The sequence below is a fragment of the Balaenoptera physalus genome (genome assembly GCF_965194825.1).
Source record: "Balaenoptera physalus genome assembly, chromosome: 17".
Classification (NCBI taxonomy): domain Eukaryota; kingdom Metazoa; phylum Chordata; class Mammalia; order Artiodactyla; family Balaenopteridae; genus Balaenoptera; species Balaenoptera physalus.
The window spans coordinates 23624538-23768716 of record NC_138895.1 but is presented as its reverse complement, the minus strand read 5'-3'; the positions used below and the strand labels follow the sequence as shown (position 1 = coordinate 23768716).

The 144179-nt window shown below is 40.9% G+C and overlaps 3 protein-coding genes across 4 annotated transcripts in view; 2 read left to right on the top strand and 1 right to left on the bottom strand.

Annotated features, from left to right (window-relative positions):
• LOC309646488 (uncharacterized protein) overlaps window positions 1-6412 on the top strand; it is a 14607-nt gene extending 8195 nt beyond the window's left edge. Inside the window, exon 2 of the mRNA XM_082432884.1 lies at window positions 1-6412. This exon is cut by the window's left edge and continues 2535 nt beyond it. Coding sequence (XP_082289010.1) covers window positions 5574-6281 — 708 coding nt within the window. The 5' untranslated portion in view covers window positions 1-5573 and the 3' untranslated portion in view covers window positions 6282-6412.
• Window positions 6407-10230, top strand: HEY1 (hes related family bHLH transcription factor with YRPW motif 1). 2 transcript variants are annotated; one of them, XM_082432870.1, is made up of 5 exons: window positions 6407-6665; window positions 6923-6998; window positions 7139-7222; window positions 7508-7589; window positions 8484-10230. In XM_082432870.1, the coding sequence occupies exons 1-5, from the start codon at window positions 6577-6579 to the stop codon at window positions 9065-9067; spliced, it is 915 nt and encodes a 304-aa protein (XP_082288996.1). In that variant the 5' UTR covers window positions 6407-6576; the 3' UTR covers window positions 9068-10230. The 2 variants fall into 2 exon arrangements, with proteins under 2 accessions (XP_082288996.1, XP_082288995.1); XM_082432869.1 differs by having other exon boundaries at window positions 6436-6665; window positions 7139-7234.
• Window positions 10231-88717: 78487 nt separating this feature from the next.
• STMN2 (stathmin 2) lies at window positions 88718-139940 on the bottom strand. Its single transcript, XM_082432887.1, has 5 exons — window positions 139781-139940; window positions 112605-112700; window positions 108714-108886; window positions 98087-98278; window positions 88718-90079 (listed from the first exon to the last, which is right to left on the bottom strand). The coding sequence occupies exons 1-5, from the start codon at window positions 139797-139799 to the stop codon at window positions 90020-90022; spliced, it is 540 nt and encodes a 179-aa protein (XP_082289013.1). The 5' UTR covers window positions 139800-139940; the 3' UTR covers window positions 88718-90019.
• Window positions 139941-144179: the final 4239 nt, after the last annotated feature.

Sequence of the window (144179 nt, the reverse complement as noted above, 5' to 3'; positions counted from 1 at the left end):
AAAGTCCTAAATTATGAAACACTTAGACACAGGATCTAATGACACCGTAGGACGCAGCTATTGCAGTATTGCATGAATGTCCAGGCAACCTAGGAAAATAGGCCTCCACTTCCACTGAAAGAAACTGGATACAGGTTCTGAGGAGGAATGATTCACAAACTTGCTTTCGTGACACCCTAAGATTTATCTCATTTATATCCAGAGCTGTCTTGGAAGTGTGAAAATAAAAAGTTTAGTTGAGTTACTGAAATTTTGAAAAGAATACACTGAAAATTAGTATTTGAATTATTTTAATTGAGAAAATATCTTGTAAATTACTACTTACATCATTTTAATTGAGAAAAAAATATGCTGTAAACTGCTCTTCGAGGGAAAGAAGGTATCATGGAGTCAAACAAATAGCAGGGATTCAGATATTACTTTGGGCAAATCTCCTACTTCTCTCTGCCCAGGCTTCTTCCCCTAAAACTGGGAAAAAATAATAATTTCTCCTTCCTGGGTTATTGTGAGCATTCAATTAATGATAGGTGAAGTTTTTAAAACTGTGCCTGGCATATGGTAAGCGCCATAAGAGTGTTTGCTGTTAAAAGCATTTCAATTTTTTTTCAAGGAATTGGTCTCTCAGATTAGTCAGCAAAGAACTTTCAAAGCAAAAGTTATATCCAGAACTCAATAATACTTCTTACTAAGTCACTTTTCACTTATGCTTAATTTAACTTTTTGTGGGTCAGTAGTCTTTAATCAAAAGCAAAATGCACCCTTTCTATGCTAGTGAAGAATTTCCCAAAGTCTATTCCTTAGGGATGCTGTTTTAGTAGAATATTAGCAGATGTTATGTGAAAAAAGGTGATGAATCTGGGAAGTGTTGAGTTAGGCACAGGATAATGAGGCTTCTTTACTAAGGACTTCTCAGAGCCGTTCATACTCTCATGTGCCAGGAGATTGCCAAGAGTTGCCCAAATGTATCTGAAAAAAGATTCTTTTATTTACAGAGAGTCTTGAAAGGTTAATGTTCTGTGAAATGCACTTTGGCATTTTAAATATCCTTTTTTGTTTTTTGTTTTTTCTTTTTTAAAGATGGAGGGGTCCATCCTGAAGCAATTTACTGGCAGGAGCAAGAAAACCTACAGAAGCTCCTTCTTCAGGGGCCAAGCCAAACTCCAGATGAAGCAGCCCATGTTATTACCATCATAACACATAAGCAGGAGGCGTACCATTTGTATAGTATTTTACAAAATGCTTTGTCTCATTTTACCTTTCAAAACAACAAAACCAACGCTGAGGGATAATTCTTAATTTACAGATGAGGAAACCGAGGCTTGGAGGAGAGAAGTATGGTCATGGGCTCAAGGTCACACAGCCAGGAAAGGGGCACTAAAACCCAAGCAGGCAACTTGGAATCCTCTCCCCCTCCCGCCGTACCACACTGCTGCCTGATGGGATTCCAATTAAACAATCCCTTCAGGGCGAACACAGAGGGTCTTACATCTGACCTCAATTAGGAGAGACGGTAGTGGAAGTGCATTTTTGCGAGGCATCACATGCCACAAGGCAATGTGGCAGTTGAGACATGGCCTCTAGAGAAAGCGGGAAGCATGGGGAACAGAGGAAAACTGGCATTTAGTCAGAATTCTGGTCTGACGGTTTTGGGCGACTCTATCGTGTGGTTTCTGATTTGGTGGATTCTCACAAAGGAGCCATCGCCGAGCTCCATAAGTACGCAACTTATTTGTCCTCATATTCATAGCACTGCACGCTCAAGGGATGCTCTTTAGAAAGAGACTCAAAAAACACAACTTTCACTAATAATGAATAGCAGATGCTTATTTTTTCACCCTACTCAAAATAATCTAGTATTTTTCACAAGAAGCACTGGTTCTTTCTCATCTTAAAAGGAAATTACTTTCTAGAAACACGTTTTTAAATTTAATTTTTTTAATTTAATTTTTATTTTATATTGGAGTCTAGTTGATTTACAGTGACACTGTTTTTTAATATATCCAATTACTAGATGCTTATTTATTCCTCATTAGATGTGTAACAGAGTATCTGAAGAAAACTGAGGGGTAACCTAGTGTTAAGTTTATTTAGTCATTGGTAAATCAGGTATATTACTAGTAAATAATAACAGTTGCTGTTTGAGTGCTTACTAATGGCTCAGCACCATGTAAAATGCTTTACATAATTGATCTTCTTTAATCTGTGACAATGGAAAATAATAATTGTTAATATTCCCATTTTACAGAGAGGAGAACTGAGGCTTAAATATGTTAACTTGCCCGCTGTCATGCAGCTAAGATGTTGATCTGAATACGTCTTTAGAACACACTTGTGAGTAGCTTGATAGGGATTGTGGCTTCCCAGCTCAATGTTCCAGGCCTGACTCAGTGCCCAGTACATAGTAGGGGCTTTATATGAGTTTGTTGAATGAATACATAAAAAAGCAAGACCCGGATGTTTCAAACGCTGGCTGGTTTCCCGTAAAAGTTATTTTAACAAAGGCATTTTGCCTCGGAATGGATACAGCAACTTGTCTAAAAGCCCAGAGTGAGGCAGCCTCTCTCTTTTCTCTGGGCTGCAGGTGGAATCTCTGGCCCTCCTGCACACCATTCCCAACACCCGTTTATTCACGATCACCTGCACTCACTAGCAAACTGACGGAAAAAGGGCCTCATTGAGGACACCAAAGTAAGGACCTCCACAGCGGCTAAAGCCCTGATGAAACGATAACTGATGGTTCATGGCTTCTTCCAGGGCAGTCCCCGACCTGACTGCTGCTGTGTCCCTTCTGGCCAGTTGGCCATCCTTAAGCCTCTTTCTTTTTCTTTTTTTTTCCAAGCAGTCTCCAGAGTTCGCCAGGGGACTGAGCTACTGATTCCCACAGTGGTGGTATATATATATATATATATATATATATATATATATATATATATATATATATTTTGAGTACTATTGATCTACAATGTTGTGTTACTTTCAGGTGTACAGCAAAGTGATTCAGTTATATATACACATACACCCATTCTTTTAAAACTTTTTTTCTCATATAGGTTATCCCAGAATATTGAGTAGAGTTCCCTGTGCTATACACTAGTAGGTCCCGGTTGGTTATCTATCTTATATACAGTAGTGTGTGTATGTTCATCCCAACTTAAGCCTCTTTCATATGGAAATGCTGAAGTTGTGGTGTGAGGATGAGCTCTTTTCCTCTGGAGGGCTCACCAGTTAATCTCCGAGGAAGCCCAGCCCACGAGTGGCCCTGTGGATGAATTCCCAAATCTGGAGTATCTATCTATTCTGGGGCACCTGGAGCATCTCTTCTGCAAGAGAATGCAGAGAAAGGCAACGGGCTGGATATAAATAACTAAACTGAAACTCCACAAACCAGGCAAGGAAATGGGTCTGCATGCAAACTGGAAAAGGATGGTACCTCAGGAGCAATGAATTATAAAAGAATAACACTCCCCTCTACTCCACGCCCACTCTGTTGGAAAAGGCCCTCTCCTGAGGCGCTAGGCTGGGCAGCTGCTCTCAGGCTGGAGAGGGGGTCGCTTTTGCAGGTTTGCCTTGCATACAGGGGGTTGCTAAGTTTAAAGCAGCAGTTCTTTGCTCCAAGCTTCCAGGGATAAATCCCCTCTACGGAGCAGGCGGTACAACGCTGGGCCTCATGCTTTCAGTCCAACTCTCTCCCGTGAATCCACCACCCAAGGTGGGAGGCCTCGACCCCTTCTTTCCTGGCTCTAACTGAACCACCTCGTTCACTTCATCTTCATCCAAGTCCCTTCCCAAGCTCAGAAAAGGCCTTCTCAGACCTCAGAACGTATCCTCACCCCCTCGTTCTTCCTTATCAAAAGGTGCTTCGAACCACTGACACGTCTATTAACTATTGACTTGTGTACTATCTCCCCACTAGAATGTGAACTCCTGGAGGCAGAGACCATATAACCTTTGGATCACGATCACATTCTCAGGTCCTAGCACAGTGCCAGGCACATAGAAGACAGTAAGTGTTTGTTGGATGTATGAACGAAGGAGAGTCAACGTTCAGAAGCACGGGAAATAGATGACTTTAACGTAGACCTCGATTTTGACCGAAAAGTAATACTGAGTATGGGAGAAATATTTTGTTTAGGTACCAATGTGGGTGAGGAATCCTTAACCTCACTTTGTCTTTTCCTCTCCCGCACCTATCTGCAGCTTGTCCACACCTCGACAAGGCAGCAGAAACGGGCCAAGGCAGGAAAGAGTGACTCACTGTAGATTCTAGAGGCTGGGAAAATTTACAGAACCACAGCGGGGTAGTGGACACACTGACTTCTGGGGCAGGGTGGCCTGTCACTTTGGGGGAAGAAATTGCAAGTCAGAGAAACTTCTGGAAGGCAGAGGGGAGTGGGTGGATGGTTTCCTATGCCTGGACCACCAGGTTCTGGGAGGGAAGAGGCAGGTGGCAATGATGTCCTTGATGGAAGATTGGGGAGGATGGAAAGGAGCATAGGAGGCTGAACTTCTGGTTTTGTGATTATAGCAGACCCCAGAGAGCTCTGTTACCTGTGCCAAGGGCAGAGAAAGCAGATAGTGGGATTATCCTCAGGGGGACAACTGACAAGTGACCTCTGATGGAATACCAGGGAGCAAGGACGCCTGGGGCACCAGAAACAACAAATCCCAGTTGGCTGATGGAGGGACCCAGCCTAGACAGGGAAGCAGAGGAGGCCTTTGGGAAGGACTGAGGGGCTGGAGGTGAAGGTTTAGTGGAATAAGAGGTTTAATGAGAGTCAGGAAGTGGCATAACGTGTGTGTGGGTGAGAGGCTGAGAAACCAGCGTCCATATTAGGCTCAGGCCGCTCATTGTGCGGCGTCCAAAATGTCTTAAGAGGACATTGAGATCAATAATTAAGGAGGGATAGAAACGAACAAGCAGTCTTCAAAGTCAGCATATTTCTATTATCCTCAACAATATCAAGCGTTCCCTCACTGACAGGACGGCAGCCACAAGAGTGGACTTGACAGGAATACGAACAGCTCTGCTCCTTTGTCAGGGATAGAGAAGCCTGGATTCAAAACAACCACCCAGCTGTTTCTACAAATCAAGAACCAGCCCGAGATACACAATATATATATTTTAAACATCTATCTTCTTGAGGACTTGCACGTAGCACTCAGTACACGCCACGCCACCACCTAGGCCGGATGTGTGTGGGTTGCGCGTGTGCGTCTAGGGGTTAGAGATTTGCATCCCCGCAGCAAGGGCAGCCTCAGACGCAAATGCTCAGTCCCGCCACCCTGTCGTCCGCTGACAAGATCTGGCCGCCAACGCCTGGAAAAAAAAAAAAAAAATCCCCAGGGGCCTCCTCCCTACCCCCACCTCCAAGTCAGCCGAGAAAACAAGCGCTCCATTTCCCCGGACATTAGATGCACAGGGGAATTCATTCCATCCTGGAGACTGGGAAGCCCCTGCGGAAGCGAGACCGTCTGCTAGTGAGGACATAGCTCCAGAAACCGAAAAAGAACATTCTCTGAAACCACATCTTCCCCTGCATGCGCCCGGAGCCCTGGGCTGGTGGCCACAGTGAATGGCGTCCCGGCGGCCGCTCTCCCGGCGCCCTGCGCCTTCCGCGGAACGCCCGGCGCGCCGCCCGGCCAGATGCATCGGGCCTGGCTTTGCCGGAGGCGCGCGGCTCCCGCCGCCGGATACGGCGGGCCTGCAGCGGAGATTTACCTCGGCGCAGGGCGGCGGCTTCCGGGGCCGCCCGGCGCCCAGGCTCCGATTACAGGTTCACACGGGGGGCCGGGCCCGCTGCCGCCCAGCCCAGCCGGCGCGCCCTCACGCGGCCCTGCTCCCCCGCCTGCGCATTCTTCTCCATTCATGCGGACACCCAGCGCCGCCACCACCACCTCCGCCGCCGCCAGCGCGGCCGCCGTCGCCGCCGCCGTCGCCGGTCGCCCGGATTGGCTGGCGGCCGCGGCGCCGGCACTTTCCCACGGCCCGCGGCGCGTGCGGCTCACCGGCGGCGCTGCAGGCGCGGCCCTGGCGTGCGGCCAGCCCAATCGGGGCGCGCGGGGCGGGGCGGGGCCGCGGCCGCCGACCGGCTTGTGTCCCGGCCCAGCCTCCCCAGCCTGCTCGCCGCCGGCCCACCGCCGCCCGCGCCTCCTCCTTCCCCCCAGCGGAGGCCCGACAGAGCCCCTGCGGAGCCGACACACCGCCGCCGGGCAGGGGCGGGTGCCGAGGGCGGGCGCGGGGTTCGCCCTCGCCCTTGGCCTCGCCCCCGCCCCTCCCCTGAGAGGCTGCCAATCAGTGGAGCGAGAAAGCGGATTGGCCAAGGGAAGGCTGTTGCCCAGGAGCCGACGCCCCGCCCCTCCGCCCCCTCGCCCGCCCCCTCTACTCCCCCGCCCTCCCCAGGGCCCTGGGAAGGGGCGCAGCGTGGGAAAGGGATGGTTGAGTTTTAACCGGAGGCAGAGAGTGAGCCGGACCAGTGTGTGCGGAGCGCGAGCAGCCGAGCGCGGAGAGGGGCCGCTGCAGTTAACTCCTCCCTGCCCGCCGCGCCGACCCTCCCCCGGATCCCCCGCGTAGCCAGCATGAAGCGAGCCCACCCCGAGTACAGCTCCTCCGATAGCGAGCTGGACGAGACCATCGAGGTGGAAAAGGAGAGTGCGGATGAGAATGGGTGAGTTGGCGGCGGCGGAGCGGGAGCGGGAGGCGAGCGCCGGCTGGCCTCGGTGACAGCGCCCAAGAGCCCGGGGCACGCCGGCGCCCTGCACTGACCTCTGCGCATCTCCGGCAGGCCTCCGCCCCGGGTGAAGACCCCGGAGGCTCTTCAAGACCAAGTTGCCAAAAAAAATCTGAGTACGGGGAGGGCGTGGGGGCGACCCCTCAGATCACCTCCTCTCGCTTAACGGTGATTCCTGTCTCCCCCCCATTTAGGAACTTGAGTTCGGTTCTAGGTTCCATGTCCCCAACTACATCTTCACAGATCTTGGCCAGGAAAAGACGGAGAGGCGTGAGTCTCTTTACAGTGCACCCTCTTTTTTGGGGGGGCGGGAGTTGTTTTGTTAATTAACGGGAAGAACCACCTTTCTTCACTTTGGAATTTACAGTCGTAATGGAAATGTTCCCCTTTGTTTCGCCTGCTTTCTACAGATCATTGAGAAGCGCCGACGAGATCGGATCAATAACAGTTTGTCTGAGCTGAGGAGGCTGGTACCCAGTGCTTTTGAGAAGCAGGTAATGGAGAAAGTAGGTAGAGCTCTCCCTGTAGCTATCTACGCCTTCAGAATTCTTCCCCTCATTAATCTGAACCTTACCCGTGCCGTGGAAAATAACCGCGTTGTTTGTGCGGAGGAAATGAATTCATCCAGAGTCCAACATATTTTGGAAGATAATTTATTTTGCTGTTGTCTGTACTTTTATGATTTACAGAGCATATATGTGCATATATATTTTAAGTTGTTCCCCAAAGGCACTTGGTGCCAAATCAGTTTTTGTTTTTGTTGTTGTTCTCTTCTCTAGGGATCTGCCAAGCTAGAAAAAGCCGAGATCCTGCAGATGACGGTGGATCACCTGAAAATGCTGCACACTGCAGGAGGGAAAGGTACATCTCTAGTCCGGTGGGGGAAGAGTGAACAGCCGCCCATGGCCAGGATTGGTGCAGTCGCTGTCTTATTTTCACTGTGTGCTTTGGGGGTGGGGAGAGAACGGTTTGTGGTGTGTGGGGTTGCCTGTCAGTGCATTTTCACGTGCGCATAGGTTTTTCGCCAGTGAATTCATCACCCCAGCCCTCTGCAAATTAAGCTTATGCACCTTCTTTTGGAAAATACCTATTATGGGTGAGGTGCCCTAAAGTTGTGACAGCTCTGATCAGGTAGCTCAAACCACATTTGTTTGTCATCCTTTTTGAGAAAAAGCTTTTTTTTTTTTTTCAAGTATATGGTCTTAATTTCATATACAAGATTCTTAAAGAATAAGCTGCCACATGACTGTTGAGGAAAGAAACCTGTTGTGGTTAAGTAAAGAAAACCCGAAGGAAGGTGGGAGACGGTGGAGGTCTGTTTGTCTGTCTCCAGCCGGAAAAATGCTTTACTCTGGACCAAGTGCCTAAAAGCTCCATGATGATAACTTACATCTGTGTGTCTAATGAATTTCACTAGTCTGCGGTTTTTCTGTCCTTGATGTATTTTTTGTTGTTGTTGAGGGAAAACATGAAAGGAATGAACATAGTTTCATCTGCCGGTAGGGTATAATTCCAATTTCTGCTTGGCAGTCTCTAACTGGGCTTTGAACTTGCATTAGCAAAGACATACTTCTCATGTTGATTAATGCAAAGATTTTGGTCGACTCCCAAATATTTGGACTTTCAGAAGAGCCCGTGAATGCCGTTTTTTTTAAAAAAGGATGTAGATATTTGCCAGGAAGGGCTGCCTTTGGGATTGAAGAAATGCGGGAAATGAGCGAAGCTCTGAGGTTTTTCTTTTGTTCGTTTCCCCAGGCTATTTTGACGCGCACGCCCTTGCTATGGACTATCGGAGTTTGGGGTTTCGGGAATGCCTGGCAGAAGTCGCCCGTTACCTGAGCATCATTGAAGGACTAGATGCCACGGACCCGCTTCGAGTTCGACTGGTCTCGCATCTGAACAACTATGCCTCCCAGCGGGAAGCGGCAAGCGGCGCTCACGCAGGCCTTGGACACATTCCCTGGGGGAGTGCTTTCGGACATCACCCGCACGTCGCGCACCCCCTGTTGCTGCCCCAGAATGGCCACGGGAACACTGGCACCACGGCCTCGCCCACGGAACCCCACCACCAGGGCAGGTTGGCCACGGCACATCCGGAGGCGTCGGCTTTGCGGGCGCCCCCTAGCGGCAGCCTTGGACCGGTGCTCCCCGTGGTCACCTCCGCCTCCAAACTCTCGCCGCCTCTGCTCTCCTCGGTGGCCTCTCTGTCGGCCTTCCCCTTCTCTTTTGGCTCCTTCCACTTACTCTCTCCCAATGCACTGAGCCCTTCGGCACCCACGCAGGCAGCAAACCTTGGCAAACCCTATAGACCTTGGGGGACGGAGATTGGAGCTTTTTAAAGAACTGATGCTGTAGAATGAGGGAAGGGAAAGCTTAAAATCCCAGCTGAGCTGGGCTGTTGCCAACATCACCTTAAAGTCATCAGTAAAATAAAAAGGAAGAAGGTACACTTTCAGATAAATTTTGTTGAAAGACGAAAGGTTTGTTGGTTCACTTTTTCTTTTTTAATGTTTTTTTTTATCATGTCATGTATTAGCAGTTTTTAAAAACTAGTTGTTAAATTTTGTTCCAGACATTAAATTGAAATAGTGAATATAAACCAACAAATTGGTGATAGGTTTGGACTGTGCCTAATTTACTTTGTAAACCTATCTGTCTAAGAATGATTCCATTTTGCCTCAAAGTTTTGGGAATTTTAACATTTAGTATTTTGGGTCTGTTTTTCTCCTTGTATACAGTCTCTTTTTAGAATTAATTTTCCAAACCACTATGCTCAATGTTAACATGATGCTATTTGTTGATATTTTGACAATTAAGGTGTTGTATAAATGATATTCTTTTGGGGGGGGCTATATTGAATTTTATATTTCTGAATAAAGCGTTGACAAATCAGATGATCAGCTTTATCCAAGAAAGAAGACTAGCTAATTCTCTGCTTCCTGCAGCAGTAGGATGAATGTACAAACCATCAGGGCCCCTGAATCTGAATGACCAATTGCTGTCGTCTACCAGGACTCACAGTTCTGGCTTGGTTAGGAGAGGTCCCCGTTTGGAGTTGGCAGGGAAGAGACAGAAGATGATTGCATAGAATATGTCTGCATTTACCAGCCCCAAGCAATGCAATGAATTTTTAATTTCGCAGATCTCAAGTTCACAAATGTTAACATGGATAAGTGATCATGGTGTGCAAGTGGTCAATGGAATAGTCCAGTGGAACCTGTTAAATGTATAACCTAATTCTTCCTGGAGCTGCCATGTTTTCTTTTCACTGGAAATTTTTATGTTGTGTTTTCCTTTTTGGTGCATGGAAATGTGGTTATTGAGATACTTAAAAGGGCTTTGCTGCCTTCTATTTGGTTTAATTTGATTTGGGCTATTAAAGCATCATTTTACAGGTTTATTCCTTTAGCAGGTGTAGTTTAAACAACCTCCACTGAACTGGGTTTGACCTCTGTTGTACTGATGTGTTGTGACTAAATAAAAAAGAACAAATTCTTCTGTATATGTCTTACATACTTTAGCCTTTCCCTCTATTGGCTAAGATAAGATAAATTGTCTCTCATTTTCATTTTGCCTGGTCATCAGTTTTCTTATGTTTAATAATTTCATTGTTCTTGGTATTTGTGATTCTGAATAAGGTGACTTCATTATGGTGCAGAGCTTTGGTGTGACTCCCATAAGGGGACGTAGTCCTCTAACTGTTATGTCAGATGATCTGGCCCTAAACTGGCCGTCTATGGACCAGAAACCTCAAATCAGACTGGTAGTTGCAGGGTGGGAGAGAACTCTGATGAAATCATAAAACTGTGTTGACCGTTCAACAAATATTTACTGAGAACATCTACTGTGTGCTGAGTTCTACGCAGGGAGAGCAGAATATTAAATTTCTTTCTTTTTTCTTTTCTTTTTTTTTAATGGCAAAACAAGAAAAGCCAAACCTTGTTAATTCTGAGCCCGGGAATCTGAGGCCTGGTGAGCGATTGCAGGCTGTAATTCCGCACCTGCGTGGCTCCAGGAGTCTTTCCTTGTCTGGTTTCCAAGGCATTTGTTTAACCCTTTAGTTGCATTTGATTCCTTCGCTGTGTAGTGAGGAAGCAGACACGTGCTTGAGGTTAGAACAAAACCCTGCCAGAACAGAGGCAGTAATCTTGGCCCCCGGGGAGAGGAGTGCCTTCCCATTGCTTTAAAAGTCGTCCTTCTGCCAATTAAGGGGTCTCCTAGCTCCGAAGGAGTTTGCCTTGATCCTGAGGGTGGGTGGGGAGGAGAAGGAGAAAAGCCACTCTGGCAGATGAAATAGAGCCGTTCTTTTCTTTGCCTGACCACTGAACTCCTCCTCCCTCCTCTGATTAAGAAATGAAGGCAAAGCGAAGTTTGGACTTTGAACTTGAGCAGTGACTTCTGGGTCCCTAGGAAGGGGATGGATGGAGACTGCGGCATTTTTCTGATTGTGGGTTTCAAAGGGCAGCTCCCACTCAACCCTTCTCTGCGTGGCCTCAGACGTTGGTGCCTCCTGGGATGCACAGTTCTGCTCTGAGCACTGCCCGTACCACGCAGACACTCTTTCTGCCTGTCGTAATGCTGTGATGGGAAGTGTGATGATAATTTCTGCCAAGTGTCAGTGTAATTTTAGCAGCCGGGGTTTCACATGGCATTACAGCATTACTGAACAGCATTGTGCTTAGACTGTCTTAGATGCTCTCTCTGGCACCCAGGTTTAGATGGCTGCTAATGTGGTAGGAAAGAAATAAAGCCTCTCATTTTACCGGCCCTGCTGGAAGCACTGTGCAACCGTAAATGTGTGGCACGTTCCACTTGTCATATCAGTGACCCCTATGTCACCATCCGGTTAGTAATTTTTTCTTTTTTTGGAAGGGGGATGGAGGGGTCATTTTCAAGATTACATAGTTTTCCAAAGAAATATTTTGGGTGGGAATTCCCTGGTGGTCCTGTGGTTAGGACTCGGCCCTTTCACTGATGGGGGCCTGGGTTCCATCCTTGGTCTGGGAACTAAGACCCCATAAAGGAAGAAATATTTGGGTTTCTTTTTAAACCTCTTCAAGGTGACAGGTTTCTGGAAATTGTGGAGATGGAGTCTGAGCTTCCTGGGAAAGAGAATGGAGTTATGATGATAAGCCAGTGGTATGTAGAAAAGTGAATGTAGAAAAACTCTCATTTCTATTCTGAGTTGATGTAGGATGAAAATATTAACATCAGGGTCATTAGTGCTACCATACTTTTATATTATATATACATTTATAATACTTCTACCCATGTAAACAAAATGTTTTTAGGTTGGCCCGTAAATTTACCTTATGGAGAAAATAATATCACTTATAAAGAATCTTGAAAGTCCTCAATAATTACCCATTATCTTCATTATATATATATTACCATGAATTAATGACATGAAAGATAGGTGGGCAGAATTCATGCATTAGAAAAACCTCTCAGTCTAAATCTTTTTTAGATTTAGAGAGAAAAAAAATCCAAGACGTATCATTGCTAATTTATTCAGTATAGTTCAATTAGGATGTGACTTTTATTCAGCTTTTCTTTGTTGTACTCTGTTACTCACAAAAATCATGATATTTTAAATATAGATTACTTACATTTTAAATCCCTCAGAAAGTGTTATATCTCCTAGTTATACTTTTCCCCAGCCCTTCTGGTCTATACCAGTATCACAGCTTTGATGTCTTCATTAGATTGCACCGGTGATTTATAATTAAAATAACTTCAGAGCTAATATCATTTGAGAAACTGCTTCAAATATGGCACAATTTCTTTCACAACTGGAGCTCCAGGGAATGGGGGTGTCTTGGGAAGGAGACCCGAATTCTGGTTCCTGCTCTGCTTTTATCTGATTGAGTGACCTTAGGTAAGTCATTTAAAATTCTCTGGACCCTGCTCTCCTCATCTGTCCCATAAAGTGGTTGGACTAGATGGCGGGGGGGGGGGGTGTCCCAGGTGCATACTCCCAGGGAAAGGCACTAATGGGGAAGGATGCAGGGGTATGAGCCAGTGGGTGCTGACCCAGGGGGCATGTGCTCCCCGCACTTTCTGTCTGAAGGGTCACACCAGTTGTTTCTACATAGGAATTTTGGTCCAGCATTGCCAGATCTTTCAAGTTTTCAAGAGCGTCTCCAATTTTAGATTTTTATGTGAAATTGCCCGATTTATGTAGGTTGGTAACTAATTCACGGAAACCTGTCTGCCAGCAACACTGGGTCAGCGGGTAGCAGCCTACTCTCATCTCCTAGGGCTCTAATCTGAAAGGCTCTCCGAGGGCTAAAATTTTCTAATAAAGTGTCTTTGTCATGCATGGCCTATGGATATGCTTAACGGATAAATAGTCACCTGACATAAAATAAACAGTGCAGTAATTAGGCAGATGTAGGTGGTCTTATGTAAAGATAATGGGCAGAGATTTTAAAAATTATTTCTGGGTTGTCATATTTCCACAAGAAGAGAGAAACTGAAATCATTCTTTTTATTCTAAGCCTGGACCCTTCCCAGGAACCTCTTCTGAAGGTGCTCTCGACTTGGTCCTTGTGTTCACTTGACCGAGGAGGAAGATGGGGTCTCAGCCTGGTGGCCTTCAATGAAAGAGCGGGTGTGTACCTTGCTTGTGACTCAGGACACTGAAGTGCTCAGAGGCGCCATCTGATTTCAGGGAGAAAGAAGTCCTGGCAAAGTGCAAGCTGTTTTGAACCTCAACTTGAAATATAATGCCTGCCTTCATCTTGATGAGCTGCAGGGCTTTTCACTCGGATGCTTTAGTGTTCTGCTCTGGGGTGGGGCAGGGAGAGGGGAGAAAGAAGTAAGGAAGGAGAAACCCAGGCCTTTCTGAATTGTCTGCAGGTATTGACATGCATTTGCGTCAGAACTGTTTCCCCAGGCCCACAAGTCCCAGAGAAACCGGAGGTAAACAGTTGTGGAGAGATGGGTCTGGGGAACACGGGAGGTTTCTGGATTTTGTGCTAATAGGCTATGTGATATCATGCTGCTTTAGAGTTATGTTGTAACATTTCCCATCCTATTTACTATTCTGTTCGTATTTTTCATTAAGTGCTTTGTGTTGGGTTTGACATATATTCAAGTGAAAAGACTGTGCCTGAATTCGAAAACTCTTAATCATTCATAGGCAGTTGCTAGGTGGTCTATGGCTTGATTTAGCAGAAGAGACTTGAAAACACCATGTTAGGCAGAGAGAGACTGGCTGATACCCGAGAGAGAGTTGATGACTGAAAATTTTCTGTAGCTACTTTTATTTATTTATGTTCCATTGTTGCTGTTAATCTCTCCCCTGAGGGCATGGTTTTGTTTCTGGTGTGGAGGAATGTTTCATGCATGCGGAATTGAATCATAAATTAAAGGAGGACATATTTGAGCCCTTAATCATCCTCTTTGACCTCATTTCCTACCACCAGCCCCTCCGTCACTCTGCCCCAGCCACATTGCACTGTGCTGTTGCTAGAACATGCCAAGCACGCGCTCACCTCCAGGCCTTTGCACTGGCTTTTCCCTCTGCCTGGAATGTTCTTCCCCCAGCTATCTGCTTATCTGCCTGTAACCTGTCATCTACTTGGGGCTCTGCTCAAAGGTTGCCTTCCCCTTGCAGTCTTCCCTTAGGACCCTATTTAAAACATCCCCTCGTTTACCCCCTCATCGCCCGCTCCTGCCACTTCTTGCCTCCCATTCCTCTTTGTTTTTCTCCACAGTACTTAGCATTATCTGACAGAATATGTATTTCATTGATTGTCTGTTTACTGTCTGTTTTGCCTGGTTCGTTCACTTCTACAGACTGTCACTTAAACAGTGCCTGGCATGTAGGAGGGACTCAAATATTTGTTGAATGAATGAGTGAATCTAACCTCCCTTTTTGTTATCACTAAGAAGAGGAACAAAACAGATCCAAACAGATCTGTCTCTATCCCCCCTATTCCCCACCCCAACCATTTATTTTAAAAACTACCAGGGAAGGGAATTTCATGTTTCACGTCAGTATTTTCTCTTCACTATTATAAAATTCTGCTTAAAAATCTAACTCAAATATCATTCTTCAAGTCTATTTCCTTTTTGGTGTGTGCTTAGTGGGGATAGGGGGGACATTGGTCACCTTTTTGATATTCCCCACAAAAGACCCTACTCTTATCTGGGCAGCCCACCCCTCCGTTTGTTGCCATGCCGCTCTCTGCTCTCTACCCCTGCCTGTTACCTGGAGCAAAATAACTTTTTCTCCTCCCTGGGGCCTTGGGCCCTTGTGTTCCTTCTCCCTGGAATGCTTCTCTTGGGTCTTGGCGGGTGGCTCCTTCTTGTTCAGATCGCAGCCCCATGTCACTGCTCAGAGAGGCCTTCCTGGATCACGTTGGCAACGGTCTCCTTTCCCAACTCCTGTCACTCTCTATCCCGTGATGATTCAATGTGGCAGTCAAGAACCAACTCGGGAGCCAGATCCCTGTTCTGACGCTTGTGTAAACACTCTGTGACTCAGCTTCCTCATCTGTAAAATGGGAGTATAATTGTAACTTACTGCTGTCTTGTGAGTTTCACATATGGTATTTAATGTATACATAAAGTACATAAAAAAATGCTGGGCACATAGTAAGCACTCAATAAACATTCATATATATATATTTTTTTAAAAAAACCCTACTCTTCCCCCCAAAAGCATTTAGTTCTTAATTCACCTTCACCTCCACCTTCTCTCCAGTTAAGGGGTCTCAGTATTTTTGATCTTGCCACATTTTAGCCCAACCTTTTGGAGTGGGGAAGTACCATATCTGCATTTATAGAAATGGAGAAAAAAGAAGTTCTGTTATGTGAACAGACTGCATCCACCTAGGCTCCACAGAAGAGCAACACAGATAAAATGTTTAGACGAAATGTGACAAGGTTAAATGAACTAAACTATCAGAGTCTGGGATAAGTTGGGGGCTGGAGGAATAATAGGTAAAGTATTTTTACTCATATTCTGAGTATGTAAAGAGTGAGTCTTATGGAAGCGCAGGCCAGTGGTTCTCAGGTGGAGACCCACATCCTCACACGGGCAGAGACAATGTAGGGTTGTGATGGGAAGGGGACCTTCATTCTTGACCTTGATTCTGACCATCAAATAGCAATGGTTTGTAGCAGGATCTTGGGTGTAGTTTTTCCTGCTGAGGGCACAGAAGCAGTAAGTACCTTACATTCTAAAGAACCAAAACCCACCTGTGGCCCAATACCTCCTCCAGGGTTTTTAATAGGAAGTCAAACTATCCCTGACATGTTCAACAGTAGCCCTATAGCTGACCCCATCCCAGCTTACCTAAGGGGATTTCTTTGGTCTATTCAAGATGTCGTTAAGAGAAAGCAGAAGGAGATTTGTCAGGATATGGTTGACGACAGTTATTATTTAAAAAATTGTTTATTCGTTGTGCCTCACTCAGAGGAGAAGTGCACATATAGTCAAAGGAATGAGACCCCAGCCAATGAAAGGAGCTTATGCACGGGATTGCCATACCAGTGCTGGTGATTTGGGGGAACAGTGAAATGTTTCCATTTCAGGAAGAGATTCTAGGAGACTGGATCTTTTTAAAGAGAAGATAGATTTTCTGTACTATGAACCAGTGAGTTTAATGTTAATACAGGGCAAAATTTTAAGACAGACGATTAACATGGTCGTTTGGAGCACTTACAAAAAGGAAAAGCACCTGATCTTATTCACTCTTTGTGAATAAGATTTCACAAAGAATAAACCCTGCCTTCCGCACCCCCATTCTTTCTGAAAAGGCTTATGCTGCTGGGCCATGGGAGGTGGAGGGACACTGCAGAATCATGCCTTTGTCCTGCAGCAGGTTACCTGACCAAGTGTTCCCCTATCTCCCAGAACAGCAAGAGAAATGTGAGCTGGATGATGGGATGGTTAGAAGGCTCAGGAACTGGTTGAATGAGAACAATTCTTTACTCAGTGTTTACAATATGCCAGGCACTGGGCTAGGGGTTTTTCATACATTGATATTTTTAGACTGGTTACTCTGAAATGTCAGCATTATTTTCTCTGTATGCAGATGAGGAAAGTGAGATTTTGCAAGATGAAGACACTTGTCCAAAATCATCCAATTGTTAAGAGGCAAAGCTAGGATTCAATGGTATATCAGAAGTTCATTATTTTTTGGGCTTCCGTGGTGGCGCAGTGGTTAAGAATCTGCCCGCCAATGCGGGGGACACGGCTTCGAGCCCTGGTCCGGGAAGATCTCACATGCCGCAGAGTAACTAAGCCCGTGCTCCACAACTGCTGAGCCTGCAAGCCACAATTACTGAACCCGCATGCCACAACTACTGAAGCCCGTGCACCTAGAGCCCGTGCTCTGCAACAAGAGAAGACACTGCAGTGAGAAGCCCGTGCACCACAATGAAGAGTAGCCCCCGCTCAGCGCAACTAGAGAAAGCCCGTGCGCAGCAACGAAGACCCAACGCAGCTGAAAATAAATAAATAAATAAATAAATAAATAAATAAATAAATAAATCCATTATTTTTTAAATACTCAAACTCAGTTTATCAATTGATTGATTTCAGTTTGGTAGGCGGTCTCCTCTGACACTTTCTATTGACTTCAGAAGCCTGAAAATGGAACAGACTTCTCTGAGAGAAGATGCGCTGCCTGGCACAGAGGGCCATGAAGCAGAAGCTAGTTGCCTGGATGTTGTAAAAGAGCTTCAGGTAGGAAATAGACTAGGTTTTCTAAGACTTTCCAAGGGTGACAGTTACATGGATACAGCTGTTTTATAAGCAGCAATGTCTGAATGCTAAACCATCACACGTATGCGATTCTTGACTTACAAGTTTAATCTTCTCCCTTCCATGCCCACCGTGGGCTTTCCCCTATATTACAGAAGAAAGCCATACCCTCACCCATCCCAAATCTGTGCACACAGAAACTTACAAGACACCACCCAAAGGGACAGTTTTGACACTTGATTTCAGGAATTGTCCCTTAGTGATAATTGAGGAGCTATAAACTCACCATTGGCTTTCTGTTTCTACCTGTCTTACACATATTCTTGGTTGTGGGTGAAACATGGCCTCTAAAATAGGATGTTTTGGTTCATGTTAACATGACCTGAATTTAGAAATATTGAGGGCGTGGTGGGAATGATTCCAACGATCATATAATGACCTTGCCTCTTCCATTCTCAAAATAGTGTCCAAGACTGAATCCCTCTCCAAAGAGTAGGGTAAGTGCAAAGCATCAGCAAGACATGTGGATGCTAAAGTGACTTTCTTTCCCCTTTCACGTAGTGAAACTCAAATAGTTCTTTTCAGTTATTCCCAATGCTCATCCCTTAGGTCCCTCTAATAGAAGAGACATTGGTATAATTAATAGCTCCTCAATAAGGCTTGGTAAATCTTTTTTAGTATATTTCCCAGAATTGGGAAGAGAACTAATGACTATGTAACAAATATTTTTGAAAGGTGGGTACTTCACAATTCTTTGCTTTCATCAAAATGAAGACTGACCTAAATCGTTAGCTCCTGGAACATGACTAATGATTTTGATGATGGGTCATCAGAATGTGATTTCTGGCAATATTCATTCATTTATGCATGAACTACTTGGGGGAAAAAAGTCCTATTTATTTTATTAAGAAGAGATGCACATTCAATAACATTTTACTTTTAATGATAAATTTATCAAAATATTATTTGATTAATTGTATAGTACTAATAATTGTAATAACTCAAGCCAGAATTTTCTTTCCTTGTTTCCTTTCTTCCTTTCTTCCCTCTCACACTTCTTTTCTTTCTTCCTTCCTCCCTTCTTTCTATCACTTAGAGCCTAATGGTCACAAGAAATAAAAAACTAAAAAAAAAAAAAAAATTAAATTGATGTACATATCTCTATTAGAAATAACTATGATAAGAGCAAGAAAATATTTTCAAACATAAAAATGTTTCTAGGATAAAATTCTGTGGGGACGTGAAATGACAATAGGAATTCAAAGAGAAAAAGGAACGAAGTAAAATTTCCCACTGTCCAAGAGGAAATTGTTCTAGTATTTCCATAAAGGATGATGGCTGATATAGTCATTATGTCATATAAGTCATTATGGGATTTAGCTTTCATTGGCTGCCTTTAACATTTTATTAGACATCAACATTATACCTTGAAAATTGCAATTTTTTTGCCACTACTTAAACTTAGGAAAAATTTTAGATATCAATTTTAAAATGTGGTAGACAGAGTTATTCAAAATTGTTCTATGGAGCGTGCAATCTCTGATGTGGGTTTTTTCCACACCACCAAGCAATTTTCCAATTCTCAGTGGATACTCACTGGGTGTCCTACAATTTAACTCAATTCTGACAGAATTTGCCTGGAGAGAGTGTCAGATTCCACAAGTTAGGGGCTCAGTCCCACAAAACTGCTCAGTGCCCGCCTCCCCCCACTTCAGACGCCTGTGCGCTGTGTTGTCACCTGTGCTTCTGAACAACTGGCTACAGATTGGAGGTTCTGTTCCCAAAACCTTCTCCTTAGGTTCAATTAATTTGCTAGAGCAGCTCACGGAACTCAGAGAAATATTTACTTACATTTACCAGTTTATTATAAAGCCTATTATATAAGATACAGATGAACGGCCAGATGAAAAGGTACGGAGGTGCAAAGGGTGAGGTCCAGGAGGGTCTCAAATGGAGGATCTTCTGTCCCCTTGGAACTGGGGTGTGCCACCCGCCAGCATGTGGATGTGTTCACCAACAAGGAACTCTCTGAACCCTATCCTTTTGGGGTTTTATGGGTTCATGACAGAGGTGTGATTGATTAAATCACTGGCCATTGATAGAACTTAATTTCCAGGCTTTTCTACCTTCCTTGGAGGTCTGGGGATGGGATTGAAAGTTCCAACTCTCAAATCGCTTTGTTGGTCCCCCTGGCAACCAGCACTTATCCTTAGGGGCTTTCCAAATTCTTCTTATTCACATAAATTTGGGTGTGGTTGAAAGGGGCTTTCAAAAGAGACCTTTATCATACTTACCACTTAGGAAATTCCAAGGGTTTCTGGAGCTCTGTGCCAGAAACAGGGATGAAAACCAAATATATATCTCTTATTATAAATCACAATATCACACAGCCCCAAAAGCTTTAATATCTAGACAGCCTTAAGCCTGAAATCCTTTTATTATATAGAGAAGTATCTGGAATTAAATCTGGTTCAATTCCAGATTACCTATAAATAGGGATACTACGAGGATAAATAGGGATACTGTATATTAAATTAATTAAACAAGGAAGCCATTAGACTGAAGTAGCTCTTATGCTTTGGTGGCCTACAAGCAAACCAAAGCAAACCAAAGCCTAAGCCTGTAACTGCCTCAAGGTAAAGAAATTGAAACTTAAGGACCATCACAAATACCAATAAGGTTTTAAACTATAGCCAATCAATAATTTCTTTACTTTCCTTACTTTGCTTCCTTACTTTCTCTATACAAGTCTCTCCTGAGCTCCTGTGGGTGGAGTGTCCCTAGCCACTCCTGGTTTGGTGCTGCCCCATTTGAATCAAATTTTGCTCAGATAAACACTTAAAAACTTGAATTATGCCTCAACCGAAGCATATATCTTTTAACATGTGTAAAGCACCTAGTGCAGTGTCTGGCATATCATAGGGGTGTCAGGAAGAAAAAATAATACTTATCTAACAAGTTATTTGCAGTCTGATCTGGATGGCCTTCAAGGAACAGCAAATTCCACGTAGGAGAGGTTTTCTTTTGGTGTATGGAACACAGTAGTGGGTTTGTTTGGCCATGAAAGGTGAGGAACGCTGGTTTAGACGAACTCTTCCTAACAAAGCATAGCATCCAATTCCCCTCTTCTGTCTGCTCATCTCTCATTTTCACCTGGGCCACCTGAAGTTCTTAGCTGCTGCAGTGGGGTTGGGGGGGGGGTGGACACTGGAGCTGGGCCGACCGATCAGGGAATGGCGGGCACCTCATCTTGGAATGTTGGGAGTCAGAGGGCTTCCTGGGTGATCCTGTCCAATCTCTCCAGATCTGGTGGAAGAAGGGTGGCCAGCCACCTGGAGAGCCTGTAATCCCAGCTGTAGTCCTGAAAGTCCTAGTTGGCCAGAACTTCCAGAATGATCCCTCTCTGTATTTTAGCTGGAGCATTAAATCACTACCTGGTGGAATGTGTTGGATGGCATAGCCTGCTTCCTAGATCCCCAGCTGGCCAGCTGCGGAGGCTCATCTGGGACATTTTATTAACCTCACACTAACTTGTTCATATGGTTTTGGGGGCACCACTTATACTGTGGCAGAAATTTGTATACAGAAATGCCAGAACTGGATGCAGGGTGCTAGAGTGGGGAGGAAAAAGACTTGAGAGGGGGGAGAGGGACCTGCGGAGATGAAGTTCATTTGTAGCTGGTGTTAATCTCTCTCCAGCCAGGAAGAATTTCCTAAGGGAGAGGACAGAATAAGTTTTTTGTTTTTTTTTTTGCTGTTGTTTTTTAAAAATTATTTTTAAAGCACACAATGTATTTAAAATTGATTTTGAAGTTGGTTTTCACCTTCTGCCATAATTATGCCTTCCTAACCCCGGAAACTTCAGTAAAAATCTGAATACATAGTAACTTCCTGTTGAGGATGCTAGGACAATGGATCTCGACTTTGCAAGAGTCACCTGGGGAGACTGAGAAACTCCCAATGGCCAATCCACACCCAGACCAGTTAAATCAGAAGCTCTCGAGGTGGCATTAGTATTTAAAAAAATCCTCCAGGTGATTCAAAAAAAATGCAGCCAAGGTTGTTAATTGCTGCTTTAGGAAGATGAGAGGAGAGTGATATGGGGCTTGGGGCAAAGTACTCAGGTAAGGAGGGACAGGCCAGTCACTGAAAGGGAAGTTGCTTGTGAAGCAGATCAGAGTACATCCAAGCAGGTGGCAGCCTTTGGGCCTTTACCCCTTTACCCAGGAAGCTTGTTTAAGAGCAGCAGACTGGGGTGGTGGTGGGATGAACTGGGAGATTGGGATTGACATATATACACTAATATGTATAAAATAGATAACTAATAAGAACCTGCTGTATAGCACGGGGAACTCCACTTCTCTGTACAGTAGAAACTAACACAACATTGTAAAACAACTATACCTCAATTAAAAAAAAAGAGCAGCAGACCGGTCCAGCAATCAAAGAGAATGGGTGGGAGATAAACTCTGGTCCTCATTGCCAACACTGATTTTCAATGATATTTCCTGTGGGTTGAACTAACTTTCATTTTTCTGTCGATATGGACCTTGGCTCTCTTCCAAAGACAATGAACTCTGGCTGCTGAGCTGCAGCTGTGAAACTGCCACTCTTCCCCATCTCTAACCACGTGGTTTCTAGACATGACACAGTCAATGGCTGTGAAGGAAACACATCTTTACATTAATTAAGGTATTTATATGTTCTTGCTGTTTTATTTTGGACACTGAGCAATTTAATTAGATCAAGCTATTTTGAAATTAAATAACATAGTGCATATGTATATTCTAATTCAGTTAAAACATTGGATCTCTAAGTGAATGTTGAGGGGGGTAGAAATGTCAGAATCTTCTATAACCACTCCCCTTCCCCTTCCCACGGCCCAGGGTCAGCCATAACATTGTACCTCTATAGAAGCAGAAATCCTACAAGTACGTCCAACGGAGACATAACCCATCCATGAAACAGACTGGTACACAGGCCGGCTGCATCGGTCACCTGCGGTGCTTGGTAAAATCAGAGATTATCTGGGCTGATCCCAATCTACTGAATTAGATTTGGGTGGGGGGAGAGGGCTTGTTGAAAACCTGGAGGTCCATGGAGGTAACTAGTCCTAGAGGATTCTGGGACGTCTGTTCCTGTCACTCCTTCAGGATTCTTCTTGCTCCTGTAATCTCACTCATCCCCTGTGATGGTGGTGACTCTCAGGATCTCTGGCTCCCACCCACTCCCCTTTCCCAGAGTCCTGTCTTCTGTAATAACAACAACAACATCAAAGACAATTATATCTGAGGCAAAGATGACTGCACGCCAACCGCACCATTCATTCTCTCCTTCTTTATTAACAGGATCTCAATTTTTATGCAGGACAGCAATGCACCCCGTCTTAAGCTTCCACTCTAGCTAGGTGTCATCATGGGACTAAACTCTGTTCAAGGTGCTGGAACTAGAAGTGCTGTGCAGGATTTTTGAAAGTCAAGGTAGAGGTGCAGTCTTCTATGCCTTTTCTGCTTTTTGCTTGTGGATGTGATGGCTGGAGCTCCAGCACCATCCCAGATCTTCAGGCGACGAGCTAGGGGTGGTGAAGCAAAAAGAGAGAAGCATCTGGTCTTTGATGTTTGAGGAACTGCTACTCCAGTCATGATCTGGATTGACTACCTCTGGACTTTTATTGCATGAGAGAAAACCAAACATTTCTGTGTTTAAGCCATTAATAATTTTGGCTTTTAAGTTATTCATAGCTCAATCAAATCCTATGAAAATAAGTGACATTTATGGACTATATCCTAGGTATCGGGCACCGTGCTAAGCTCTTTCCGTATATTTTCTAATTTAATCCTCAGAAAAATCATTCAAGTGATTCTATTATTATCCTCATTTTATAAATTTTAAAAATTAGTCATAAAGAGGTTAAGTTTAATATTACTCGGCTGGTACTTTCTGGGGGCGGTATTTGAACTCCAGCGGGCAGAGTCCAGGAGTCAGGCCCTCGCTCGTTTATACCGAGGACATCACTCTTCCGAGGTTCCCTTGATATCAAGAGCTGAGAAGGTTTAGATTCTTCTTCAGATTCTTTTCCCTTATAGGTTATTACAGAATAGAGTTCCCCGGGCTATTTAGTAGGTCCTTATTGGTTATCTATTTTATATATAGTAGTGTGAAAATGTTAATCTGAAAAAGAATATATATATATATATATATATATATATGTATGTATGTATAACTGAATCACTGTACTGTACACCTGACACTAACTCGACATTGTAAATCAACTATAGTTCAATTAAAAAAAAGAAAAAAAAAGAATTGAGAAGGTTTATGTTCCTCTTGAATGAACTACACCTCTGTTCTCTACTTCTCTACTATTATTGATGGGGTACAGACACACCTGCCTGAAGTTTTTCTAGTCTAATATACTCAACCCTCTGTTCTCAGAAGATGGAGGTTGGGGAGAGAACTAAAGAAATGATCTAAGGCAATGCTCTTAGACTTCTGAATTTACAAAACCAGTTTATATACTCAGCCATAAATAAGAGCGAAATAATGCCATTTGCAGCAACATGGATGGACCTAGAGATTATCATACTAAGTGAAGTAAGTCGGAAAGAGAAAGACAAATACCATATGATATCACTTACATGTGGAACCTAAGATATGGCACAAATGAACCTATCTATGAAACAGAAACAGACTCATGGACATAGAGAACAGACTTGTGGTTGCCAAGGGGGAGAAGGGGTGTGGGAGGGAGGGACTGGGAGTTTAGGGTTATCAGATGCAAACTATTACATAGAGAATGGATAAACAACAAGGTCCTACTGTATATCCCAGGGAACTATATTCAATATCCTGAGATAAACTGTAATGGAAGAGAATATAAAAATGTATATATATGTATAACTGAATCACTTTGCTATATAGCAGAAATTAACACAACATTCTAAATCAACTATAGTTCAATATAAAAAAAAAAAACCAGTTTACAAAAAAATCAGATGACTGACATAGAGTTCAAAAGTTTTATTTTTCAAAGTAAAGGCATTAATAAAAACAAAGTATCATCTTCCATGAACAACATTTCATGAAAACAGCAAATGTTCGTGTGAGGGAAAGAATGAAACTAATCACAAATAAAGGACAGTCCTTTAAGCCAAATGCATTTAATTATAAATTTAGCATTTGAAAAATACCAATTCTCTTGCTCATTTTTCAAGGGCTAGTGAAAATGTCATCAGGATTTGGGAAACCTTTAAGATCTCAAAGAAGGGGTAGATAGTTAAAAAGGGGAACAGCTACTTCAGGATGAAATCAGGCCAAACAATGTTGAATAAGGTAGCAAGATTGCTACTTGACACCAATATCCATTCTCCTTTTCTTCCTTAGTAATACAACCCTGGTGTTTATTTGGGGCAATATTGTGTCCAGCTAAGCGAATGTATATACCTCCTTGCAGGTCGGGTTGGGCATGTGACTAAATTCTGGCCAATGAGATATAAGCAAAATGGTGAGTGGGATTTCGAAGACAGTACTTCATTTGGGCTCAGCTGTGAAAGAGGCCCTTTGTCTTCCCACACTTTCTCCCCCCACTCATCTGGAAGGAGGACATGGTGGCATCTCTCCTGGACTGAGGATGGCAAGGCAGAAGATGGAAGCCTGGGTCCCCGAGGACATCTTGGAGCCCTGAACTGCCCACCTTTGGAATTCTTTTACATGAGAGGAGAATTTCAACTTATCTAAGATACTACTTAACTTTTTTTTTCTGTTACATGCATCTAATCCTAACTATTGTAAAGAGCTAACTCCAAATCCATTTTAGACAAAGAGAATCATAATAGCATTAGAAAAAATTCGAGAAATTGACTCCTGTTTATTGAAGAGAAAATCAGAGCTAGAGCTGCAAAGTGGCTTGCCCAAAGTCATGTCATGCCACATTCATTCTACAAATATTTACTGAGCATGCTCTGTGCGTGAGGCTCTTTGCCAGGAGCTGGAGGGCCAAAGATGAAAAAGGGCATGATTCTTGTTATCCAGAGACTTACAAAATGGAACCAGCTGGGCTGAGTGCCTTTCTCCCTGCACTGTGGGTTTTTTGGTAGGCGCTGTCTAGTGACCCCCCTGCAACTAGGGGCTGAGACTGGTCCTGGGGAAAGAAGATCATGGGACAAAGAGGAGGGGGTGTCGAGTTGCTGATCAGCTGGGGCTGTCTTGTAACTTGGAGAAAAGCAAAGGAAGCAAGAGAAGAAATTCCTGTATTTAACTTCTGTTGTAGTCAAGTTTAAAGAGAATGCACATAGGAAACCATACATATTTTCATTCTCCTTTTTTGTAACATGCACATACTTGTGTAAAACCACATTCACACACACACACAGCACACATGCAGGAAACCTTTTCAGGATTGTGTTTCTTTTGCTCCTTTATAAAAATATCTTGTGTGTTTGGGTGCATGTTTATGTGAAATGGGAGGGTATGGGGTGGGGGAATAAAACAATACAGTCTCTGGGGGCCCCTGGGGAGAATCTCTGAATTCCCTGGGATAGGAAGTTCCCTAAGAAAGCAGGAGCCACTCAAATTCCCACCAAACAACAAAGGAGGCACAGTCAAGATAAAAGGAGAGAGGGGGTGGAGAGGAAAAAAAAAACAAAACACCTCACCCTGGTTTAGGGAAGCAGGTGCACCCAATACAAACAATATCATTTCTTCTATTATTTGTAGAGTTTAGGAACAAAACAAAACAAAACAATACTCCACTCCTCCCCTCTGGGGTGGCGCGGTGACCTCCAGGGATGCTCAGGGCAATAAGATAAAAAAGATTGTTTCGCAGCATATTTAACAGCAAAGAAACAAAATTCAAAACTAACAAACAGAAAGAAAAGACTCAGACCACTAAACAATGAGGAGCATTGGGCCAAATCAAGTTAAAACGGCACAAAAAAATGTTACCTTTTGGTGTGTTTGTGGTCAGCGTCCCATGTCGCCATCAGAGTTGACGAAGTGTAGGGGTACATTCCTGCAGCTCCTTACAGGGCTGTCTGCAGCGTTAGGACAGTCACCTGAATGGCCCGGTGTTTCTGTTTGTTTACACTGGGGTTGCCACAGGCAGGTAACACATGCAGGCACTTGGCAGTGAGGACCAGAGGAAAAATCAGAGGTGCATGGTGGGACTTCAGGACCCCCGCACTTGCTGAAACCCTCCACAGTCTGTGCAGGGATCTGGGCTAGCTCTCTGGTATTTTATCATGTGGTATTTAATGATGCTTTGGCCAAATAATTCAAGGCTTGAAGCATTGCTCTTCACTTCTGCGGCAGGGCTGGGATGGGGGGACAGGCCTCAGTCTGGGTCCCCCGACTGGCTGTGCCCCAAAATGCAGTCAGGTCTGTGCTTATCTGGGGAAATGTAGTTACAGGAAGGACTCACGTGACTTCTGGGAAGAACTCAAGGGAAGATGGAACTGACAAAAACAAGGACAACCGGCCTTGGAACACGGCAGTGGGGGGATGGGGCTTGCTTTGATCACAGCGTGGTGTCTGTCATCTAGATTTTCTTCCAGGTCAGTCCCCAAGGACCTGTGCCAGGACCTGCAATAAAGAGGGTCCTGAAAATTAAAAAGGCGTTTCACTAAAATGCTTGCAATGGCACTGAGAACCCCAGGCTGAGCTACAGCCCAGTGTGACTGGTGATGAAGGGTATTTTCTCCACAGGTCACTGTCAAAGCCCGATGGAGAATAGAGCTAGCCCTCCCTGCCCCCATGCCTCCCCCCCACCCCCAAGGAAGCCTTCTGAGCACAAAGCATCTGGAAAGGATGCAGGAAAGACATGATGCTTCTGTGGTCTTGGCAAGCTTTGAGGCAACTTTGGTAGCAGCTGTTTAGTAGGAGAAGAGGAAAATGTCATCTTGAGGGCAGAAGAAATTGTGAGCTATCCCTGGGCCACTAAAAGAAACTAGCCATGGGGAATTGGGCTTGAGAGTAACCACCACAATTAGCACAAGATGACAACGACAGTATAATAATAATGATGATGATGTTGGCAATAGTTTAATAATAAATATTTATAATAGTGTAATCATTTATAGTAGTGTATGATTACCATGGGCCAGGTATCTACGCCCTGTCTCTCTTTTAATGTTCACATCACAGTAAAGTAGGTTCTATGATTATAGTTGCTCTGCAGGTGAGGAAACCGTCTCCAGAGAAAGTAAGCAATGTGCCCAAGAATAGCACACAGCTTGCGAGTATTGGGGCAGGAATTCTAACCTGATCTGTCTGAATTACAAGCCCACCTTCTTAACTTTTACGTACATGGTAGTGGGAACAAATGAAGCCAAAGAAATAGTGTTTTGATCGCTCTTACTGTGAATTTATTTTAGCCACCAGATTGCTGGTATGACCTGGAAAACATGTAATATTGAATATTACCATGACAATTAATTAGATTATATGTTCCTTCTTCATGTGTTCATTTCTTGAATGCCTGTAGCCGAGCACCGGGCTAGGCTGACTGGTGCCCTCACATTGTATGAAGTTCTCACTCTAGAATTCCAAAAGTCCGTGTGATGAGGGGCTCTTATAGGTTTCCTATTACTGTTTTGTGACATTTCCCCCCTTCTAGGCAGTTTTATTTTTCATAATCATAGCTTTTATCTAATTCATTCTCATGTAGGAACCACCTTCTGCATTAGGTATGTTTACGTAATTGGACAAAAGACAAACCTTCGTTTATTTCTAGAAAGTCTGGCCAAATTGTGAAGGTCGAATTGTGCCTCTGGCTGAAGGGAGGAAATTGGAAGAATGTTCTGCCAAAATGTGCTTACTGATTTACTGCCGTTGTATATACAAGAATCAAGGTTTATTGTCTGTTTAGAGAACTCGACCGTATGTAACTAAAGGCGTCAGCTTCCACAGGTGACTTAAACTGATTTGTACATAACACGTGTCGTTATTCCAGCAAAGAGGAAGGTATTTAACTTCACAGAAGTTGAGGACCCTTTTCTGGGTATCACTCCTGCTGAGAAGATAGAATCCATTGGAAATGCAACGGTTGAACCAGAATTTCCACAATTCAAGACTCTATGGCTGGTAACGGTTTGCCTGCTGAGTGAGAACATAGTTTGGCATTTAAATTTGCCTATTGTTTAGAACATTTCATGGAAACGTTGACTTTGGAAGGTACACGTTGTGATTCTGACTACATATAAAACAAGTTGGGGGTGGGGGCATCATAAGATTAAGGGGGAACCTATTCTGTTCTGGATAAAAATAGTTGCACTCACTATTGCTTTACAAGGAAAACATCAATTAGATTGAACAATGTTCCCCACGGAACGTAGATGCCACGTTGTCTCTGGACACCTCCTTTGAATTTGGTTTGGACTGTGTCATGTCTTCTGTTAGGAGGAAATTATCAACAACAAGAGGAAATCCTGTACTAGTATTGAATAGTCCTTATTTTAAAGGTACTTCCCTTCTTGTGGGAATTGTATGTAATCAGAACAACACTATAAAATGTCTGAATTATTTTACAAGGTTTGACTTTCAGCCCCATTTTTTTTTTTTTTTAAAGATCGACTTATTGTGCTTAAGATATAGTCAATTGTTGAGCTGGAGAGCATTCTTCTCGAGCTGCATGAACCTCAGCAAGGTGGGGTGGAGGTTAAAACATCAGCCACAGGAAGCAGGAGGTCCTTAGAGACACCCATGTATTCTAGAGCACACAATGACTAATAAATGCTAAAATTACTCTGGAAAGAAAACTTGAGTTTCAAACATTTGCCCCTTTTTGCCTATCTTCAAGTTGGGGGGAACTGGGTAATCCTGCCTGCGACTCTCCACCAGTTGATCCGGCTCAGACAAAGGATGGAAGGAGAGAGATGACTACTGGGTCTTGAAGACCTGGGGTGGAAAATATTTTTTTAAACTTACTTTTCTGCTTCTGAGAGTAGCTAATTATTACCTATGGGCAAGAAGCTGCTTAGAAGCAGAAGGGGCCCAAGAGAACAGTCTTTATCTCAAAATCTGGCTTCTCCTCTGGTTCACAAAACCGATAAGCAGTATGTAAGGGATGTCAGACGCAGTGTTCTAGGTGCCGATCGACCACTATGTGATGCTTCTCAAACATTCCTGGCAAAGGAGTATAAATGGGTACCCCTGGAGGCCCAGGAGGCGTAGCTCAGAGCAGCCAGGTGCAAGCACAAACATTCACTGAGTTCTCGTATGTTGTCTTAAAAACACATAAGCCTCTTGTATTTGGCTCTATTGATATATCAATGTTGGCTTCAACAAGTTGCACAAAACTTTCTGTCATGATGAAGGAAGTGTTCTATATTTGCACTGTACAGTACAGTAGCCACTAGTCACATGTGGCTATTGAGCACATAAGATGTGGCTAGAGTGATGGAGGAAATTAATTTTTCATTATATTTAATTTTAATTAATTTAAATATCCACATGTGACACTGTGGCTGCCATATTGGATAGCACAGCTCTAGATGGACACATTATGTTTAGCCCACCGCTTCATGGATTTTCTGCTATAACAGCAATTATTTCTGGGGACAGGTACTGCCTAATGCTCAACCATGGTCGGTCTGTGGGTGGATTTAAAATCCACAAGGCAGCTGTGATGCTGGGTAACCTGCTATTCTCTCTGTGGCTCTCGGTAAACACCACCACTGTCCAGCACTGCTTGCCAGCCTGCAGCTTCTCTTGTGTCTTGGCCAACACAGCTCTTTCCTCCCTGGGGGGGTCCCAAGCAGCAACCATGTGATTTCAGGAAGCCCAAAGAAGCTCTTCAGAAGGACAACGTGGGTGATCCCTGCTCAGAGTGCTGACCCCAAACCCGAAGCCCCTGCAGCCGTGTTTTCTGTTTCTCAGAATGGCAGTGAGTTGCGTTTCCACCAGGGAACACTGAGAATGGTTCCTGCTGCCATTGTCCTTTGCCGAGAGCATCCTGCAGTTCCCACACAGGACTCGCTCCAAGCTCAGCGCTTGCCAAACTTCTCCTGGCTTCTGACCTCTTTTTAGCAGTTGAGCTGAAGTTTCTCTTCACCCGCTTTTGCTAATGGGACTTGACAGTCCCAACATTGCATTATCTTTAAACAGGGCCCTTCCCAGCTACTCTCTAACCACCTGCAGGATTTCTTTCTCTTTTTACCCATCCCACATACTCTCTGTTTTTGCAACTCCTGGCCCCCGTAAACTTAAAGAGCTCAGAGGCATTTCATACTCCCCATTTTTTCTGAACAAATTCTGATGAATATATAGTGCACTCTAGTTTATTCAAAAGCATGGGGGAGTAGGGCATTCTGATCGATAGACAATTTTAGCTTAATGAAAATAACTGTACCTGCCAAATGTAGGTTGGCCAATTTTCTGAGAATTCAGAACAATAAGACAGTCTTTACAACGAAGCTATGTAATGTAATGCAATGCAATCTTTCTTTGGTGGCTTAGAAGACATTTCAGGGTCTTGCAGTGCCTTGGAGTCATCATTATGAACAGTAATTACCCTTCAATTGTACAGCATGGAATAATTATGTTTATCTTAGTTTTCCAGTAGGTTGGATTCAAGACAAACAGATCTTTGCTGCAAATAAAACAGTTTCTAATTTTTTGTCTAATAGTGATTACATTTTAATTTTTGGGCTCCATGTGAATTAAATGTGTTATGTTACATTACTAACATTAACAGTGCTCATATGGAATGCTTACAATTTACTTATATATTCTAGGAATTAAACTAAAATCTGAAAACATTTCTTTTAAATAAAGGTGTTTTTGAGGCAACTGGTGCAATCCAGAAAGTTGAGTATAAATCAGGCTTTTGAAGAATGAATCTTGTATAAGAAAATTTATTTTTATGAATATGAGAATAATGTATTCATCATAATAAATATGGAAAGCACAGAAATTTAAAAAAAATCTATAATCTCATCACAATAAATGCCAGCTGGGTGATTTTTCCTCCTAGTTCTTTTTCTATGCATGTGTATGTAAATAGATTTCTATATATTTACAAAACAGAATTATATGAAATTAGCTTTCATATTTGGCTTCTTTTATTTAACATTTTGCCATGTTATTGAAGACTTTGAAAATAATTTTAAATTGAAACACTATAATTTATTTAACTGTTTCCCTTCTTTGACATACAGTTGTTTGCATTTTCTCACTGTAATAAATAATGATGCTGTGAACATCTTGTTCATAAATTTTGCAGAATCTCAACTTATTTCCTCAGCATATATTCCTAAAGTTATTACTTGCAAAGAATGTGAACATTTTTAAACCCCTTGACATTTATTGCACAATTGCTTTCTAGAAAGACTGTACCATTTATTCTTCCAGCAACAGCACGTGACAGTGTCTCCCAGCGCCCCCTGCAGGACTGTGCCTATACCTGGTGGTTCGAGCTGAAACCATGGAATAAATCCGAGGTGCCTGGGTGGACCTGGCCTCTACCATTTCCTACCTGTGGGACCTGAAGCAAGTTATTTAATTTTGCTGAACCTCAGTTTCTCAAAAGTAAATGGTATGACATAATGACAAATTGAGGTGATAATAAATCACAGCATATTATTCAATGCATAGTAAGTGCTTAATAAATGCTAGCTATGAATAAAATTGATAGTTAAAAGGTCTATCCTAATGGGCAATATGATATCTCATGTCATTTTATCTGGTATTTTAAACAACTTTAAATAAAAATAATGGTAGTTACTTTTTTATTATTACAGAAGCAGTCCTAGAAAAACTAGAAAATACAAATCAGCAAGAGGGGAAAAATACATAATCCCAACAATCTTATCTTTTTGATGTATTCGCACCTGCACTTTTTTTTTTTGAGGGGAGTGTCATTTTATTGACAGCTTCCTTAGTTTCTTGCCTGATTGTTGCTCCATTCTTTTATGTTCTTACTTTTAAGGATAGTTCTATTTTCTCATAACTTGCAAATTTACATTTAGGACAGGGTGTTAGAGAGTAGGAGGGAGAAAAATCCTCCCACCTTCTTCCTGGTGGGCAGGTTTACTCTGTTTCAAGTAGCCTTGCATTTGTGCACCAGGATTCATGTTTCTGAATCCAGTCCCACTGGTCCTGAAGTCCCTGAAAATTCCTCCGAATTCTGGCAATCACTTGAATCTTCAGTGTGTTTACTTTCCTTTCCTACCTGCTTCCCTATCCCTACCTCCCATGACTCACCTTCCACCGCTTTTCTGGGAAGTTGAGAGAGGCTGTGTCTGTTGGCCAAATTCTGTGTTGTACCAAAACCCAGACTATATTTTAGAAGATATTTTAAAAAGGGGAAAAAAGTTGTCCTCTAGTCTCTTAGTTCATCTCGGGTTAAATGCATTTTTCTGTGATTGGTGCTTTGAGAAATAAAAAAAGTATGTTCTCAAGGATTTTACAGTTTAGTGGGAAAAAGAAGAGACGTATACATTTAACAGCAATTCAGTGAAGAAAATGAGAAATGCTGTAAGAGAAAAAGCTAGGGGGAGTTTAGAGGGCGAGCTTATTTTCAAGCGGAGAGATTAGAACGTTTTCATGAGGAAGTAGCCCTTTGTATTAAACCTGGAGGGTGGATTGGATCTGACCAAGCTGTGTGCAGGGCAGGAAGAACGTGGCAGGAACAACCAACAGCAGGGACCAGGTTCAGAGGTGGCCTTGAGCACGGCAGGTGTAGGAAGTGTTCCATAGTTCATCTGGGAGATGTTTGGTGGTTTATCTGGGGAGATGGTCAGTAGGTCATTTGGCTGGAATGCAACCTGTATAAAGGGAGTAATGAGGCACCCATCATAGGGGACCCTGCTGTCAGGCTAGGGAGGCTGGCTCCTCTAAAGGTTGAGGGAAATGAGTAGAGCTTTGCTCTGGGAAGAATACTCTGGAAAGAGTTGGACCAGGGACCAGAGAGCCTCGAGCTGGGCTCTATTATATGACACTGCCTATAGAGTCCAGACAGGCAGGACAGGCAGTGACTGAATGAAGCTGGCTCGTGGTTTCCCTGTTCAATATCTGGGAGTGAGTTTTATTCATTCTACCAAGAAACATTTTCTTCGTTTTTTTTAATTACATGGTCTTCTCAGTCCCTCCCCTCCCCCTGACTCAATTTTGAATGAAGACATGGATTTTGAAAGCTAACATCTTGTACTCTTACTTGGCGTCACTTTGACATTGTTTTAAGTGCTTTTAAATCCTTTATCCCTACAACCACCCCACCAGGTAGGTACAATTATTCTCCTTCTTTTTGATGATGAGGTTATTAAGGCACAAGCTGATGAGCAAAACTGGCCCAGATCAAACTCATGACAAAAGTGGGAGGACCAGAGTTTGGACCCAGGAAATGTCTGGTTCCAGGGCCCCTTACTTGATGCCCTTGGGGATACAGAAAAACACCTCTAGTATGAGATAGTCAACTGAGCAAGCACAGGGTTAAAAGGCCGCTGACACTTGCTCTCAGTGTCTTGAACCAATGGAGCATTGGGAGCTGAAAAGGATAAACCCCAGCTAAGCGGCATACTCTCCTCAGCTCCAGCTCTCCAGCTGGTGGTTGTCATGTGGGAGAACAGGCCAGCACCACGAAACTTTTCAAATTTTGAAAGAAGGTGGAAATCTAGATTTTTGTGTGAAATTTTATGATTTTTAAATGTTGGCTTAAGTGTATTTAAACATATTATGATGGCCAAATAAGATCCATCTGTGGGTCAGACTTGGCTCACAGGCCACTGCTGGTTACAAGTCTGGGAGGCCACAGTGGTCCAGGCAGGGGGTTAAGAGGGTCTGAGTCTGCATCCTGCATCTGGTTAGGAGAGTTTTGCTGTATGGAAGGAACCTCCCTTTTGTTCTCAGCATGGGAGGAAAGCCAGGGCACAAATGTATTAGAGTCTTGTGAGATGAGATTCTGCTGACATGCTTACACACTTGAGAGAATACTTTTTCCCCTGTCAGATGTCATATTTATGTACATAGACTGGGCCAGCTAACTGGACGATGGACATAGAGAGAACTGAGACTTTCACTTCTACATTTAGTACCATGTTCTGAAGCACTAGTGAGTGGGGATTTGTGTCAATATTGGCACCCATGCGATTTTAATTTATAGAGATGAATGTATGACAGCATAGCTACTGCCACTGAAAGAAGATTTTTACTACTTACATTTCCTCACATGAGGGGTCATGCCATACTCTGCAGGGCCACATGGCGAAGCACCAGTCAGTCAGGAGACAGAAAGGAGTGAGGGGAAAACATAGGCCAGGGCCTCTATTGTGTTTTCTGTGGGAAAGGCAAGGCAGAGCAGGGAAACATTTTAGGATTGGCTAGTTTGAATGATTCTGGCAGTTGGGGCATAGGGCCCCTCCCTAGTTGTCTGATAGCTGGTGCTGGGTTGATTTAGGGCAGGGGAAATACTGACTTGGTGTGTAAAAGTTAGGTATAGGAGGTGGCTAAGGGTATGGACTCAGGATTGGTTGGTTTGCATATGAAAAGTGTGTTAACAGGCAAGTTATTATCTTAGGAATTAGCCCTGGGAGGGACAGTCTCTCCCTGGCCAGCTAGGTCCCCCCAAGAAGTCAAAACATCATAAAATATAGAAAATAAAAAATAAGATTAATATAGAGTCCCATCAGGATTTTTAAGAGTTAAGTGCCTTTACCACTGCTCTTTTCTCTGGAATAATGCAAGTATTTAAGAACATGAATTTTCTTCCAAGCCCAACTTAGCCCTGTCCTCAAGCCTGGGTGTGAACTCTTCTCCTTTTCATCGTTTCCTACAGATGTTAGTTTTGATTTCTGCTTTGATCCAGGAGTTATTTGGGAGTGAATGCCTTCCAATAAAATGCACCCATTTTAGGTGTCCAGCTCAGTGAGTTCTGGCAAATGTGTCCACTGGGGTAAACATTGCCACAGTCAAGACCCAGAACATTTCCATTCTGAATATCTTTTTATTATTTGTTTTAATGCCATTTGATTATGATCAGAGCATAGCCTGTAAAAGTCTGTATTTTTAAAAATTCTGTTAAGGTTTCCTTTGTACCCAAAGAAACAGCAGCAAAAAAAAAAAAAGATAGTGATTTGTAAAAAATATTTAAATATCAAATATTCTCTCCCAGATCATCTTCATTCTGCTCCTAAGGTAGTCTAGGTATCCTTATATTAAGCTGTAATCATGCTGCAGTGTTGCGAGGCCTTTCTCTGCATGCCCAACCCCCTTCACTAGAGAGGGAGCTCCCTGAAGTCAGGGTCACATCATCACTGAATCCCTGGGTCTACAATGGGACTCAGTGTGGTAAAGATGCTTGATCAATATTCACACCTAGAGTTGAATTAAGTATACTTGCCTGTGCCCTTGAGAACCCACCTGGGTGCCTGGTGATTTAGAGACTCCCATCCACTACCCCAGGCCTTATCTCTACGGTGGCTCGATTCGTGTTAAGATATCTCCTATTTTATTTCATTTTACTTTTTGGACTTGCTGCATGGCTTGCAGGATCTTAATTCCCCAAACAGGGATCGAACCTGGGCCCTTGGTAGGGAAAGCCCCGAGTCCTAACCACTGGACTGCCAGGGAATTCCCTCACCTGTTCTTTAGAGAGCCTGAATAAATAAACTAAATCGTTCTAACACATGCCTATTGACTTCTCTGCGGTGACCTGGTGGCTTGAAATAAGAAAAAAAAGAAAATAAGAAATAAGATTAATACAGAGTTCCATCCGGATCTTTGTACTTCTAGGAGAAGCATGGATTGACAAAAGGGCTAATTTCTAAAAGAGGCCCAAGCCTATTAGCTATCTTGTAGGTCCTATTTCATTTCGATTAGATCATGAAACTAGATCAGTTCTTTTGCAGTTTGTAGTCAGCTCCGTTTCCTGGTTCTCACACAGCAGCCTGACATTGTTGTGTTTGGATTCACAACACCGCCAGGGGATGTTTACATCCCCACCCAGACAGCTGTGCTCATTGAAATAGAAGGAACGATGATGATGTTTACTTCCAGAATGGTAAAACACTGAAACCCCTGGTCTCCAAAAATAGGTCACTATTTTATTTAAAGGTGAACTAGAGCTGTTTACCTCAACTCAGCGCTGTCTTATAATGGTTTTCCCAAGTTAGTGTTAAGTTGAAAATGGTCTGACATTATTTTTAAAGTGTCAAAAATGGTAAAAGTGTTGGAAATTCTGCAGATTTTATTTCTGGCATAATCAGAAGATTTGGAATCAGGGTTAAGAGACTGTTTTCATGTATTTACTCTAAATTAGCTAAGTCTGGAAAATCACGGAGGTAGCTGGTCCTTTTCGCATGAGTTCTCAAAATCAGAATTGCTTGGCTGATGACTGAACTCTGACCTTGTTGAAAAGTTTCCAAGGCTGCCTTAATCCTAAAACATACTGGCCCATTTAGGAATAAAACAGAGGGTGCAGAGGAATCTACTTTACCAATAAGAGACCACTTCTGGTGGTCCTGGGGAAGCAAGATAATCCCCTTTGGGGTTGGCTTTAAAAATATTAGACAATTTTCACCCTGCAATTCTCATGATACAACTTAGTTCTGTGGACAAGCTGAGCTCTTGGGGAGGAGCTTCACGTTGGTGTTCACTTGTGTAAAAAGGGCCGTCTTTTCACTGTTGAATGCTCTCCAGACCCAGCGTCAACCTTCCCAACCCCTATAGCTGTATTTCTCACCCTTCATATATTGCCCTCATTATTCTAAGAGCTTATATTAGAAATATAATAAGAGAACATTTTGACAGGTCTCAGGAAACTAAGCTTACTTGACAGGAGCAAACGTCTTTCATTAACATACCCAAAGGTCATTAAAAAAAAAAACAACCTCCTAAAGATCCTCAAATATGTTTTCAAATCTTTGCATTCTTTGGCCTGCAGAAAAGTGCTGTAAGAGCTTCAGATTTCCATTATTCACATGCAAATGGAATCCTAGCATACTGTCTGAATTTCAATTAATTTTTGGCTTCCTTGCTGATTCAGGTGATCTGAGTGGTATAGGCTGTTAGTTGCCTACTCAGTATCTATTCTTGCCTTCTTCCTGAGTGACAGATTTTTTAGCTGAGCACATTACTGCCTAGAACAAGACACGTTTCCAGCCCCCATTCTGCCTTGGAATGGCCAATTAGTTCCAAGTGGAATCTGTTGGGAGGGACTTCTAGAAAGTGCACTTTATGACAGGGTCAGATGGAGGCAGGGCGTTTTTCCTTGCTCATCCTCACTTCCTCAGTGCCGACCAGGATCATGGACTTGATGACTAGACCTTCAGCACCATAATGGATTTTGAGGTGACCTTGAAGATGGAAGCTCCTGTGTTAAGAATGCTGGAGTAGGGAGATGGGAGTGTGGGTCTTTGATGGTCCTGTGGTACCACTGTCACTGCTGCAGAACTGCTTATTCTTGGACTTCATTACTGTAAGGAAATAATACACTTTTTCTGGTTTAAGCCATGAATCCTATTTGATATACTGTTAATTAATGCTGATTCTGTTCATATTATTGAGAATTGAGTATCTGTGGGAATTTCATTTACCTAATGCTTAATTAATGCTTGTTGAGAGCAAATTCTTCCTGGACTAAATGTGATGTGTTTATATAAGCAAACAAAAAACCTAGGTGCCAAATATAGAACTTGACTTTTAAAGCCTCTGCTAAGAAATCATATTTTCTAACTTCTCTAAATAACTGGAAAACTGTTCACCCCCCGCCCCCCACACACAAAGGATTATTGGCCTTTAGCTCAGGCAGACCTGTGTTTGAATTCAGGGCTCTGCCTCTGACCAGCTATTTGCTAGTCAGCTGCATGATCTTAGGCAAGTTACTCAGCTTGCAAGTGGCTTCTTCGTTCTTCACCTACACAATGGGGAAAAGAATATGTACTTCACATTTGTTGGGAGAATTAAACCAGATAAGGTATGTACAGCAGAAGTCAGTAAAATAAAGTGGGCTGAGTTGACATAGTAGAACGTAGGAGAAAATATTTAGACAGTTGAAGGGAGGGACAAAGTCCTAAAAATAGACTCCATAGCCCTTGTCTGTGTATTCCTGCATTCATATTTTAGCCGTTCCCTTACTTGTAGTCTTTCTCCTCTGTGACCCAGCCTGTGTACTCTTACCAGCTCTGTCTTCTTAGGTCTGCTTCCGCTGCATGAACCTGCAGCAGTCTGACATTTAAGACACTGCAAGATCTGGTCAGTCTAAAGTCTCTGACATCATAACCAGCACTTCAAAACTGAAAGCTTCTGCTCCAAGTGTTCCCACCTTCTTTGTCGGTCCCACACATTTCTATCCCTATCCAGGGCACCACAGCCCAATGCCTCATCCATGTCAACCTACAGAGCCAACTCATGCCCATCTTTTCCATAAGGCCCTTCTTAGCCATCCCTAGTTTCCTGCCCATGAATCACGTGATTTAGCAGTTATCTGTTGCTTTATATTATTCTCTGAGGTATCAGTGTTTTCCCTCCTGGTCAAAGAGGTGGTTTTATTTGTTTAATAGTGGTGGGTGGTTCAGAGCCCGGGAAAGACCAGCAGGGTATCTCCCAAGATGCTCACAGGGAGGTGTGGCCTCTAGGAATTGCCTGTGGCTCAGAGTCGAAACTTCAAACTTGCAGACAGAAGCCTAATTTCATCTACTGTTCACTCAGTAGATGTTGATTGAATTGACCACAAGCACTGAAATTTCCAGCTGACCCAATCTCTCAAGGGCAGACTTACAGTAACCAAGATTACTTGTAAAGTAAGTAAGCAAGGTAATTTATAAGAACCAGAGGTACTGAGGCGGCTAAAAGGATGCTCTTGATCTTCCGCTGGTGCACTCTGTCTCTGTGGGCTGGTGGAAGGATCCCGATTTTCCTCAGCGATTACTTGGTGAGTTAAAAAACTTCCTATTTCATGCCCTGAGCTACAGTTAGCTTGATGCTCCTCTCTCCCCATGGGGCTCTGCTCTCCACTGCCCACATGAGCCAGTGCACAGCTCAGGTCCCTGGCTCCCTGGATGTGCCGGCCGGGCCTTGCCATGGTCCTTTGGCTGGTGGTCCAGCTCCGCTGCTTTTCTACCCAACGCTGCGAATGTCTGACATGTACAGGGAGCTGTCCTGATGCTTTAAGGTGACTGGACCTATCTTTCCAGATACCGATTTTGCATTTTATCTTTCCGAGGTCTACCTTATCTCTTTGTTTTAAGTTACTGCTGCATCGGAAGTACTGACATCTCTGCGGCCTCCTGCTTCCCTGTGGAAACCACGGAGCATTTAACAAATATTTGCCATCAGATTGAAGACTGGATGGGTGAAGGGCAGGCTACGGAAGATTGGCACCTTGAAGATGGTTACGTTTCATTGGAAAATTAAAAAGGGATGACTATTTCTTAGGTTATTAGTCAATCTTCAACTGAGTTGAAAAGGGGAGCTCTGATAGCATTGCTCAGCGCCTAGGTGTTTGATTGTGACTGGGGGGTCTCCTCTTTAGGCTCTAGGTCAAATGCGCAGGAACACGAGTCAAGGATAAAAGAGCCTCAGACACGGCCTCTTGGATCATGACTTCTGTACTCAACTCTCAGGGGGGGGAAGACCTTGCAGAAACGTCCACAGTGAAAGGATCATGTGCTGCTGGGGCTGACGTGGAAGTGGTTAGCAGTGTCTTTAAAGGAGTGATGGAGGGAGGTTTGTGGGTTCATGCCTCAGCCCAAGCCTATGAAGACGGTCCTCAAGTCCTCTCACCATCCCTTTGGCCAGAGATCACGGCCTCCTTGTCTATGCGGGAGAGGTAACGCTCTGATCTCTTTTCTTGCTGTTGTTTCAAACAGGACATGACCTCCAGTCATTTAAAAGCTGTTTTTATTTCTTCTTCCTTGAGACAGCCCATCCTGCTTCTAGCTGCTTGCCTGTGAGGGAAGAGAGAGGAAGGAAAAGAAAGAAAGAGGGAAGGAAGTTCCTGCCCCACATGGAGTGAGACTCGTCTCCTTCCCTAGAACGTTCAAGGATTCTTTTCAGCAGGTCCTCCCCACCCCAGCCTGACCTTCCATGGTATTTCCCCTGACTCAGCCTCCTCCTGCTCGGTCACAGCTGGCCACACAGACCTCCCACCTGCATCTCGCCCTGCCTCCTTCCCAGACCAATGTGGGCCAGAGGCAGGAAACAATCAAGCAGAGCCCAGCGCTGCCTCTCCACAGGGTCAGGCCCTCCCATCCAGACATCCTCACCTTTCTGCTCACCCAGGATGCATGACCCTCGGCTGACCGCTGGGTTGCTGCCTTGTTCAGGGGTTACCGCGACCTGTCCCTGTCCCCTGCCTCCTGTCTGCTGGACAGGACATCTTGCAGCTGGCTTTGGCAGCCTGAGCCTGTCCCCCCCACTGTGAGACCTGGTTTCTAAATCTGCCATTCCGCTTGGGACCTGAGAACAGTGACCTTAGGGAATTCTGGTCCAGGAAGCTTCTCGATTCTGTCGTGTCTGGGTGGCTTGCAGTGCGTGATTTGGGAGGCTCTAGCTATCCTCCCAAATCTCTGCAGCACTTACATCTCTGGATATGGATGATTTTCTCAGTCCTGTGTCAAGTGCCTACACACTCAGCTTTTCTAGTCCTCTTCCAACCAAACAGCTGTCCCTGAGTCCTTCCCGAAAGTGAAATCCTGGAGCCGCCACTGCCCTCTTCCCTTCTGCCTGGACACGCCTTGCCGCGTCCTCGTAGCTGTCCCTCAGCTGGAGCCCTTGCTGTCGTCCCACGTGCAGCCGGCCCAGCTGCCAGGGCTCCGGCTGTCTGTGGGCCCTGGTGTCCTGACCACCGTGGTGATCACTCCTGTTTAAAAGACCTGATGGTTCCGCTGAACTGTCCCCATGGCACACTCAGTCTCTTTATCCTGAGACTCAGGGGAAGTTGTTTGTACTTCTGGACCAACTGGATGGGGGGAGGGGGATGGTGCAGGATAGAGATGGCACCCTTCAGGCTGACAATCTTTACTTATTTATTTTATAAATTTATTTATTTATTTATTTATATATTTTTGGCTGCGTTGGGTCTTCGTTGCTGCGCATGGGCTTTCTCTACTTGTGGCGAGTGGGGGCTACTCTTGGTTGCGGTGCGTGGGCTTCTCATTGCGGTGGCTTCTCTTGTTGCGGAGCATGGGCTCTAGGCGTGCAGGCTTCAGTAGTTGTGGCACATGGGCTCAGTAGTTGTGGATCGCAGGCGCTAGAACGCAGGCTCAGTAGTTGTGAAGCACTGGCTTCGTTGCTCCATGGCATGTGGGCTCTTCCTGGACCAGGGCTCGAACCCGTGTCCCCTGCATTGGCAGGCGGAGTCTTAACCACCGCGCCATCAGGGGAGTCCCTAGGCTGACAATCTTTAAATTCTGCTCGACATATTTAGAGGGGGCAGGGACAGTATGGAGAAGAACTGTTTCTAATTTTTACTTCAGAACCTTGTCTCCTTCTGTGGCAGAGAAACCAGTTTACTTTTTGACCATTCTGTAATGAGTCCGGGTGTGGGTATCTGTGGTACAGTGGGCCGCGCTTTCAGGTATATTCCCGTAAGACTTTAGCTGTCCTTGTAGATGGAAGCGCCAGACAGCTTAACAGGGCTCTGGGCCTCTCCAAATATCCTTGGCACCTGGACACGCCTCACCTTTCGCCGAGCTGTCTGCAGTGTGACATGCCAGCCTCTGTCCGTGACTCCAGCTTGTTCAGTTTTCCCACGTAAAATGCTTTTCCAACCCACTACCCTTGAGATACAACCAGCACTTTGCAAAAAAACCTCAAAAACCAAAATAAAACCCCCCAAAAACCCAAAAACCCAAAAGCCAAAAAAAAATACCCACCACTGTGGCTGTTAGAAACAAGGACAGATTCTAACATATAGTAATCTGTCCTCTGGGGACCAGTGGAGTTTCTTCTCCAGGACTTTCTCTGGTCCAGATGAAAATGACTCTTTCAATGAACCTCCCATCCGATCCCTCAGGACGTGTTTCTACTCTCATAAATTTTGCTATCAGGATCATTTTAGGAAAAAAAGCCATTTTTGTTTCTTCTCCAGGAAATTGATTTTGACATTTCCATCCTTATGGGAAGATTCTGATGGAAGACTTTGAGCACAGCTGAACCACTGTGTGATGTGGGATGGACTCAAAGGTCCTCAAGAAGATAAATGAAGTGGCCAAAGTCCTTTGAGGGAGAATCTATTTTCTGATAGTTTTCTAGATTTTGAAAAGGGCATAGGTGGGTCTGGTTTCAGTGGGTCCAACAGGGTCACAGAAAGTGGCCAACTGAATTTGGAATCTTCTCACGTCACCAGGCTGGGAGCCAGACTGATGATCATGGCATTTTGCTGCCATTGGACGTGATGATGAAGAACAGAAGCCCTGGGCTCAGACTGCCACTGTCTGTGTCCTGGCTCCACCAGGACAATGTCCCCGTTCTCTGCCCCTTAGAGCAGTCTGTCCAACCTCAGTTAGGGCAGGTATTGCATCATATCGTAATCAGATCTTTTCTTCTTCACTAGATTGTGTGCTCTTTGAGGGCAGTGACCATTTCCTTTTCAACCATCCATCCATTTGTAAGTTCCTCCTCATATGGTACTTATTCATCCACGTAAGTGCCATGTAAGGAGGCACTTACACATGCTTGTGGCCCTACCCTATTCTACATACAATAGTAAGTTGTCTTTTAAACTCACTGCAGGCCTGTGGAAGAGATGTAATCAGCCTCATTTTACAAAGGAAGAGACCGAGGTTTAAGATATTAAGTTGTTTACCCCAAGTCATGCAGTTAGTACGTGGGAGAGCCAGGTGAAGCACCCAAAATAAGAACCCACAAAATGATCCCCAAATCTACGTGAGTCCAAAACTCAAGCTGTTAAGCCTGATGCTATTTTCCTTGTCTGATCACAAGCAGCTTGGCAGGCCTCCAGATCTTGTGGCTGACTGATGTGCTGTGCTTCTTTGTCAGAAGGTCGGCTAGAAGGCTTTCACCAACTGTCTCCTAACGTCTCTGATAATAAAAATGTATTCCTTTCATGATGCTGTCTTCTGAGGCCCAGGGATTTTTTTTTTTTTTCCTTTCCCAAGAAGTACTAAGTTACCAAGTAAAGGATATTTTGTTGTTCTGACTTCTCTGATCCTACTTTAAAAAACTTTTTTGGAGCATTTCAAATCGGTCCTGGATAAAAATACACAACCTTCTGAGAAATATGGCAATTCCGGCTCCTGTGGGAAAACGTGACTTTGGGCCCCAGTCACATCTTTTCTGGCCTCAGAACAATACTAACGTGGGAGGTAGCAAGGCGATGGCTCCACTGGAGATGAAACCAGGCACAAGCGGGAAGGAAATACGACCCTACTGTTTCCAGACAGCCACAGACAGGTAGGCATGTCTTTATTCATGGGATCTATTGGGGTTGTGAATTCTGGGGACAGTGGGGTGTGAGGGCCCAGAGTACTGGATACTGGGGAGCAGAGTTAACAGACCCCGATTGCACATCTGTTTGGTTTTTTTTAACATCTTTATTGGAGTATAATTGCTTTACGATGGTGTGTTAGTTGCTGCTGTATAACAAAGTGAATCAGCTTTACATATACATATGTTCCCATATCTTTTCCCTCTTGCATCTCCCTCCCTCCCATCCTCCCTATCCCACCCCTCTAGGTGGTCACAAAGCACCGAGCTGATCTCCCTGTGCTATGTTGCTGCTTCCCACTAGCTATCTATTTTACGTTTGGTAATGCATATATGTCCATGCCATTCTCTCACTTCGTCCCAGCTTACCCTTCCCCCTCCCCGTGTTCTCAAGTCCATTCTCTAGTAGGTCTGCGTCTTTATTCCCGTCCTGCCCCAGGTTCTTCTTGACCATTTTTTTTTTTTTAGATTCCATATATATGTGTTAACATATGGTATTTGTTTTTCTCTTTCTGACTTACTTCACTCTGTATGACAGACCCTAGGTCCATCCACTTCACCACAAATAACTCAATTTCATTTCTTTTTATGGCTGAGTAATATTCCATTGTATATATGCACATCTGTTTTAATGAATCTAAAAGATTTCAAATACTTTGGCTTTGTGTGCTGACACACCCCAGGGTGAGGCATGGAAAAATCATCACAGCTCAGCCATTGGGGGTTTCAGAGGTAGAATGAGACACAGGAGCCCGCTGACCGGAATCCCAGAAGATCTGGAGCTGAAAGATGTGGGGAGTCAAAGAGGGCTGGGGGGTGTGTGAAGTCTAACCACCCTCACGCCCACCCCGGAAGATCGGGTAGGGACGTCTGCCATCTCGTTAGTTTGTGAGTCTAGCTCTTGGCACTGGTGGATCCATTAAAACAATGTCAATCTGGTTCAATGGACTCTTCTGCCTTCTCAGCCAGAGGAAGCTTGTCACAGTTTCCAGTGAGGGAGGGAGAGGAAAGCAGAGCCAGGAAGTTCAGTTTATTTCTGAAGAAAATAGAGAAAGGAAGGTCCATGTTGAAGCCACCTGTGCAAATCTGTGAAGGGATGAATTACTTTTAGTCAAGGGATTACGAGGTTAAAACAATAACATGACACACACACTCATGCACACACATACAAACACACACATGCAACAAACCCAAATGCCTTATGCTGAAGCCTGAAACTACTGCCAAACTTCTGGCCACGTGTAAGTTATTTTACTTTTCACCGTGATTGATTCAGAACTCAAGTGTTGCTAAAGAAATTGGGTAGGATCTTCATTCCCTCTTTACTTGAGTTTCATTCACGTTCTGCTGGGTTAGCTATTTGCTCTCTGGTCCCCAGCAACTAGTTTATTTTTTATCCTATGTACTGTATGAGCTCTTGGATTACTTATATTAAATATTTGCTGAATATTTGCCGGGTGTTCTACTACATACCTGACTTGTGTAGCTCATAACTCTAAGAGTTGATTATTATCACTCCCATTTTCTGGAGGGGGAAACAGACTTAAAAGTTTCAATGACTTGGACTCAAGGCCACAGAGCTGGTTGGAGCTGGGATTCAAATGTAGGTTCCTCTGACTGCAAGGCCCTCCACGGCATTGATAAGGCTTCCTAGATCAGGTTTCTTCTTCTGTATTAGCTGCTAGCTCGCTGAAGACAGATGCATCACCTATATCTAGCAAGTGTACAAAATCTGATGAGAGGTATTAAGTGTATTGAATTAAATTCTGTCTTTCTTTTATTTTCTCTACCTTTATTTCCCCATTTCCAAGATGTATTTACTTACTTATTTGTATTATATATATATGATATACATATATATATATATATATAATAAGCTGTCTAAAATGTTTTTTTGGCAAGATATTTAAGGGATGTAATAGCAACTGGGAAGGAAATACCTATGTAAATAAATACTATCTAGACTCAATAATTGTTAATAATTTTTCTTAGTCATAAAATCTAGCCTATCTCTCATTTCTTTACTGCCTTCCTTCTCTCTCTCTCTCTGACTGTCTCTCTCCCTCCCCCTCTCCCTCTCTCCCTCTCCCCCTACCCCCTTTTTGAGTTGTAAAAGCCTAAACCTACTGCCAGACTTTTGGCTACAGGCAAATTATTTTTCTTTCTTTTTAAAAAAACTTTATTTTATTTATTAATTTTGGCTGTGTTAGGTCTTCGTTGGTGCATGTGGGCTCTCTCTAGTTGCGGCGAGTGGGGGCTACTCTTCGTTGCGGTGCAGCGGGCTTCTCATTGCAGTGGCTTCTCTTGTTGCGGAACACGGGCTCTAGGCACGCGGGCTTCAGTAGCTGTGGCACGTGGGCTCAGTAGTTGTGGGTCACGGGCTCTAGAGCGCAGGCTCAGTAGTTGTGGTGCACAGGCTTAGTTGCTCTGCGGCATGTGGGATCTTCCCAGACCAGGGCACAATCCTGTGTCCCCTGCATTGCAGGCGGATTCTTAACCACTGCGCCACCAGGGAAGTCCCAAATTATTTTTCTTTTTTAATGGATTGACTCAGTCTTAAATATTGCTAAAGAAATGTTTGGGAGCTTTTCCCATTCTTTATTCTGGTGTCATTGAAGTTCAGCTGATTTTAGTTATGAGAGTTCCAACCGTTTTATAATGGGTCATTTGCCCAGGTAAAGTAGCAAATGAAATGCTTTATACAAAGCTAGTGAACAATATAGTTTTATCCCTTTGTTGAGAGAGAAAAAAAAAAAAGACCATCCTGGTCACTGTTGGGCATTTCCTTTAACCAAACACTTTCTCTGAGCTTGGAGACAAATTAAATCCTTCAGGTTGATGAAATAGCCCCAACTTCTTCCTAAGTAATAGGACAGTTATTTCCACCAGTTTTTGGAAAATCAAAGGCTTAGCTCACTTGCAGTTTAAGTCAGAATGATGCTTCCTGTTAGTCTCACCAGTAGGTGCACAGAATGTGTTTAATTGGCACAATAGGGGACTTTTTATTTTTAAAGTTTTATTATTTTATTATGAATTAGGAAAAGTAGAATGAACACATCATATCTGTTATTTTAGGGATATAATGATTCCTTAGTATAAATCTATAATTTTAAAAATGAGTTGATTTTGGAGGCAATAATAAGTAAATAATTGTCCTGGTGGCAACACTCAGGGAAAAACTTATTAAGGTGATAAGCCAATAAGTAGAGTCTTGGAAAGCATCAGTGAGGCCAATCATTCATGGGGAAATACGGGATGAAGGAGGCCAGCTGGTGGATACCTGGATATCTTGCAGTAATTGAGATTGTTATGCATTTGGAAAGCCCTGATGCCTTTCTGCCCTTCTTCACCTCTCGAAACTTTGCTACATGTGACCTTCTTGCGCTGAATAAAGGGTGCTTTGCTTTCTATTGTTAGCATGCTGTTGATGGATGTTCTGCACATCAGCTTCCTTACATTGTGGCAGATTCCCTTTATGTTTCTTGGGTCATAGTTTTTCAATTTGAGCACCAGTCTTTAAGATTTTGCTTCCATATCCCCTAAATGAATTTTGAACATCTAGAAATAGGCATCTAATATTTTTCATCATCGTTTTAAATGGTTGTCAAGGATCTAGTTCCAAGAATTTTATAAATATTGACACAAAAATAAAAGTTGTTCATCACTCGTGTAATAAATCCAATGGAATCATGACTCATTTAAGAAAAGAATGTACGGGTAGGTTCTTCTATACCAATCAAAAATTTTACATCAGTGCTTTTTCTCCTAGAGCTTCACCACTCTGTACTCTGCTGATTCCCTTTGTATGGGTTACATTAAAAATCTCCAATGTAGTGGGACTCATTGGGTTGGCCAGCTCTAATCCCGTAGACGTGCCTCTTTGGGCAGAGTTCTACAGCAGGCCACTTAATAGGCTACTGGTTCTCAGACCTGGTTTCTCCAGCTGTGATCAGGTGGGGTCATTTAGGGAAAAGCATGGAGTGAAGTAGGACCATAAAAGGCTGCTTACCTCCAGTCTTCCTGCTATGTGTTAAAATCACCATAAATTAGATTTTTCTGTTGCTTGCTGCTGATGGACGTTACTAACGGCTGGATTGTTCTTCGGTTGTCTGCTTAGATGGCATTTCCTCTTAGATGTTTTCCCACATCCTCAAAGATGCATTTAGTGTTCTCCCTTCCGAGGACCTTATTATAGTAAGCAGTGCCTCCTCCTACCTTAGCACTCAACTTATCTCTTTTCGTCTCATTAGACCATAAAATCCTTGACAGAAGGAGTTGTATTTAATATTCAGTGTATCCTTAGCACTTACAGAGTAGATGCCCTATGATGGTTATTATACAAATGAATAAAATTTTTTTAATCAACATATTCCCTAAAGGAAAGGGCTTCAAAGTAAGAGTAGAGGACGTCTCTCTATGTGCCATCTCTCTAACCACAGTCTCGGTCCTTAAAGGCTAATTTACTAAAGAACTACCTTTTGAAAGGAAGATCACAACTTCCATGGACCTTGAATGGAGAAGCCCACCTTACCTCTCAAGAGCCCTATTTGCAAACATTTTTGTACTCAGTGACCTAAATCAACCTGGAATTTTTTCAGATATTATTTAACTGTTGGTTCAAAGCTTTTATTGAGTGTAAGTCCACAATCTCTTCAGCTAAGTGGATCTTGCTTTTAAAAAACTCAACTCCTCCGCATCTGAACCCAAACCCTGCATAATTCAATTTCCACTGTTCCTTTTTTGATTAGTAGCGTACCATCTGGTAAAATGTGTTTAAATGCATTGTATTGTATTTCATGGGTACTGGGCAGCTTGATATTTATTTATAAAACCCATAATAACTATGGACTGAGGGCACTTAAAATGAAAAACACAAGATACCTTCTTGTTTAAAGGGTTATTTTGTCCTGTTCTGTTGTAAGTAATGTGCAGAGGAGAAAGAAGAGGACGCAGCAATGCTGGCAATTCTAAGAGCAATGAGTGACACGCTGAGTCACTCCAGAGAATAGAGGTGACACTGGAGTCACCTCTAAGAGCTTATTGGACATAACCACTGGGCCTTGGGTATCACAGAAAAACTGGCTGGACTGCATTAGCTGACCTATTTTATAATAACCCAGAGCTACCTTAAATATTGCATTCTGTAATCCCTCAGTGGAAAACCTACCGCTATGGAATCAAGATGTATACTAGTCTCAATGGCGGAAGAGCCAAACATTAAGTATTTCTGCAGTTTCTGGTCTGGTAAATGTGTCATGCAGTTTATTTTTCAAAAAGTGACACATAAAACACTTAATTTAATTTAGCAATAAGGTTTGGCTTTTAGGCAGTTTCTCATGTGTGACTTCAACAGGTTTTTCTGGGTTGACTCCTGGAATTTGTAAGGAGTAGCACATGAATTAACGACAGTTGTGCATGGAAAATTAAGTGTTACCTTGCTATTTATGCTGCTATATCTCTCCATGCAAATCCCAGTGGAAGACCTACATCATGAACAATTCCTAGCAGGACAGCCTTCCAGTTCCATGATACTAGAGAGAGAACATTGAACATATGAGGGAAAAAAATGTACACTTGGGCTTTTCGTTCTTTATTACCTTGGTGGAGTGGTCACACACTTTTTTGCAAAGCCAGAAAGCTTTTGATGCAATGAAATCCTTCCTGCCAGGCTGCCCAGAAACAGCTGAACCTTAGTAAATGAGGACGATTTCACGCTGGTTACAGAGACAATCTTGTGTAGAATGAGACGGTACTATTAAGAATCCTCTATGTCATGTGTTATTCAAATTAGCAGCTTCAGTTCTCCCTGATTTATTGGGAGGCAGAAAGCCTGGGCTTATTCCTGCCTGGTCTCCATCTCGGGTCTTGTTAGGTGGAGACACACATGGGGGTGCTTTGTTGATATTACCTTGGTAGCAAAATTGGGAAGAGGGACAATTTTGTCTTCAAAGTCAGCTCTGTTTCAATCTGTAATCTCTTCTCAACATTAATTACATGGTAATATATGAATACATTCTTCTTATAAAAATAACATGATATGATGAGTCTGAGTTTCCCTTAACCACTCTTCCCAAGCCTAACGTGTTCCCAGAGATCACTGTTATTATCAGTGCATTGAAGATCCATCCAAGAACATAGGTTACGTATTTACGTACGTGTATATGCACGTGTGAGGTTATGGGACATTGCTTTGTGTGGACGTATGTGTGATATGTGTGTTTACTTTACCAAAAGGAAGATCAGACTATGGGTTTTGTTCAGTCAGTTGCAATTTTCAATCCACAATATTTCCTGGAGATCTTTTATATAGACTGTTCTTTTTAACTGCTGTGTATGTTCGTTGGTGTGGTATACAAACAAGAGTTGACTCAGCCCTTTTGTCTTTGATGAACAGGTATGTTGTTTCCAGTTTCCTTTTACTTTCCTGCCTCCTGGAGTTGGCTGATTCCTTCTAATTCTTGGGCTCCCAGGGTCTACATGTTGCTTCCATGACGCAGAGAAGGACACCCTGAACCCCCTGGGTCACCTCCTGTCATGTAAAATTTCCCTTCTATCTGCTGGGAGGAAAGTGCCAGCTTAAACTAACTTATTCTGGGGTCTTCCTCTATTTCAGAATTTGGGATTGCTCCCCGCTACCTGCAGCAGTGGTTCTCAAACTTTTATTGAATATAAAGATTGTCTGAGGTGCTTATTAAAAATGCAGATTCCCAGAACTTACCTCCAGAGAGCCTGCTTCAGGAATTCTGGGCTGAGGCCCAGGAACCTGCATTTCAACACATACTTCAGGTGATTCTATTGGGAGAGGCACCAACATTTTGAGCAATGACCTAATCACACATTTCTTAGCACTTGCCCACCCTCCCTTACCAGGTTCAACCTCTCACCCTCTTCTGTTCACACATCAGACTCCTTTCTCTAGTCTACAAACGTGCTTATGCTTCTGAACTTTTCTTATTTTGTTTCCTCTGCTTAGATTTCCCCTTTCACTCTCCTCTTCTAGCCCTCGATTCCACCTGGCAAATTTCTACTCATCGCTCAAAGCCCAATTTAAGCGTCACTTTCTCCACAAAATCTTCCTTCACTCTCTCCAGCCCATCCTCTTTCACTTCGTCCTTTATCCTGTTACTAATAAAATGTGTGCTTGTGCATGTGCACACAGGTACATGCATATACACACACACATATTTTTTATGTCCAGCTATACAGGGTCCCCATATATGGTTGTTAAGGCTGTATACTGCACTTACCTGGGCTCATCGTTTACATGAATAATTATTATAGCATATTTATTTGGAAAAATTTCTGGCAGATGACAAGAAAATGTCAAGAAAGACAGCTTTTTCAAAATTGCACAGTGCACCGTTGGGGAAACCCAAAGCCTGGTTATATAAGGCCTATTTTCTCCTTAGATTATGAGTCATTCAGGGGACGAATTATATAGGGCATAGTGATCTATGATTTACCAAACTGTTAGCATAGCCATTGGCACATAGCAATAAAATTGTCAACATCTACTGAACATTTACTATGAGTTACACACTTTCTGAAGACTTCCCATGTTTCAATTTGTTAAGGTTATTTAATTCTCACAATGATCTTATGAGACAGCTGTAATTATCGTTCCGTTTTAGAGATGACAAAACTGAAGTACAGGGAGGTTAAGTAACTTGTCTGATGTCACATAGCTGGGATTTAGCTCCACAGCCTGACTCCTAGCTCAAGCTCTTGACCATCCAAATATATTTATTTGAATTATTGTGTTCTGACCGTAGCTAAATTTTTTTTATGTGAATAGTTATTTAAGTTTATTGGAATATGAATCATTGATCAAAATTGAGAATGGAAAATTTAGCATGGTATACATTATGTTAAAAAGCAAATACAAGTAATTATTATTTTATTATTATTTGTATATTTAACCTAATGTATAAGAAATTTATTTTTTTATATTTAGTGTACTGTTGTATTTGGTTTAGTAATATTTGGTTTAGGATTTTTGCATCTACATTTTTGAATCATATTGTCAATAACTGTACCATTTTTCTAGATTCCACATATGTGTTAATATATGATATTTATTTTTCTCTTTCTGACTTACTTCACTCTGTATGACAGTCTCTAGGTCCATCCATGTCTCTACAAACGACCCAATTTCATTCCTTTTTATGGCTGAGTAATATTCCATTGTATATATGTACCACATCTTCTTTATCCATTTCTCTGTTGATGGACATTTAGGTTGCTTTTATGTCCTGGCTATTGTAAATAGTGCTGCAATGAACACTGGGGTGCATGTATCTTTCTGAATTATGGTTTTTTCTGGATATATGCCCAGGAGTGGGATTGCGGGGTCATATGGTAGTTCTATTTTTAATTCTTTAAGGAATCTCCATACTGTTCTCCATAGTGGCTGTATCAATTTACATTCCCACCAACAGTGTAAGAGGGTTCCCTTTTCTCCACACCCTCTCCAGCATTTATAGTTTGTAGATTTTTTGATGATGGCCATTCTGACCGGTGTGAGATGATACCTCATTGTAGTTTTGATTTGCATTTCTCTAATAATTAGTGATGTTGAGCGTCTTTTCCTGTGTTTGTTAGCCATCTGTGACCACAGCTAAATTTATTTACTTTTCTAAGGTAATAATTTAGGCACTACACTGTGTATCTTAGACATTCTGAGGAAAAAAGATAAATTAATAATAAGTGATATGTGTATAACCTTTCACACAATTACAAGGCATATTCACCTCTAATGATAATAATAGTTTCCATTTAATTCTTTTTATTAAGTGCCTCTTATATGCTAGGCATCCCTCTAGAAGATTCTTTACATGCATTCATTATTCCATTTAGAAATTGCAATTACATGCAAAAATAGGTAATAGTAGTTCCACTAAACAGTGAAGAAAACTGAGGCTCAATGACACTGAGTGGTTTGCTCAAGGCCACATCACCAAGTACAAGTGATGGCTCTGAGCCCAGGACTGCCCGACTTGCAACCCCTAGGCCCACCATTACCCATTTTGTAGACGAGGAAACAGAAGATCAGAATGGCTAAGAACCTTATTCTTATCTAGTGGCTCAAAAGCTCCTATGTTTTGCTCTACAGCATATTGGCCCTTAGATTAGCTTAATATTGGAATCAGAATGCTCCAACTGCTGTCATTTTGACTGTGACAAAACTTATTGATGGTAAAACTACATTGTACAGATGAGGAGACTGGAGCTGAGAGACTGTCAATGACTAGTGAATGGCTAAGCAGGAACCTCAACCCAGAGATTCTGACTTCAAAAGCATTATCAATAGTTTGAAGTCCAAGTTCTGGACTGTACCATTAATAATTGTTAATTACTAATGCAGCAGGTCCGTTTCCCCCTGAGCCTCCCTAGGGTGTCCCTCCAGAGCTGGTACCTTGGACAACAGCTGGCAGCCCACATCATCAACCCCAATGATGTGATCCCTTTTGAACTTCTGGTGATAAAAGCAGAGATACACTTGGCTTTGACTAGAATGCCAGCAGTGCCCAGCTGGCGGAGGTTCACTGGGGAAATGTGGAGCCTTCCAGGGAGTGGGGAGATCTGAGTCACACACAACCGAGCTCCCTGGAATCCAGGGAGGAGGAGCCACGAGCTCTCTGTGCTTATAGGTTCGGGTCGGAGGCTGATACATTTGCACTGGCTCTGAAATTGTCTTCAGCTCATGTGAGTGCTGTTTTGAGAGGTGTAGCTGTGAGGCTGTGTCCCTGTGGGAGCTCCTTGGCTCACCCATCCGCCTCTTACTTGCCAAGGGGAAGGTGAAGCCAGGGCTTTGGGGAATATTTTAAGAGATGCCTGCTTGGAACACTGGAGATGGGCTAAGGCTGGTTTTTGAAGGGGTTGTATCAGTTAGAGACAGATTGCCCATCTGGAGTCAGGGGAGTTCCAGCTTTTGAATGCAAGGCCACTTGCCTATAACGCCCCAGTTGTTTTCTCCATATCCCAACACCCATCTCACCATTAACTTCCTAACTGGGCATTATTTGAGTCCTCCGTTTTACAGAGTAGAGAATGGACGTTCAGAGGGGTTCAGTGATAAGCTCACACTTTAAGGCCAGAATTTGATTCCTGGTCTTGGGACTCAGAAGGCCATACTCTTTGCCCTGTGACATGTTGCCTTTAGACTGGCTTAATATCAGAGCCAAAACTGATGGCTTTTTGAATTTTTTGTTTTTTGTTTGTTTTTTTGAGGTAACAGTACAAGAAACTTTTTATTTTCCTGAATCATTTAGGACACGTTCCCAACCTGATATCCCATTACCCCAGAATACTATGATGCATATTCCTTACCAACAAGGACATTTTCCTACACAACTATAATACAACCACTGAAATCAAGAAATTACCACCAAAGCATCACTAACATTTAATCCTCAGGCCCCATTTAAATTTCACCAATTGTCCTAATAATGACCTTTATAACAAAAGGATCCAGCTTAGAATCACAGCATACATTTAGTTGTCAGGTCTTTTTTTTTTTTTAATTTTATTGGTGTAGAATTGATTTACAATGTTGAGAATTTGTTGTTTGTTAATCTAATTTTATATAAAACAAATAATCACGGACTCATGAACTAGTTGCGGGAAAATCACCCACTCTGCCAGCCCTCATCTATAACCTAGCCATTGCATGAGGTTTGAACGGTATGTTCTGCAGCAATGCCAGGGACCAGGATGCAGGTGTGAGGCCGGTAGGTATGACTGCAGTCAAGTGTTCATAGTGGCTTTGAATAATGAAGTGGGTCTTGCGATTCTGTGCAGGATGTGCAGCCAGGAGGGGGTGTGATTCAGTGGTTAGTCCGTTTCCCCCCCATGGGAGCTTTTCATTTTAAATCTATTGACGTGGCCTGGCTCCACATCCCTTCAGTTCTTTGAGCGCTGGCTTTGCATCAGTGAGTCTGAGAGTCTGGCTCTTGCCGTGGGGTTCACAGCCTCCTCGCTGGGACGAGTGGGCTTGGGGGCAGTTCCTGCCTGGGGCATGGACACTTCAGAGAGTGAAAATACCCCAAATTTTTGTAGCTCATGTGATCCAGGCACAAAATGATTTGAAACAAAGGGAAGCTGGGAAGGCAATCATGACAATAGAGCAAAGAAACAAAAACATACGCAAAAACAAAAACAAAAGCAAAATCAAAAGGCAAGACCTGGAGCTCAGGTGAGGGATGGAATAATATCTACTCTGGGGCACATCCAGAGGTGTGAACCGGGACAGATGGATATAGCAGAGGGAAGCCGTAGCAGTCTCCATGAGGAGCAGCACCTTCTAGACACGGGCAGTCCCGAAGCGGAGGAGGAGCCTGCATGGCTGCTTGGAAGAGAAAGAGGTCTCCAAGTAGAAGTGTTCATGGAGCCCAACCCTTACCTGTGATGGGGAAGGTGAAACTGTGGGGTCAGGCAGTCAGAATCAATGTCTGCAAGAGGTGGACACCAACAAGGCGATGCTTGAGTCTGGTTCTCCACACACTTGTTGCCCCGGGACGGCAGAGCTGACAGTCTGCAGTAGCAAACATCTGGTGCCGGCTGATACCTGGCCCAGGTGAGTCAAGAACTGACAACATCCACTTAGGAACCAGGTCCCACCAGGCTCAAGGATCATGGAACATTCAGGAAACAGCGATCCTCATCCCTCGGCTGTGATTCCTCAGCTGAGATATAAGCTCATGCTCGTACATACCTTGTTTCCATAAGTCTCCGAATCACCCAGGTAGAAGCTCTGACCCACGGCTCTGAGACACTGTGTCTGATCCCCTCAGTGCTGATTTGGACACCCCTGAAGTGGCTGTGGAAAATTCATGATTGATTGGTGGCTGACGTGGCCCTAGAAAGCATTTCTCAACTCATGATGTGATCGTACTGATGAACTAGAGTCTAATCCATGGTAGGAATGTTCCCATGTGCTTCTGGTACTAAAATTACTTAATTAACCTGCCAACTCCTCAATGAACAACCAGAAAGTATACCGTGGACTCAGTGGAAATCATATGTCACAGGCAGAGACCAATTTGAAGAAAAGCAAATCTGATGCACAAATTTCCAATCTGGGTTTTTTTAGGCTCAAATTCTTCAATGTCTAATAACAAAAGATGTCTCTTCCCATTAGGAATGCCAGACCACAAAGAGTTTTCCCCTGGGAATCTCACACATCTGGATTGGAAATTAAAAAAAATCATCAGTTACTTCTACATAGTTGGAGGGTTAACATAATACAGATATAAGGGCCTGGTTTTTTCCTCCCAACACAGAGCTCTTCCTGACTCACCTGTAGAAAAATTATTAAACACTACTATAAGGTAGAGACTCCACTGGTGAAGATGAATTCTAAGCTCCTAAGCCTTTAAGACTTTGTTCTCTAAGAGTCAATGCTGGGGAGTTTGGGAGGTAGAGCAATGATTTTGAATCACTTGGGGAGAATAAAAAAGATCCCCTTGTGCAGATGGCACCCAAGATCAATTAAATGGAGTCTCAGGGGAGACCTTGGCCTCTGTAATTTTATAAAAGTTCTCTAGTGGATCCACGCGTGCAGCCAAGGCTGAGATCCACTGCTGTAGGACAAATCATGCTAAGGCCAACTTCTAAATCTAAACCAGGTTGTAGGTGTGATGGGATATTGATCTTCTCAGTACTTAGCATGACCAGGGCCCCTGGTCAGGGGCAGGCCACCTCTGGCGTCAGACCTCCCCACCTAGGTTGCTGAGAAATAGGATCATTTTCTATGTGAAACAGGTTGAGAGCACCTGGTGGTTTAAAATCAATCCTCTCATTTACAGGAAGTTGGCATGAATGTCATCACGCCACAGGAGTGGATGTCCTCAGCCATTTGGGTCAATGCTGCAAGCTGGCAGCTCCCAACAGAGGGCACCTGTCACGTCTGTGCTCCATTTCTCTTTCACTCATCTGTCTGTGCCTCTGCCTGCCTGCCTACCTGTCATTCAATTTACTTATTTACATTATTTTTCCAACAGTTTTAAAAGGGAGCCCCAGGAAAATATTGTTATACATCTTTATAAGTAGAAGACTTGAACAATTGGTTGCTTAGGGTCCTGTTCTGCTGGATTCACTCACCTGATCCCTTATTCTGGAATTCCCTTACCTGTGCACTTTCTTTTTAAAAAATTTTTTTAATTTTTTAAATTGAAGTATAGTTGATTTAAAATGTGTTACTTTTGGGTATACAGCAAAGTGATTCAGTTATATATATATATTATATATATATTTATATATATTATATATATATATAATGTTCTTTTTCTGGTTCTTTTCCCTTACAGGTTATTACAAAATATTGAGTAGAATTCCCTGTGCTATACAGTAGGTCCTTGTTGGCCTGTGCACTTTCTTGTGTCTCAGGACTTACTGGTCTCTCACTAGAACCCCCTTATCCGCATTTCTCAGTTTACATACCACTGGCATGCTTCACGGCCCACTACCAATGTTGCCTTCTCGGCGCACCCCTGCCATCAGAAATGTAATTTTTTGCATTTTTGAACTGCTGTAGCGCTTGCCCACTGTGTCTTAAAGCACTGATCGCTTTGCACAGCAAGCAGGTGGATGTCTGAAGATATGTCTGATCTCCTGGTCGTGGATGTTATTGGCGGCCTATCAATCTCCCATTCACTTTGTGACAGGCTGCCGTTTCCCAAAATAAGTCGCAACAATCATTCCAGTCTCATATATTTTTCCAGAATCTTGCCATGGAACCAGCAAGATGTGGAATTTATGTTCCTTCCCCTTGAATCTGGGTGGGCTTTTGTGACTTCTTGTACAAATAGAATGCGACGAAAGTGAGGCTAAGTTAGAAAAGGCTACACAGCATCTCCCTGACTCTCTCTATCTTGGGATAGGTTTCTTCAGAGCCCTGAGCTGCTCTGAAGAAATCCAGTGACTTGGAAAGTACCGTGCCGGGGAAAGGATTCAGTGACTCCATGGAGATAGAGAGAGATCCTGAGTAGCCCCCTAGTGATCTTCAAGCAGCCCCCTCCCCCAGATGTTGCCACATGGCCCAGAGAAGAGCTGTCCCCACTGAGTCCTGCCCAAATTGCAGATTTGTAAGCTAAGTAAGATTGTTTTTAGTCACAAGTTTTGGGTGGTTTGCTCTGCTCATACGTAGCCAGGACATTACTTTTCCTACTTCTTCTCACAGTTTCAGTTTTGTTCAGCTCGCTCCCACCAGCTCTTGCACCCAGCCTAGAGAAAGCTTGGCACATCCTCAGTTCTAGGGGGTGGTTCTATTTGGTCTAAGAGTATAGGAGCAGGTCCACTTGCCAATGATTGTTTCAGGATTCAGTTCAGACCCAAATACAAGAGGAGAGGTTTGTTGGGGACTTCTTATTTTTTTTATGTTTTCTATGTTTTTTTTCTCTCTTTTGGGAAAACTTCTGGAAGCTACTTTCTCCCTCCCTCTTTAGATTTTTGTCATGTGCAGATGTGAGGTTCAGAACCACTACACCTATATCATCACGATCTCAAGATGAGTCTCCATCATGGAGGAGAGCAGAGGCCAAGGGTATCACAGAGGAATAGAGCCAGAACCACTAGATCACACCACTCCTGAAGCCCACCCTACTGCAGGACTTCCTGTTATAGCAGTATATCATTTGGGTCAGGTTTTACTGTGTGTCATGCAGACCTGAAATAACAATGACTTAAACAGGATGGATGCTAAATTCTTTTTCATGGAAATGTGTAGGAAAGCAGATCAGGGCTGGTGTGGCAACCACCATTCTTTGAAGTCCTCAGTGGCTCAGGATTCTTCCAGATCATCACTCCACTATCTCTAGGATATGGACCTTATCCTTAAGGTCTACGATAATGGCATCCATTTTCTAGGAGGCTAGAAGGAGGAAGACATAAGGAAGAAGAGGTCGAAGTGTATGTACCATCTGTCTCTTGGGGAAGATTCTTAGAAGCTGCCAAATAGACTTTGGCTTCTATCTTGCTGGCTAAAACTTAGTGTGAGGGAGGCTGAGAACGTAGTTTTTATTCTGGGTGGGCATATGCTCAAGTAATCGTGGGAGTTATATGGCTATGGGATATTGGGGGACAATTCAGTCTCTGACTCAGTGAGGCAATAAACTTCTTTACCATTTAAAATGAGTTTATACTGGATTTTCTGTTAACTTGTAGCCAAAGAAATCTTGACTAATACACCCTATTTCTGGTGTATAATCTAGAATACTCTTCTTTCACCAGTCTCTTTGGCCAGAAGTTCAAGTCCTGGGGACCTCGAATCAACAGAGAGAAAGAATAGTTGTGTGTTTCCCTCATTCATCTTATATCTTTCTAAGGGAGAAGATGTAACAGCTTGCAGATAGTCTAAGTCAAGGAAGGAAATATCTTTTGAATTAAATGCCAGCCTCATCATACTGACCTTGCAGGAGGGCAGGGACCATATCCTATATTGTTCACTGTGGCAGCCTAGCACATATTACAATGCCTGGCACCTAGTAGGTGCTCAATGAATATTTGTTGAATAAATGAATGACTAGTTGAGTTCTGACATATTGATATAGATTGCCTAAGGAGCTGTGTTGAGGAGGATTCCAGGGTTTTCTCTTGGCTGAGCAATAGATATTACCGATATGTGCTGTGAGCTTAGGATGGGGGTATTTGCCGTTGCTGGTGATTGATGGAGAAATACCTCAGATGTTTCTTTATAGCAAGTGTCTGTTATTATGCATCTTACACATATTATGCATACTTATTTTCAATTAAAAACCATCTTTTCCTATAAAATTACATTTTTCCACATAAGAAATCCTGCCCCAGAAATTTGCCTATGGCAGGAATCAATCAATATTTGTTAAGTTCAGTTATGTTTTTCCACAACAGTGACCTGCACTCAGTGTGCAATCAATCAACCGCCACTGATTGATGTGTCTGAATTAAATATTTCTACATATGCCTTCATGTGTATTTATCCAAACGAACATCTTTTGAACCTAAAAAATATAACCAGCACCTCACAACTTGGAGGTAATGCTAAATTGAAGGAGTAGCAAATATCAGTGAAGGACTTGAATCAATTAAAAAAAAAACCTATGTGAAGATGGTTTTTGTTTATTTTCATGGAAAATAATTCAAAGTATATATTAAGCTCTAGGAGCAATGACAAGGACACAACTGTTGAAGTAGTCACGGTGACAATGGGAAGCCAGTGAGACCCATGTGTGTAACATGATCTCCCAGTGGGAGAGAGCAGGGGTCTTTTGGATGCAATGCCTTATGGAGGAGAAAGGGCCAGTCCTCCTTCTCAGCGTCTTTTAGGTGCCAGTGCATTTAGAATGCCACGTCGGTTTTTACATCCATATGTCCCATCTTCAAAAGAGGCTCTTGTGAGTCAAATAAAATGCATGTGAATAATAATGGTTCATAAAAGCCAATATTGATCGAGGTCTTTCTATGTACTGGGCAATACTCTAGTGATATTATATTTATGTTTAATTTAGTTCTTATAAAAAGCCCATGAGGTGGCTACTAATACTTTAAGGAACTGGGGATCGATTTATGAGTAGAAATATAAGGAGAGCATCATGCATAGCTCAGTTGAGAAGGATCAAGAAAGAAGTCAGGGTTGTTGACTCAGGAATACACTGCAATTATTTAAGACCAAACCAGGGTCACACGTCTTTGATATAGAACATGGAGAAGAGATGTGCTTCCGAAAAGGAACTCAGGCTGCATGCTGTAGATGGCATTATAACGGCAGTAGGATGGTCCAGATTGGTCCTCAGGGTCGTTCCCTTTTGAGATGAGATGCTGGGCTATATTAGCATGGATAGAATGGGCAGCGTCTGAAGGTGTTGAGTTTCCCTTCGGTAGCATCGCACATAGGATATGCCCCCCCTCCCAGCCCTCTGCCAGAAAAATGGTAGAAGAGACGTAGGTACAAGAGAGATTTCTTTGAGGTGATATTCTATGATCTTTCTAACCCTTAGAAGTTATACCTTAGAATATCTCCAATTCTATTTTATTTAAACGTTTCCATTTCTTCTTCTATCTCTCATTGTCTTCTACGTCATCTGGTTTAAAGGCAAGGCAAGGATGGTGCTTGAAGCCCAGTTCCCTTCCTCAGGGAAGCTCTGGGTTACTCCAGGCCAGTGTCTGAAAGTCTTTACAGAATGTCTAACTCGCTGCTGTCCATGAGCTATTAGCTTGTGGAGGAGACTCTGGAGAGCGATTTCAGTGACGGAAGAAAAGAGGGCACATGTGATCAGGAGTAGAGGAAGTCACTTAACACCTAGGAGGTAGAACGTGGGCTAAGAATTTAAATCCTGCTCTCATCCGTGGACAACTTCTCTCCAGTGTCCCAGCATCTGCTAATTAACTGACCAAATAAGGGCTGTGGCTCCCTCTCAGGATTAGAACTCGTGATAGTCTCTCGTGAAGTTATTAGAGAAATTAACATAAGGTAGTATCTGTTCCACACGTTCAGAGGTTTTTGAACTAAAATTGCTGTAAAATGAGAGTGATTGAACAAAGGTATGAGATTCCTAAATGACTAAAGGGATAGACTTGACACTAACAGGAATTGAGGAACACAGAGGGGATGGAAGTGGAAGCAGAGAGTTGCCTCCTGCCAAGTGATGTGAAATAGGGAATCCAGTACGAAGACAATCGGCAAAGAAATTATTTCGGAAACAACTTACCAGCCACCAAGCACATATTGGGATCTCTTCCCTTCTGCCATTTGGACCTCTAATCATTTGAGATCAATATCTCCAAAGAAATTTTAAAACATGTTGATTGACTTTTAGGACTCACTCTCTGACTGCTGGTGGAGAGACTAAGGTGTGACCTTGGGCTATTTGTCAAGGCTTTGATGTCTTCCTATTCTCAGGTGCCAGCTGCAAACTTTGCTGCTCTGAAGGAGAGATTTCTGTACGAAGAGTCAGAATAGTTAAGGGACTCAGTTTTGGCAATAAAATAAAAATGCTTCCATTCCTGGAGTCTTTCCTCTGGAGCTCTTGTACATTTCAGGAGCACTGTAGTGACTTAAACATTAGGAATAAAATCAGATCTTCTTGAGGTCTGCAGTGTTTTCCCCAGTGATCTCAGTCCTATGCCTGAGTCCTTCTGTTTTTTCTTTCCTTTATCTGCGGGCTGAACGTGACTTGGACATTTTCATTTTAGGAAAACGGAGCCTGTCTGTACCAGGGCGGGGTGGCTGTGCAGTGTCAGGGCTTCTGGGGGCAGAGCTAAGTGCTCATTGATCGCCTGCAGAAGCCCTGACACTGCACGCCCGTCTGCTGCTTGAGCCAGGACTGGCCCTGCAACAGTTGCATTTTAACAGAAGCTGTTTGAAGACCTTTCTGTACTCATTTCCAGATTGTTCTTTAGGCCTAGCTATGGTTCTTCAAAGTCTAAACTCAATGTGCCGGGGCAGTTCCGCATTTCCCCCAGCCTCTGTTTTTTCTCTGGCACGAGAGAGTCCCCACAGCCCCCATTCAACCAGGAATCTAGATTCTTTGTTTTTCTTCTTTCTTCCCTCCCTTCCCCCCTTCCCCACTTCTCCCTTTCCCCCCTTCCCCCCTCCCCCCTTCCTTCCTTCCCTCCTTCCCTCCTTCCTTCCTTCCCTCCCTCCCTCCTTCCTTCCTTCCCTCTCTCCTTCCTTCCTTCCCTCCCTCTCTTTCTCTATTTCTTTATTATAGCCAGCATGTTTTACATGAGATCCTCAGAACTTATTCATCTTAGAGATGAAAATCTGTACTCTTTTACCAATGTCTCCCTATTTCCCCCCAGATAAGAATCTCGTTTCTTATCCTATTTTTAGTTGTTAAGTGGGTAAGTTTCAAACTGGATTAATGTCTCCTGCAGCTTCTAAATTTAACCAGGTTTCCAAGTTGAAACCTGACACTGATTCTATGATACAGGTAACCAAGAGGCAATTGTTAGGGGTGGGAAGCAGCTTCTGTGGCAAGAATTCAGAGGCTGAGAAGAATAATAATGAGTTTGACACCTGGAGACTCCTCTAAGGTGAGGAAGGAGCTTGTGATTCTCGAAAACAAACCATTGATTCCCCTCCCCTTCTAAATCGGAGGGGTGATCCAGGGACTTCATTTCTGCTGGGAGTCAATCGAATTTTTCTTAAAGAATTTATTAAATTTTCAAAACAATGGAAAGATTTCTTTCTGTTTGTGTCTTTTCTTTTTTCTTTCATCTTCCTCTCTCCTTCCCTCCCTTCCTTCTTTTTTTTTTTTTCTCTTGTGCCAATATTTCCTAATGTGAAGAATCCAAGGAAAGTTATTTCTTCATTGAAAAGTAGAGGACCTGCACAAATTATCCATTACATTTTACGATGCCCTGGGTGCTCTAGTTACACCACATTGCTATATTATGATGCCTCCCAAGGACTGTGGGTACAAGCGTTAGGAAAAATTGCCTTTTACGTTTATTCATTTCTCATAGTTTCTCCACCTACTGCCTTAGCTTCCACATTTAATAGGCAAGAAATAGAACCTGGAAAGATGTGGCATACCAGGCATTTAAAACTCAATGTAGGGGCTTCCCTGGTGGCGCAGTGGTTGAGAATCTGCCTGCCAATGCAGGGGACACGGGTTCGAGCCCTGGTCTGGGAAGATCCCACATGCCGTGGAGCGGCTTGGCCCGTGAGCCACAACTACTGAGCCTGTGCGTCTGGAGCCTGTGCTCCGCAGCGGGAGAGGCCGCGATAGTGAGAGGCCCGCGCACCACGATGAGGAGTGGCCCCCACTTGCCGCAACTAGAGAAAGCCCTCGCGCAGAAACGAAGACCCAACACAGCCAAAAATAAATAAATAAATAAATTAATTAAAAAAAAAAAAAAAAAACTCAATGTAGCCACTCAAGGGGACTATAAGCCTGTCCCTGACAGCAGAGACCTTGCCTTATACACCCTGGTGCCCTGGAGAATCCAGCCTGGCATCTTACACAGAGTGACATTCACTCAACTTTGTAGAAATGGAGGATATTAGTCTGAACTGGCAGTCTCCCTCACTCTACTGTGACTTTCTGGAAGGAAGGAACTGCGCCTTCCAAAAAAAAAAGAAAAACAAACCAAAACTTTAGGTTCCCCCCACTAGATATTAGGTAGCACAATAATTAAACTATAGTACATGATTTGTGCACGATAAGTTATGAGACAGTTGATTTTTAGGTGTATAAGCAACTCCTGGATTGCTTATACACCTAAAAATTCCTTTTGAGAATACACACACACACAGAGTGTTAGGTAATGTTTATTCTGCTATAATTTTAGAAAAGGGATAAAAGGACACCAAGATAGTTATAGCTTGGGCTGTAACAATCTAAATGTGCACGACCAGCTTGGGTATTATTTTAGTTATAATCCCATGTTTTAGAATTCAGTGACGGTTGCTTATTGGCTTTTCCCTGTAGAATCCCCCAGCAATCTTCAGCCGTGAATAACTAGCACGAGAGCTTCAGCAATGCGTGAGCTGTGTGTGCAGAGCCCTGCACCGATGCCATGCATGAAGGGTGAGCAGGGCAGGAGGAAGAGCAGACACCAGATAGACTGTCACAAGACAGCTCTTTGGCTTCTGGAAATTACCATCTTGCTGGGTGAATAGAAAACGCAGGCAAACCCATCACTACTCACCACCTGTCCATGCATATATGGCTGTTGACTAATCTCATCAATAACCACAAAGAAGCTGTTCTGAGGCTGTTAGAACGTGTTTTCTTTTCTTTTCTTTTTTTTTTGTCGTAGGGCATAGTTATTTATTTATTTATTTTTGGCTGTGTTGGGTCTCCGTTTCTGTGCGAGGGCTTTCTCTAGTTGCGGCAAGCGGGGGCCACTCTTCATCGCGGTGCGCGGGCCTCTCACTATCGTGGCCTCTCTTGTTGTGGAGCACAGGCTCCAGACGCGCAGGCTCAGTAGTTGTGGCGCATGGGCTTCGTTGCTCCGCGGCATGTGGGATCTTCCCAGACCAGGGCTCGAACCCATGTCCCCTGCATTGGCAGGCAGATTCTCAACCACTGAGCCACCAGGGAAGCCCCTAGAATGTGTTTTCTTGAAGCAATGAGAGACAAACTCAATTTTTCCAGATGGAATTGTTATCTGCAGGTTCTGGCTGCATGGCTGAATTTTACACATGCACACACACTTGTGGTTTTCTTTAGTTAGGGTGGGTCCCTTTTGGCCTTGCCTGAGGTTTGTCACATTCTTTCACACACACAGTGACTACTAAATATATCAGGTTTTCCTCACAGCTCCTGGCAGCCCCTCAGCTTTCAGCAGGTGTGGTTTCAATTTATATTTAGTCTCTTAGATACTCTAAGCAGGCTCATTCTCACCTTGAGGCAAACGACGGTGGGAGGACCATACTATAAATCTCCTTTTTGAGTGTGTTCTCGGGGAACCACTTCTAAGGAAGAGGGTAAGGGCAACGGGTGGAGTATTTTCTACCATCAAGTTCAAAGCGATTGTAGACAAAGCCCCATTGATCTCAGCACACCTTGTCTTCAGAGGAAGGTGGGGTATCCTATTTAAAGGGAGGGAAACTGAGACACGGGGGTGAAGTTACTTTCTTAAGGCTGTGGAGAGCTTGTGACAGGAACAGATGCCTACAGCAGCCTGCCTTCTTGGTTCCAGACTCCTGCCTTAAGCTTGGGTCCGGCAAGACTGATTTTGATTCAGAGTGGGTTCCCTTCACTGATTCTCCATCCAAAAATGGGAGTGAGGGGACTTCCCTGGCGGTCCAGTGGTTAAGACTCCATGCTTCCACTGCAGGGGGGTGTGGGTTCATCCCTGGCTGGGGAACTAAGATCCCGCATGCCACGCAGTGTGGCTAAAAAAAACCCCAACAAAACAAACAAAAAAGACAAAACCAAAAATGGGGGTGATATCTCCTTAGCCAGCCTACTTCCCTTGAAGTCCAGGAAGAACTTTTGCACTTTGGGGCTTTGGCTGATCAAAATACAGGGGTTTGATACAGGAGAAATGATTGCCCAGCTAGTGGAACCTCTTAATAGCTGGGTGGTCTTGGGAAAGTCACTTTACTATCTGAGATTCAGCTTTTTATGTGTCAAATGGAGATGCAATATTGATGACAGGACAAGAGTTTCTGTGAGGGCAAAATGGGATAATGCACCAGAAAGTGCTTTCATGAAAAAAAAAAAAATTATTGTGTGTGTTTATCTTTAAAATGGAAAACTTTATACTAACAGAAATATGCACATATTGAATATTCGCCCCCTGGGGAGCATGAACATTCTGTAGGAATCTATTTATTTACCCCTCAATTTCTTTGGCATTTCTTGGAATCAGGATTCTTTTCTTCTGTGTCACCCACTGACCCTCACTCTCCTGAGGTCTTTCCCAAAGAACTTGTCCAGTGGTTTGTGTCTCTATGTTAAGTCTTCTAGAATAATGTGGCTTCTGACACTTTTCAGGTCTTCGTGGTTACAATTATTTATTTGTATTTTACCAAAAAAATCCCTTAAAACATATGCATGTCGTAACAGATCAACCTATGCCCAGAAGTATATAAAGAAAAAGTTAATCAATTTCCCTCCCTCTGCTCTCATCCCACTCCAGTAACCAAAATTAACAATTTGATGTTTATGCTTCCCCTCTGATATCTGCACTTATGCAAATGCATTTAACTGTATATGCATAAACAGGCATTTAATACAGAAAGGGAATCATACAATAAATATGGCTTTGCAACTTGTATTTTGCTTTAAACTATATCATTTAAATGGATATATTCATTTTAATGGATACACAATATTTCATGGTATGAATATGCCATAATTTATTGAATTATTTTCTGATTTACCTGGATTCAATTTTTCAAGTCCCCCCAACTACCAAAAAATGATGCAAAAAACAATCAAATACAAGAACCTTTAAATATATCGGTGCTTTTACTTCTATGAGATAGATTTTCAAAAGAGATGTCATTGGGTCAAAGGCATGTGCATTTGAAAATTTATTAATGCTGTCAGATGATTATCAAAAAGATAGTACCAAATTACACCTCCACCTGCAATAAATGAAAAAGCCTGACTTCATGTTGGACTCCTGGCCAGCACGGATGCCATCAACATTTCTGATGGGTTTTCATTCGCATTTCCTTGGTTATTGATGAATATGAGTATTTTTTCATACATAAACTGGCCATTTTCAGTTCCATTTCTGTGAAATTACTCTTCATCCTTTTTCTATGGAAGGTTCTTTTCATATCAATATCAACTCATCTGCCATATGTAATTCAGATGTTTTCTTGTAGTATATTGTTTGCTTTCTGCTCTTATTTATGGCATCTCTTGCCACATGAGAATTTTTAAGTAATTCGCTCTGTTTTCAGAAACCTTTCTCTTGTCTTCTGTGGTTCTGTGGTGCTGCAGTATCTCTGGTTTTTCCCTTTTCCCCGGAATGATTCCTTTTCCACTTATCTCCTTGTTTCCTCTTCTTTTTCTTCATTTCTCCCATAGCTATGAATTCTGCCCACTTGGTCTTTCTTTTTTCCTCCCTCAAATTTAGGAACATCTATCAATTCTTTGTCATTTCTCACCTTTATACTGATGACATCCTTGTCTATATCTCTAGCCTTAGGTGTTCAGTTGCCCATCAGACATCTGCACTTGGCTCTTTCTCCCTCATCTCCCAGACAGCTTGGGTAAGAACAAATTCTTTGTTTTAACCCCCTACACCAGCTCGTCACACCAACTTCCCTGAATGTCTCAATACAACTAGTTGTCACCTGGACTTGAAACATTGGGTTCACCTTCAACTCTTTTTTTTTTTTTTTTAAATCAATTGCTATTTATTTATTTATTTATTAAATATTTATTTATTTTTTGGCTGCATCGGGTCTTAGTTGTGGCATGAGGGATCTTTTGTTGTGGCGTGCTCTTCGTTGCGGTGCGTGGGCTTCTCTCTAGTTGTGGCTCACCGGCTCCAGAATGCGTGGGCTCGTTAGTTGTGTTGTGCGGGCTCTCTAGTTGTGGTGCCTTGGCTCCAGAGCACGTGGGCTCTGTAGTTGGGGCACATGGGCTCTCTAGCTGTGGCTTGGGCTTAGTTGCCCCGTGGCATGTGGGATCTTAGTTCTCTGACCAGTGATCGAACTGGCATCCCCTGCATTGCAAGACGGATTCTTAACCACTGGACCACCAGGGAAGTCCCACCTTCAACTCTTATAGCAAAACACTTATTCCAGTTGTGTTAAGGCCAATCTTTTTCTTTCTGTGCCCGATGCCCCCTCCCTGGTCTAACACCTGTCACCTTGTGAGGAAGTACTCTCAGTTTTACAGGCAGGTAATTCCTCCCATCTGGCAACAATGTTTGGTATAGTGTATCAGGAAATGCTCTTGTACTTGGAAGAGTGAAGACACACTTCAGGGTGAAGGTTATGGGCACGGGGATTCTGGACAGGAAATCTCACTGGTAGAGTGAAATCATGTGTGATGTCAACACCTGGGGAACAGGTGGACACTCACATAAATCTGGAAATGAGGAAGGAGTTCCACTAACAAAGATCTTCTCTGAGTTAGATGTCTAAGTAGTCACTCTGTATCACATGTTTTTTTTAAAATTTATTTACTTTTGGTTGTGTTGGGTCTTCGTTTCTGTGCGAGGGCTTTCTCTAGTTGTGGTGAGTGGGGGCCACTCTTCATCGCGGTGCGCGGGCCTCTCACTGTCGTGGCCTCTCTTGTTGCGGAGCACAAGCTCCAGACGCGCAGGCTCAGTAATTGTGGCTCACGGGCCCAGTTGCTCCACGGCATGTGGGATCTTCCCAGACCAGGGCTCGAACCCGTGTTCCCTGCATTGGCAGGCAGACTCTCAACCACTGCGCCACCAGGGAAGCCCTTGTTTTTTTTAAAATTAATTTTTATTGGAGTATAGTTGCTTTACAATATTCTGTTAGTTTCTGCTGTACAGCAAAGTGAATCAGCTATATGTATACATATATCCCCTCTTTTTTGGATTTCCTTCCCATTTAGGTCACCACAGAGAATTGAGTAGAGCTCCCTGTGCTACACAGTAGATTCTCATTAGTTATCTATTTTATACATAGAAGTGTATATATGTCAATCCCAATCTCCCACTTCATCCCACCCTACCCACCCTTTCCCCCTTGGTATCCATGTTTTTTTTGTTTTGTTTTTTTTTTAATAAATTTATTTATTTATTTATTTATTTATGGCTGTGTTGGGTCTCCGTTTCTGTGCCAGGGCTTTCTCTAGTTGCGGCAAGCGGGGGCCCCTCTTCATTGCGGTGCACGGGCTTCTCACCGTCGCGGCCTCTCTTGTTGCGGAGCACAGGCTCCAGACGCACAGGCTCAGTAATTGTGGCTCACGGGCCCAGCTGCTCCGCGGCACGTGGGATCTTCCCAGACCAGGGCTCGAACCTGTGTCCCCTGCATTGGCAGGCAGATTCTCAACCACTGCACCACCAGGGAAGCCCCGGTATCCATGTTTTAAAGATAGTTTTACCACATGGAACAAGCTAAAAGGTGAGGATCTCAGGCAAGAGGCATGCAGAGATATCAGCCCTTGGGGCGAGTGTAGTATTCAGAGGAAATCATGTAGAACAGGGCAAGCTAGCTAGAAAAGGATTAAAGACTTGTGCTTCACAAGTCAAATTTCTTTTCTGAGTACTCTTCCTGTGTTTCCACTTTGTTCTCCTTTAGGATTTAGTAAAGACTCTTACAGGGGTTGGCTTGTGTCAGCACTGCAAAGGGACAGAGCCGACCTCCCCTAGGATCAGCATGGTGGCGGTGGGTGGGCTCAAAGGGAAGGGGCCGAGTCAGAGCAGGCACAGTACTTGGGAGGCAATGCAGTGAAGTGACTGAAGATATGGCTGCATATTCAGACTCCTGTCCCACCACCAGCTGGCCGTAAGAACTTCATCAAGTTGCTGGACTCTTCCTTGTCTGTTTCCTCATCCATAAAATGACAATATAGACTCAGCAGGTTGCTGGGAAGATCTAATATATTCATGTTTGTAATGTGCTTAGAACAGTGCCTAGCCTATAATAAATATTATATCAACCTTTCTTTTCACCAGGAAACTCGACTCTGGGTACTACATTTTGGAGGTTCTGCATTTTACTTTCTTAAGGGAAATGACACTATCTTACACGCTTCATGACTTGAAAATGTACTGACCTCCCATGTGCCACTCCGATCCAGATTTTCTAGTCTCTAAACCATGTATTGCATTTTATCACCAGGATACTCTTCCCTGGAGCCCATTTTCACCATGACCTTGGATTCATTCTGTCTGTAGAGCATCACCTTTTTTTCTCCCCATTTGCTTTGTTCAGGGTGGTCTCACATACTGTCCTTGTTCCTACCTCTTTGTTTTCGTTAAGAATATTTCTTTACCTGGAATGTCCTTCATTCCCAATTCTTTCCCCGTTCCCTACCTCCCCTCCACAAACTCTACCTATTCTTTTAGATCTAAATTGGTCCAAACTTTTTCCAGGAAGTATTCTATGGCCACCTTAGCTTTCAACTATTTATAGGTCATCTCCACTAGATGGTTCGCATGTACTTTGAACTCAACATATTTAGACCTGAGCTCTTTTTTTTTTTTAATATTCATTTTTAAAATTATTTATTTATTTATTTATGGCTGTGTTGGGTCTTCATTTCTGTGCAAGGGCTTTCTCCAGTTGCGGCAAGCAGGGGCCACTCTTCATCGCGGTGCGCGGGCCTCTCACTATCGCGGCCTCTCTTGTTGCGTAGCACAGGCTCTAGACGCGCAGGCTCAGTAGTTGTGGCTCATGGGCCTAGTTGCTCCGCGGCATGTGGGATCTTCCCAGACCAGGGCTCGAACCCGTGTCCCCTGCATCGGCAGGCAGATTCTCAACCACTGCGCCACCAGGGAAGCCCTAGACCTGAGCTCTTTATCCTCCACTCCTCCCATTTATTTTCTTATAGTTTTTCTCTTATTGCTGCCAGCCAGGGTGTGTGAGTTGAGGACACCAAATTATGACCCAGTAGAAATTAAGAACATCCAATCAAAATGCATCATCATTGATCCTGCTCATATTTTATCCTCAGTATCAATTGGCTACCATGTTGTCTTGGTTCTACATCCTACGTAATTCTTTATTCCATACCTCTCATTAGCTTTTGTCTTAACTACTGAGATAGACTCCTAATTATTTCCTTGCCTCTCATCTTGTCTTACTCCAAACCATCTTCCAGGCAGCAATTAAGATAATCTTTCTACTACACAATACAGTTGCCCTAGTCTCCTCTTCTGATATTGTAAAGACTTTCTATTGTGTAAAGCTGAAATCTCCATCCCTATTGCCACCTGGTTTCTGCCTCTCTACCATTCTCGTATCCCATCATTGCTCAATTTTTACTCTGACTTCAGCTCATTAATGGGCCACCATGCCATTTCCTGACTCAGTGCCTTTGCACACCCAGTTCTTTCTACCTGGAAGATCCTTCACTCATGAGTCTACTTAGAAAACACCTTCAAGACTCTCCTCAAATGCCACCTTTTTTGTGATGTTTCTCCTAGTTCCCATGCCCATCTTAAGCATTATCTATCTATCTATCTATCTATCTATCTATCATCTATGTAAATTGTCTATCTATAGATAGATAATTATAGGTATTTGTAGGTATCTATCTACAAATTGTTCAATCTTCAAAGTAATAAAAAATATATATTACTACACACACGCACACACACACACACACACACACATACACACACACTACACTAAAAGTAAGCAATTTGTTTACAGTCTGTCTTCCCGACCAGCCTGAGTTCCTCGTGGGTGGGATTGTGGGTTATTCATATCCCTCTTGTTTAGCAAGATGCTTCATATGTTACAGGTGGTCCATTAATCTTCACTGAATAAATTAATAAACAGAATAAATCATACTCTTTACAGCGAGAGTGTGAAGTCTGCAAGGGAGAGCGCAGTGCCTTTTACATACACTCTTGCACCTCATTCACGTTTGGAACTCAGTAGGCGATCAACAAATATGTATCGACGACCTCAGTCGAACTCTGCCACACAGAAGTAGAATCTGTTTTATATTATTATTAACAAATATGTTTATGCATATATGCCATGCTCTTATAATTAAAGTTCCTTTAGGGTAAGGACAATATTTTACACACTGCTTTCCCCACAGTGATTCATGCAGTGCTGTTTAATGAATGTCCATTAATTGAATAACCAGGTAGCAGAGCCTAGATTATTTCTTTCCAACTCTTATGGCTTTTTGTTTCCTGGGACAGCATTTGGTCTCTCCCATTAACGGTTCCTAGTGAAGAAGTTGCTGAGGCCTCGGGGGACCAGCTTCGTTGGGCCAAGCAGGGGCTCTAAGCTCTTTATGAGTGTTCTGATGTGCTCTGACAGGAATAACGTCTCTAGGTGTCTCAGATAACACACTCTTGAAAGCACCTGGTCATTGACTTTCGTCAGGAAATGGCAGTGCTCCAGGGCCTGTTCATTCTGGCTGGCAGTGAGTTGAGTGAATTCTGGGCAGCCTGTCAAACGTGGGTGGCCATTTTCAATTCTGCCCGCACCAGCAGAGCGCTCCTCTGCATTTCCTTATCTGCCAAGCAAAAATGGTAATTGCCTCTCATCTATCTCAATGAGTTATGATGAGGCTAAACCAGACTATTCAATGTGAAGGAAGCACCCGTTGGAAGTGCTTGAACAGCATCGATGCTGAGTAGAAACCGGAAAATTCCTTCTCACTCGATATTAATACCTGCTGTGACCTATAGCTGAGTGATGAAAATTATAAATGATTAGGAAGTAGAGATTTGTTCCATTAGATAAGGGTAATTATAGAATTATGAATATGGAAACGCCTCTTTTTTTCTTCCTTTTTAATACATTTTAATCCAATTACTATATTTGTCATCTGTGAGGATTATGTATTTTATTAGTCATGTAAAAGGAATGAATAGCATTTTACGCCCATTTTTAACAGATGGGGCAGGCAGGAGTAGCTCCCATACAAAATGATTGCCAGGGTCAGAAAAGTTGTTGTCACACGTGGTCAAACACTGCCCCCTGGTGGTCCAAAATGATCTCACATCTCCTCCAGGAAGGAAAACCCGCAATCCAAAGGCAACACATCCTTAGGGGATCTGAGGATCTCTCTCTCTCTCCTCCTCACACACATAAAACTTCTTTCCCTACTGTTCTCCCTACTCCACCATGTTATTTACACCACCATAACTGCCATGTTATAATTTTATTTTTAAGAAAATTATTTATTTATTTATTTATTTTTGGCTGCGTCGGGTCTTCGTTGCTGCGCGTGGGTTTTTCTTTAGTTGCGGAGAGCGGGGGCTACCCTCCGTTGCGGTGCGCGGGTTTTTCATTGCGGTGGCTTCTCTTGTTGCGGAGTACGGGCTCTAGGCGCGCGGGTTTCAGTAGTTGTGGCTTGAGGGCTCAGTAGTTGTGGCGCGTGGGCTTAGTTGCTCAGTGGCATATGGGATCGTCCCCAGACCAGGGATCGAATACGGGTCTCCTGCATTGGCGGGCGAATTCTTACCGACTGCGCCACCAGGGAAATCCCCATGTTATAATTTTTTTTTTCCCATGTTATAATTTTTATACATAAAATTGTATAACTTTTCTAATTCCAATGTAGGCTTGCTGAGCACAGTTTTGAAGGTTAAGGAAACATTTACTGAGCACCTCCTATGTGCCAGGCCTTTGCCTCCACCTCAGATAAGAATCTCTGGACAACTTTATCTTATGTATCCCTTTAATCTAACAGAGTATGAATCTCATCATTTTCATGGCCATTTCCCCCAAGTTGTATGAATGTATATATATGACTTATTTGTTGTCAGTCTCCCCTCACAACCATGTAAGATCCATGAAAGCAAGAATCACATCTGTTTTACTCAGTATTGTATAGTTAACACCTAGTCAAATATTTGGCACTTAATAGTCCATCAATAGTGTTTGTGGAGTGAATGGGTAAAACTGGAAGAAATTATTTCAACTGCAATGTGATAATTGTTGATACAAGCAAACATAGGGAGTTACAGAAGCAGAGAGGAGAGCCAGCCAATGGGGGGAAGTGGGAAGGGATGGATATGTGTTCAAGATAGGTTCCTAAAGGAACCAGTGGATGTGTGAACTGTAGAAGAAGGCAGGTAAGCAAGCAGATAGAACAGCACGAGCAAAAGCATGAGCCTGAAAATGAGCATGGCGTGTATAAACTGTGATTATCAGTTCAGTCATGTCGGAGGGCACCAGGCTTAAGACCATCCAGTGGGCAACTGGCAACTATTGTTAAGAGTGTGAGATAGCTATATTTGTTTTTTAGGCAGATCACCATTTGAATGGCCTCACAGCTGTGGATCAGGTTCTATTCATTTATATATGCAGGGCTTGGTGTGCACGAATCACTCTCTAGATGTTGAATGCAAACATGAATCAGTAAGAACAGGAGTAAGAGAAGGACAATCATGAGGATGGTTGATGCAAGTAGAAAATAAGTGAAGAGAATGGGCACAGGTCTGTGTGTAGAAGAAAGAGCAAAAGATGGCGAATGCATGTGATAGTTTTCTCAGATTGTGTAAACTCCATGCTGGATCCTCAATGAAAGTTTTCTGAATGACTCAGTGAACTGGAGGACTTGTTACCAGAGAAATAGTGACCTGAATGTGTTGCAACAAAATTCTACAGATTGTGCAGTTTCATTCCCCGTTTACCAATGTGCCAGGCATTGGGCCAGTTGAATTAATTGAGTTCTACCTTTGCTCTCGGTTTGGTGTTGTACTGTTCATTCTGTAGTGCCTTCCTTGTATATGCCATTTAAAGAGCGAGACCATTGATTTGCTTAGATTTAACCTACTTTTCATAAGGTTTCAACTGTGAAATGAGTGAGGAAAGCCCCCTGAAATCTGGGTTTCACTTCTGGAAATTGACCCCTTCTTAAAAGTTTAGAAGCTTTGTTCTGAGTGTGCTGCCATGAAAATTATGTTTTGGCTTATTCATAGAGTAGGATTTTACCTTAAACTTATACATAGAACAAAATCCATTTTGGAGTAGTTTTCCTTTCATGTTTTTCTCTTTGTGGACACTAGCTGAAATTCATGGGTCTTTTAATAAGTATATTACTTGAGAGTGAATTCCACTGCATGGCAAGACCTTTCTAGAATTTATTGCAGTTTCCGGAGGATTTGAAAATTTAGGAATCAAGCACAACAATTTACAAGTGTTCTGGATTTTGTGAAATTTTAAGGAATTATCTGTTTTTACTGAGGCTTCCTGTATTCTTAAATTTACTGAATTCTTTAGTGATAAGATAGTGTGGAAGGAGTCTGATAAGAGGCTTGAAAAGAAGCTTGATTTGAACTGCAGAGAGTTTCTCTTTATAAATAACACTTTTTTTGGATAACATTTTCTGAAAAGTTCCGAATTGTGATTACTTTTGAAAAGACCATTACTGGTAAAAAGTCAATCAGAAACTATTTTAATTATGTCAAACTGAAAGAGATTTAAGGGAATTTGGTGTTTTCCAGAACTTTGTAAGTGCTGTAAGAGTGAAAGTCAGAGGCACTGTAGCTGTGTGGTCCAGAAAATCAGGAAGTCATTGTTGCCATGTAGGAGTCTGGAGATGGCAGGAAAGGCCAGTGTCCATGGTCACAGTTGTCCTGAAGTGAGGCATTGTCAGAGAAATGTGACTGCTACAAAAGATCATATTTGCTTTTCCCCCCAGTTCCTGGGGGGAGAGAATGACTTCTACTTTTCTTCCTCCTTCCAAATCTAATGCAAGCACATATCATTGGCAGAATCTATAGAGTACCAGGAACTCTGCTGGCAAAGAAGACAGGAAGTGTAGTTCACAGGCTTTTAGTCCTTGGGGAGAGTACAGAGGGATGAGAATGATGCTGAATGATGTTAGACAATATCAAATATATTCATTAACAATAATTAGAAGACCTATAAATCTTACTGGCTCCTTATATTGACAGAGTATATCCTTGAGTAATTTTCTCAGAAATTGGGCAGTACCTTTTATGAGTTCTTTTATATATGAAAATATCTTTATTTTGCCTTTGCATTTGATTGATCATTTGATGGATATAGAGCCCTACCTTATTTCCTCAGGACTTTAAAGATATTTCTCCTTTATCTTTTAGCATTCAGAGTTGCCAGCAGGGACTCAGAATCAATCTGATTTTCACTCCTCTGTAGGTAAATTATTTTTAACTCTGGTGGCAATTTAAAGGATTGGATGTTTCCAAACTTCAGCATTTGTGTGGGTGCAGTCTTTTTGCATTTGCTCTGTTTAGCACTTAGTTGGTTATTTCTATCTGCTGATTCATGTTGCTCTGTAGTGCTAGGAAATTTTCTTCTGTTATGTCTTTATTTCCTACACAAACTTCTCCCCCTCTCACCCAAGTAATCTAGAAGAGCTCTGAGATGAATGTTGGAGCCCTCAATCCATCTTTCTTCTGTTCTTTCTTTTGGTGTCAAATCCAAAATAATCATTGCCAAGATTGATGTCAAGGAGCTTACCTTTGATATTTTTTTCTAGTAGTTTTATGTTTAAGTCTTTAATCTATTTTGAGTTGATTTTTGTGTATGGTGTAAGTTAGGGGTCCAGTTTCATTCCTTTGCATGTAGTTGTCCAGTTTTCCCAATACCTTTTATTGACAAGACTATGCTTTCCTCATTTATATTATTGACTCCTTTGCCATGAATTAATTGAGTATATAATACATGGGTTTGTTTCTGGACTCTTTATTTGGCTCCTTTGATTTGTTTTTATGCCAATAGCATACTGTTTTGATTACTATAGCTTTGCAATATAATTTGAAATCAGGACGCATGATGCCTTCAGCTTTGTTCTTTTTTTTTCAAGATTTCTTTGGCTAGTCAGGGTCTTTTGTGGTTCCATACAAATTTTAAAACTATTTGCTCTATTTCTGGAAAAATGTCATTGGAATATTGATAGGAATTGCATTGAATCTGTAAATTGCTTTAGAGAGTAAAATGAGTTTGAGTGGGTTCCCTCTTCTTCAATTTTTTTGGGGGAAGAGATTGAGTAGAATTTTCATTAATTCTTCTTTAGATGTTTGGTAGAATTCATCAGTGAAGCCATCTGGTCCTGGGCTTTTCTTTGTTGGGAGGTTTTGATTATTGAGTCAATCCTTACTTGTTACTGATCTGCTCAGATTTTCTTTTTCTTCACAATTCAGACTTGGTACATTGTATGTTTCTCAAAATTTATCCATTTTTTCTAGGTTGCCCAATTTGTTAGTATATAAATTGTTCATAGTAGTCTCTTATGATCCTTTGTATCTACTGGGTATCAGTTGTAATGTTTTCTCTTTCATTTATAATTTTATTTAGTTGAATCCTCCCTCTTTTTTTCTTGGTAAGTTTAGATAAATGTTTGTCAGTTCTGTAAACTTTCCTCTTAGAAATACTCCTGTCATCCGATAAGTTTTGGTATGTTGTGTTTCCACTTTCATTTATTCTAATTTTTTTTTTTTTTTTTTTTTTGTCTCTATGTCCTTAGGGCTCACACTCATTGTTTTAGTTTGAATACAAAGATAGTGTTGTCTAACTCTCACTAAAGCCTGGAAAGGGGAAAGGAGTCAGCTGGCCTACATACTCAAGATATATGCTCTCAGTTAAACACTCTGATACCTGGTTGCCCCACACCTGTTACCTCTTGACTCTGGACTTAGAACTCCCCCCAACAGCATCTACCTCTGAGATACATGCCTTCCTCCAGCTGGATTTCTCCACAGATCTGAGTCCAACTGGTCTCCATTTTTCAAAGTTTGCTCAAAACTTCTGGCCTATTTACAGCACTTCTATTTTCTATTATTGCAATGGAATTACTCTATCTTAAATATATTTTATGCTATTTCACGGATTTGGGACAGAAACAATGAGAAATGAATGTATCCAACCCTCCATCTTGATCTAACTGGTGACTTCTCAATTATGTTTTCCTAAAAAAATAGTCCCTTAAACCATTTATGGTGTTGCTCAAATAAGAGGAAATCACCCTTTGCTTTCAGAATTTTAATTAAAAAATTGATTTTCAAAATATGTATATTCAAAATTATTATCCCACATTTACAACACAACTAAAAAGTTATTGTTCTATCTGTTCTGATACATTTTGTGCAGACCTACTCAATGACAGAGAAATCAATTTGTTAATCCTTTGAGATTACTTTTGATTCTGAATTTTTGTTTTTTTTTTTACTCTCCGTACTTTTAAAGTGTTGTCATCAGCCATGTTGGTGGGCTGAGCTGTGAAAGGAGGAAATGAATCAAATCATTAAGAAAATGGAAATGTTCCCTTTGTTTCATTCATTTGTTTTCTTTCTTTCTTTTTTTTTTTTTTTTTACACTCCACAAATGTTTTCAGGCACTCTGTTAAATGTTGGGAGGAGAAAATCATGGTATTTTCCAGAAACTAAAGAAAGTAAGGTTGTTACATAGATTATAGGGCTATGATGATAAGAGATGAAAGCAGTGAGACCACAAGTTTGTAAATTACACTAAGGAATTTAGAATAACTTCAGGGCAATGAGAAGCCACCAAAATATTTTAAGTGGAGAAGTGACCCAATCAGATATCAATTTTATGGACTCCCACCTTGGCTGTAGTATGTAGAACAGACTAGAAGTGGGTAAGATTTTTTTCTTTGCAAAAGACTGTCCTATTCTTACACATTTTTCTTACTCTTCTCTTCCATTTGCTGTTAGATTCATTTTACAAAAATGAAAACCTAGCCAAGAGAATACAAACCAGTTTAATAAGAAGGTTGCATGTGATTCTGTAATAGATCTTCTATAATGGACATTCTATAATTGCTAAAGTTTAATAGATTTCCCCATCCTTTTTGTGATAATTTATAACTAGGCTTAGTTTATAGCTCTGGACTAGAAATGATGTTTCTTCTGTAACCATCAATTTCATATTGAATGTATGAAACATTAAAAGTTTCCCAAAGAGGTATTACTCAAAATGTTAAACTCTAGGGGAAACTTTGACTTACTCTGTTCCTCCTCATTATTTCTTTTTAGTATGTAATTTGGTAATTAACTGTCCATCTCCCAGTAGATAATGAAAAAGACATATAGGCAAAATACTGTGGTTACACAAGTGCTTGTTAATGAGTAAACAAATAAATTACATATAGAAGGTTGCTGACAACTGCTTAAATTTATAAGTGATTCTTATTGTTGTGTTAAATGTTGTGTTCCTTCAGCAGAATAAGTATATTTTACTAATATGTTTGGGCTTTGTGGCTACAATAACTGTGAGTGGAAATATATTTGTTTAATGCCCTACTCTGTTCCCAAAATCATCTGAGATATTTATATGTGTAAATATAAGCCCTCATTGCAGGCAGAGAAGTGTTTGAAAGCTAAATCTGTAACAAAACTTGTATGAAAATCAAAGTGGGGCTTCCCTGGTGGCGCAGTGGTTGAGAATCTGCCTGCCAATGCAGGGGACACGGGTTCGAGCCCTGGTCTGGGAAGATCCCACATGCCACGGAGCACCTGGGCCCGTGAACCACAACTACTGAGCCTGCGCGTCTGGAGCCTGTGCTCCGCAACAAGAGAGGCCGCGATAGTGAGAGGCCCGCGCACCGCGATGAAGAGTGGCCCCCACTTGCCACAACTAGAGAAAGCCCTCGCACAGAAACGAAGACCCAACACAGCCATAAGTAAATAAATAAATAAAAATAACGACTGTGGAGTTTTCATGTGTTGCCCTTTCTTAAAAAAAAAAAAAAAAATCAAAGTGGCCTGGGTGTAATTATAAAATGTCTTTCAAATAGCTGTTTGTGATGAGTTTAATATAAAGTTCATGACAGAAAAGTTTGCATTTCAGTTCCTTCTAGATAAAAAATAACCAAAGTAACTAATACTTTATAAATAGTAAGTACTACTTCCTAGAGGTTAGGCTTTTTTTTAGCGCTTAAAGTTGCTAATTCATTTAATTTTCACTATAACTTTATGAGGTCGGTACTACTATCATCCTCCATTATATCTGAAGAAACAGAGGCAGAGGGGTTAAGTTATTTGTTTACTGACACCTGACTGATAAGTAACCAAGGTGGAATTTGAACCCACACACTTTGGTCCCATGTTATTGGCCAGCACACCATGTTTCTACATTGTTAGAAGGCTATCTCAGTAATCCCAACAAATGATGATGGTAGATTAGACAAAGGTGATAAAGTATCTATCTATCTATCTATCTATTATCTATCTATCTATATCATCTATTTATCTATCTATCTATTGATTCTGAGAATAGAGTCAACAAAATTTTCTGATATTTGCCTATGGAGTATGAGAGAAAGAAGGGGATCAAAGATGACTACACGGTTTTTGGCTGAGCAATTTAAAGGATGAAAATGTAAGAGAATGGGGAGTGGGATTTGGGGGGAATATTGGAAGTTTTGTTTTGGGCATGTTAAGTTGAGGTGCCTATTATACAAATATACAAATGGAGATGCATGCAGTATATACAAATGAAGATGTTGAGGGTCAGTTGGCTATATGAGACTGGAGTTCAGGTGACAAATATAGATCTAAAAGTTTGGGAGTTGTATGCATATAGATGATGTTTAAACTTTGAGACTGGTACAGACCACTAAGGGAATAAGAGTGAAAGTAGATCAGACCAGGGACTGATCCCTGGGACACTCCAACACTTAGAGGTTGGGTAGAAGAAGAGGGTCCAGCAAAGGAGAAGAAGAAGCAGAAACACTGAGATGAAAGCCAAAAAAAAGTCTGGGGTAGTTAAAGCCAAGTGAAGGAAGATATCATGGAAGAGAGAATCATCAGTTATGTCAAGTAATAGGTCAAATAAGATGAGGGTTGAGTATTTACCATTGGATCTGGCACCCCGAGATCATTGGTAATTTGACAAGAACAGTGTAGGTAGGTATAGTAGAATGTGGGTAAAAGTCTTATTGGAGAGGGTTCATGGGAGAAGAGGAGAGAAAAGATAGTGAAGGGAGACAATGCTTTAGGAGTTTTGCTGCAAAAGGGAGCAGAGAAGTATGTCAGTAGCTGGTGGAAAAATAAATAGAAAAAATTTTTTAAAGTGGGAGACATAATAGCATGTTTTTATGCTGACACTGTAGAAAGAAAAAAATGATGAAATAAGAGGGAGAGGAGAGAATTCCTGGAGCAATATATCTGAGCTTGTGAGAGGAGATGGGATCTAGCACACAAATGGAAGGGCTGGCTTTGGATAGCTCATCTGTAGTAATAGACAGGAAGGCAGACATAAGTGTGGTAGGCGGATAGATGTGTTGGTGGGAGTTTGTGGAAGTTATCTTCCAATTACTTCATTTGCTCAGTGAAGGAGAGTCATAAGCTGAGTGTGAAGATAGGGGAGGTGGTATTAGAAGCTTGAGGAGGTTTAAGAGAGTATAAGAATAAAATTAGAGTAATAAAGTGTGATTTCCTGGAAAAATTAAGGGCTCACTTGGAGTTCAAGTTCGTGAATTTAAAGAAAGACCAGTGAGAACAGCTGTGTGATTTCTACAGCTGTGTTCATCTGCATGGGTACAGCATAGACTAGATGGAGAGTTAATTTAGCTCGAGTGTGGGTTTGGCCAACTGAGAACAACCCATTAAATGGAGGGAGTTGTACGGATGTGTAAGAGAGGGATTGCAATAATTGCCCATAGAAAATAAGCTGGTAAGGAGGGAAGGGATGACTGAGAAGGATAAGGAACATGAAGAGGTTCTATCAAGGAATTGGAGTCTCAGTGTGATTGAAGGATAAGAATCAAAGTACCAAAGGGATTCAGCTAGAAAAAGGAGGTGGTAATCAAAGAGTGCGATGATAGAATGGAGATAATGGGGGGATAATGATTATTGATAATAACTGATCATAATATGATTATTGATAAGGTCTAGGGAATAACCAGGAGACTAGGTGACTGAGGAAAAGTTGAAGATCAAGATCCCTAGAGGAGGAGAGGTCAAAGAACTCAGAGCAGAATGTGGGCGCTTCATCCATGTGGATATCATCATGAACACAGAAATAGAGTTGAAGAGAGTAACAGTGGTCCAAGAACTAAAAAACATAGAGAAATGAGGGAACGTGACCTGGGGGTTTGTAGTGAACCCCAACAATGAAGACAAGAGGTTGAATAGTCTGGTGACATGAGATGCAAGAGTGGGTATTTCAGGGAGGAGTTAGAATGATCTGAATGTGGAAAACAAGAACACACACTCCTTGAGAAGCCTACAGGGGAAGCAGAATCCCCAGGGGAGAGAAGGAAAGACATTGTTTCCATTGGGAATTTCCATTGGGAAAGACATTGTTTACGTGGGGAATTTAAGGCTTAAAGGAGACAATGCGCGTACAGTATTCAGCACGTAAATGCCAGGAATTTTGTTGTCACCAGACCCTGAGAACTGTGCCCTTTGCTGTACTTTCCCATTTTGGAAGAGAGTTCAGTTTAGTTAAACTCCATTTCCTCAGGAACAAATGGGAACTTCAGGCTTCAGAGCCCTGGACTAGCTGCTGCTTTAAGTGGCCTGACCTTAGGGCAGAATCTGCAGCCCACGTGGTGTGACCTGCTGGGACCAGTGTTGCTTTCATGGAACATTGCTGAAAGTGTTACCATTAAATTCCTAATTAAAGAGTTGCCTCCAAGTGATTTTATTCTGTTTTTCTGTATGGTTAGATGTTAAAAAGTTTTTCCTTTTTTGCAGAGGTTTATTTTTCTGATCATCTAAAATCGTTTTGTGTACCTAAAGGTTAATTTCAAGCTCAAATAATTTGAAACCAAGAAGACACTCTTAGACTATAGAGGAAGGAAAGAAGTTGGGAACTCATATTAAGCATTGAATATGCCCAGCACTGCGGTAAGTATTCTTCTCATTTGAATTCATCCATTCATTTTGTTCATTCATTCATTAACTCACCAAAAGTATGTGTGTGTGTGTGTGTGCGCGCGCGTGTGTGTGTGTATTGAACCCTTGCTAAATACTAGGGATTCAACAATAAATTAGAAAACGACTCTCTGCTTTGGAGGAGCTTATGGTTAAATGAGAGAAACAACTAAGCAACCAGAAATTATAAGATAGTGGGATATATGTTAATAATAATTATGGAATATTTACTATGCACCAGGTGCTGTGTAAAGATCCTTTACATTAGCTCATTTAATCTTGTCAGCAGTCTTCTCAGACACTACATTAATCATCTCATAATAATGCTGTGTTGGGGCTTCCCTGGTGGCGTGGTGGTTGAGAATCTGCCTGCCAATGCAGGGGACACGGGTTCGAGCCCTGGTCTGGGAGGATCCCACCTGCCGCGGAGCAACTAGGCCCGTGAGCCACAACTACTGAGCCTGCGCGTCTGGAGCCTGTGCTCCGCAACAAGAGAGGCCGCGATAGTGAGAGGCCCGCGCACCGCGATGAAGAGTGGCCCCCGCTTGCCGCAACTAGAGAAAGCCCTCGCACAGAAACGAAGACCCAACACACCCAAAAATAAATAATAAATAAATAATAAATTAAAAAAAAAATAATGCTGCGTTACAAACCATTTCAAACCTCGGTGGCTCATGACCATAAATATTTACTTTTCTTGCATATATATATATATATATATTTTTTTTTCTGTTTCAGAGTGTTGGTCAGCTGGACTTGGCTCCAGGCTTTTGACTGGGTTCGGGTCTGCTCACGTGCCTCCACATTCTCCTTGTTACGGCAGCTCCTCCAGGACATGTCTCCATGACAGGTCATAGGAGTATAAGCTGGCAAGCCTCTGCTCGGTTAAAGCCTTGACTCATGGCAAATCCAGTATTATTCCATTGGCAAAGGTCTGATGCGTAGTCAAGCCCAACATCAGTGGGTGGGGAAATGTACTCTGTCTTCTCCAGTGAGAGGTCCTGCCGTCACATGGAGAGAGTGAAGAGCTGAGACAATGATTCAGCCAACTATAGGCGTTGACTATGAGATCATCCCCAGCTTACCAGTGAGGACATTTAAAGAAGATAAGCAATTTGCTCAGGGTCCGAGAGCTAGGGACCTTAATCTCCAGAGCCCATGCCCTTGACCACTACACTATTTTGCGCAGGGTGCTTTGGGAGCACATAGGCGATGCGGCTCACCAGCCTATTGGGGTGTGAAGTGTTCAAGGACGGATCTGTAGGGAAGGAAGGGACTGGAGCTGATCCTGAGTAGTATTTGGCCAGACTGGGAGTTTAGTAGCAAAGGGGCCATTGGTAGTGGTGAAAGCAGTTTCACTGGAGAGGTGACAGCAGAAGGCAGACGGTGGCAGGTTGAAAGGTGCTTGGGAGGTGAAGGAAAAGAAACAGGTTCTAGAAGCTTGACTAAGATGGGTAGAAAAAAATATGACAATAGGATTGGAATAGGATAGAAGATAGCTTTTTTTTTTTTTTCTTCAGAGACCTGAGTGCTTAATGCTAGCTAACCTGAGAGTTAGTAGAGAGGCCCCGTTGGATTAAAGTTTGGCCTCCATCACATCTTTGCCCCTCCATACAAGATGACCCCACTGGATTGTGGGAGGTGAGGGACAGAGAAGAGTTGAATGTGACTCAAAAAAGAGGGAGGGGGGGACTTCCCTGGTGGTCCAGTGGTTAGGACTCCATGCTTACATTGCAGGGGGCACGGGTTTGATCCCTGGTTGGGGAACTAAAACCCCACATGCCGTGAAGTGCGGCCAAAAAAAAAAAAAGAGAGAGATAGGATCATTTCAATGATTGTATGTGCCATTGCATATAACATGTAGTGTAGCTCAGTGTCTGTCATGTAGCCTACAGAATTGAATTGATACATTTATTTAACTAGTATTTAGGAAACATCACAAGCAAGTTTTTAAAAGACTTTCTGGAAGTCCCCATTAATTGAAATGGAATCCTTCACAATATTCCATGCTTGTGTCAGATTAGTCAAACGTATTATTTCCTTTCATACACAAAAGGGTCTACTGAAGCCTCAGTCATAGGAATATGTGTGTTAGGCAAATAACTTTTAGAGGTAGTTGGCACAAGTATGTATGTGAAGATTTTTGTATGCTAGAATTTGTATAAGGTTTTTAACTTTTTGCTCTCTTATCTTTTAAAACAATGCAGGTGACTATAGTTCAAAACAAACCAATGAAAAAATTCAATTTGCCTTTTCGTATTTGAGATAAATAGTTCAGTTGGTTAGGTCAGGCCTCCTTCCCAATATCATAGTGTTAAATGGTTTCTTTGCCATTTAGGACTCAAATGAATTGAAAATATGTAAACCACTTGAAAGCTGTTGAAACATTCAATTCAGACTGGGGATGATGTGGTTGGCTAAAAGTTACGGTGTGTGATGGTAAAAAGAATTTCAATTCATTAATAGTTATTAATGAATAACAACCTCAAAGCTCAACGGCATAAAACAAACAGAGTTCACCCCATTCCTGATACATGTCTCTCACAGATGGGGGTTGAGCTTTGCTTTATCTTCTTCCAGGTCGTGGTAGCAGGGGGAAATCGGGCATGGTGAATTGTGAGTTTCCTCTTAGGTTTTCCACCTGGAAGAGGCACAGGTTACTCCCGCACAACGTGCACTGAGCAAAGGGAATTACACAACCACGCCTAACTAGAAGTGTCAGGGAAGCAATCAATCCCAGAAAAAAAGAAGCCAGAAATATTTAGTGAATAGCACTAATGACAAACAAATGGAAGGTATCCTAGTTGTCATTAGCACTGTTCTCTAATTCTGTCGGTGGTCTGTACTACAGGTTGCCATATCCTCTGTTTGTCCTTCCAGATTCTCTTTCTGCCTTTCTTCATCCTGCTCAGCCCCAGAGGCTGACTTCTACACACTGCATCACCTGGGCTCCCTTGCCCTCTGGTTTCTTGTTGGATTTGGCCACTGCGAGTCCTTGGCTACAGATTGAAGAGTAAGAGAAGAAAGCTATTCTATTCTGTGGATCCCTCCTTGCTGGGCTCCATTTGTTAGAGGCTGAATTCCTCTCTTTAAGGTCATAACCCCTGATCAGACAGCCTTCTTCTACAGCTACAACTTTCTCTTGGATCTATAGGCCACAGGTGGAAATGGCTTCTCTCTGGTGGTACACACTAGGTCCTTCACCATCCTTTGTTGGTTTCTTTTAATCTGTCCACATCCTCATAAAAGAATCTTCATTAAATATACTTCATTTACCCCTTTATAGTATGCCATCTATTTCTTGCCAGGTTGAGGACTAATATGTGAGGGTATGATAGTAAAAACGTAATGAGTCTTGGATCTACAAGTTTGGTGGGCAGCAAGCTGGCAAGGAGCTGCCCAGATTCCATGGAGGGCGTATTCTCCAATGCCCCAAGGGGAATAAAGGAACAGGAAGATCTGCTTAGGTGACAGAGCCAAGAGCCTCGGACTGGGGAGCCCCTCTCTGGGAGTAGAATAGAGACAGAAGCAAGGAATGTTCCCTGTCCCAAAGGAGGAGGACCGTCATAATGACTGGCCAATGGGTCACCAGAATTTCTCTCTTCAGTGAATGCCATGTATTCCCTACTGTTCCCCTTTAGAACAAGCTTGTTTATCGTGATTATCTGTCCCCATTTCACCACCGTATATTGAAGATGTTAGGGAAGATAACTTGTATTTTACATGTATTTGTCTCTTGTCAAGAGGACTCACAGCCACATCTGTCGGAGAGAGTACCGTGCACCACCCAGAGATCCTGGACCTAGAGCTTGATGTCATGGACAAATGGGACTTGGGGATTTTCTATCTTAGGAACAGTGTGAGTGTACTTCACATGTGGGAAGGAGAGTCAGCCTGCTATTTGGTGACCAGTAGGGTGGTAGTCATTGGTGCTGCTTACCAAATATTTCTGGCTTTCCTCCTTCTGGGCTTCTGATGGGATGGAACTTTTCCTGATCGTTTGGAATCAAATGTGGTTGTATCACTTACTTTGACCAATGAAATATAACTTGTGCTACTTCTGGGAGGAAGCTTTAAGAGAGCCAGCACGTGATTGGCCATGTTTACACTTTTCCTCTTCTATGGTGGCCATCGATGTTCCAGATAGAGTCAGTCCTTGTAGGCATTTGACCCCAGAGTGAGCAGTGAAACAGAGCAGTGTCCACTGTGACTCATGTTGGACATGTCCAGCAGGAGAAGTAAATAAACTTTTGTGGTTTTATTTCACTGAGATTTGGGGGGTTTTATTACAGACCAAGCTAGGCTCTTGTGACTGATATTGTAGTGAAGATAATTCTAGAAAGAGAGTACAGCATATGCGTGGAGGCCAGAAATTTCATGTCATTGGTATGTCAGGATGCATAGTTTGGCGTCTAAGGAAAATGACATTCTTGAGAAAAGAGAGGTGTGTTGGGGACAATTTAATGTCATGTGAAGAAGTGCAGATTTTATTCTGCTGGTAAAGGGGAGGCGGTAGTAGAATGTGGGAGAGACCTGATCAGTGTGTAGAGGGGGCTGTAGACTGGCACAGAAGAGACTTGTTAGTTGGCTCTTGTAAGAGTCTAATAGCATCCAAATTAGGGCAGTGGTTATGAAAGCAGAAAAGCAAGGAATGAGGGGCAACTTGGAAGTCAAATCAGTGCTGCTTGATGGTCACTTGGAGGTGGGCCGTGGAGACAGAGAGGAATCTAAGATGATCTGGGATAATTTGGGGGAGCTTGAGGATGTTAGTTTTGCTTTAGGCTCTGTGTTTGCCTTAGCAGTTTTCAGCAAATTGCCTGATTAGAAGTCAAGGACCGTTGTCCTGTCCAGCCTGGGAATGCAAGAGGTGATTGCTTGCTAAAGTCAAGGGTGCCATGTCTCCCTTCTCATTCTCTCCCTCAGTGGGAGGGGTAGAGTACGGCTATCAGTGCATTTTTACTTCTGCTTTCTCCTCTGAAGTGTTGTAAAGTCTGGTGCCTGATCCAGGGAAGAGAATAACATTTATCAATCCTCCACTGTTTCACACATTTTTGAGAGTAGAAGAGATGAGAGGAGGGTGAATCTTCAAATCAATGGATTATGTGAGTTTTCTTTAAAGAACATTTCAAAGTCATATACCCAATTTAAACATAATCCTGAGGAAATCCAGGGCTTAATCACAGGTTCTGGCCCAGTGGAAGCCCTTCAAGTAATGTTTACTGAATTAAGCAACATAAAAATCAGTGTGAAAGTATAGTTTATTTTATGCTAATCAGAAGCTCTGATTGACTTCTGAAAGGAAGATCATGGAATTCATGTTTTTAAGGATGTGTATCAATGGTTGCAGTGTTAGATGCCCACAAATAAAGGATATTCAAGATAGGGACCAGGTGGCCTCCACCTTAAACTTGGCTTGTTAGCACTCCTATGGGCAGTAGCTCAGTTTGCTTATTCATAAGTCTGTGTGGTTTCAATTATTTATGATTTTCTGCTAAAACTGGATGTGGTTCCTTTGGTCCTGCAGTATCCATCTGGGTCATTGACACGCCCCCGCTGGGTCCGTGTGTGCAGTGTGTTTATTGGCAGTGCAAAATTCGGCAGTATGGCAGGGAAATCACATCTTAACAGGCTGGGGAAGGTGTCCTGTGGCCGCGTGGGAGAACGTGAGGCGGTGCCAGGAAGCTTCCAAGCTCTTTGAGAGGGGCTCTCTCCTGCAGAATTATCAGTCTGAACCTGTGGTATCTCCTTCAATTTTGAATGTTTTGAAGGGGAACAGATTGCAGCCCTCTCCTGCTGTGTTGGCCCGTCAGAGGGAGAGAGAAAAGTGATGCTTCCTGCTGCTCCAGAAGGGAAGTGAATCAGCAGGGCCCTGGTTTCCTTCAAACTCTAATTACTGTCTTTGCTTCTGAGATTGCCTAATCCAACGGACACCCTTTTAAAATCTGAACTCCAGGGTCAGACACACGGAGGGGCAAGAGAACAGACCAAACCTGTATTAGTTCACAGAACTCCAATTCTTTATTAATCACAGCTTGCTCACAATGACATACAGGAAAATAGCACTAATGAAGAGTAAATATGCAGGCAGCAACCTTCGGGAGTTGGGAGTTGGGGGAGAAACGACTTCAAAACTGCGATAGGTACTTATGGTGGGTATCTGTTGATTCTCTCAGTTGGCACAAACGCCCTGCCTAGCCCCCTTGACTGCATCAGCCCTCATAGATGGAGTAATATATATAAATATTTTTTAAATAGGCAGGATTGCCTCACACTGGGGAAGAAAGACCAGCTTAAGTGAAAGTCCGCAGTGTTTTTGATTTTGTTTGCGTGTGTGTTTGAATGCAACAATCAGCTCACAGTTTCCAAGTGGAAAAATATTCAGTAGCATCATGTACTTGTACTATAGGTAAGAGCTTAAAATGAACATCACCAATCATGGCATCCACAAATAAGCCACCTGACACATTAATTCATTCCATCAAAAGAACTTAAACTAGAGAATAAGCCCACTTCATGAAAAGCGATTTCACGGCTGTTTGAACCATTTGGGTTAGGATCTGTGTTCAGCACTTTAAAAGGTTCAGCTTTTTGCTTCTACCCAGATTGATCTCAGATCTGTCTTTTTCATCCATCCCTTTCTAAAGCCAAAGCACATTTGTAGCACATAATCCAGTAGAAGCAGAAGTAAATGCTACGAGTCGTGGTTTTTCTTAGCCTGGTTTTGTAGTTCCTAGGCAGTTAGTAGATTATGAGCGGACAAACGTGGTGATTTGTGTGGAGTTGTAATGCCTGTGATCTAGGTATGGTTTCAGTCAAGTTCAGAGATTACCAAGCTGTCTAGGTCAGTAGGCAATGGTGGGTTTCTAGCACCAAAGACTGTCTATTGACCTCATTTTTCTGTTGGAATGAAAAGGGCAGGGAATGGAGTCAGACATGGGGAGCTTCAAAAAGAACAGACCTAGCAAATTCACTTGAGTGGAAAGACACAACATCAAAAGCCTGTTACAGGACATGTAAGATTATGAAATAACTTGCATAATGCAATACTTGTATTTTTTAACAAAAATGTAAGTATTTACAAAATAAGATCCAAGGTATTTTTTAAACATCAAGCAAAACATTCTGCAAAGAGACCGCATTGATTTATTTTTTTTTATTTTTGATTCTGTTTTTTGTTTTTTATAATGAGTTCTTTTTAAACCATGTCATACATTTCCCATACTGATATCGCATGATCCATTATAATATAGGCAGGGGGATTTTACTAATGGTGGGGCGTGCCATACCCTCCGTCGCTTCAGCCAGACAGTTCGACCTGGAGTTCCTTGTTCCTGCGCACCTCCGCAGCATGCCTCTCCTGAAAAACACCGAAGGGAGACGAGACATCAGGAGCCTCGCCTGGTCCACAGAGAACTAGGAGGGCCCGCCCACTAATTTGGCTTCTATGCGCTTGACTGGAAGTAACCCCCTTTAGCGTCTACCTTTAGGAAATGTTCTCATTTCAAAGAAAGGAAAACGTGGAACCCAATAAGGGTCACATTACAGGAGATCATAGAAGACTAATAGTGTCTAAAAAAATTTTGTCACTGTATTTGATTAAAATGATGAACAAAAGATCATATGATTAAGAGAATTTTTAAAAATTAAAAAATTTTTTGATTAAGAGAATTTTGACTCTTAGGACTACTGTATAAATCCAGAGAATAGCAATAAAATATCATACTGTCTTCTCTATCATTCTGAACCGTGTTTTTCCTTTTCCCTAACATTTTAAGGGATTTATAATTGCCAGTGGACACTTTGGGAGGATGAGATGTAGGAACAAGGCTTTCTGTATACTTCCTAAATTCTTAACCCCTTAGTCAAGGTCTTTCAAAACTTGAGTCCAAATGACCTCTCCAGTCTTACCCTCCACCCTTCTCCTACGCCTGCTTGATTTCTCGGTTTAACGGAATTGTCTTTTCATGCACTTTTCAATGCTTGAGTTTCCTAGTCTTCCAGCTCCATCCACCAGGATAGTAAGTAAACAGACTCTTTAATCCCTGTAGCGGTTGCCTCTTTCTCCGTGAAGACTTTCATGAGACTGAAAACTATCTCACTTTCCATTTGAAAACCTGCATTAATCTTCCCTTTTTATGTGGCAGCCGTTTTATTCTAACTTGTGCTTTGGCCATTTCTGTTCTTATCTCATCAGCTCTCTTAGGCAGATGCTTATTTAGAAGCTCGCTGAGGGCCAGGGCTGCATTTTCTCACTGTTGTTCCACTTGCAGGGCCCAGCAGGTTCTCTTGCACATAGTGCATGATCAATAGATGTTTATTTACATGAGGATCTGGGGCACTAAACTTGATTTGGGAACTAAACTCTCTGAGAATGGAACTGATAGGAAAGGTGGAATTCTATTTTTAGTACACAGTTCTGCCTTGGATGATTATAAGCACATGGTCTTGCCTATCATAGGTGATAAATAAGTGGGTGTTAAATTGAAATTGAATTTTTAAAATATTAATTGTTATTAGTATTATTTATTTTTCTATTTAGAATATTATTTATATTGCTATTTTTTTCCCCCTGCAGCTCCAGAAATTTCTTGTGGCTCTATAGCAGGGGTCCCCAACCCCCAGGCCACAGACAGGTACTGGTCCGTGGCATGTTAGGAACCGGGCTGCACAGCAGGAAGTGAGCGACAGGCGAGCGAGCGAAGCTTCGTCTGTATTTACAGCTGCTCCCCATGGCTTGAGTTACCGCCTGAGCTCTGCCTCCCGTCATATCAGCGGGGGCATTAGATTCCCATAGGAGCGCGAACCCTACTGTGAACTGCGCATGCGAGGGATCTAGGTTGCGCGCTCCTTATGAGAATCTAATGCCTGATGATCTGAGGTGGAGCTGAGGCAGTGATGCTAGCGCTGGGGAGCGGCTGCAAGTACAGATTATCATTAGCAGAGAGGTTTGACTGCACAGAGACCATAATAAATCAACTGCTTGCAGACTCATATCAAAACCCTATGAGTGAGTGGCAAGTGACAATTAAGCTGCATCTTACAGAATAGACTGGACATAAGCAACACACTTCGGGTGTCACTGTCTCCCATCACCCCCAGATGGAACCATCTAGTTGCAGGAAAAAAGTTTAGGGCTCCCACTGATTCTGCATTATGTTATGTTTTATAATTATTTCATTATATATTACAATGTAATAATAATAGAAATAAAGTACACAATAAATGTAATGCACTCGAATCATCCCAAAACCATTCTCTACCCCCCGCCCCGGGTCCGTGGAAAAATTGTCTTCCATGAAACCAGTCCCTGGTGCCAAAATGTTGGGGACTGCTGCTCTATAGATTCCTTTAGTTCAGAGGCAATGATCTTGACCAGCTATAAAGTAAATCTTATCATTAAGCTCTATTAATCTCAAGGAGTCTCTGCTTATAGGTTCCTTATAATACGAAGCATTTATTAGGCACTTAATATGTACCAGTTCTGCATAGGTACAGATTTTACCTGTATTAATTTCCTTGATCCTCGAAACAATCCTGTGATGGAGGCTTTATTCTGGTGCCCATTTTACAGATGAAGAAACTGAGGCACAAAAAGGCTAAGTCACTTGCCCAAGATCACAAAACTAACAAGCAGCAGAGCTGAGACTCCAACCCAGGGAGCCTGGCTATACAGCCCCCATTCAACCACTGCTATGTAGCCTCAATGTGAACGTGAGGGGAAAATTTTATAGTTGTGTGGAAAAATGTGTCTTTTCAAATGTAGGTTCTGGGAGAGAAAGGCATGTACAGCCCTACATTTCCTTCAAAGGTACAGAGTTAGAGTAAACAGGAAGTTGATTCTAGAGAAAGAGTTTAAAAGCAATTTTATTTAATTGGTTTAAATGAGCATTTTGTTTGTATTCAAAAGCCATGAAGAGAAGAGGGAAAAAGCATGTATAGAGAAATCATGTCCTGTTTGGAAATGTCACAGGGGAACTAGCATGAATGCAGCTGACTCTTCTTTCTTTTTGTTCTGCTATGGTGAGGAAAAAGATGCCATAAAATCTTTTTCTCATGCAGAAAGAAACTAATTAGTAAGACCTGAGCTCTGACAAAAATTGAGAGAAAGCCCAGACCATCACTATGTTAGGAAAAAAACCAGCCTCAAGTCTAAAGATTCATATAAACTCAAATTTATAATATAACGGGAAAGATTATAATCATCATTAGGCTATTTTGGAGCACACTTCTTATTCAGCTCAAAATTAGTTGCAAAGAAATGGATTTTGCCATAGGAAAGAACAAATATAATCTGTGAGCTTGAGATAACATGAAAAAGAAAGGAAATTTAAATAAATGCTGAGCTTCTGGGAAAAATATTGTTTATTTTCAGGTATTTTAGTAAATCTATTATTTGAAAACTTTACATTCAAATCATCAAATATATACTCAAAATTGTAATGTGATTTTGTATAAAAATGTGGGAGAATCAAAGGCAGATATGCAGGGGGCATGTAATTTTCAACATAGTCTGTTTTTTTTAAATCAGCAAAATGTTGGCAATTGTCAGACCTTGAGTAAGAGGTTACTGAGGAAGTTGTGATACTCTGGGAAAGCGCATCAAGAGGTCAAGTCTATTCTTTGATAATATTCATTTCATTACTGAGCTTCTAATATTTGCCAGGCACTGTCAGACATGCTGGGTTAGACAGAGTGAAGCAGATCTAAATTTACAATGTTCTCTACAATTTACCCCCTTGCTCCCATCAATATAATAGAGCTTAAGCACCTGTATGCAACTATTCTTTGATATGCAAAAATGTGTAAGAGATGGTTTTAGGAAAAAATTCTGATTCTCGGAGAAAATGTGATTAGAGAGATTTCTGTACTGGAAGCGAAGAAATATGAGGTCTTTCTTTTACTTTACCTTTTAATATCCCCTTCACCTCACTAGGTATCAAATCTAAACAAGCGACTTGAACTAGATGACCTAGGGTATCAATTCCAATCCATGAAATCCTATTATATGAGTATTTAAATGCAAGATGAGATTCAACATCATCAGAATCCTTCTTTTTACTAATAACTATGAGCTTGTAGTACAAAAGAGGGGTCAGGAGTGAGTCAGGAGTGCAGGAAAGCACATTTTCATACACGAAGATGACGTTGGTCATGGGGGCACTATCAACATCCAATGCCGCTGCCAAGTCTGCTTACTGTGTAGTGTTTGAGGATGGCCAAAGTTACAGCTTTAGCTTAGTATAAAAGTTTGGAGTCAAAAAGACATGGGTTCAAACTGAGACTCTGCGATCTGCTTAGCTTTGTGATCTTGGCCAAATGGCTTAACCTCTCTAAGGACCAGGTTCCTTAGATGTGAAATGGAGATGATCACAGTATTTCCTTCTAGGGCTGTAGTTTGGATTAAATTCCATAGTATGTGTCAAATGCCTGGCCTACGGTGAGAAATCAGTGAAAGCTAGTTTAATCCTCTTTTTCCTTTCATTATTCATTTATCAGACATATTCCACAGGAAATAGTTACACAAATAGCATTCGTGAATCAGAATGATAAAGAAAAAAAAAAGCAGATGAGAAGAATGAAAGGTTACAACAGACGGAAATTGATAATGGTTGAAATCTCTATCTAAAGAGTTATATATCATCAAAATCATCTCTTAGAAAAAGAATCACAGAATGTTACTCCCTGAAGAAAAAACATTTTTTATCCTTTCTATATTGATTATTTTGCATATGTCTTTAGCCTTCACGCAATTAAAAAAAAGGAAACTGTAAATCATAGCTAATGTGATATAGGTGTGGCTAACACAAGGAAAAAGAAGGACATGGAACTCCAATTTACTGATCCATTTCTCAGACAGGTCCTGGTCCACATTCAAAGGTTGTCATTGGAAGTACATTTAAATGTTTGATGTTAAAGGTATACGTTTAATGAATGTATCTATTGTCAAAATGATTATACCTGCTTTAACTGATTTTTCAAAATTAGCTACTCACTACAGTTCATGGTTGGGTTTGATAAAAGAGCTGCTACTACCCAGGGTTCCAAATGGGTCAGGTGGTGAATTTTCTGTGGGATACTGTCTAGTGGGTTAGGGGAAGAAGGACACGTGGGAGAAGGAGAATGTGTCTGTTATCCTTTCTGTATGCCGAGAATAGGTGTTTCCTGTCTCTCTGTCTGTCTCTTTCTATTTTTTAGAAATAGAAACTCCAAGAATAAGAACATTTTTAATTTTACCACAGTGCCAGTCATAATCCATAGACTACAATTTTGAGCCCTGAGCGTGACTATTTATGTCACTCAATTTGAGTGACTGAAACAGATCAGCCTAATGCAGGTGTTTGTGGCACAGGCATCTTTTTTCTCACACCCTCTTCATTTGATTCTTTTCTATATGATAAGTTGGAGTGTTGAGATGAAGTGCTAAGGAAACAGAAACGGAAATTTAAAAACAGTGTAACATTCAAAATTGTACTGAGCACCAAGCTAATATGTGTCATGTGTTCAGTAAATGTTTCATCATCATCACAACTACATCTATCATTAATAATTATTAACCAAATGATTAATAAACTAATAATCATAGGGTATGTTCTCATATAGGAGATAGTAGAAATTGTGAGAGGCATAAGGAATCCTGGGAATAGAATAGAGAGAGAAGAGGGATCATGAACTGAATTATGTATGTATGTATGTATGTATACAAAAATATTTGTTGAGTTCTTCCACATTCTAGGCACTGTGTGTTCAGTGGTGAATAATATAGACACAGTACCTGCCCACATATTACTCACATGTTAGTGTTTTTATATTTTTATAGGTGCTCATTTATTCAATAAATGAATAGTAATATATGTTAAAAAAAAGAGTGTAACATTGTTGAAGGAAGAACGAACACGTTTACGGAACAAAAAATAAAAAAGATTTAAATATCATTTATGACAACATGAGAAAACATATTTAAGAAGCCTTTAGCTCAGTGCTTCTCAACCCTGGCTAAATATGAGTGCCTATGGGTAAGCTTTAAAAATAATGCTGATCTCTGGGTTCCGCCCCAGACAGCTACACCAGAAGCTCTTATCTTTAACAGCTCTTCAGTAGGTTCTAAAGTGCAACTGGGATTGATTTTGCTTTAGGCTTTCAGTCTTATCTAAAGGCTTTGTGCTAACATGGCTGGGACTCTGAGAGCTCTGTGGGAATTCATCAGTGAATGACACTGAGGATACCATCATAGCCACCATCAAGGGACATGCTCTGCTCAAATGCTCAATTTGATTAATTGAAGAGGAGGGGGACTGAGGGCTGGGTGGTAGGCAGATCGCTGCAAAAGCTCATGTGGAATTGTATCACATCTCTTGGCTAATCGGTAGGGCCAGTGAGCGCTGTCAAAATGGTGGGCACTTAGTGTGGTCGCCTCATGACTATCACACTAATAGATGTCATTTCAGTAATAATCATCTTTTGATGTGGGAGATTCCAGAAAAGCTTATGTTATATTGGCAGTTTCATGCACTTTCAGCATAATTATTATTATTGATCCTCTTTTTAATTTCTAACTTCATTGCAGTAATTTCATTCAGAAAAAGTCACAATAAAAAACTAACTTTGTCTTATTTTAGGAAGAAGCAAAGTAGTTTTAGTACATACAAACACATATACCATATGTCAACAAAAAATCTACAATGTACTTAAAATACAACAAATGGAAGTAAAGTTAGTATGCTCTAAGGAGTGTCTCCACTTTACTGAGAAGATAACAGATCTTGGCTGTCACTGGTCAAAGATTCTATTAGATTTGAAAACTGTCTCTTTAGCTATGGAATTCCAGGGAAAATGTGGCCCTAAAAATGATGTGGGCTGCATCATTCAGCACAGGATAAAATGCTGTCAGCTGAGATTTACATCAGAACAGGCTACAAACCGCTAGTTCTCAAACCTGACTGCATACTGGAATCATCTGGAGAGTTAAAAAAAAATATGGATGCCTGGGTCCCACCCCTGGAGATTCTGCAGCTTGATGCCAGGAATATTAAGCATTCCACAGGTTGATTATTTCCAGGACAAACTGTATGTATGCATGTATGTAGACATGCAAATGTGTATGCAAATATGTATGCATGGAGGGAGGAGACCAATTCTGGGTGAGAGTGAGAAGAGAGAAAAAAGGAGCTGGCCAGAGGGGTGGGTGAAGAAAAATACACAGAGAAACATAAATTGCCCATTAAAATCCAGCACTTCTGGAAATAATAGTTAAATATGCAAATTTTATGAACTATTTTACAACTGAAATCAAGAAGGATCTGTTGTGTGTTTGAGTATGTGTAATTTTAAAAAACAGTAATGCTCCTGGATAGCCTTGGATTGATATGTCTTTTTTTAATTTAATTTTATTTTTTTTAAATTTTATTTTATTTATTTTTTTATAAGCAGGTTCTTATTTGTTATCTATTTTATACATATTAGTGTACATATGTCAATCCCAATCTCCCAATTCATCCCACCACTTGGATTGATATAAATCTTGCACTGGATATTAAAGGTCTAATTGCCAATCCTGGAATAAGATCAGCATGTCCCATTCCTAGCAATGCCATTTGCTTTTATTTTTTTAGGGCCTAGGATGAGAGATGAAGGTTGATTCACAATTATCCTGAGTAAAAGATACAGCGGTTCTGAGAGACCAATTTCTAGAGGATTTCCGGGACTGTTCATCCTGACTGATGGGAATAGTTATATGTTCATGTTGGTGAGAAGAAAGGCACCAGGATGCCAGAAATTGAGTAAATGAACTTCCCCTATTAGCTTTTAGTGTAGATTTTCCTACATGGAGAGAATGGGTTTTCCGCTGTTCATAAATATTCTGTCCTTTTCTGACAAATATGTTTTTCCAAATGTATGGAAATAAGTCCAAATATATTTTGACAAAACCTTTACATACTTAATATTATATATTAATTAACTATTAGACTAAATATTAAATTTATTATTTTACTATATATTATTGTCATTTATTACTGATTGTATGAAATATTTAATATTTCCAATTTAATACTTTTCCAGTAGATGGGTTCCTAAGATTTGTACCGAAGTCTGTTATACATTTGAAAAGCAGGAATCAGCCTCCCTCAATTTATTCACCACGGGAAAATCTGACAGAATTCCAGCGTTAAGTCCTACTCCCATTCCTCAACCATGTTGCAGCGCCCACTAAGGCCATGCTATCCCGGGAAACCCTGCCCATGGGGTTAGGTGCCTTCTGCACCTGCAGCAGAGATTGATTAAGTCTCTGGTGCCTGGGCATTTGAGAGTTCATCTGGCCGTGTTGCATATGAATGCGTGCATCTGCTCAGGACTCTGTTATGATTACCTTTTCCTGCAGACGTTCAATAATAGCAGCTAGATTAGCCTCACGGTTTTCCTTAATTTGTTCCATCTTCAGGATCAGCTTCTCCTCTGCCATTTTGCTGAAGTTGTTGTTCTCCTCCAAAGCCTTCTGGAGGACCTCTCGCTCGTGTTCCCGCTTCTCTGCCAATTGTTTCAGCACCTGAGCCTCCTGAGACTGGGGAAGAAAAACATATCCATCTTAGAATCACCCAGACACAAACCTGGTGGAATAATGGTCCACTGATTCAAGACAGCATTCTTTTCAAATGAATAGTACTTCTAGCCTTGAGCACCGTTGTCAATTCCCTGCTCATCTGCATGCCTTAGAATTTTCTATAGAATGTGGTGAGTGGGGAAATGTAATGAGCTGAATTTTCAGCTGTGAGTTTTTTGGGCAGATTGTTTTAGAAGAAGAAGCATTTTACCCTCCTGGAAGAGTTTTTGTTTTCATAAGTTGCTGCTAAGCATTTACGCAACAGGGAATGATGTAATTAATCACCTGATGGCAACATCCATGGAAGCCTGAGGAAAATAGGTGGGGATTGGGGCACTTTCCCATCTTTTTCCTGCCTCATTATTTTTGATCAGTTGTAGGCTGGGCCCTGCAATGAGCCTTTCAACTTTCCCCAAATTGTTAAATTCACTTTCTCATTTTATTCCATGCCCACCTCTGCTCTTTTTTTTTCGTGCACCAAATTCTCTTTGGAGACTTGGGAACAGCGCAAACTTCATCTCCATATGGCCACAGACAACAGAAAGTCCTTTTCTGGCCCCGTCTTGAATATGCCAAGGCCACCTGGGTCACCTGTGAAACCCTGTGATTGCTCAGTGATTACAGCAGAAACATCAGAAACCTGTGTACCCCACTCCGGCACGTCCCGCACATTTTTGTGCACTGTAATTCTCCTGCAGCATCAGGAGGCTATACGGTTCTGTATGCTAACAGTCAAGAGGGGTGCTTGATAATTATGCCGAGGCCTGGTATCCACCCGCGAGATTCTGACTCTGCAGCTCTTTGGTAAGACCCAGGAAGCTACATTTTTGATAAGCATCCCTAGTGATTGTCATGCAGGCAGTTCACAGCCTACTTTTTGAAAAATACGCTGGCATGGGCTTTGGTGTCAGGTCTGTGTTCAAGTCCTAACTGTGTCAATGACCCTGGATATATTAACATCTTTCCACATTCATCTTCTCCTCCGCAATTATGCACCTAAGAGAAGTCTTACCCAATACTGAACTATCCAGGTTTAAGACTAAATTATTACACATCCATAGTTCCTGGGTAATGCCTTGGGATCAGCTGGTCCTCTGAGGTGAGGCTTCACAGGAGTATCGTAAATGTGAATATCTAAACAATGGTAGATCAGACGAACATTTCATGGGCTAAATATTGATTACCATTAAAAACATTAATAGGAAGATATTTCAGTTGATGGGAGTGGTCGTGGGCCCTTACTGGAGAGATTGTGATGTATAAACAATACGAAGTCTGACAGGGAAAGAAACTTTTCTTTAGATAAAATTCTACAGGAATGGTAAAATCAGACAGCCTTAAGAGTCTTTGTTGATGTGGTTATTCTGAAGTTTATCAGGAATATGTCTAGTGACTCATTGGAGATTAAACAGACAGTTCTGGGAACCAGCCCCACTTCTTGTTTTAACCCCATAATCGTTTCACTGACATCTTTAGTGGACCCATTTCATTCTTGCTTTGCTATAGCTTGCAAAAAATACTATGAAAAATGATAAAACGTTAACACAAAGTAAGTTCAAGATCAAATGGAGCCTTTCTGGAAGAAACATGAAAAAATATTTTCTAGCTTATTCATCGTCCTGCCTCTAGGTGGGACTATTGGTAAAACATCCTACATTGATTTTGCTTATCTACTGCTACCAGGACTACTGAATTGTGACACAGGGAAAGAGAGACTGACTAAAGGTGTGTGTGTGTGTGTGTTTAAAGTTTCTCTCTGAGAGAAGTCTTCATGAAATTATTTTTTTGGCATATGCATAAAGATAGTAGCTGTCTCATAGGACTATTTGCCAGCATCAAATGAAATAATGTTTACTAGGTATTCAGCACGGTGTCTAATATCGAGTAAGTTAGTGCTGAGCAAACGGCAGCCATTATTATTGAAAGGAAAACTCAAAATACTTGTGACAGGAGAGGATGGCAAATGAACCTCCTGCTACACCTAAACTCAGAGGTAGAATCTTGGTTATCTCACGTGTGCAGGATACCTGTTCACATTCCTTTAGTTATTGACGGTGAGTGGATTCAGGTGTCCTCGTGGTTGGTGACATCAGCCCTTCCTTAACTCCCTCCTCTCCGCCAGCACACGTACACTGAATAGGGCTGTACTGCTAAGAATTTTCACAGTTAAGGAAGCACCACAAAGAAGTAAGAGGAAATGACTTTGATCTTTCATTTCAGAAAGTTCAATTCAATTTACATAACCTAAGTCCAGAAAACTTTGAGGGAGAGAAGTCTGGGTTATCACAAAACAAGGGTGCAATGTGTCCAAGAATTATGGATAAGATTGGGGCCTTAGGTATCTCTTGTAATGGGCAGAAAACGGTGGGGCAGCTTCAGGAAACCAAAGAACACCAAATCAATCTAAATAAAGTAAAACAAAAATTTTCAAAATCCTCTATAGCAGTGCTTTTAGATTGTATTCCTCTGTACGACATGGTCCATCAGCCAAGGCTGCTGAAGCCAGTAGATACGAGAACTTTCTGCTTGGTATGTTAGTAAGTCCCTTTCCCCTCCTCTTTCTCCCATAGATCAGTGCTTCCAGCGCTGCCCTGGATAGGATCTACCTGGATTTGTCTGTGGCCGTTTCTCGCAGAGTTACCATGGACAGTTATCCAGAAGCAACTGCGTCATTTTTAATTTGGCACTTTGTGAAATTGTGTTGTAACTTGATGTTTATATTTGTGCTCTTAATTTTCTTTTGTGAAAGAGCCAAAACCAGTCAGGAGACAGCAGGGGAATAGGATTGAGAAGGGAAGGCCTTGGCATTGAAAGGGTAATAGAGCAATACATTCCTTTTCAGATCTCTTGCCTTGGTGGGACACATTTGGTCTGTGTGAACACAGACTCCCTCGGGGGCTCATAATCACGAAAGGAGGGAGGCCTGTTGCATTTGTGGAGTGTGGCGTTTGGCTCAGTTTGAAATGCCTCAATTAATGGCGTTAGTACTTTTGCAGCCACTGGGGCTAAATGAGATTACCCAGCCTAGGTGTCAAGTGCATTCTGTTAGCACAATTAATGGGGTGAAACAGAAACAGAAGGCAGTACAGAACGTTCTCACGTGAGGCCGCTGCTCAATGATGAAGACCTGCCTAACTGGGCCAGGCCACCCTTCAGGGCCACTCGCTTCCATGGAGCCTTTCTTTACACACTGGTAGGGATTGTTATAACCACCATTGCCTCAACTCATGCATTAGTAGGATCTAATAATTATACATGTTTCAAATATTTAAAGCTCAAGTCCATGGAAAAAATATACAGGATGAGAAGTTGATTATGGAAAGAATTCCTCACCAAGAAAATATGTCTGCCTCCCAGTTTTGATTCTTCCTCATACATACTCAACTCTTAAATTCTTCCATGGAGCTAACAGGCCTGAGGGCTTTGATCTCAATTCCTAGGGTCTCTGGAACTCCACTGCTGCAGAAAGTCATAATTCTTCTTCCTTCTTACATAGCCTGGCATCCAGATATCACCACCTATAACCTCTCTAACTTTGTTCCTGGGGAGAAATTGATTCTATGAATACAGCTTTAATCTCCCAGTCACGGCCTCACTAGTTCTGATTCTAAGATTTCTATCAATAAGCAAATAAGTATTTAGTCCAGAAAACTGCCTTAAAACAGAAAATGAATGTGAGGATGTATTATATAATGGTAGAAGCATTTTCCTTCATTTCAGTAGGAGTAAAGTTTTTGCTACGTGGTCGAATAGGTATTCTTACTTTATTCCTTGTTTGGGCAGATTAGCAGAAAGGAATCTTGATTGACTTATAGGGAGGCTGGAGAGGTGGGATTTGTTAAAAGTTGTTAAAAATAAATTGTTTAAGGGAAAAGGATCTGACCATGGAGGAACATTTCTGAATAGCATGTACCTAATGTTGAAGGTCACTGAAATGTGGAAATAGAAAATGAGGGCATGATAATGACCAGCAGGTATAATGCAAATGTCAAGGCAAAGTATTTATAGAGCTAAGACATCCAACATGATGTTCTGGGAGATGCAGAACATCTCCATCTTGCTATTGTAATAGCGGAGCCACATGGATGGTGAACACCTATTCTAGGCAGAAATTTCCTCACATTGAACTCAGTATCACTGAAATAATTACAAGAGAGATACGTGAAGGGAAAAATAATGAGATGGTGAGAAGAATTATTGTACATTTAGGAACACTTTAACTATATAATTTTCCAAAGAGGTTCATTACCATTTCTTATATTACTGAGTATAAGCATTTAATTACTGTATAATGAAATGGAAGATAAATTTGAGTTAAGTGGTATAATAAAACTCATTTTACTTTGGGTACACAGAGGAGATTTAAGACTATATTTTAGATAGTGCTAGTTTTTATTTCTCTGTGTTCTGAAGTATACACATTTCTACCTCTCTATTTTCTTTTAAAGTATTTTTTTTTTTGATATGGACCATTTTTAAAGTCTTTATTGAATTTGTTACAATATTGCTTCTGTTTTACGTTTTGGTTTTTTGGCCGTGAGGCATGTGGGATCTTAGCTCCCCGACCAGGGGTCAAACCCGCACCCTGCATTGGAAGGTGAAGTCTTAACCACTAGGCCGCCGGGAAGTCCCCATACCTCTCTATTTCTTGTCCCTTTTCATCATTTGGATATATTTCTTGCCTTCTGGAACCATTTATCCGACGCTAGATCTCCTAGTACCTAAGTGCTTTTATGGTAGTAGGTAAGATGATGTGCCTCTAATTATTTGCTTTACTGTTAACAATGAAAAAACATTATTAACCCAGCTAAAGTCACAAATAAAGTCTTGTTAAATATGATGATTGAATATAATTATGTAAAACAAAAGGGTTTAATATTCACTTTGTGTTGAAGAATCAGAAGCATAATAAGAAATTTAAAATGAGTGAAATCCAAACACCTTTAGAATGAGCCCTTCTGCCAGAGTCTGTAGTGCATTTACTGTGGTTAACTCCTAGGAAAGAATCACGGGGGTGCTTTTCACACACGGGAAGAGTCTGGACCACGTGTCACATTCTCTAAGGAGCAGAACGCTTCCTGAATGTTGAATTGTGAATAATCCAGCACTTTAGCTCATAATCATTGCTATACAAACCACCCCTCTTTTACCGGATGGCTTCAGTTGCCATCTACAATGTGAGATGCCGACAAATGGAAAAGGTAAGTCTACCATGTTTGGTGACAAATGGTCCACTTCGAGGCCATATTATTAAAAATAAGCAACACAGATTTCTTTCGGAGGTTCGATGACTTTGGAGTTGATTGTGCCAGTATTGTCAGTATGCCAATTATAGTTTACTGGAGTGGTTTGAATAACTTTCTTTTTAATTTAATTGATTTTAGCATGAGATTTTATCAATATCATTCAATTCCTTAAGTTTTCATCATTGTTTTTCATAATACTAACTTTTTGAAGCCACTTTTAGTTGGGCTGAACTATTTATATATCTGTTACCTATCAAACCACCTTTGTAATTTGATAACTAATATTTTATAATGTTTAAAAATATTTATGAAATGTATTATACAGTAACATTTCAGTATCTGTGTTAATGAGAAGCTTTCTTTATAAAATCGTGAGTTTGCTAGATCATCATCTCTGTGAGGTTGGAATTGGATGAGTTTTTACACAATAATAGCTGACACTTTCACAGTGCTTGTGATATGGAATAACTCTTTTAATTCTCACAATAACTCCAGGATGTAGGTCCTATTGTTAGTCTCATTTTACAGATGAATAAAATAAGACATAGTGAGATTAGTGACTTGCCCAAGGTCACACAGCTATTAAGTGGCGAAACCAGACTTTGATCACAGGCATTCTCCTTAACCATGTGTTCTTAACCACTATGCTTTTAAAGATGCTCTTAAACACTGTGCTTGTCTTACCATAATCACATAATTTATTATCCAAACTGGGATACTTACGAGATTGAGATAATAATGATAAACAAACAGTAGGAATAAGCTGGGGTTGTCCTGGGCCAACTGGAGTGTATGGTTAGCTTAGCTCTGCTGCCTCTCACTAAATAAATGTTTGTTGAATGAATAAATGGATAGATGGATAGATGGATGGATGGATGGATGGATAACCGAAGCGTTCATATCATTTCATCCACATGGGTAAGCTGCTGTATGGAAACTTTAATTTCAACTAATGAGCTTCAAAGCTGACCTCATGAGGTAATGTGGTCTCATGGAGGTGAATACTGATTCTCAGAGATAATCAAAGAATGAAGAAAAAAATCAGGAAAAGGACTTATTCTTTTTATAATAATCTTCTACCAACTAATCAATGGAGCATTAATTCTGGTTCAAAGGAGCCTAAGGGAGGAGCATTTAACGTAGTGACCAGATGGTCAGTGCTGCAATAGTATCAACAGATGGAGTGAGGAATTGGGGAAACTGCCAAAACACTGAACACAAAGTGAATTTGAGCCCACATGGAGGTGAGTCAGTGGCAGCCCTCCAGCTCCAAATCCAGCAGGCTCCAGCAGCACAGCCTAGGTAGGTCACTGCTTCCCAGACATGATCTCTAAACTCAGGTCCCAGAAGCAAGTCTTTCAAGGGTACTAATGGAGGGGGAGGGGTCTCATAACCTTTTTGTTTTAAAAGCCCTATCAGAAGTCATATTTCACCTCTGTGAAATACCTCTGTGTCTATCTTTATCCTTACTTTGAGTTAGAATTATGTTAATTTAGTGAGAGAATGCTTATTTTATGATAATCAAAAATATTAATTGGCAGTTATAGATGCTTTGATTATAACCATGACAAAAGGAATTAATACTTATTTAAATGTATTATGTTTGGTAAGCGGAATCTTTACAAACTGTTAGCTTGTAAGAAAGGAAATGGAACCAGGGCAATATGAATGTTGCCGGTCACTCGGCTAGGTTGGACATCTGAGTATTTTTGAAAGCCTTTAGTGACTCCTCATTTCTTAGATAAAATGGAGTTTGAACACCTAACCTGGCATTGAAGGCCCTCCACGATCTCACCTCACTACTCTCTAACTCCCTACCCTAGGCCACTAGCCCAAACTACTGGTCTACCCACTGCCCTGAAAACACACTTTCTGCACTCTCACCTCTGGGTATCCTTAGTTCTGGAACCATTCTCTACATCTAGAACACTTTCATATCTTCTCTATTTATCTAACACTATTTATTTTTCTAGTCATCCATCTTTTTAAAGCAGATATTTCTCTGAATATAGGCTGTGATTCACAAGGAGTGAAATGGTTTTATCTTCCCAATGACCGTCTTTTTCATTTGAAGTCAGAGTCCTTAGAAATGCTACCTCTGACCTCAATTCCTACCAGTCTCCCCTTTCTCCTTCTACTCCCACCATACTGTCCTCTGTGTTATTTCTTGAATAGTCCTAGCATACTCCTACCTCAGGGCCTTTGCACTTGCTATTCTCTTTACTTCAAATTCTGTCCCCCAGAGAAGAGTCCCATGGCTCACTCCTTACCTTCTTGCCTTTTTTTCAAATGTTTTCCCTCACTATCTTCATGCTTCTTTTCAAATGTTCTCATATTCAAGGGGCCTTTTCTGACCACCCCATATGAATAGCACTTTTCACCCCAGAACTACCAGTTCTCTTTGTCCTGCTTTATTTAGTACCATCTTATAGGGTTGGGCATGTGACCCGACACAGGTCACTGAGACTCAATTCTAAGACTTCTGTTAGAACTATTAGGAAAGAGAAGCTCTCTTTCTGCTGGAGTTGCTAATTTGTGAGAAAAATAATTTGGGACTGACTGAAACAAAAATCCTTGGTATTGAGACCAATTAGTTGCAGAAAGAAATGATAAATGTAAAAAGAAATATTGAGCTCCTGGATCAAGCTGTTTTTGAAGCTGTAACACTCTGAGGATTTTAGTCCCATACCCTCTTTTTGCTTCAGTTAGTTGAGTTGGGTTTTGGTTATATGCATGTCCTCACTTAGATAGTTACTGAGATATATGCACTTGCTAAAGGCTCTGTAAAGAGAATTAAAGAATTTAAAGAATTCTCTTTAAAGAGAATTAACAGTTCTTCACATGAGTGCTAATTAAGTCAGTACAAGCCAATAGAAAAAAAATCAATTAATGATTTCTTAAGCTGTCACTTTCTGTTAATTAGTTGTATTTTCTTCTAATTAAAACCCTAGTACCTGGACATAATCTATATAATGATTTTTTTGAAAATCATTTTTTTGAAAATTTTAGTAAGAGCAGAAATGTGACGGAATACTGATTTTAAAGGGCTCCAAAGAATATTTTTCCTGGGTGTCGCAATGCTGGATGATTACATTTGTAAATGTCTTTTAGCCACATGGCCAATTTCTAGTTAAATTCAATTGTTTAAATGTGTAATTGTTGATAATTTATTGTTGTCAGGGTACATGAATTTTACCAGAATCAGTAATTAGTTAACTCAGGGAATTTTATGAGCACATCCAGTTAATTTTGATCATCTCTGTGTTTTTCTTTTTCTTTTAATAATTTCCTTCAAATTAAATATACCAGCAACATCCTGAACTATGATGTTGAATTTTCATCTCTAATTTTCAATTTCAGGTCAGTTACTGACTTCTAATCAAGCCATGGCATCTCCATATGTCAACCTATGACCTATATTTACACCTGTTAGCTATAAGATGCCAATGCTTCAGTGAGAACTTAAATTACCTTGACTGTAACATGCTCTCTACTATTGTAGTTAGTTATTCATATTTGTTGGCGACAGTCTCGAAGGATTGTAACTCTGAATACGTTAGTTCAGTTTTACTATGAGAAGAAAGCTATAAATGACAACAAAAAAAACCTGATAAATATTTCTAAAGCAACTTCCTGTATGTCTACTTGGGTTAGTAGCTTAGTTTCCTTCCTTTGAAATCCAAATTGATAACAACAGTAATTGGTCAAATACAATAAATAATACGTAAAGAAATACTCACTGGATGTAAAGAGAACTTCACCTGAGTAAAAATTGAAATTGTGATCAGAAAGTTACACGATATAGGAAGATTTTGCAACCACAAAGATTAAAACAAAAAGTATTTTTGGTTCAGAAAACTTAATCTAGGATTTATAATCTCTGAGCCTTGTTATTTGATGCTATAGTTATGTACGTACATATGTGTGAGTGTGTGTGTGTGTGTATGTGTGCGTGCGTGTAGGTATATATAAACACATATACATACACACACATTTGGGTTTGTTCTGCACTCCCTGTTGGAGAATTCAGTCTTTAGGAGAAGGACTATTTTCATTTTCTTTGTAAGTATCCAACATAGAAGTGTTTAATGTATTGGCTAACTTTTTATAAACATCTAAATAAAATTTAAAAATCATTATAAATGCAGAGTTTCCATTTAAATCATGAGACCATGCATGGAGCATATTCTTAGTGACTACACGATTCTAAAAATATATCATGATAAAGTCAGTGGAAAATACAACATAGGAATGAGTTACCTGCAGTAATTCATTTGGGTTAATCAAGAGCATCTCGATGGGATGGACCCCCATAATCACGCAGCTGATACACACATATTCAGACATAACTTCTGTCTCTATGTATACAGTCTTAGGGATTCTGTATGCCCTCCATTTTTAATACCCTTGGCTTTTCTTATTCAGCTGATTGTGGAAAATTAAAGATTTAGCTCTGTAAGAAAAAGCTCTTTAATACAAACAAGGACCAATTGAAAGAAGAAAAAAATGCCATCAAGGCTTAGAAATGGGTAGAGGAAGATACTCATATATTCCCGAGAGGGTTCTGATCTTGGATGAACCAACTTCAAGGACAGGGAGTGAGGCCTTGGGGACAGGGGCAAGCTTCTGGCCCTTACCCTGGGGTGAACAGCGTTTCTGGGCAGGAAATATCTCAGAGGGAGTATGTGGTGCTTTCTAGTTCCGAGCAAAACCATGTACTATGCTTTGGGGCAGGACGCAGACTCTGAGAGGAAGGGCTCACCACTTGGGCACCTCTCCCCACCACAACCCCTAGAGTTACGGTACCTAAGGCTGTGCTTTCTTGACAGCAAGGATAGGCTAAGGCAGGGAGGCTTTTATCAAAATGGGTCCAAGATGGGGGGAGGGCACTAGGGCACTGAAGTTCTTTCAGTGTCTGAGATCTTTGGTTTTAACTAGCCTCAAAGCAGCAGTTTTTACTTGAAGTAGCCTGGATCTATGTCTAGAAGACCTACATGTGCAGGTTCAGACATCATTGTCTGAACTTCTGATGGAAGTGTGTGTGTGTGTGTGAAAGCGGAGGGGTGGGGGAGGGGAAGGGAGAGAGAAGAGGAGAGAGAGAAGGCAAGGAAAAGAGGAAGCAGAATTAAAAAACCTGTGGAAAAAGTTACCTTTCTTCTTTCCTCTGCAGCCTCCAGTTTCTTCTGGATCTCCTCCAGGGACAGATCTTTCTTCTTGGGAGAAGCTAAAGTTCGTGGGGCTTCTGAGATAGGAGATGGTGGCTTTAAGATCAGCTCAAAAGCCTGGCCGGAGGCACGTTTGTTGATTTGCTTCACTTCCATATCTGAGAGATGAATATTTGAGAAGGTTAAGCACACAGAACACAGGCATGGGTTTACTAAAATAATTTGAATTCTGGCAATTAAAAGTAGCCTTGTTATTCTGGCAAAGATGAGTAAAATACTGCATATGATCATTTACTCTACATTGTTTGAACATATAAGACCTCTTTCTTTAGTATAATTATGGATATACTTTAACTGGATAAATATTTACAGTGTTGGGAAATTCAATAATGTCCATAGGGAGTTGAATCATGGTAGGCGTGCCCAGAAAAAAATAGCCTGAATCGATTTTAAACTAACTTTATTTTCCTTTTGAATAAATATGAGCCTCATATGAAAAGCAAGGAGCACAGATTTAGATTTATTTATTTTTTTGGAAATTAGCATAGCTGGAAACATTTTCAGATTAAATAATGAGGAAAATAACAAAGTCTTCCAGTTCTCACACCTAATCCTGTGGTTAGAAATCACAGGAGCTGTGTTGTAACCGATGTAGCTCCCTGAATGGTTGGAAATACTTGGCGCAGTCAAGGCTCATGTGCAAGACATCCTGCTGGTTCCTGTTTTGCCCTTCGGTGTGTCTGTTGATCTGAGTCATCAAGCAGTGTAATGTCCACTCTGGGGAGGGCACTGTGATGGGGGTCCCTGCCTTCAAGGTGCTTATAGTCTAATGAAGACAATAAGACAGGGTACCATGGTAATATCTTTGCTTCTACTTTGTTGCTACTTAGAATGTCCTTCTTCATCATCCCTCACCTGTAGACAGGAAGTGGGGGAAGAGGCATTGTGGTAGGGGAGGTAGGGGGCAACATCTGCTTATCTAATTTATACACTCTGTACATTTTAAAAATATTTAAACTCAATAGCTGCATAATATGCATAGTAACTAAATGGGCAAAACCCTGAAAATAAATGCATAATATAATTTATAATGTAAAATAATATAATTTATAATATAAAATAGAGTGATAGCTAGTGCCTGCTAGGATATTAGTGTAATTACACAACTTACAGCTTAGTAAAATATACTGATTTTTAAAAGCTCATTGGACAGCTCTCACTTTTAGATGAGCGTTTTTTTATTTTGAACCCCAGACTACACCCCTCTCATTTTGGCCCCCCAGTCCTTGTTTTGTCCTCGGAACCCACCCAAAGTCAGGCCAGTCTCTGTCGGGCATCACAATAGTATTTGAAAAGAGTTATGATTTTCCATTTCAAATTTTTTCCCCAGTCTAAAGCATTCTCAGTGTCCTAAAGTGACACTGTTTCTAGATCTTTACTACTGCATCACTCCCTAATCTCACAGGGCTCACTGATTTATTAATGCCCCTTGAAAATTGTGGCAACCAAGCTGGCCAGATCTCCAGGCTAGTTCTGACTAGAGCAGAGCAGAGAGGAATTATAAATTAGCTTCCATTAATGTTCTTTTAGCAGCCTCGTTAGTGCACTTTCAGCTTGTGGTCAGGTAAGACCCCAGGTGAACAGGAACTGACCTTACTTAGACCTGTGAATGCTAACAGATCATACAGACAAAGTCAATTCAGTAAGTATGTTAAAAAGGATGTGGCTTTTTTCACAAATGTAAAAATATTTTAAATCTTCCTGAAGGCATCCAAATTTGTACTTATATCTTAAGTACAATTCTATAAAATTTATGGAAAAGGGTTTCAAGAGAACAGAGGCAAATAAAAATCACTTATTTGATAAGGTGATAGGATTTTAAATGGATAGAGTTAGAGACACTGTAATCAGAACTGCCTATATTTGCATCCAAATGGTAAGCCCTGCTTACTAGGGTGTGATACTGGGAAGGTTAATTCACTTCTTTAAGCTTTCATTTCCTCATCTAAAAGATGGAGATAAAAAGCACCTTTCTCATAAGAGTGTTGTGAAGATTAAAAGATGAAGGATACTTGTCCAAATTAATCAAATTATATACATTAAATATGTGCAGTGATTTGTAAGTGCCCTCAATACAGCTGTTAAAAAAATTAAATTGTAAAGGTGTTCCAAAAAAAAAGATATAAAGGATACTAAAGGTAAAGCACAGGCCATAGCACTTAGTGTTTGTAAATGTAAATAATAATAATTATTATTAATTCTTGTTATAATATTTGTCTACAATAAACACTTCACATTATTACCTAATATAGAAAGAGAAGACAAGGTTAAAGACTTTGGGAATTTGAAATTCTCTACCAGTTCTTTTAGGAAGCAGTTCATGAGCTATGTTAAATTGTCTATTTGACTTCTAAGTCTCAGCTTATATATAACTTTTGATTTTCGTTTCCCTCTCTCCAGTCCCTAAGAGGGCAGAAACCATCACTGTCTTCTGTGTCCTACCAGTAAATGCCGCCTTAGCAAATAACCACACTGAGTTCCACTTACTATTTGTATGCTGTAATTCTCTTCTACTAGGCCATGAGTGCCTTGAAGAAGAGGCCTGAGTTGTATTCATCACTGGAACCTCAGTGACAACACATGGTGAGATACAGTCTCAGAAGAAACATAGCTGGATTACTAGTCACAGCCGCATTTAGCAGATTAAGGATAGGACCAGTGTATTTGTTGACTGAATGAACTTATACGAAGTAGACATGGGGCCTGCATTCTAATGAGAGTTTTGGTTGGAACCCAAAATCTTTTTGCATGAAAGACATTTCCTTGTGAAACAGTTAATTCATATTTATGATGCTTGTGCCATGATAGAATCAGTTTGAAAGAAAAACGTCTTTGAGTCCTGGAATATTTTAAAGGCATAGAAGGGGTTAACTGCCATAGATCCTTTCACCTTACCTTTAATGGATTTCCTTATACATGTGGAAAAGAAAATCGTTGTGAGCCAAACAGGTAGCCAAATATGCCTCAGCGTTATCTACTACACATATAACTGCACCAAACATTTTGATTAAATGCACTGAATTAAGTAAAAATGGTATTGTTGATAATGACAGCTACCATTTTGAATGCTTACAAGAGGCCAGGCTCTATGCTAAACATGAAACCATTTAAACCCAACAACACCACTGGGAGGAAGATACTAGAGTTAAATCGGGCTCAAAGAATCTAAGTTACTTGTCCAACGTCATGCAGATAGTGGCAGAACCAGGAAGTTAATCAAATTAAGTAGTATGAATCAGGATAAATCAAACCAAAAGGGTTTTACTGCAAAATAAGGTTCATAGCTATGCCAGTTCTTCAGGATTTTCTTTTAAAATCCTCTTTATCTGGGGCTTCAGTCATAGGTCGGTTTTACTATTGGAACTTATTAGGTTGTTGACATGCGCACACAAAATACGGGGATTTTATAAAGACTACACTAAAAAACTATGATGGTGGTTGATTTTCTCTCCTGAGTTTTCTAACTACAAAGCATTTTCTTGCAAATTGTGATCTCTAATTACAGCTTAGCATATCATGTTATTTGCAAAGAAAAGCCTCGGACATATTGTGGATGTTGACATGTTGGATGCGGTGGCTAATAAGCACTCAGCCATGTTTCTTAAGAGACATTAATGTGCTGTTATTAGCATCAAACTCATACTGTTTTGAGCAAACGGCAATCAATAAGACTCGTTAGCTAGACCCGGCAGGTCAATAGTAAGATCTACAAAATATTGATTTAATTATACCAGGAACTGTGAGACAGAAACAAATATATCCAAGTTTTGCCAACTGATCCAGCCAGCAGGGGCATTTCTATTGTAGGCATCTCACCATCGTAAGTATAGATGCTGATGTTGCGAGGTTCCGGGTAGAAGCAAGAGCAGATCAGTGACAGCATGGACAGCTCCTTCATTTTTTCCTTGTAGGCTGAAACAGAAGGCTCAAGATTAGTATCTATCATTTTCTGAATTTCCTCTGAACGTTTCTTTTAACCTGAGTAATAATTGTAGCCTCCTGCAGAATGAATGTTACCAGGGACACTGCCCTCTTTCACAAAATATAAATGAACGAAAGATGGAAGCGGACTCTGGGGTGCATATTCCTTACTACAGAGGACATAAAACACAAATTGTTGCAGGTTAGATAAGAAGTGAGAGAAAGGGAGCTAGAGAAAGAAAGGAAGGTAGAAGGAAATGACATCCAGCAGGGTAGGAGGGAGAGACAGGAAAGATATGGAGGAAGCAGAAACAGACAAAATGGGCAAAGAGAAAGGTCCATTCTAGTACATGTGCACGCAGGTCTGTTGTATATAAATCAGCTTCAGGAGGTGTCCTTTGCTGGTTGACCCTGAATGGCCACATACTCATTTGGGGAGAGTCAGAGAACTCATCAGGATAGTTATTAAGCAAATATTGATATATCCTGCAGGGACCAATGTTGCTTATTTCTCTTCATCCCAAGTGCACTATTTTTTTTATCTCCCTCTTTCCACACACACCAAAAACCTGGACCTGAGATCTGATAAGGATGTCTCTTCCTCTTTGCACACTCAGTTTGGATGCCAAGCAGCTACTGGAGTTCAGACCTCCCTTCCCTTTCACTCCCCCCAATGCCCCCCATTTCATTTTCCCCTTTGTCCTTCAAGAGGTCTCCTGTCCAGGCAACCTTAGAGGGCCTCTTATCTCATTGGTCATCACCAGGACAAGTGACAACAAGATGGGGATAAAGAGGTGGGATCCTCTCATCTTTGTTGGTTACTTAATTAGCAAAATTAATAAATTAAGGAAAATGGAAGAAAAATAAGAGAGATAATGTGCACTGACTTGTGAGAAAGTATAAACAAATGGTGATGTCCTAACATATTGAACCTCACAGGGAGCAGGTACCTCTTGGCAGGGTTTTCTGATCATTATGTAACCCATGGAAGAGGAGTACCTTGGGAAGGCGAGAATCTGCAGAAGATTGTTTGGGCATTATTGCCAGGTGCATCTTTGGTTAGCCAGTAGGAAACAGATTCAGTATCTGGATGTTTTAGAGATACAGAAATTTAGGTTGGGAAGATTCTAAGAGATCATTTAGTCAACTGTCCACCCATTGTACCATCAATTTTGCAAATGAAATGGCCCACAGAGGCTGAAGTCATATATGGCCAGTGACAAAGTTGGGATCTCTGGATAAAATGTAGTAAATCAATCTGTCTTAAGATTGCCAAGAGGCTTTCTTCTAGCTCTACTTTCAGAATGAGATTCAATGTACCAAGAGGGCTGGACATGCTTGCACACTGTTGAACCATACGCAAAGACCAATAGTGTCATACTGCATATGGTTCAACCTAATACGTCCAGAGCATCTCTCTAAAAGAATCTCCCTCCCTATTTAGCTTATTTCCTTCAAATAAGCAACACGATTTGCCTTGTGCCAGAATAGTCCTGCCAACACCCATTCTGAGAGATTTTACTGGATGCCTTTGGAATTTTAGAAGGCTGAAACCATATTTCTTTGTCCTATGCGTCTATTTAGTTAATAAAATTATGTCACTTATAAAGGTCCAAGCCGATCTTCACATGGATGTTCAGCGTGAATCATGATATCTGTCACATAAAAGCATTTTGTGGTTCAATACATTTAATTCCATGAACTGATTAAAACCAAAACAGCAAGCCTTTGTAGGCTTGTACCTTTTTCTGGTAAGAGGACGCCAAATGGTACCCAAAATATTTTGCAAAATTAAGCACATATTAGAAGCACACGTTAAAGACATCAACTTTATTAGGGAAGGACAATCCAAAACCAAAATAAAAGATATTCTGTCTCATAGAAAAGGTGACATTTCTATACTGTTGGTGGGGATGTAAATTGGTGCAGCCACTATGGAAAACAGTACGGAGTTTCCTTAAAAAAACTGAAATAGAACTACCGTATGATCCAGCAATCCCATTCCTGGGCATATATCCAGAAAAGATGAAAACTCTAATTTGGAAAGATATATGCACCCCAATATTCATAGCAGCACTATTTACAATAGCCAAGACATGGAAACAATCCAAGTTCCCATCAACCAGTGATTGATTGGTTTAAGAAGATGTAGGGTGTGTGTGTGTGTGTGTGTATATATATATATATATATATATATATATATATATATATATATATAATGGAAAATTACTCAGCCATAAAAAAGAAATATTGCCATTTGCAGCAACTTGGATGGACCTAGACAATATCATACCAAATGAAGTTAAGTCAGACAGAGAAAGATAAATATTATATGATATCTCTTATGTGTGGAATCTAAAGAATAACACAAATGAATCTATATACAAAACAGAAACAGACTCACAGACATAGAAAACAAACTTATGATTACCAAAGGGGAAAGGGAGGGGGCAGGGATAAATTAGGAGTATGGGATTAACAGATTAAAAACTACTATGCATAAAATAGATAAGCAACAAGGATTTACTGTATAGCACAGGGAACAATATTCAATATCTTGTAATAACCTATAATGGAAAATAATCCAAAAAATATATAAAACAGAATCACTTTTCTGTACACCTGAAACTAACACAATATTGTAAATCAACTATACTTCAATAAAAAAAGATATTCCATTTTATAGAGAGGTAACAGATTAAAGCTTTAAAAGAAAATGAATTCCTACTGAAGAAAACATTCCTCAACATCTGTCCTCAGTTTCCTGGAGATGAAGTTCACCGATTTTCAGTAAGGTCACTGATCTAATCAAGATTGATAAAGGTGTAAACGTTGTCAGGAACCAACACATTTAGAGCCCATGTGTAATATATAACTGTGACTGATAAAAATGTTTGTTCTTTCCTCTCTTAGGTGGTCTGGGGACAAACCCCAGCTCATCTCTGTGGGTGATTTCTTTAATGGCATCCTTACTTTGATTATTTTTTTTAAACTTCAGGGCCTGTGCCTCTACATGGCACGACTCTATCCAGTAGTAGCCATTGCATAGATTTTCGCTGATATAGTTGCTCTGATCCTATGGAACCCCATAAAACCAGTTGCAACCACAGCCCAAACAAATTCTGATTGTTTTCATGCAGCAAAAGCATACGGTGAAGATGGGCCTTCTTTCCACTTGCTGCAGTTGCCCAAGATTTTCCCCAGATGGCATTGCCCTTCCTAATCATCTCCACTCATCTACATCCTTCCCAAGATCTGAATCCCAATTCAGATCACCCCTCTTCAGTGTTTCCCTCTCTTCGGGGTACTCCCACATTGATCTCCTGTTGTCCTTAGTAGGCTATACTACATAATCATGATTATACACTGTTATACTTGATTATATACTGTTTCAGGTCATTCACTACTGGTTTTTGATGTGTAATTTTTGTTTACTAAACTAAGCTCTTTGAAGGCAAATGTTACATCTTACTCATTTATGAAATAATTTACAGCATAGTTCTGAATGGAACACAAAGCAGTTGCTTAATAAATAGTTGTTGGCTATTTTGCTCACTGATTTTAAATCAATCTCTCAGTTGACAAGTATCAATATTTATGATCACCACTTATGGTCAAGAGCTTCTGTGAGGCATTATGAAATTAAAAAGAGATGTAATATATGTGTCCTCATTCTTAAGGAGCTTTCAAGTCAGGGAAATGAAGTATATGGATATAAAGAGTATATGTATATAAGTATATATAAGTATATAAAAAGTATATGGATATAAAAAAACACATGCAAAATAGGGTAAGTGTCAAATAGAGGCAGATGATTTGTACTAGAAATTCAGAAGAACCTCAAAGCCCTGGGGCTGTGGGGAGGGTGGTCAGCAATGGCTTTACAGTTAGAGTTGCCAGATTTAGCAAATAAAAATACCAATACCTAGTTCAGTTTTAATCCAAATATTGCACAGGGCATACTGCAAACCATTCCTTGCTTTTCTGAAATTCAAATTTAACTGGGTACTTTGTATTTTATATGGCAACCAGAGCAAATGGACCAGGATCACAGGGTTGAGGAGGGTTGAGGAAAGCAAAGAAGAGAGGAGGTATATTTGTTAGTGTTGACATGGAAATGGGTTTATAAAGAGACCATATGGAAAACTTTTATGAGTGGAGCAGTGAGTTTACATAAGGATGGATGACTCAACTCAACTCCAGGGAGCATAATTCACTTCCAGGTCTTGGTGAATGGCCTTCTCTGTGTTTCAGGAGACAGCTTTTTCATAGACTACACTACAAAGGGTTTTTAGAAGTTGTGTGTCCTGATAGTAAGTCTTCTTTGAGGTCAATTTTGCTCCAAGATTTTGGGTAAGATGTTTTGAAATTTTACTCATGTAAATGGGTTGCTGGGACTTAAAACATTATGTGTACATTAAAACGAACATGGATATATACAAGAATGTTAGAATTTCAAGAATTTTAAATGTGTAAACTTAAAAGAAATTTGAATTGGAGAGTTTAGTTTTGAGTCCACCCTTAGGAATATTTAGGTGAGAAAGTTTGAAAAGTACAGAGTTGGCAATGGGTTGGTTCGCTGTTAAGTCCTGGTTTGCCTGCATGATTCTGGTTTAAGCCCATTAATAACATTAATAACATCCCCATTCACTGTCAAAAAGTTTGGCTATTACAAGTCATCCTAGCAATAGGAAGCCATTGAACATTTTGAAAGTGGAATTACCTGATAAAAGCTCTTCTTAGACCTATTTGGCCGTTTTATGCAAGACCCATCACTAGGAGACACACTTAAGAAACAATTGAATAAAGTTCAGCAGGTAATGCAGTGTGGTTTTGGGAAATGGTAGTGCAGAAGAAAAGGAAAGGGAAGATGCAGGGGACTTTATGAAAGAGGAATTGATAGAAAAGAATAACTAAATTTGGAGTCAAGGGCAGATGGAAGAGAGTGAGAGATCCTCATGGATGGGTAGCCAAGGGAAGCTTTCCAGAAAAAGGGTCGCTAAAACTGAGTCCAGTAGGATGAGTTTGCCTTGCAGAAAATAGACCATGGGTTGAGGTACGGAAATATATATAATTTGGATAAACTTTTTTATTGACAATAAAACAAATCCCAAGCAAATGTGAATGCTATTAGAAACATATTATTAAGATTTCACTATTGAAATTTCATACTTTGAATTGACAATCATTTTCTTCATTGGTTTTTGGAAGTCAGCATATATTAATCTTTTCACTATACCCAACACCAAGCAGAGTGTGCATGTTTGTAAGGATGCGGGAGGAGATAAGTAATTCCATATAATGTTTTTCATTGTTGGTTGCATTTGCTATTTACTATTAATGTTTACAGGTAAGTGTATTTCTCTAGTAAATTCATTTAAAATTCAACCCACATGATGCGTAATGATTTTAAAGCAATATCCACTTAACCTAATGGTGTATGAATGCTGATATTTTTTCCATTCTTCTAAATGGCTACAATGAACTATGAATAATGGCAACAGCTGCTATTTGTTAAGCACAAACAGTGTACCAGGCATGGTGCTAGCTGGCTGCATGTATTTTCTCATTTAATCATCTCAACAATACGATGAGAGGTACTATAATTAGTCCAGATTTACAGATGAAATTAAAAGACTCAGAGAAGTGGTGTAGCTTGCCCAATGTGCAGTAGATGATAAAGTGTGGAGTTTAGTTTGAATGTAGGTCTGTCTGACTCTAAATGCTTTGCTGCTAATGTTATTTACTTCCCCAAGAATTTGCTCAGATGTATTACACTCACCTTCACCGTCTACATATTGTTTCTAACTAGAAAATAACGCATATTATTACTGATTTTTAAAATAATGAGTTCAAGACTTTTTTCTTTCCCATTTTTTCTTTGGCCTTTGTTCTTTAACTTTATTGACTACATGGCTATAGGTAAGTGTAGGGGTTTATAGAAAGAAAATGTAACTTTTCTTTTACTTGTGGATTTTACTCAGTACAGAGATGGCTAGAAAACGCAGGAACAGTTTCTCAAAAGGAACTTTGAGTATATATATTTTTATTATATGGGTAAATATATCCTTACACACTCATATTCCAGCTAATGAGGTAAAAAGAGAAAGTGGTAATTATCTAGGTATTTTAGGAAAAAAATACTTTTGCATCAGTTATTTGGATTATTATTTTAAGGATGATATATTTTGGCAGGCAATCACCTAAATTTTCTCAATTTTTTTTTTTTTTTTTTTTTTTTTGCTTTTTCTTGTGTGTGTGCGTGTGTGTGTGAATCTGGAGATTGTAGTCCTCCCTCAAGGAACAAAGAGTGGTTGAGGAGAACAATACAAACCATACTAGAGATTTAATTATCAGATTAGATCTTGGGATAGATTAAAATAGCAGAGAGATTTTGTTTACTTAGTAAAATATGAAATAGACACACATATATATATGTATATACATATAAAATTATTTCTCCCATTCTTCTAAATATATATCACAAACTCCAAGCCCTTTGCTCAAAATTTCAAATACATCTTAATTTTATACACTTTGTGCTTCAACAAGACAATAATCTATATTATTCACGACAATATACTCCATTACTTTTGAAAGGCTTGAATAATTAAAAATAAGTGTTTTAAAAATGTTCAATTTTCTATTTCACCTGGCTTGTGTGGGAACGACCATCAGTATGAGTTCTCATACTTCCTTTGTTGTTATTTGATTTAGAATCAGTAGTATCACAAAAATATCTTCCATTTATTCATTCTGGGCAAAATTTTATTTGACTCAGTCTTAACTAATGCAGAGTATAAAAAAGAAGTAATATGTATTAGACTTCCTGTTAACATGTGAAAGACAGTTAAGGAATGCTCTGAAAATGTCATTAATATACTACTTTGGAGGAAAATATCTCATAATCTCTGAATGCGCTACTGGTCTGTGTCCCCACATAGCAGTGTTAACCATAAGGACAGAGTCATTCAGGGCGCTGGTTGCCTGACCATGGACTTGTGTTTTGGGGGCTCCGATGAAGGATGCTCAGGGCCTGTTAGCACATTGCTTTTCCTCCTTTCCTTTCTCATGTTTTACCTGCGATCATTGATTATTTTAGTCCAGTAGGGGGTAGGGGTGGGGTTTCTTGGCAAGTCCTAAGCTACTCAACTTGGAGTCAACCTAAATTTCTTCTTTTGAAAGGTCTCTGGGCAGAAAGTAAAGGACAAAGTTAGATGATATACAGAATGCAGGATGTAAGTTCCTTGCAATGATTTTACAGCAAGTAGATTTGCATTGGTTTCTAAGAGATTTCATTGGCAACATTTTTTTTATTTGAAGCTTTCCAATGTATATAAACAGTGAATTAAAAGCACCTCTTTCCTTGGGAAAAAACGCTGTCATTTCCAGGTAGGGGCATCTTTAGGATCTGGCAAGTTGGGGGCGATAGTTGTGGACATTCCTGGTAGTCCTCGTTGCTGGTGCCAGGGTTTAAATGAGAGATAATGGGAGAAACAGGGTACTCTGCTAATTGATTCTAAAAAGACTCAAGACTTACACCCACAGTCATTAAACACTGAACCCACACTCTACCACTGGTCGCCTAGATCTGACTTCTCTCGGTGCCTCCTAATATCTGTCTTTAAATAGATGGGAATCCATTACCTATAAGCTCTTTTTTTGATGCCTTCTTTATCCATGTCATAAATTAAGCTCCAGCTGCTCATCTTAACTTGATTTTGGCCGTATTGTGTTATTGTGTGTGTGTGTGTATGTGTATTGTGTTTGGTAGTCTGATTGCTTTGAGGTCCTAGAGCCTGAGGTCAGATTATCTTCTAAAAGTCAAATCTATCATCCCATTTAGAAATACTTTCAGGAGTTCCATCACTGTGATTTTCTTCTTGAAAGATGAAACAGACTAAAATGATTCTATTTAAAACATTCGCATACTATCTTGGCTTCAATTTGGACCCTAAAAAAACCTTAGCTTGATGAATATGTAATTGAGAATTCAACATTTACATGAAAAAGAAATCTCAGATTTTTCAAGATCTATTTTAACATCCCAGAAGATCACTGATATGAAGTAATGTTCTAGATATTTCTGCCATGATGATGTAATGCTAATTGGTTTAGTATAAATATGGATTCAGTTTGTATTTATTCCACTCACATCTCCCCACAAGGATTATGATCTCCTAAGCTATAATAACCAGGGAGGTTCTGAAAGATTAATATTTTGATCAGCCAGAGCAGCATACTTTTTCTGTAGGAATAGATATCAAATCAAATAAAGGAACATTTAAGAAGGTCAAAGCTGTACAACCCATCATTGGATTTTACAGAAACATATAAGGCTCTTAAATTTCAATTCCATTGATTCTTGGCAAAACAATTGTGACAAGGAAAAGAAATTGGGAGACATGAATCAGTCCTTGTGATCAAAATTGTAATAAAAGCAGTAAATTGTATCAATCTGGGACCTCACCTTACTCTTGATTCCAGGTCAAGCGCCTGTTGAGTTTAATGAGAATTCCGCTGTATCATGCAGGGTCTTGCTCTTTTATCTTTCCCCTGAGAAAGAAATTCTTGTAGTTCTACATGGAGACCAAACTACGCTGTGGTTTACAGGAGTAATGGGAGCACTTTATTCTGTCTGCAATTCAAGATTTTATCAGCAAGCCTAATTCTGGGTACCGAGGGATGTCTTTTTCTTAAGTCACCAGTAGTAGTCACAAGCCTAGGATGATAGCTAAATTTGTTGGGACTTAAATGAGACAGAGCCAGAGTGAAAGAACAGAGAGACCATTCATCTGGCTGAGTGGAGTTCTCATAGAAGAATGACTCTTTTCTCCCCTTCCCTGCAGTCTCCTGACAGGGAGGCAACCTCCATTTGAAGGCTGCCATGATGTTCTCTGAATTGTGTCTCCACAATGGCTGAATGTGACACCCAAGTGATTTAAATCTCTTCCCATTATTTTTTACAAAATCCTTACTACTTGTAATAGTTACTAGCATCAACTGCAAATAAAAGAAGTATTTAACTTGCTGTTATTGCCAAAATAATACTTATTAAGTTTCCATTGAATAGAATCCTTATCTGGGTAGTATACAAATTGTCCTTAGAGCAGTTTTTCTAAATTTTTTCTTAGGAAATGAATGGCATATAAAAGATTAATAGACAATATTTCAGGAAAAGGCCACAAAAGCCTCATGTAGGAGCCAGCATTTTGCTTGTTTCCCAAAACCTAAGGAGAATTCTAGAGTCTTACTCAATGAAACTTTGTAAAATGCAACAGTATGTAACATTTACTCAGTAGTGCTCTGAAAGTTGGATTTCTAAATCATATTTATTAGAGTTCTGTTTTAGTCATCCATTCAAAACCTGTGTATTAAAAGCTTAGGTAACTGGCTTAGTGAACAAAAACTGAGCAGTCAGGTGAATTTTTTCCCCTGAATGAAAGCAAGTCTTGTGACCTTGTTAGTCACACTTAATATGTCCTACAGTCACTTTGTGTCAAAGAGAATAGAATGAACAAATATATATTTAAAAATATAGGAAATATAAATATCGTCAAGGTTTAGAATTGCCACTGATATTAAAAAAATTGAGCGATACCATTGATTGAATATCTCTGAGAGTATGTGAGCATACTGGAGCCTTTGAGATGAGCGTGAAACCTCTTAATATTACGGCTTCCACTGTGTAATTATCTTCAGCAGCCATTCTCGAGGCAGCTAAATAGCGTGGAAGAAATCCTCAGGTTAATGTAGATATGCCATGAAAATTGCTTTTTTGTTTTGGAAATCAAATGCTGCTTCCTCAAGCTTTGCCATGTAAAGACTCATTTTCTGAAATAGGATTCATCCCATCATATACTAGAACTTGAATTAGTAAAATTTTCTGCCAGGAATGAAAAGCAGTCTAAAAAGCAAGTAAGAAAAACGTCGGGAGCTTCTGAATTCCACAGTCCATTTTGTGTCATCACTGTTACAAACAAGATTAAAATATAAAAGACAACTTGGTCCAAGAAAAGTTTTCTAAATTTTCTTTCTTTCACATGTGTTTTGTTTCTTCTGGAAATAAAAGCTCTTCTAAGAAACGGTAATTTTCAGTGATGCAAAAGTTTTGTATGCTCGTGCTATGATAAATGTAGTTTTGTTAAGTTATTGTTCTTTGCATGCCAAAGTATCACTTTGCCTTTTTTATAATAAAGTAAATGGCTACAGAAAGGATAAAGAGATTGAAATTTGGGTTTTGATTTGTTTGAAATAAGCAATACACATCACAAAAAAACCCAGAAAGATTTAAAAAGTAACCGTATGTTCTCTTACAGGTGGATTTCATAATACACTTAACGTATAAGATACAAATAAAAATAACTGAGTGATCAGGAGGGTTTGTTCATACTTTGAGGAAATATATTATGAAGGTTTTTAGTTTGTTTTGGTTGTGCATTTTGTTTTTCTACTTTAGTGAAATCTGGTTGACCTGGATTGGTGAGCAGTTTCTCAAAAAGAGTTACTTTAAGGTCATCAGTATAAATACGTTTAGATTATTAATAAGTCTGCATTTTGTCTAATGCAATTGGAATCACTAGCCTTAGCATCGTAGAACTGGAAGGAACAGCAGAAATAATGTAAATAATCTAATGATAGTCTCATTTTATAGATGAAGAAATCAAACTTAATAACCTTAGTATTTTTAAAGGCCTTCCCCCACTTTGGGGATGGTAGGTGGTGAGGTGGTGGTGATGACAGGGACAGAGGGGAAAACAGCAATGGGAGAAAGGTGTAATGAGTGGAAGTGATGAAAGGCTTTTAAAAAAATCATCTTTCTTCCATATTTGACTCTTTCTCCTGCTTCTAAATCTGGTTGTGCATTTTTGATGTTGGGTGATATAAAGCAATTTATTTGCATTGTGCCAGTTTTTTTTTTTTCCTTTCCTGAAACCTAAGGATCATTGATCTCCTCTTCCAGAGCACTTGGAACAGCCTTTCAGAGGGCTTCACACACTTTCATCCTCCTTGGGAAGCAAATTCATCTGCATGTGAAGACCAGTGCCTCACGTATACATACAAAATTCTTGGAATGCATCCAGAATGGTGGTACTTGCTGCTTCTGCTGACCAAGGCAATATCTATGTACCATGTATTACTTGTAGAATTCCTCCATTTACAAAATTTTCATGAAGAATGGCATTTCTCTTTTACTTTACAAAATTATGTAATGTGTTGCCATTCTAATGAAACTACGCTCTTGGATAGTAGCTCAAGTCTTAATTAACCCCATGTTTCAGGTAGGAAAATAAGTATTAGATGGTGACTGGATTATATGACCTTTGAGGTCTTCTCAGAACTTAAGATTTTTCTGTTAAGAACTTGAGCAAGTCATTTAATTTTTCTGGACCTTTTTTTTCATTGACAGTTGGTTATTTCCAAGCTCTGGAATTCTCTGATTCTACAAATTTAGCAAATATTGTCTTTAAATGAATTAACTTCCTCATTACATGCAGATTCATTTTTTTGTGTTTTCTGCACTAAGGGCTTTCTTTACCTACCTTCTTTTAAACAAATTATTTTAAGGCATTACATTTTTAAAGAAAAGGAAAACTTACTCTTCATATTTCTGCTTTGTAAATTGTTTCCTTTCCAAATCTTGGTATTTCATAACAAATATTTACATGATAGACACAAAATGTTATATATAATGTGATTCATAAAGCAACTCATCATTTGAATTTCAAATTGTCAAACTATTTGAGCAAACTTAGCTTTTCCCCATACTACAAGGAAGATCTATTTTAAATATATATAAAATATATTTTATGATTAGGCAGAATAGGTGATTCATAAAATATGAGCTTTTTGGATGCCATCTGGAGCCCGTTTTGAATTCATGATACTCATTCCTAAGATATGAGAAAGATTACATGTTGGTATAACTGGTTGAGTGAGATAAGAATAACCTATGCTTCTTATTTTCTTTGTGGCAGCAAGTACTACAAGACTTGGTCATAAACACTCCCAGTAAAAAACTGAAGATAAAATGGTATCAAGTGTTTGATCTGCATAGATAAATATGAATCAGAATTTGGCATAATAAATTGCTGATATTATTTTAGAAATCATAACTTGGTAATACATAATACTTAAAGGCACAATATGGGCTTTCCTTCATGTTCTGTTTTCTCTAGATTTATTCGGCCTAAATACATTCATAAAAAAGTGTACTTGTGGTTCGGGATATTGCTCAAAATTTCAAAAAGCTGGCCAAATAATAATGTGTAGAGCAGGACAGAGGATCTGTGTACCAGGATGTGGTGACAATTCAGAAATGTCTCCAATGGTTGACTCATGCAATTCCATAAGGCTGAGTTTGCATCTCCCTAAAAACAGAAGTGACTCAAACTTAATGGTTTCCATCCAAAGGGCTTTGAGTCTCTTCTTCTTTCAAAGACACAGTCATGTTCCTGGCTTGTTTCACAAAGCTTAGCCCTTATTCCTCTACTGTTGGGTTCGCGGCTAATCATTTCTTCCCAACTATATTTAAGTTTTTTGAGGGCGAGAGAAGGTGTCTCATTTAATGCATGCATGTAGTTATATGTAGCAGTTGGTGTTCTCTAAATGCTTATCTTTTGGTGGCTGAGCAGGAAGGAGCTGTCACCAGCTGCAAATGATACCCCCTTGGATCTGTCAGTGGCTCAGCTGGCTTCCCATTGAGACTAGGTTAAGAGTGGGGATTAGGAGTCCAGATGTTGGAGCCAGATTGAGCTCACCGATTCTCTCCACTAAATTTACTAACTTCCTTTTATGCTAGACTGGTATTTCTGGGTGCTTTGAAGTGGCTTACTCATCTCACTTAGCCCTTATCCCATAGTTGTAGCTATGGCGATAGTTTCAAAATGGCACTAGTTAGTGGCACAACTGTAATTGCTTGGTTCCCAGGCAAAATTTAAGCAGCCCCACCTACCTCAATCCTTCATAAGGTCAACTTCATGACAACAGGTAATCACCTCTGTCTATGCAAGGAGAAAAAGGAGGCAGGTGAATGTCTCCTCTGCATTCATTTATATGTTCTGTTGCTTTTTGGCCACAAAACTGACTTAAGATGAGTAGATATTACCTTGGGATAATGGAAAACATATGAGTAAAAGCTGAAGACTTACTTAGGCTCTAGCTCAAGATCTATCCAACCTTAACAATTTATTAAACCTTCTAAACATGAGTTTATTTATCCACAAAATGGGGATATTATTGTAAAGATTGAATTAAATAATGTATTGCAAAACTGAAGTGCTAACTCATATGAGATATTGTTAGCAAAGATTAATCTTCTCTGATTTGTTCTTTTTTCTTTGAGTGACTTGACGTCTACAGGCCGTGGCTACAGTGAAATGCTGTGGCTTCTCTTCATCCTTATCTCATCAAATTACTGAACACAATCAGAGCCCCTACTATGTCCAAGGGAGACTGTAGGTATAGTGGTTTCCTAAGAGGGCTCCAGGGTCAGACTGATTTGTTTCAAATCCTGGCCTTAGCACCTACTGGCTGCACGTGGCTTTCCTTCCCTGCCTTCCTTTCCCAGCTGTGAAAATGGGGGTGATAATAATCTTCTCAAGGTGCTTGGGATAGCTGTCACTGCACTCGGCACACTACACTCAATACACGTTACCCAATAGTATCATTACTGCCGGCCACACGATGCTGTGAGGGCGACAAAGTACATGAAACGTGGTTCTGGCCTAAAAGAAGCCCTCAGTGTAGTTGCATATAAGTCAAAGAAATGTCTGTAGCAAAACACACAGGTAACAACTGTTCCCGGTGAGGCAGCTGGAGTGAAGAGAGAGGGCTTGAGATCTGAAACCCACCTTTGCCCTGAACAAGGTGTGTGACTTCGACAAAGTCACTTAACTTCCCTTGGCTTCTCCTATCCTTCCTTGTCTATTGGGAATAATGAAACCTGACTAAGAGTTGCCATAAAAATGAAATGGGAAAAAGGGCATAGGGACACGTGACATGTGACTGGTTCATGCATAGTAGGGGGACAATAAATGATGGGAAATACGATGGCCACAAGGTGCTGCAAGTTGGTATGTGGCTAATCCCCAAGCTCACTGTTAGACAGTAAAGCTGTAGAGTTCACAGGAAGATCACGGAAAGCTAGATCTGAGGCTGCCTTGCAAAGCCTGCTACTCTGTCTCAAGGAGAACAAAACCTTTTTCAGAAGCAATTCTGAGAAATCCTATTTGACTTCTTAGCTGACCGTCCTCACCCTATATATTCACCATTCACGTCTAAAATTTATCAAAAGTGATAAAATGTTGGCTATTTGTTGTCAGGAGCAGCGTCGTCCCTTTGCAAAAGTGGGTAGGCGTTTATTCTCTTCAGCTATGCAAGCAGGTCACAAAGTTCATCACTCTCTCCCAAGTTACATTTTTCTGCAATTCTTCTCTTGCATAAGTTGGAATACAGCTTCCTGCAACTCATAACAAATAGACTGCTACTGTACACACTTGAAAAAAATTCATTTTAAGAAAAATTTCAGCAAGTGGAATCCAGTTCTTTCAAAGCAGCATAATTCAATATTTCTTCAATGTTAATGCTGAACTTAGAAAAAATTCTCATCCTAGATACTGTATTTCATTTTCTTTTATTTGTCCTACTACTAAGCTTTTTTTTTTTAAACCAACTTTTTGGTTGATAGAAGAGATGCAGTTCTTTTCTTTCTACCACTGTGTTTTGGTTAGGCATTTCGGAACTTGTTCAATTTTTAAAAAATGAAAGAATGTCTACATTTTCTTTAAAGCTGAACTCTTCTACTCACTGCAATATATTATGACCTCGTGAGGATTTAAATTGTATTGATGCTTTCATATAAAGCTCCTCCTTTGTCATTATTTCATGTTTATGAGAAAGTAGGAGTGTGTCTTATCATCTGCATTTTATGGCCTATAAATATGAACAATATTGAGTCTTTTTATATGTAGATTGTTATTATCAACAGTATCTAATCTGAAAAAGGACTATACTTGTAAATGTAAAGATATTTCTATTAATATGCCTGTAATTATGTCATAAATATAATTCCAACTTTATGTACCATATGTTTATATGAAATGATATTTTGGAGGCAAAACAAAATAGTTGTAATGCTCTTTTATAGCAGAAGCCAATTATGCTCCCTTAAGCCTTTGTCAAGTCAGATGTCAGATGAATGCTAATTTGATTTCTCAGGATATCTTTATTATTTTAATAATGACATTCCAGTAACATTTTACAGTGTTTTACTGATAGGTACCTGGAACACTACTGATTGAAAAGGTATTATTTTCATGAGTACTGGGAGAATAATACTAAACTCTAAGTATCTATATCCTTTTTCTTACTACAGTCATCTAAGGAATATTCTGTTTGTACTGTTTGGCTCTAGTATTTTTGTTGTACTTTTCTACTAATGGGTGGAGAGTAGCAAGGCTAAATTGATCCAGGTAAGAAATACCTGAAGTTATCCCTGAAAAGAAAAGATCTAGCTGAAGGATAGGTGTTGAAAATGGAAGTAGGAGAGCAGGAGAGTTCCAGGCAGGGAGGAGACTGGAGAAACAGAAATGAGAGATTATGAAACAGTCAAGTGATGTGAGATTTGGGTGAAATCGATGGGTTAAGAAGATTTTAAGAACAAGAGACTCTGTGTGTGCGTGTGTGTGTGAGTGTGTGTGTATGTGTGTGGTACGTGATATAATTTCCCCTTTCCTGCTCTCCAAGAAACGTCAGGGAAGACTTTTACATTTTAATGTTTCTGGAATCAGTTTTTATTTCTACTGAATATGACATTTTATGTTGATGAGCCTTACTGGGTAGGCAAGAAGGGTTAGTTTTATTGAAGCTATGTATGTATTTGAAGGAGGATGAGATATGAAGTATAACAGGGAAACATGAGATGAGAAATAAATGCAAAAGAAATGTATTTTTAATTCTGGCATTACCTGGAATGGATTTATCTTGGAGGTATTCTATATTGACGGCTGTGTCATAAATATCACATCAGTTCTCCCTCTACCACAAAGAATTATTGAGTGATGCTCATTTCCTAAATTCCAAGTAATTCCAGTAGATTTGTTATTACATGTAGAAATTTACAAAGTATAAGAATTTAGTTATTTACTTTAAATTAATGTTTTTATTTAGTGTTTTCATCATCCATCTAGGGTGTCAGGGAAGGGGATTACTCTTTTGGATTACAAAGTGCTTAACACTGAATTGCTTACTTAATCCTCTCAACAACCATGTGATGTTTTAAAAAATTGAAGTATAGTTGATTTACAATATTATAATAGTTTCAGGTGCACAGCATAGTGATTTAGTATTTTTGCAGATTATACTCCATCATAGCTTAGTAGGATAAAGGCTATAATTCCTTGTGCTATACAGTATATCCTTATTGCTTATCTATTTTATACATAGTAGTTTGTATTTGTTAATCCCATATCCCTAATTTGCTACTTCCCTCTTCCCTTTGGTAACCACAAATTTATCTTCTATGTGAGTCTGTTTCTGTTTCACATATACATTCATTTGTATTTTTTATTTTTTAGATTCCACATATAAGTGATATTACACAGTATTTGTCTTTTTCTGTCTGACAACTGTTGTAATTTAGGTGGTCTTATTTCCCCCTGAGATATAACTGAGCTATACCTGAGATATATTGTGAGATATAACCAAGAAAACTGTAATACAGAAATGATAATTCACTCAAGGATTATCGACTAGTGAATAGGTGGAACAAGATTTAAAGTTACATCCATCTAATCCCCATACCCACCTCTTATCTGCTAGAGGTCTCTTATAGCATTTGAGTGGCTCTCTGTATTTCCTAATTGGTGGTCTTAGTACATCATTATATGCTGCCTCATAATATTGTAGGGTAGTGTAATAAGATTGTTAAAATGGTGGAGACTTCTATTTATAGTTACAAGCTACTATTACTGGTTATTAATTTTTTTTGTATGTACAGGGTCCTGTTTTCTTCAAAAGACTAAATTCTCCAAGGGTAAGGACCATGATTATTTATATTTTTACAATATCTAGCATAGGCTTCAGAACAAAGTTGGTATTTGAATCTATTTTTACTGCAGTTAATGCCATTAACTATTTTTTTTAACATCTTTATTGGAGTATAATTGCTTTACAATGGTGTGTGAGTTTCTGCTTTATAACAAAGTGAATCAGCTATACATATACATATGTCCCCATATCTCTTCCCTCTTGCGTCTCCCTCCCTCCCAACCTCCCTATCCCACCCCTCTAGGTGGTCACAAAGCACCGAGCTGATCTCCCTGTGCTATGCGAATGCCATTAACTATTAATAAATTTAGACGGAAGGTAAACCCACTTAGTGTGTGCCTTTCCTCACTTGTGCATATTGTTACTGGACAGAAGAAAGTGCTACATTTTATTAGTTTTGTTTTTATTATATATTATCATATCTAATATAGATGTAACATACATTAGATATATTCATATATATCAGATCTAATCTAATCCTATCTAATACATATAATATATATTAATATATATTAGATATCTATATCTTTTTATTGAAGTATAATTGACTTCAATATTGTATTAGTGTCAGGTGCACAGCATATTGATTCAATATTTTTATACATTATAAAATGATTCCCACAATAAGTCTAATTACCATCTGTCATCATACAAAGTTATTACAATATTATTGATTATATCCCTATGCTGTACATTACATCCCTGTGACTTATTTTATAACTGAAAGTTTGTACCTTTTGGTCTCCCTCACCTATTTTGCCCAAGCCCCCTTTCTGCCCCCTGGCAACCACCAGTTTGTTCTCTGTATCTATGACTGTTTCTATTTTGTTTTGGTTTGTTCATTTGTTTTGTGGATTCCATCAGTGAAATTACATATATATATATATATATATACACACACACATACACACACACATAGACCTGTGTTCTGGCCCTAGCTCTAAAACTTACCACATGTGAACTTGACTAAATTCTTTGAGCTTAAATTTACTCATTTTTAAACAGAGTAACATGTATACTATGCCCATCTCATAAGGATTATAGGAAGGTTAAAAAGTATGGCACAGGTGAGTATTTTCTGAGACCTACAAGGTCCCACATTGATAGATCATGCTATCCAATTTTTCTTTTGAATGTTTTCAATCTTCTGTGTTTATCTTCTTTTTTTTTTTTTTATTCTAAAAGTAAAGATTAGGTCAGAAATAGAATGAAAAGATGATTTTTAAAGCGACAGGAGTCTTGGATCATGTAATCTGTGCATGAAAAGGCTAGAATCAACTCTGGTAATTTGTCATGTGTTTGAACAATGACTATGAGAAGTATGCTAACTTCTCATAGACTTAAAAAAACAACAGTAGATACTAGTGTGTCAGGAACAAAAAGAACCACGCAGTAGTAAAGACAATTATGTTCCTAAGCAGGGTTCCAAGGCAGGCTGCAGTAACTCTAGCTGCTGTTCAGTTGCCTGAGATGGTTGGTGGCCCTCCGCATTAGAGTCTGGAAGTGGTAACAAGTGACATCTTGATGTGATTTTCTGGTCTCAGTTTTGCAACAGTCAAATGTTTTATACTGTTGAGCTTTATCATGTGAGTTAGGTTTCTATTTACTAGGAAGCCCAAACTGAAAGACTGTTATTAGGTTTACTGTAAGCAGTTTTGTTGAATGGAAATTAAATTTTATGGCTGCCATTAATAGAAAAAAAAAATCTTCCAAAAGAGGGAGTAGAATGAAAATGTAAACTTTAAAATGCTTTCTTGTATGAGTATTTGTGGAACTAAGTTTAGATGAATTTCATCCATTTCTTTTCCAGATATAAAGACCTACAACTAAAAGGTTGACAGATTCATATTACTGATCATCTATTGCGATACTAAGTACTTGTGCTAATGGATGATTTACAAATTCTGACATCCAAAGTACAATTATTCCAGAAGAGTAACTGCTAAATAAGCATACTTATAGGCATTGGTTTACAATTAAAAAAATCAATTCCAGATAATATTATATTTAATGGACTATACAAGGACTGTAATTATTTTTGATCACAAAAACAAATTTTTAAAATCTTATAATTTTTCAGAGTATTAAATATTTTAATCTGGAGGTCAACAAAATTGCAAATGAGAAAAACCTTAAAATTTTGTTATGGTTTTATAGTATAATGTGTGGCTTCTTTTCTTAAGTACAATTCCTAGAGAAGCTACATTTCCAGATGACTAGCAAAATGATTGCTGAAATGCATTAATTAACCTTTACATTCACATAAAAGTGTTTTGTGAGAACAAATGTACACAAAATGTTATCTTAATCATGACTAATAAAAATGGGTTATATAAACACAGGTTTTACTACTGCAGATGTCTCCTTGACAAATGACAGAACCTGATTCCTTTATTAAAAGATAATTAAAAATGTTTTGCAAGGGAGTCAGAGCCTCCCCGCAGATGTCTCTTGCCTGAGTGTCTGCTTTTGAGGTAATAAGATGGAGAAAGTCTTGAAGTAATATCTAATGATTATGTTAAATGTGAATGCCATGGCTGTATCTCTCTTTTAGCTCTAGATTTATTTCATAAAACAAAGATTAAACATCTTTATTAAGATTAAACATCTAGGGTCTACGGAACCAGCTAAGAGCCCATTTTGAAATGTGTTAACCGGAAGATACTGATTAGATTAAGTCAAGAATTCTTTTTTTCCAGAAAAAAAATCACTGTGTCCACAAGAGAAGTCCCTGCTGTGTTCTTAGTTGAGCCTTCAGAAAGCGAGGTGGTTCCATACATTAGAGCCCCCAAGTCTTATAGCTCTTTCACCAAAAGCCTAAATCACGGCAATTATTTTAACAGGCCCCAGGTTAGCTATTAAAATAGTCATTAATTTGAAGGTATTTCATCTTCAAGGTGGATCTGTGCTCAGAAAGGATAAGACCATCAGGCTTGTTAAACAAAATAGCAGTATCACTGGTTCAAACCCCATGATGAGAACACCTCTGAAGTCTAAGGGTACTGGTTAAAGGTGAAGATTCTGGAGCCAGAAGGCCTGGGTTCAAATCTTGGATCTGAATAACTGTGTTACCTTGGGCAAGTCATTCCTCTTTTCTGCACCTCAGTTTCCTCATCTGTAATAGTACCTACTTTTTAGGATTATTGGATGATGAACATAGCTAATATGTGTAAAGTGCTTAGTGCCTAGCATGTTATATATACTATATAAGGATGAAAGCAATAAATTAAAGTAACTTCTTATAGACACTCTGAAATTTACTTCTATGCCAGAGAAATGATCCTTGAAAATAAGCAGTCACAGGAAAATTGTTGATTGAAGGACCAGTCAGGAAATTTTTTGCCTCATTCTTCAGGGTCCACTAGTTTAAATTTCTGTTATCTCCAAATGGAGTATACATACAGCTACAACAGACTGCTAGGATTAAACATTTAAAACACACATTACTTTTACAATGCTGTCTTAGCATGTCTTCTTCCTTTTTAAATGTACCAGGAGTTGCAAAAATTGAAAGTTTCCTAGCTTTTGAGAGACCCTGAAATGAACAGTTAAAAACAACAGGAACAAAGGGATGGATAACCTTGAGGCTTAATCCAACTTCATGGGGAAAAACAGTATATCCTCTTATCTCTATGGCCAGTTTTATTTGGGACCATGTTTTTAGTGCCCTATTTGGGAAATGGTAAATTTCTAATTTGAGATATTTCATGCATAGTATCATTTTTGCAGGAGAGCATTTCCCAAGATGTGGTGATGTTTGCAGGGCCAGCCACCCACTGCATGCCGGGACTGACATAGTACATCTTTGATGATATTCCCTGAAGACCCATTTTTTACCTCTAGGCTGACTTTCTTAGAAAGTTAGTATAGAATAATGGAGGTCCTTTATTGGCTTAAGCAAGCAGAAAACACACACGTAATCTGTTTTCAAATATACAGCCATACTCAATAAATTATTAATAATTTGCTCATGTGGTATCCAGGAAGAAATGCTCTGTTAGATAATTTGGTAAGTAATAAGTATGGGATATGTTGAGAGACAACTTTAGGACTGCTCAATCCTCTGTGTTAATTTCCTTAGTATGTAGAGTATTTGCAATGAATTAGCCATATGGTAAATGGGGTTACAGACTTTTGCACGATATTCCATAACTAAAAGTTTCTGAATTAAACTTTTTGTTCTGCGCATTGTTTTGTAAATGACAGTAAACTAGCAGTATTGATTTATCATCCTTCTCAACTGTGCTGCAAGCCACATTCATTTTTTTCTTACACACACACGCCACCGCCCCCCCCCACAAACAGAGTCAAATTCTTATTTCCACATTTCTCTTGAAGGTCTTTTGCTGAATCCTGCAATATGAATATATTAAAAAAATCAAATCAAAAGAGAATGATGGCACAGAACACATAACTCCCAGAGGAATAAAATCCCTAAGTATATGAGTTTGGAGGTGAAATATTTTGTAAAGATTGCCATAGACTTGAATGTTAAGACGTAATGCCAGAGCTTATTGTGGGAGGAACGCGTCTATCACAATTTTATATTGCTTAAACTGATGTGTTTGGTAGCTAGAATCGGCATCTTCTGGAAGCTTGTTAAGAACGCAGAATATCTGGCTTCAACCAGACCTACTGTATTAGAATTTGCATTTTAATGAAAATCCAGGGTAATTCACATGCACATTAAAGTCTGGGGAGCATAGTAATATGAACTTATTAAATATTTTACGGTTGGATTAGAGTTACATGACATAAGAGAAAAAGAATTTCCTACCTTTGCAAACATTAAAAATCCACTTTTGATTATCCTAAAAATTAGTTTATGCTTATCGATTTCTTATTTCATTAAAATTAACATCAATTTTCTACTAAATAATAAAACTACAAGGAGGTACTCAATAATTATTGAAAGCTGACATAACATTAGATTTAAATATTCAAGCTGAAATCACACTGGATTTGGTTTAAAAGGTATCCTTTAAATGGAAAAAAAAAAAACCAGGAAGTGGGAAAAAGAGTAACAGCCAGTTTGGGGGGCCCCTCTCTGCATCACATTGTATCTACCTGCTTTATCTACTAACTTGACATCTCCCTGAAAGTGGTGAGTGACATTCAGGTGTGTCCTCAACACTGAGCACATTTTAAATAAATGAATAACTAAACAATGTTTTTGTTTAATTATTCCTTTATTTAAACATTGAAACATTCTGTTCCTATATAATCTTGATATTACTACTGACCACCGTATACTATTTATCCACTACAAACTCCCTAATAACATAAATGATATTACAGTAACAATGTAATGATACTAGAAAGTAAAATCATCAGAGAATAATTAACCAGGACCTACACCTACTTCCAGATTATGAAGATGGCTCATTTCATCTCGTCTCCTTGAAAAAGTGTACAAACCCTTTTCATTCACTAGGCTAAGCATGGCATTAAACTTATCCAATAAGCAATTGAATGCTCCAGATAAAAGACGTTCTTAAATAGCAAGTATTTGGAACAGGGTTTAAATCAATCTACTTCTTTGGAGAACCTGATTGCCCTCTAGTGGAGTGAAAAGTTAATGCAGACTCCAAGCCTTGGTTCTGGAAACATCTGGGCCACTGGCTAATTTTGTTTTTTTTGTTTTTTTTCTTGTCTGGAAAATTTCTTGCATTCTTCATATAAGGTCACAGGTTCTTTGACAACAGAATAATGTGTGTTTTTCTAAGACCATAGAGGAAACGGGTGTGAGCTGGAGTTAGATATAACAGCTTGGGGTGGCCACACCCAAAGCAGGTAACCACCAGCTCTGAGGCCAGCGTCATCCAGCCTGTGTGAGCAGTGAGCTATTGGGGTGGGTGTATAGTCGGTTGGAATAAAAAACACCAGTGACCGATAAATCAGGAATTTTCCTAAAGATGGTCTGGATTTATCAATGACAAAAATCCTCAATTAATTATGTAATTGATTTATCTTCCATTTCATATTTAATTGTAGAGATTTAACTTTAAAACTCTGCTTAATAGCTACTACTAAATATTAACAGAATTGAGTAACTATTTTGATTCTAAATTACAGGGAGGAAAGCTATTTTATTGCGTGAACCGGCTTTATGACACTGAGAGGACATTTCTTGAATCTAAGGAAAATGTACCCTCTTGCAGCATTTCACCATTGAGAACAAGTTATTTGAAGGTAAATATATTGTGCCAAATGATTAAATGCTTATTCCACGATCTATCCATTAACAATTAAAAGAATATGAAGGTAAGTAAAAGTATTTTTAATGCAACAAATACAATTCTGCTAAAACTGTTAATGATTAAGGGCAGAGACAATTGCTCTGACAATAAAAACACTCCCTTCCCCCTTAGAATAATTTAGTACAATTATTCGGTAAGTCACATCACAAAACCATGGTTAATTTTAATTAACTTTAAAGTTGTGTATTTTAATATGACAAACCATCCAACCCAATAATCATTGATAATTATCATTGAAAAATTTATTTTCTTTCAGAGAATTTTACCATGCGTAGGTAGAAAACCACCACCCAGTGTATTAATTTATATCATTAAACCAGCTACCTGCCTTGAGCTACGCTGGGTCAGTAATGCTGCTACACTGGGTCAGTAATGCTTACTGCAGTCTCAGCTTACTCTCCTGGTACGAACTATGCATATAAGATTAAGTGATAAACTACTGCTATTTCTCTTTCAATTTTATCCTGAATATTTGACAAAATCTTCCTCTTTACACTTCTAGTTATTTATATATCCATTTATAAGGTGCCCACTTCATTAGAGAAGATAACAGGGAATATTATATGCACCTAGTACAATCTTGCTGAATACAATAATTGTTTAATGAATCAGGAAAAAACTCCCACCCTGGTGATTAACTGATTATGCTTTGCAACTGGAATGACTTCAAAATCCATTATTTTAATAATGCAGAGGTTGTACTTCTCTTCATGATTTGCTTACTCATGGCAGAAAGGGCCCTTGCGTTTGTCATATTTGGGGTGGGATTTTTATTAATGGGATGGTGGCTATTTCACCATCCATGTTTCTGTGCAGAATCGAGTCCGTATCAAGAATCAGCAATTGGAAGAAGAATTTAGCAATAAAAACAAAAAGTTAAAATTTTGTGCATAACCTATATTTATATATTTATAGATAGGGTCTATGGACTATAAGGTGAAGATCAAAATATTTCAATTATATACGGATATTTTCATCCACTGCGGCCACAAACAATTCTCTGCAGATCAAAATATTTCAATTATATACGGATATTTTCATCCACTGCGGCCACAAACAATTCTCTGCGGAGAATTTTCCAGCAATCTTTGGCACACAAGCCCTGCCCTAAGCAAGCACCTGCACTTGTATCTGACCCACATGAACGTACAAAGTCCCTAAAGGAAGCGAACATGTATTTGTTTTATAACGTAAAATGAAAGGGGGAATGCATTCTTTTTTTGGGAGGGGGGTTGGGAACAGGAGGAAGAAAAGAAAAGTGAGCACAACAAGGGTTAATCCTTATTCAGATGCAGTCATTCAAACCTTTTGAACAAATATGGCCGGTGAGTCATGAAACAATAATAATAATTTAAAATACTAGCAATAATGTTGCTGCTGCTGAGTTTGCAGACGCCCTCCTGCAGCAGAAACCTCTCGGTGGAGGTGCAGAGCGCAGAGCGAGAGAGCCCCCATCCCCCCATTCTCAGAACCTTGCCGGACTGCCAGGCGAACAGCAAACCGCGGGAGGCCGGGGTAGTTCAGGACACTGCGCAGAAACCCTTCTCCCGGCTGCACCCACGCAGGCGAGCGCCCAGCCCTGGGGAGCGGAGCGCAGGGCGCGGCGCGGGGCTCTGCAGGGCTGGCTGCGCTCCACTCGCCGGCTCGCCACGTGCGCCCCCATCCGGCCAGCGGCTGTCGGGTCTGGGCCCCAGCTGGGAAGGGTGGGGCCGAGGCCCTCGCTCGAGGAGCGAGGGTCTCTCCTACCGAGACCATCCAAGGGGTCTCCACCCAGAAAAGCATGGAGAACAGGGCGTGGGCCGTGGGCTTTGGCTGCGGGAAACAGCCCCATGCTCCACGGGCTGTGGGAGGGCGAGAAGAGACCCTCCCCGCGCTCCTGGGAAGGGGTCACCTCTGCGGTCCCGCGGCCGGCTGGGGTGGGGCCGCGCCTTTGTGTGGCCGGGCGGGGCTCGAGCCGGCCTTTCCGCAGAGCCACGCACTTGGCTGGGAGGGGCTCGGCGCTGGGACTCGGAGCAACGCCCGCTGTCTGCGCACATCGAGGGGCGCCCGGTCTGTTCTGGACTGCGGGGCTGGAAAAAAGGACTCGAGGACGGCAGACCTCTCAGGGGCCCCTCCCCAGCCCCCTTTCCTTGCCCTGTATCTGAGCCTGAGGTCTTTCCGGCTCCGCCTGGGAGGGTGGGGCAGGGCGGAGCTGACCAGAGCGAGCCCTTTTCGCCTCTTTCCCCCTTCTCCGCATCCCCCACCGGATCCCGCGGAAGGGGTGCTTCCAGCCGCCACCTGACCTCGGGTCCCTCCCTGCCTGTTTCTCCCGGGGCCACCGAGCGCCGAACCGAGGGGCACTGTTGGCGCAAGACCCGTTGGGGATGGAGGCCCTGGATCCGGAACCTTGTTTGGTCTCTGCGTCTCGACCGTCTCTCCGATACAGGCTGAGCCTATGAAAATTGCCGATATGTGGCCCTGTCTGACCTACAAAACAGATACTTCACTTGGCTCAATTTAAGACCTTGACCCCTTTTGTGTCTGTATTATTATGTATACTCGTATCTAGGTTCCAGAAGCTTTCCCACCAAACGATCAAATGAGTTCAAAGAAGGCTTTATCGCGTTTATGTCTAATAACCCTATGTAATGTGGTTTTGAAAAGAAAAACGTTAACCCACTTTTCCCCCCCTTCTCTCTGTAAAACGGAACAATGAGGCCAGGGTGGGGAAGGCGGGGGCAATGCTCAGGTCTCACTCGGAAGCCGAGGCTGGGAGTCGGGAGCGCGAGGCTCCGGGCGTGGCGCTGCTGTCTCCCCAGGGCTGGGCTCCTGGGCGTCGCGCTGCGCTCCGCACCCGGCCCCCTTTCCGCGGCACCGGGTTGGGGGGAGGGGGGAGGGGGCGGGCGCCAGCGCGGCTCCGCAAAGGGTGGGGCCGTCCGCATTGTGTGCCCAGCGCTGCAGGTGCCTCCCCCCCGGGACAGCTCGTCCTCACACAAAGAAACCCCACCCCAGAGCCTGCGAAACCGCTGTCCCTCCACCCCTCCCCAACCGCGCGCTTCCCCGCCCCTGCAGCTGCCCACCCGCGCCCTCCGTGCCCTCCCGACTTCCTCTCTCCTTCCCCCTCCCTTTCCCTAAAACAAAGGAGTGTAAGTCTCCCCCCCCACCGCCAACCCCGCCCCGCGCCCTCACCTCTCCGCACCGCGCCCCAGGACTATCAGTTTTTCCGACCAGACAATGCCATACATTTGCCCGGTTCTTCTCCCGCCTCCCTCGTCTCCACCCATCTTTCAAACAGCTTAGATGGGACCGCTTTGACTTTGCGTTTTTCTTTTTCCTTTCTCCCGCCCCCTTTCCTCTCCCCTATTTTCTTTCTTTTTTCTTTCTTTTCTTTTCTTTCTTTAACTAGAGAAGAAATAAAGGATGTTACAAAGCACTTTCCAAAATGTCCCTTAACCCCATTTAAGGCATACAGTTAGAGTAGACCCCTCCCCCCCCACGACTGAGCCCCAATTTTAAATAGGGAAACAGAATAAATTCACTACCCATGGGACGGCAACTTACCTGCTTCCACTTTAAAAAAAAAATCTTTAGCTTTAGATTTCCAAGGATCCCCTTTTTGCCCTCCCTCAAACCCCAGAGCGGCCTCCATCCTTCCCGATTGCTACGTTAACAGTAATGTCTTTTTCTCTATAAAATATCTCCGAATGTCTTCCAAGCTGTAAGAGAGAGGGTGAGAGGTGGGCTCCAGGTCGAGCCGAGGAAGAACGAGGCGCGATGCCTTACCCATTGCTGTTTTAGCCATTGTAGGGATGTGCAGATGCTGAGCGTTGGCGAAGGCGGAGGGTCCAGCTACAGCAGCGGAGAGAGCGAGAGAGAAGACTGAATAAGGCACTGAGTCTGCAGAGTGGGACCGTGCGAGAGAAAGAGCAAGAGGCAGGAGCCCATGAATAATTATCACTCAGAAGCTCAAGCAGATTGGCTCCCAAGGTCCCCTGACATGACTCCCGCAGAGTCAGAATCTCCAAGCATTAAATATTGATCGGCCAATGGTGCTGGAGTACAAAGTACCAGAATGCAGTTTGAAATGGAAATCAGTCCTTCCCTGGCAGCTCCCCCCGTTTTGGGGGCCTGATAGTACAGTCCAAGTTGAGTGGAGCCTTAGCCCAGAATCCTTCTAGGAGCTAAGAACTGGGCTGTACCTACCTGGGAGCCAGGAGGCTTGACTTGATTTGCACGTGTTTCATTGAACAAATAGACAGAAAACAAGGAAAGGGATTCAGAGGCCTGAGAAGTCTTCATGCCATGCTGACTGTTGGAAACATTTGTTTCAACACTGTTTTTACTCGTTCATGTTTCCTCTTTCACCTTTGGCCATGTCTCTGGTAGATTCTAGTCTCTCAGGGTGACCTCATGTCTGGCTATGGTGGTAATGCAGAGGAGAACTGCACTATTGTCCTTTGTCTCCTAGCACAGCTGAACTAAGATGTCTCTGGGCTCTTGAGGATCTCTCAGTAGAGCAAGGCCTGATATTTTCTACTTTTGGCACAGAAGGAAGGGGCTGCCTGGGTTGCTTGGGAATAAGGACAAGTAGTTACGGTCTACCTGGGGACTTTGTGGAAGAGGATGAGAGCTAGCCTCCTGTGCCTGGGGCCTGTCCGACTGGTAAGAGGGCAGAACCAGCTTGACTGGTTGGCTTGAGCATTGGAGGAGCCACAGGTGGGTGGATGCCATGCTACCCTGAAGATGTAGGATTACATGGGTAGAAACCTCAGTGACCTTTCCAGGGCTCTAAAGAGAACCCTTTACACTGAAAGCTTAATGGAGCCGAGAGGCATGATCTGGGGCATGATTTTTTTCTGAGATCCAGAGCACCATTGATACAGGGCAGAGAAAGATGTGTCCATGTTTCAGGCTGAGCAATGTGAGGATCTCTGAGACCAGTTGCAGAAAGTGATTCATTACAAACAAGATATTCCTTAATTCCTTCCTACTCACTTAATGAATGCCATTCATTAATTCATTCTTTCTCACTTGACTCACATGAATATTCATTGAGCATTTACCATGTGCCAAGCTCTGAGGATAGAGCAGTGAGAAAGATTTTAGGACTTGCTCTCATGGAGCTTTTTTATTTTTAATTTATTTTTTATTGAAGTATAGTTGAATTACGATGTTGTGTTAATTGCTGCTGTACATCAAAGTGACTCAGTTATATATATATACACATTCTTTTTCATATTCTTTTCCTTTATGGTTTATCACAGGATATATATATATATATATATATATATATATATATTTAAACATCTTTATTGGAGTATAATTGCTTTACAATGGTGTGTTAGTTTCTGCTTTGTAACTAAGTGAATCAGTTATACATATACATATATCCCCATATCTCTTCCCTCTTGCGTCTCCCTCCCTCCCACCCTCCCTATCCCACCCTTCTAGGTGATCACAAAGCACCGAGCTGATCTCCCTGTGCTATGCGGCTGCTTCCCACTAGCTATCTATTTCACATTTGGTAGTGTATATATGTCCATGACACTCTCTCACTTTGTCCCAGCTTACCCTTCCCCCTCCCCATAACCTCAAGTCCATTCTCTAGTAGTTCTGCGTATTTATTCCCGTCTTGCCCCTAGATTCTTCATGACCTTTTTTTTTTTTTTTTTTTTTTTTTTTAGATTCCATATATATGTGTTAGCATACGGTATTTGTTTTTCTCTTTCTGACTTACTTCACTCTGTATGACAGACTCTAGGTCCATCCACCTCACTACAAATAACTCAATTTTGTTTCTTTTTATGGCTGAGTAATATTGCATTGTATATATGTGCCACATCTTTATCCATTCATCTGTTGATGGACACTTAGGTTGATTCCATGTACTGGCTCTTGTAAATAGAGCTGCAATGAACACTGTGGTACATGACTCTTTTTGAATTATGGTTTTCTCAGGGTATATGCCCAGTAGTGGGATTGCTGGGTCGTATGGTAGTTCTATTTTTAGTTTTTTAAGGAACCTCCATACTGTTCTCCATAGTGGCTGTATCAATTTACATTCCCACCAACAGTGCAAGAGGGTTCCCTTTCCTCCACACCCTCTCCAGCATTTACTGTTTGTAGATTTTTTGATGATGGCCATTCTGACCGGTGTATCACAGGATATTGAATATAGTTCCCTGTGCTATACAATAGGACCTTGTTGTTTATCTGTTCTATATATACCAGTTTTCATCTTCTAATCCCAAACTCCCACTCCTACCCTCTCCCACGACCCTCCCCCTTGGCAACCACAAGTCTATTCTCTATGTCCCTGATTTTGTTTCTGTTTCATAGATAGGTTCATTTATGTCATATTTTAGATTCCATATATAGGTGATATCATATTGTATTTGTCTTTTGGACTTACCTCACTTAGTATTATAATCTCTAGTTGCATCATGGGGCATCACTATTAATTTAACTCTTCTGTGACTTCACTGAAACTTCCTTCAATCTAAGTCCATACAGAATCTGTGGTTTTGACATTTGAGAAATAGACAAATAATCTCTAATTCCATTGCATTTTAAAGCTAAAAAATAGTGCATTGTTGAAATCATGTACAGGTACAAAACTCTGGCAAGTTTTTAATTTTATAGAAATGATTAGAATTTTTCTCATGAATGAAATAAGTTCTTAGCAGCTTTCTGTCCAACCACCTTTCAAAATTTCTTTCTAGCCTCATGAGTAATATGCAGCTTTGAATGCATAAAACCATTTGAAAATTACAGGGTACTCTCCTTGGTGCTGAAATAAATTTCTTCGCCTCCTATTAACTTGTAAGACATTTTAACTCCATGGACATCTTGCTGAATGATAGAAAGCTATAGGAGCTGGAGCAGTTCTAACCTGCTGAGTCATAGGAAAAATAAAAGATAAAGTGGAGATCAATAAAATCATTTCTTGAACAGGAAGATTAGAAATTATCTTTCCTGTCATTGTATAGGTCTGTGACTATGACACAGCAAGAGAGCAATATGGAAGTTGGCAGCGTCTGGAAATAAACAACCCTTTTCTCCCTCTCTATAGTCACTTCCCACTTTAAATGTGAGAGCTAATTCCCTCTCAGTGGAGTAGTTTCCAATCATGAGATAAGGGATCTTCAGTATGTCTGTGTGATTAATATCGTTAAAGTATTCCTCTTCTCCCCACCACACCCTTTCCCCTCAGGCTATGTGTCATTTCTACCCATTCTTTAGCTTCCTTGGAGAAAAAGGTCCCTAAGTCATGGCATTAATGTCTTTAACAACCACCATTAACAGTTGAACAAGATCTATTGCACTTTTGATCGCTGTGAGTAAAACAAAACAAAACACACATTTTATGGTCTAACCTCTCACTCTCTGGGAACATTACTTACTGATGTATAGGAATGTGAGATGGAGGTCAATATACACAGGGGCAAGTGTCAGATGGGTGACTCTTTTCTATTTCTGACTTTCTAGGTGCTAGCTACTTAACCCCCGTTATGTATGATTTTCAAATAATGTCAAGCTGGGGCTATCATCAACTGCCTAAGAAAAACTAAATAAATTCAAAGAGCTGAGTTACATCAATTATTGTTATATATTTATGTTCTTTTAACATAACAGTTTCAATCATGCATCTTAGCCTGATGGGGTAGGGGCAAAATAAGGACAGAGAGATTATCTCATATTCAATAGTTTAATCATTATTCATTCATTTGTTCAGTTCATTCATCCAGCAATTATTTGTTTAATGAAATTTCGGGTTTTTATATTATGAAATCAGCTAAGCTTCTCCTTAGTGTCTAAAAAATTATAAAATAAAGGAAACTATAACCCCTACCTCCTTAAGAAAATGTTATTAATTTTGAAGGATGAATATTATCCTGTGTATCAGTTAGAGTGCTTTTGGTTGCAAAGAATAGAAAAAACAATGCAAACTGGCTTTGATAATAGAAGGGGATTTGTCAGCTCATCTAACTATAGATTGAGCAGGTCCCAGAGGTCTGAAGATGAGAATCAGCTTTCCATGAAGCAAATGGTTTTGATGAGGAGGGGTGGATGCCAAAATTAAAGAATAGGTACTAGATCTGTACAATGTAAATAAGGACAACAATTCCTATATTACAGAATTTGGGGTAGGCTGAAGTGTTACCATGTGTAAACTGCCTAA

What these genes read in the sequence shown, in the direction of transcription:
- HEY1 (XM_082432869.1), top strand. Translation starts at nt 6,577, where the DNA reads ATGAAGCGAGCCCACCCCGAGTACAGCTCCTCCGATAGCGAGCTGGAC. An exon ending in AGAAGCAGGTAATGGAGAAA is followed by an intron (nt 7,235 to 7,507) that starts GTAGGTAGAGCT and finishes TCTCTTCTCTAG; the next exon opens with GGATCTGCCAAGCTAGAAAA. An exon ending in GCACACTGCAGGAGGGAAAG is followed by an intron (nt 7,590 to 8,483) that starts GTACATCTCTAG and finishes TCGTTTCCCCAG; the next exon opens with GCTATTTTGACGCGCACGCC.
- STMN2 (XM_082432887.1), bottom strand. An exon ending in CAGCATCTATACTTACGATG is followed by an intron (nt 108,887 to 112,604) that starts GTGAGATGCCTA and finishes TTCATCTCTCAG; the next exon opens with ATATGGAAGTGAAGCAAATC. An exon ending in TTGAACGTCTGCAGGAAAAG is followed by an intron (nt 90,080 to 98,086) that starts GTAATCATAACA and finishes GGTGTTTTTCAG; the next exon opens with GAGAGGCATGCTGCGGAGGT.